Below are 130,941 nucleotides of genomic sequence, written 5' to 3' on the forward strand. Positions count from 1 at the left end.
TGCAAATTCAACGGATTCTTGAGGCCGTTTAATCAGAAAAAATTTTCGATATAATTTCTGTCACAGCATTACTTAAAAAATAAAACTTGACCATTTTGTTACTCGCACGCAAAATGAGGCAAAACATAAAAGGGTACTCGCAATTGTCAGATAAATTTCAAAAGTTTGCTCGATCCTTTTCAATTAGGAGAATCGTGCAGTTACATAATTTGATTAAAATGACAATCATAAGTGGTCGTTCTTAACATGGTGAAGAAATGCGAATGAGTGTTTTTCATGTGCGTGTATTTAATTATAAGGTTGGACGGGAAGAGGAAGGGGAAGGGGGAGGGAGGAGGAGGAGGAGGAGGAGGAAGAAGAAGAACGGCGGCACCTTCACGCAGACACGCGTATATTTCTAGCCTAACAGTTTAAAAATACTTCAAACAGCCTAAAATTGTACGCTATGATATAATTTACAGAATATTTTGTAGTTCCATGCCTCGTGCGACAATCGCTCACCACACTTTTCTACATTTACGTTAGAGCATACTAGCGTGACGGCTAGATGCACAATGAACGAAACAACACAAATAATTTAGCAATCGTTACTCTCACTCGTACTTGTATTATCTCATCTTCGATCTCTGGCTACTCGACTCCTGCTCTTTTTCGCTATCTTACACACATACATGTATACACATTTAACCATACACACACGCGCACGCACACGAGCATACTTGTCTTTTTACAATATAGCTTGTAAATTAAGCCGTGAATTCGCAGGGGATTTGCAAACGAGTGACTTTTCAATTTTACAAGGAATTTTGCTATTTCATTGAAAAATATTTCTATCCGCCTTTCGTCTCCGTAGCATTGATTAATATTTAACGTGAATCTCTCGAGTTCACCATTCTAAATAATTGTTAGAAGAAGGCTTGGCTTGTTCGTAGTTGCTGGTCCTTGAAGTGGCTTCTTTGAGACGTCACAGCGAGCATTATCTTCTCTCTTATCTTTTTCAATGAGCTTCAACAAATGAAAATAAAAATTTACAGCTTCAGTTGTTTATGATCCAGCTTTAGAACCTCTGTGCTCTTCAACTCGAGCCCTCTCTCCCTCTTTTTTCAGTTCTTTCCACCGTTTTTGTTAATACTTTTACAATTGCATCAAATAATAATCTAATCTTTCACGTTATTATGTGTTTGACAGCACAATAAAAACTGATATTTAATTTGACGATTCTCAGAGTTCATCTTCAAGTTGGCTCTGTTATATTTTCAGTGGAATTTAATATAATTAAATAGCGAATATATCTTCTGTAGAATTCTTATTACTTCTTGATTTTTCTCTGAGTAATTTATGTACAAGTGGAACAAGTCTTTTTGGTATGCGCGTGCGCGCTTCTTTACCCGTGTGTCCTCCGCGTGTTGCGCACGGTACGCGTGCCATGTATTAACAATTCTTTTTAAATGATATTTTGTATAATTTAATTTAAGCTACTTTAAGTAGACGCACTCTCAGTGATGCCTTCACCGTTTTTGAGAGGCCACAGCAGCGACCAGCGCTGCTCCACGACCACTTCCGTCCTCCGAAAGCATTAGGTCGAACTGCAATGATAAAAAACATATCCACTTTAGTTATACAATCTTACTCGAGAGGTATGTATCAGATAACAACTTTAATTTCCATTTTGTAATAATAGAAAGTTTTAGATATTAAAAATAAAAACAAATCAATACTGTTTCTTAATTCTTAGCTGACACTATGGCATCCCTACAAAACTTTAATTCGAATTTTGTCATGCTTTTCAATCTAAGAATATTATTTCTGGAGTTATATTTCTCTTTTATAAATGATATATGAACAGAATTATGCAATCAGCTGTGAAAATACAACTAAAACTTGAAAATTTACTTTTGATCAACTGTCACTAATAAAAAGTACAATTAGTAAAATCTTCAGCTAAATTTATAGTTTTTACTATGAAATATCGATGAATTTATGAATCTTTAAGCGAAAACTTTCCTTTTTTGCTTATATCAACGTTCTTCATTTTACGTTTCATACTTGAATTCTAATTTTTACTAAAAGTAGCCGTTCAATGTATTAAAACAGTATTGAAATGTGATGTAGAGAAATTTTCTTAAATTAAAATAAAAAAATGGTTTCTTCATAAGTAAGATTGTAGTAGATGAATTCTCATAAGAAAGTAGCATGCCATTTATGTTACTCTGACGTAACTTAGCAGCTAAGGATTAAACGACTAATCATATTAAGCAAGTGCTTTGAAATTTTTAATGAAAAGTGTAAATCAGAATAAGTGTTGTAGCTTTTAATTTAATTTGTTTTACCTTGTGATTTTGTAGTTCACTAATTTTCTCCGTCATAAGATCATGAAAGTGTGGATGAAATCTGTATACGGAACCGTCGATACCAACAGTCACATTGTTTTCGTTGACGCGATTTAATAACATCGCAATGCCAGCACTCGCCAAGTGAGCAGCTCGCCTCGAAACCACGGAGCAAACGTATCTAACGTTCTCGCAATCCTGATCGGTGACGTTACGGGCACCTAATTCTGCTAATACCTCCCGGCAGTTGTGATATTTTCCTTTAGGATCGCTGTAATAACAATATACAATTTTTATCCCAACCTCTAATTTACAATAAATCTACTTATGATTCTTTATAAATGTGTGCTTGGTGTAAGAAAAATCTGCTTTTTTTATCTTTTTAAAATTAAATATAAATACACGTGTATAGGAAAATCTGTCGGTTAGCTCAGTATCGATCGAAATATCCCAGTGTAGTATAGAAGCTTTATGAAACTCACGCCTCAATTTCTGACACATATTTCGTGAAAAATTTTCCACGCTTCTTAAGATCCGTTGGGCATTTTCCTCCAAATAAAAGCCCATTGTCTACAAGTTTTTCCAGGATTACCCGAGCCAGTTCACCCATGTACATGCCAGAGATCATCTTCTCGAACAGTTGTTTCTTGGGATTCAGTGAATTGTCGTCTACCACCCTGTCGAATTCGGTGAGAATGAAGTCAAGCACTCCACTCTCTCCAAATGCTCCCCATTCTGTGTTAATTAGCATATGTGGCTTGTGAGGATTATAATTCCCTGCTATGGCACACGTAGCTTTTTCAGTTTTCTCCACGTAGCAAGCATTGCTACCAGTTCCTGTAAAAATATGCAATTTGTAATTATATTTGCTTATAGTAGCTTGAAAAATTCAAAATAATGAAGGATCGATCACAGATCTACCAAGAATTCACAGTATTTCTTTTCATAACAACTACATAATATACGCGAGGTATCCAAATTAGTCGGACAAAAGTGATTTTAGAATGTGAAATACAATGAATGATTATATGAATAAAGTCCTATGTCATTTCTTCTAATCCGTGATTAAAATTTTATTAATAATGAAATACCTCCTATTTCGAAGCTTCCCATTAATCACTCAACAGTTCTAATAATGTTTGAGCAATAAGAGAATTTCACCGAATGATTCAATTCAGTGGAAAGTCTCGAATAATTGATTGTGCATTTCTTAGTGAATTTTTAATTAAGAGCTATAGACAAAATAACTCATACAGGAATACTATTTTATTTTTGGAATGATTTAACTGGACACAATGTATAATGCTCGTCCCACGGAAAAGATAGTATTCATTATTATTCAATCGAATTCGTTCAAACTTGAAATACCCACGCTGCGTTCAAAGAGGCTACAGGTAATAATTAATTAAAAGCACAAGAGGGTACTTTCTGACACGAATGAAAAAGGATTTCTTCATATATAGATTATTTATATAACATTATCAAACGTTGTTACACAATGGCCGATAGTTTATACTGTGTCGAAGAAATTTGAGTAAAAAGGAAATATGCTTGAGTGGCAATGACTAAAGGCATTATACGCACCAACGATTAATCCAATGCGACAATTTCTGTTCTTCCAAGCACACGACATCAAGGTACCCGTAGTATCGTTTAGAATGGCACAAACGTCAATTTTTATATCCTGAAATGTGATTTGATTTATGCAACCAATTGCAAATCAGTTGGAAAAGGTAAAACTTTTTCCTCTCAAGTATATATACATAACTCTTCGAGTCAGAGAAAAAGGAACTTTTTAAAAGTTATCTCTATAGAGTATTAATTAAAGAGAGCATTGTTCTCTAATAAACCTTATTCTGCAGTTTAATTCAGATTAAAATCTAAAGGAAAACAGAAATAGAAGAGCATGTGTACATGTATTTGAAAAAAGGTTTAATGCCTGGCAATAGTAAACTAAAAACAATTTCTTTTTTTTGTTTTTTTTTTAATTATTATAGGATTGTAAAATTGTTTATTAAACTTCTTATTTAGGAAAGAAAGTTTTAAGTGAATTTTAGGTCCGAGTATAAACGTTGAAATGATTGATTAAGCCGGTAAGTTTGACAACTTACATTTCTACGACTAATAGCAGCTTCCAGCAAGGCAACAACATCTTCACCAATGACGCCACTGACGTTGAAGCCCTTGGTCCACCTAACTAAGAAGCCCTTGGTCAAGCCGTGTTGCGTCAGAGGAAAACTGAAGGTGAAGCCCAACGGCAATACTTCGTCCTGAAGATTGAGGTCCTTGACGAACAGAGCCAAACACTGTGCTATGTGATCAAACAGCTGATTCCCAGTGCCTAACATCAAGATCTGGGGGATAGCATAGATTTTACTCTTCATGTCGAAATTTTGACCATCCAACGTGATCAGCAGAACACGAAAATTTGTCCCACCGAGATCCAGTGCCAGAAAATTGCCCTTTTCTGCAAATTTCACAATTTTATTATTAATTTTTTCATTCTACTAGGATTAAGACACAACTTGTACGTCATAATTTAGGAAGCCATAGAGATCGTCGTTATAAACAATGTTTGTCAATAAATATGAGGTTAAAGACGTTTTATTAATAATTAGATTATTTTAAATACTGGCCAATCAGTGGTGTACAAAATATCCTATAGTCCTCTGGTAGAAATTTTCGATCAGAAGACCATCAATGGCTCATTTTTATAATTTCACTAGGTCACAATGTGATAGAAAATTTTTACTGTTTATTACCTGTGCCATTGGGTAGATCTTGGACGTACGTTGTAAAACATTTAACGATTGAATCGTTGTGAGTTTCTTTGTTAAGGCCCCGGTTAATTTCCTCCGCCAGTCTTTCCATAACCAACTTGAGTTGGTCATTCGTGAGAAGGAGATCTTTACAGACATCTCGTATCTAGAAAAAGAGAAAAAATATTTGCTATAAATGTATAAAATAAACACGTAAACTTCTATCGTGCTTTTCTATACTCTAAGTATATTGAAATCACACCATCGTAATACTTTCAGAAACGCTCGACTTTTGTTTCTTTACATAGGTTCAAAGTTAACATGGACTATACACAAAATGTAATTGCAAGAAATAATTTTTTTTTAGACCTTGTAAAGGCTTGGAAAAAAATTGCTTTTCAATTATCACTGCAAAGTTTCACTTTTATACTATGCACATATGTATATAAATCACTCAAAAAGATAATTAGACATAATTTTTATTTGAAGCGCTTGTTAACATTTTGTTTTTGTTTTTTTTTTTTCAACTCCAAATTTTTCTTTTACGTCTGGAAATTCCTCTGAAATCGACAGTTCCCTCGTTTTTTCACATGTTTATTCATTTTAGAGTAACGGTGATGGATAGAAAACTGGTTTATGGTATTGAATGTGGCGAAGAATTTTAATTTGAAATCATGGTCTATTATTGGAGAGGTTTTTCAGCTCAAAACGATATATTCTCTTGGGAATAGATGCTGAAATAAACAAGGACTTTGGCAAGTTGATAATTGTTGGAGGATCATAAGCTTTCTTGTGAAATTTTACATTTTCGTAGTAAATTATGTAAATCGTGGCATTTTTTTTTTTCATTGACAGGAAGATCAAAGTCTGAAGAATTCGTTGACGCCACACGTTTGCTAGAGATTTATACGTCACACTACGATAACTAATGCTTCATTCACAACGGTTGCTTTTAATTTATACAGATTTTACGTCATACGCTTATCATCTTTAATACGTTCTCCGTCCTGGTAAGGTCCAAACCATCGAGGACAAAACGAGACAAAAATTTAGATCTTCAGACTGAAGTATAATTTCAGGCCAAATAAAAAATTTTACATTTTTTTTGTAGTTCCTTGTGATTATTACTCCGCGATTCTTGAATTATTAATTGATATTTCTGTTTGTTGTAAATGCATTGACTACAGCTACATATGATACAATTGTGTGAAATATTGATCAAACAAATTGAAACGTTCCGGTGTTTAAAGCCCTATCATACTATATATCAAAGAGTTTTTAGATAAGAAATGGAAGAGCACATACACTTCTTCTAGAGCAAGCAAACTTTGAAAAAGTGAATATTTGACGTAACTAATGAACTGATAATATTAAAAATTTGTCAAATTGAAGAAAATGCGAATATTAATTTCATGAATGGGGAGATATGAAAAGAAATACAGCAAAAATAGGAAATTATTTAAGATGACTTGGTGAAATATTTCAGTAATTCCTATAATAGAGAATCGACCTTGAGCATTCCAATTACTGTATGTTCCGAGTAACAGTGAAAAGCAAATTTTTTAAATTGAATTTTTCTCGCGCTAGCCAGATAAATATCGAGAATTTTTCGTTGGAGAACGCATTACGCAAGCACTTTTTCCTATTAACGTATTCTCAATGAGCATTATCAACGTGATGTAATCTTTTTTCCTCTTAATTCAGACATCATTATCGCCAATTGTCATTGATATCGTTCGTAACAAGCATTTAGCCATTACCATTTAATTTTCAGCAATTTTATTATTCACTCTCATGATTATTGCTCAACGATTCGCATAAAATTCTCACTCCCTGTGTTTAATAATTAAATACATTTCTCTTTTTCTTTATACGACACGTCATTTGATGAATGATCATTGACGAATGTACAGAGACTTGAATTAAACGTCTTTGAGAGCTTGAACTTTAATGGGAAATTTTGGAAAATCAAATAAACAAAAAGTAAAAGCTTTAGCATCGATTATTCATGGATCGTTATAGAATAGTGTTTATTTTTCACTGACCAGAAGCCATTATTCACTCGAATGACTACCACTGAACAATTCGCATAAACTTTTCACTTCCGCTATAATAATTATATTCATTTCTCTTTTCCCAACCCGATATTGAAACGTCATTTGGTGAATCATCGACAACAGTAAAGAGACTCGAATTAAATATCTTTGAAAGTTGTGACTCTGGTGAAAAACCTTTGAACATTAAATAAGCAACAAGTCAAAAAGACAGTGTTAATTATTCCTAAATTGTCACATGTGCAATATAGTATTTTTTTTTCACCTGCCAGAAGCTATTACTCACTTTAACGATTACCGTTCAGCAATTGGCTGAAACTTTTCACTTCCGCTATATTAATTATATTCATTTCTCTTTTCTAAATCCGATTCTGAAACGTCATTTGATGAATTATTGACGAGTGTAAGAAGACTCGAATTAAAGGTCTTGGAGAGTATATTCGGGTTTTAACGAGAAAAATTGTAGAATTGAATAAATAAATATAGTTGTACAGCTCCAATCATTCCTGGATTGTTCTAGTCTAGTATTTGTTTTCCAGTGGCCGTAAGCAATTAAGAGCCAATGCTTTCAATTAAATTATATTCAGACGATGTAGGAACGTCATTGTCGAAGATAGATATATAATACAAAGTATAGGTTATTAAGTGCTAGTAACAAAGTTGTCATAAGGAATAAAGTGGAAAAAATGGCAAGCAGCGCAGAGATCCTCGCACCGTTTATAGTTCGATCTGGGTCAGGTCATACAAGGTTGCTGCCGGAGTAAATCGATAATCGCACTACTTGCCAACTAAATGCTACCTACACCACTTTAACAACTCACTATAGCCATTCCACCCCCTCTTGATACTCCGTCTCATCTTTTCTACGATTAATCTACTTACGCTATTGATTCGCTCGCCTATTTCTCTCAAAATTTTACTTCTATTTCCATATAACAATCAACTTTCTCCGCAATAATTCTTTAGGATGAACGCGATGAAAATTGTGAACAATAAAGCAGTTTTATTGCTCTCCAACACCAAAATCAATAGATGGTTAGTTTAAGTTATATAGGTACGAGGTAATTTTTATTGATTATATTTAATTAACGTTGTTAACAACAAATCTTGATATTGTTGCTATAGATAAATTTAGTTTCATAATTGGACGTATTTATGCAGAAAAGAATTAAGCTATAGTAAACATTTTTGAACAATTGAGATTTTTAAAATCGATATATAAGAAAATACGCGATATTCAGTAATTTTTTTTATATTTCCTTCTAAGTGGATAATCTTTACAATTTTATTAGAGGAAAATGTGAGAATTTTTAATATATTTTTATACATCTGATGTTACTAGCTCTTTCAATAAAATTGCGACTTGGTTCTTTGTGCATAATAAGGATTACTTTATAAATGTACTATAATGGAATTATATCTTGTCTCAGGAGTTTAAGATTTAATAATCTTTTTGTCATTTCTTCGAAATGTCAATATTATTGTGAAAAGTAACGTTTTCTTCAAAAGGCTTAACATTACTCTTTTCTATTATTTTGTTACAACTCACACGTATGGTTATATCACATATCAGCATGTGTTTATTTTTAGCTTTGGCAAAACAATTAACTTGTCATTTACGTATATTTTTACTGCCTGATTTTACCACCTTTTTAACACAAAATTGTATTCCAATAATAAATTACAAGTAATTATGAACATTTTAGGAATTATACTTATAATGCGGCAGTATAAACGCAGGAAAATAGTGATTATTGATGACTGAAATTTGAATAGATTTCTGATTGACAAAGACAGATCGAGGAATGCTACGAGAGTAATTTATCGATAAGAACAATCGATCATTAATTGGAAATTCTGTTGCTGCGTTATATGCATATATTTACGCGTCAAAATGCAAACGAATCAATATTTACAAACATAATTAACTTATAGCGAGCAACTACCGGATGATAGATTTGCTTGTGTACGAAATCTTAAGACATAACAAATTTCTTCTGCGGAAAAGTCCGATAGGAAATTTTTCCAAGCTGATAGCTGTGAAATGTTTAAATAAACAATATACGTAAAAATTATATTAATCATAGTCTAGTAAGTCAGTATTATTTCAAAATTCAGCTTTATTCTTTTAACGAATCATCAAAGATAATCAAGAACAAGGAAAGGGAAATGTTAAAAATAATAAAGAGCTTCTTCAATCACAGTTATTCTATCAAAATAGACTTTCGCTTCTTCGTCGAGTTGAGGAAACGCAGTAATTCAAGTATTTATCGTTTCTACAATTTACAGTACGTATGTTGGAAAGGAAAGTATTTGAAAAAAATGAGAGAAGAGAGAAATGCGAAAGTGCAGGATACTTTGTGAGGAAAAGGGTTGCTTGTACTTGAAAAAAATTAAAGAGTGAAATGGAAGTATGAGTGTTTTGACAAAACGGAGTTGTTTTGCTGGAAGAAAATTTAAAGGAGATAGAAATGTGAGATATATATATATATACAGAAGACAGTTCTGTGTGTAGCAACGGTGCCATTATATAGACGTAACATATAGCACGTGTATGGAAAATTGAATTGTCAGTAACGAAGCTCGATGCTATTGCGTTAGAACATTCGTCATTGCCAACTGGAGAAAGATGCGGAACATTGAAAGGTCGATATAGGGGTTGGCCGACTGATTCCTTGCTTGTCGGCTCTGTCGCGCCATTCTTCTTCATTGTCCCGGAGCTCATGCACGATTGTTTTTCTACCGTAGCACGTCTCTCACATCACTCCATCCTTCTCAAACCCAATCCCATCTGATTTGTCAATCGCTACAACCTCGAACAAATCTCGAGAAAAAAGTATATAAAATTTGCATTGACAGAGTATCCAAAAGACTTTTAAAAATATTCAGAGAACTCTATTCCAATACAAATCGATAAAACTCCGTAACTGAAGTAAAAAGCAAATCCCTTTTACAATCAACATAAGAGATATTTAATTGTCTAAATTAAAAAGTAGAAAATAAAAATAATGTAGATTTTCATAACAGTTATTAAAAACACAAAGCCTTTTCGAGTAACGAACGATATGCGGATAAATTCGACAAAGCTTCGATGGCTGCAATTTTGTAAGACTAAAAAGATGAAAGAAAAAAAATGCAACATATAATATCGAAAGGGAGAGAGGAATTCGAAATTGGCGGTTGCACAGCTACCCGGTGTGTGTGTGTGTGTGCGCACGTGTATTCGCAGTGTACTTATTCGAGCGTTGCATGGCAGTGTGCGTGAGCTGGATGCGACGGGATGAGAGAATGGATCGATCGCGTGACGTCAAACCGACACACCCGACACGAGCAGCCAATGAGACGAGGCTCATGAATGAGAACTGCACTTCCTGTACAATTCTTGCTGTTTCCCTGCTATTTCTCTGCATTTCCCAGTTCCGCACGCGCCGAGGGACCACATGGCCTTGCCTTGCTACATCCCTTGGACAAACTCGAGCAATTCCACCTTTCGCATTTCCAATCAAAAAAACTACAAATATATTATACCTATATGTATATATATATGTGCTGTATGACCCTGCGATACTTTTTTTTACAACCGACCTTTAATCTTATGTAACTATATAGTATATTCCTCGCTACATCGTTCTCACTCTAGTAATTTTTATAATCTCTTATATATCAACGGTAGCGCTCATTAATATTAAAGATACATTCTTGCGTGATGTACCACTATACTGTTTTTATGCTGTTAATGATAAAAACGCAAGTGGAATACCATTCAGCGATCGTAGCCGGTGTGCTTTTCCAAGTAAGAGAGTGAGTCTTGACATCCTTTTTGAACATTGCATTATCGGCTTAATGGCCTTTGTTTATATCGTTTAGGATTCCTTTAAAGAAATGATTGTTTTCATACGCATTATTATCGAAAAATTCTGGGTGTTAGAAGCAAGCCTTTTTCGATGTTTTGCTTTTCAATTTATGAAGAAATGTTCTATTCTGTGACGACAATGTTCCAAATAAAAGTTTATTGACATCAGTTTCACAGATAGCAAGTTAAATTTTAAGGTTGCTGTTTATTTTATCTGTGTGTGTGTTTTTTTTAGTTTATTGATTCATATATACACATTTTTAACGAAAAGTGGCCTTTTTCTGGAATGTTTTGATATTAATGAAGAAAAGCATCGTCTCGTGTTCTGTTGTCTTATGGTTCATGTTGTCTACACTTTTCTCAAGAAAAGAGTATATATGTATACATTATTAACGAAAAGTGCAGGCAGCAGCAAAAACAGACCATTTCCGGTACGTGTTATATATATATATATATATTTAACGTGATATGTAATACGATGTTCTAAGAAAGAGAGTTTTGACATGATTTTAAAAAATTCAGTTTCTCTATTTTTAAATGTTATTGCCTGCATTTTTCAAGAAAGAAGTGTATGTTTTTAACAAAACGTACAGACAGTAAAAGCAAAAATGTATAAATTTTTCATGTCAAAGCACCTTTGCTCTCCTTGGTTGAAACTTTCTAGTTCTTGACCTAATTACTGTCAATAAACATAAAACCAAGTAAAATATCATTCGATGATTGACAACGACAAGATTACTATATAGTTTCCATATATAGTCAGATTTGTGATTGTTTTGGTTGTTATTTGTCGTCGGAGGATTGTTCGATCGAAAATGTCAACCGGGTGAGAGGACAGTTCTAGTATTCTCAAATCAATATAATTACAATTGTCTCCTGTTAATGATACTAAAAATACATGATAATATAAAACCTGCAAGCTATTTGATGATAGAAAAAATATAATTTTTTCACCGCAGCTTGATAATTTCTTGTCAGATTTCAAATATTATTTGCAGTCGGAGCACTACTTTTTCCCACATTAAATTTCTCTAATATATATAATATTCTCAAAAGTACCTAATGATATAATAACAGGTATTATTATTTTCTTTTAATAAAACGTGCTGAATGCAAGAAACACACTGTCCGGTAATCGCAGCAACAGACGCGCTTTATCGTTCTTAAAATCAACTATTCGCTGTGAGCTATCTTTGGTAACTTGAATCGATTTTTATTAACTAAATCGATACGAACTTACTCAACTTTAATTAAGACACAAGGTTACGCCCTCTTATCCATAAGTTTCTGAATGATTTGCTTTTATCTCTAGTGACAAGCAGTGTGCGTATGCATGCAGTATGCACCTACATCTGTCTTTATCGCAATGAGGAAAACAAATTCTAGCCAATCGACGAGCTTAGCACGCCACACGCCTTTTTCTTATCGATGAAATAATCATTTTTACTTATCATTCTCAGAGTACGGAAGAGAGAGAGAGAGAGAGAGAGAGAGAGAGAGAGAGAGAGAGAGAGAGAGAGAGAGAGAGAGAGAGAGAGAGAGTGCGTTCAAAGTTGGATGAATAACTATAGAATCTCACTTTTTTCCACCGTCAGAGAATCAAGATTTATTCAAATTCATCGCTTAAAGTTAAGTCGAATTATTAATAGGAACAACGTTTCATTGCACTTATTGAATGCATTGGAGAAATAAAATCGATGTTAGTTTTCTGTCTGCGTATATTCCGAGTTCCCATTATAGTTCAAGCCCGGTTCAAATCGATAAATCTAACACATGGACGATTAAATATGTGTAATAAAAAACTACGACTCTTATTATTAACCTCTGCTTCAGGGAAAATTTTCCAACAAAGTCGAATTCAGAGTATTATTTGATTTTTATATGTATTTATTTATTAGAAACTGTGTGTGTGTGTGTAAATACTACTTTTTATTTATTGTTAAGTATAATAATAGGACATTGTTGTTGGCGTTAATGAAATTAATTTTATAAAAGAAAATGACTGTCAAGCGATAGTGTGTTTATTGTAAAAAGCTTAAATTTTGCAATAAAAAAACTTTTATCGGATTATGAATGGGATTTCTTTATTTCTCGAGATAACCATTGATAAATAGCTGAGACGTTAAGAGAAAAATTTCATGGGAACAATAATCCGGTCCTTCTATTTTTGGCCGAAGGTTATTGCGACGATGATTACCGTTTTCTCCTCTCTCGGTCAAGATAGCATTTCTCTGTCCCATCGATCACTATTTTCTATATGTATACCGTTCACTGATTTTATTTTGCCGTTCAACAATAATGTCGTAATTCTTATTTTCCCCGCCTCTTTATTAACACTCGATCAACAACGTCACACGGTATTCGCACTATTTGCTTTACTAAACCAACGTACTGCGTACACATTAGTGAAATTTCTTTTCCCGACCCAATAATTCTTTAATATCGTCCACTTGTCCTCTTATATCAAACCCTTTTTATCATCCAAAAACATAATACAGATTGTAACATGTATTTTTTCTGCATCTAACACGTAAAGCTTCGAATATCAAGGTGGATGGAATTTTGTTGAGATAAAACTCCTAAACTTTATAGAATAAAAAGATTCCATTTATTGTTGCTCATTTCGCTTCCGCGAAATCTTATTAATTATCAGTTGCTTCGGTGCACGTAACATACGGAACACAAGAGAATGATAAATTTTAAATTATTTACAGAGAATTTAATCAGTGATTAAAGTAACAGTAATGTCGTTAGAAACATTGCTGAAATACGATAAAATTGATAGGGATTAACGCTTTAAATTTAGTTTTTCTCTCAAGTGAATAATTTAGGAATTGACGTAGTGTGATGTAAGTTTGAAAAACACACGTGCATCCGATGGCGCATGCGCGGGGTTTTGTATTGGAAAGCGAACATAAACGGAGTGTGCGTGTTGTGGAAGGGAGAGAGAGAGAGAGAGAGAGATGGGAGATGGGAGATTGGCTATTGGCAGTCTGAGAATCCTTGACAGTTTCTCACCTCCTCCTTGATCATGTCCTCGCAGCGTATAGAGGTCTTCATGCTTGATTCTTTGCTCCCTTGTGCCTTTAAGCTACACTCTTGCTATTTGCTCTCGCTTGATCTTATATACGCGCGTATCAAACGTTTTATATTTTCTACAATGTATAATCCGGCTGACCGTGACGCACGCGCACTCTTGCAAATGTACTCTCTGCCTTATACCAATGTGTTTTTGTGGTTTCTGTATTGGAAGCGATTAATTGCTGCGGCTACCGGCACTCGATGTAACAAACTTCTTTATCAAATTCACTGTCTCTCTTTTCGTTTCCTCGGCTCACCAGAGACACCACTCTCTATATTTCAATTGATCTCAGCCACACACGCTTCACAATCTGACGAATGATTTATTTACCAACAGTCGTTCGTCACCTTGGATAAATGTTCGAGGAACTATTCCTCTTTGCACCAGCTGTTTTCTTCGAATGAAATTGACGAATTTTTACAGTGTTTTTCCCGAAGATTGTCCGAGCTTTGTTTACCAATAATTGTAAAAGGTTATAGAATAACGAACGAGGGAGGGTCGAATGTGAGAAAGAAGCAAGTTTGGATTTGCTGGAAAGAAAGTGTGTGTGAGTGTCGTTGTGGTATTGTACGGGAATGTCATAAAGTTGGTAAAAGGATTCTACATTTATGTGATTAACGAGGTTCGGCGCGTCGTAGGAACGGTGAGTGACTACGGAAGGAAGACAGCTCGAGCGTTGTTTTAGAGGCATGGCGGCGCCAGTGTTGCTTCGCCCCACCAACTTTTCTCCACCTACCCTCACCCCATAGTCATATCACATCCCTCGTTACCTCCCACCACCCAATGCAGGCATCAACGAAACTAACGCTCGCGCAGGGTGAAACACACTTGGAAATTCCACTCTCTACCATACATACCCAGAAATATCAGTAAACACGAATTTTTTTATTGCATGCTTTCACTCAGCTGCACAGCTAAACCCTAAAATCAACCGTACTCCATTCTTTGCGAGTTATTTGCCACTTTGCTCTATTTGAGAACAGCTCGGATCGCCATTACAGCTCGTAAAACAAATTATACTTTGTAATATTCTCTTTCACGCTGACCTGAAAACTACATTGGTAATAATCGCTTTATGAAAATTCTTCCATGCAAAACTGCGGATTTCACTTTTAACCTAATTTATTCATACGACTGAAATCACATCGACATAATTGTATCCATCGTTAGAAATTACGATTAATCGCACTTGCCGAGTTAATATTTCAGACAAATGGTATAGCTCTCTTTTTATATATTATATATTTTTTTCAACGGCAGCTTCGGTGAAAAGATACTTATAGTATTCGTATCAGTATACCTATGATTTGCGTTTTGAGTTTCACGAAAGAAAGATTAATTGTTTCAGTCGCGTTGACAATTAAATTATTGATAAACGTGTTGTATTATAGTGATCGGAATCTTATCACAATTCTTGTGTAAAAATTTCATTGATGCATGTGTATGCTGATTTTCCGGATAAGTGAAATACGCGCAATACACAGCTTGTCAGCGGTGCTTGTCCCAGTCTCAAGGACAAAAAGGTCATGGAACGTAGTGAAACGTCAAACAACAGCAAATCGTACTGGATTGCATCATGCACAATTAACCAAGTAATAATTCCCCAACCAATGATGACAAAACTCCAAAATTTGGTCACTTCCTGTTTCCTTAATTATAAAACATGCAATTTCCTCGTAAGGCGTAAAACTCCATTTATCACATTCATACATCATTGTGATACGACAGTTAATTTAAACTGGACCACACACACACCGGATATTTGTAATCTTAGGCTAATAACTTAAGAAAAAAAAAAAAAAAAAAAAAAAAAAATACCACCGAGTCACTATTCTGGACTATACTGGATATTTGTCCTATTGGACCAATAGGACATAAAACATTAACAACAATGTGAACGCAAAAATCAATAACAATTAAATTTACTAACCTATGATTAGACATATTTTTAGTTATATATCTTGCAACTTAATACAAAATTTGTAGAAATGTCAACACAAAGTAAAGAATAACATTTTTATAGAAAATTTTAAGGTTAAGTTCAGATGCAGATTTTTATGATCGTCGAGGAGAATGAATGACGTAATTGTGTGAAAGCACATATAACGAGATAACAAAATTGAGTAAAGGAAAGGATGATGAAATTCATTCAAGTATACATATATCAGCCGTGTAAATGGGAGAGAGGTGAGAGTGGGGAGGGGGGGGGGGGGGGAAAGCGAAGAGAAGAGAGGAGGCATTATGAGTGATCTGTGTTGAGGACGCCTGATTTTTCTATATGACGCAATGCCGAAGAAAGGGCTGGATCTAAACAGGGAGAGAAAGTTGGGACGCGATTGGTCAACGGTGGAGGCTCGTGTACGGACTGTGACGTATTACGCATGTGCAAAAGCACTCGTGACGTCATGCAACAACGCCACCACCACCACATCTCTCCACAATCACAGTCTTCGTCCCTACTTCTTTCCTTCCCATCCCTTTATCGGCCAAGTTTCACCATCCACACAGGTTCAATGCTTCATCGATTACATCTCAAGCATCAATATTGCCGCTACTTTCTATAAACAATTACGTCACTGAAAATGGAACATAATGACATGCCGTATTCCTCTCTGTGCTTGCATGGACTTTGAAATATCAATATTTTCTTATCGTCCCAAATTTATGACAAGCATAATATATTGTTTCAATAAAAATAGTAGTTGCAGATTAATCGAGGGATTAATTAATCAACAAGAAGAGAGCAAAGTCCCCGATATCATTCGAGGAAGTAAGGAATGTAATATTCGGAGCTGACGACACGATTCTTCTCGGATAAACGAAAATGTTGAATAAGGTACCAATAAATACATCACGTGGGTTGTTTTAGGATTAACAATCGTAATCCTGTCCTGGTTGACTTACAATGGCAATATGGAGCGGAGATAAGAATAGCTTTAGCAAAACAAAAAATATGTGCCCATAAAAACATAAAATATGGCCGTAAAATTAAGTTCAGGCGCAACGCAATCGTCTCTCAACAACCGTAAGTCAAAAACATCATTTTTCTCTGACTTTTCGACGTTGGGTGATTTTTTCACGTTTTCTTATTATTATGAAAATAATTAACTTTTTAGCAGTATAAGGTTTTCGCCACTAGGCGCGCGCATATCTTTGCAAATGGGACAAATAAAGATTCGACGGTATTCTGAATGTGTCGCACGCAGGCATAAGATGGTGGTATTGGTTTGACCTTGAATATTTGCTTCAAGATCAAAGGGCTTCTTCAATTTTTTATAAAGAGCCTACTAAATTTAATTGAATATTCTTGTATTTTATTTCGAGAGCTTCCAAAAATACTATAATAATAAACCATCGAGGCCACACATACAGACGTAAGTGTATGTGTTGTGTTTGGTTGAAATAGCCTGCACTACACTTACGCTTGTATCTCTATGCATGCACAGTGAGTGTAGAAAGTCTTTGGCTATATTATTACTTTCAATTAAATCTGTATCTTTAAAAGAGAATCACTCGAGTCGCATGTATGTATATTGTAAAAGTTAAGGCAAATTAGAGTTGAGTAAAAATTGTAATTGTTGTGAAAGTTAATGAAAAATACCCATTTCTTCCAAATTTCAATAGCTGTAACTTGCGCAGTCTAAATCTAGCAATTGAATCATTTTTTTAAAAGATTATCGGAACCTGATCCTTTTCAAATGTACATTTTGAATGTTTATTAAAAACAAATATTTGATTTTCAAAAACCTACCATTCATTTTAGACTTTGTGTTTTTCGTATAACAATTACAATTTCCCAAAATATTGAAACACGTACAAGATAGTGAATTTAATATTTTAAAGTCACTTTTCTTAAAATCGATCTTGCGCATTATTTTTAAATGTTTATTGAAAAATGCGGGACTCGAACATCAATTTTTTCACACTCATTGAAGTACGTATCATCTTGAAATAAAAAATCCTTTAATGCTGGGTTTAAACGGTGGAAAAATATGATTACTTGTAAAGTTCTATAAAAAGTGTAAAAACTTGCAAGAAAATGTTGTGAAAAATAACATAAATATTAGTTAAAAAATTTAATTGACCTTGACATGAGTTTCAAGCAAATATTCAAGGTTGAACCAATAAAACTATCGTATGTATATATGTCTTTTCAAATTATACAACTTCCTTTAGAAAATATATATATATCCCTTTTATTTAAAATACACCTATATTCTGAAATAAACAAGTTATATATGCATTCTGAGCTATTCTACGGTATTTACTGCAGTTACAACATCGTGTAACAAATGGTACGATTAATTTTAGTGTGACAAATCTCTATATGTAAAAGCATATTATAGCATTAATGACATTGTGTCATATCTATATATATATATAAAAAAATACAGATTTTATATAAATTTGTTGATTTCTTATACTTAAGTACATATACAATTAAATTAAAGCACAATGATGATGAAGATAACAAGAGAGTGAATTTAAGCACAGGAGTACAGCTGATGCAGATCGTGATTTTACGCACGTATTCAGTCCGTTTCATCCTACAGACGCACCAATTTCAGTCAGAGCATATATTTAAACGTGTATTACCTATTGCTGCGAGCGTATTTAACCATATCTATACAATTACGTAAGCTTGTGAAAGACTTTTATTGGCCAGAACTTTCGAATGGAATTTATAAGCCTCCGTTGCTGTGTTTAGACATTCTCCATTCGATACCAATTATAACAAGTGTCCAGCCAATAAGTACTCCAATACCATTCAAACTCATTCGATTAATATTCTCACTTTAATAATTATTCTTAATTCTACATGTCACTTATCTCATACACCAATTTTAAAGAAATTATTCTAATTTAATCAGATATTCTTTTAATAATTTCAATTTTTTAATAATTCCATTAGTATCGTAATGTATACAAAATCTTGTAAAGATAAGTTGCTGTATTTTTACAAGCTAGACATAAATTATTAATTTAATTACTTAACATTTAACTATATGCGAAGTAGTGACTCTCGTCTGTTTTATTTTATATAACACATTTCATCAGATTTTTAAAGAATTTAATACTCATATTGCAATCAGACAAAATATTAGATTAAATAGAAAATCAGAAATGGGTATTTGAAGAAGACAATGTTAATAAGCACAGATAAAAAAGGTAGTTTACGTTTAAATTGTATAATAATATAATATTGATAAGAGACACGTCGTATTTAGAACATTTGTAAACACACGAATGAATTATTATGCAAACGAGTATTTGCTGTAGAAAAAATGGTGTCATAATGATTGATAAGAGCGGTGCGAATATCGAGAAACAATAAAATTAGGGATTTACCGTAATATAAAAAAGATTCTTATCGCGTTTGCGACGAGAATAAATTAAAACCACCAAATAGAGTTTTACGATTGTCGATCCAAGTGGAGAAATTTGACAGAGAATAAGTGTCAAAAATATATACTAGAGTTAATTAAAAAAAAAAAAAAGAAAAAAAATGAATAGACTAAGAAAAATATTATGAATGATGCATCGGTTTGGAAACTAACAATGTCCAATTTTATTTATGCCTTTTAAATCTTCTCCTGAGACATTCAGCATAACATATAGTAACATTTTAGTATAAGAATTAAATCCAAAACTTATTTTGTAAAAGAAATTGCATTTACATCCTGTTTTACCTGTAAAATATTAAAATTGCCTAAAAATCATATAAAAAAATGGTACACCCCATTATTTATCATTTTAGCTCTTGGTGCAATTAAGTAAATAAAAAAAAAAGTTGTAAGTATTATCGCTTTACTCTCCTTGTCTTATCATATCACCTATAATTTTTTCTCAAACTGACAAGCGACAAGAATTCAATGGGGATTCCGCGAAATATCTTCCCTCCTCCAGCATTTACTCAATAGCATGTTTACTTGCCAAACAAACAATTATATTTATCCACAGTCGCACATTTTTCGAGATAAGTTAACTCTTGTGTCAGATTCAGAGTCGTCAATTGGATTGATCATAAACTTTGTCCTCTTTTCATTCGAGTTGGAAAAATTTGAACGATTAATACTTCTTAATTTTCAGTTGGAATAAAAAGAGATAAAGAATTGTTTTGATCAAGGTTCACAATTAGATACTATACAGAAATATGACGGTTCGTTCATTGATTGGTTTATGCGTAGCGCCATTTGTTAGAGAAGGAAGAACACAGCAGGGGTAAAAAAACTCAAAGGAATGATTCTATATGCTAATTACTATTGCCCTCAAACACTATATACTTGTACAGAAATAACGTAAACTAAAACGTAGAATTCTTTTTTTTTTTTCATTCCATCACGTGAGCTCGTCGCGTGTACAATGATAAAAACTATAACTGGAATCTGTCCACGCAATTCATCTCGTGTATACTCTGTGATATATTAATATTACAACGAATAATATAAAAAATAGATTTTTTGGTCAAAAAGCTTTTCATAACTCCAATGAAATGAATCAATATTTTATATAAATTCACAATAGGCATTTTATAATAGTAGTACTGTGTAATTATTACATGCAAAAGCAAGAAATATATAAATAGGTTAAACTGCAAAGTGCAAAATTATATTTAAAAGAAGATTAAAATTTTTTAGCCACTTGTACATATATTTTTTCTATTCTGGAAAAACCGGAATAAAAACAAGAATGATTTTGTTAAAAAAGAAATAATTCTATAAAATGATACATACTATTTTCTATATAAATTACTATTGTTCTAAAGCTAGACATATATATACAATTAAAGTAAACTTAAAAAATAAATAGAAAAGCTTTTCATCTCACGTGAACTCCTTCATGCATAACGATAAAAATTAATTAGGAAATCTTCACCAAATTATTCCTAATCTGTTTCTCTCTTCATAGATAAGAAAATGTAAAATCGCGTCTATGAAAAAAGAAGACGAGAGACGATAAGATTTTTTTTTTTGCTTTATTTAGACTATTAGTACAACTAATTCCGGTCCGCTTCGGAATAGACGATTAGTTATTATATTAGAGATAAGAGGGTGTCCCCCTCAATTATCAAATATATGTTCCACTGACACATTATGCTGCTGCAGTCGATCGAACACATAACAAAAATAATAATATTAAAGGTTTAACTTGTGTCGTTTGAACATACCTTCGATTTTTCAATATTTTCATTATTAGAACGATCAACAGATTTCTTATATGCACAAGCATTAAAATTAATTGCTGACTTTTCAAATTTAGGCCCCCACTGGTCGATTAGCACTGTATGATACTGGATCCGCCCGACACCGACCAATATATTAGCTGAAAGAGTAAAGTAGATGTGTCTGCGCGCTCGTTCAACCAATCAAGTGACAGCCAGGGCCGTACCAAGCCACCCAGGCGCCGTTGGTGCGAAAAATGATGAAGATAGAAACAAGCAAAGGATTACGATATTTGACTAAAAAGTTATATTATAAAATAAACCTTAATGATTGAATCAAGTTCAGATAAATTGCGTTTAGCTTAGAATCTGAGAAAAGTGAAAGATTAGCATTTGGACTCGGAACGTTTAACTGTCAAAATGCAAAATATTTCTAGGAAACCTTTGACGTAGCTTAAGTTTCTAGTTGCATCACAACGTAAACAGTAATGTGGACTCCAATCGGACCTACTGGCAACGGAATACAGCAAAGTCCGCGAAGAAGCGATATAGGAGAGGAGAAAATATAAAATACTAAGAATGAACAGAGAGAGAGAGAGAGAGAGAGAGAGAGAGAATTCTTGTCACGTCACTACGCTATATTCTCTTTAACCAATCATAATAAATATTCGCTTATCAATCAGTTCCTCGTGGTTTCAATTTCGTTAACTAACTAACTAAGAGGATTAATTGACGTAGAATTAGCTTTTTTTTCTTACTTTTTACACTATAACATTAAAATGAATGGATCTTTCTCGAAATGAATCTCGAACCGCTAATAATCAATATTAGTTATATTCTGTGGCACATTGACTTCTATTAACGAATGTCAACCTGATTCTTTTAAAGCTTTATAAAACTGACGTCCAATCCTTAACTGGGACGATGAACTTTCCTCCGAGAGCTTTTTTTTCAGTCGAATCGATTTATCGGTAACCCTCGTAGAATTTCAACCAACACGATTAAGTTTTTAATTACGCTTAGTCGAGCTCTATTTAACAAATGTTAACCTTTTTTTTCATTTTTGAGTTTTTATAATGCCGATTCATTATTCCGCCGTTGATAAATTCGTTTTATCGGTTGGACGCATTGTAATTGGTTAGCAAAAAAATATTGTGCAACTGTCTTATGTCACGTGTCTGCATTTTCATCGCGTTTAACAATGGCATGCGCGTGACGCGCTATTGTTCCTTTCATCAGTTTACGATATTATATATTTTGAGGCATAATAAAGGATTTATAATAAATAATGAACGAATGCATTTGTTTAGAAATCTTTCTCCCAGTGAAAAATGTTTTCTAAATATTAAAATATCTCTAATGATCCTTTATTACCAATATTCAACTTTGGTTTGACGCAAGATTTTGAATAATTTTTTAAGCTGTAATCTATAGTCTGATGTATTCTATAAATTAGAGTAAAAGTAATTTATCTAATATTATTAAAAAAGCCTATATAATATTTATCAGGTGTTACGTTGTTAAAACGATAACGTTTACTTAATTGTTTACGTGTATAATTTCGTTTTTTATCGCGAACCGTACAAATTATAAAAATACTCATATTTCATTATCGCAATCTCTTTCCAGATTCTGAATGATCTTTAAATTTATCTGAGCATGAATTAATAAACCGAAATTTCATAATATTCGGAGATGTGTTTTTAAATTTGATATTTTTTTTTTTTTAGAAGTATATAACATCAATAAATTCTCTTCTGCCATATCTAAATAACTTTTAACAATAGATAGTATAATTTCATAACTTTATTAATGTTTATTTTCTAATTTAATAACCTCAATTAGTCCTTATTTATCATTTGAAGTAAACAAATAATTAAACAAATTTATTTTGAATTTAAAAGCAATCGTTTGAAATAGTCGATATTTCGCGCAAGAGTCACTTATGATGTAAAATAAAAGAGTATTTGACGTTGGACGGGGTATAGAAAAAGCAGCGCGTGTACGTGTAGTTCTGATGGAAGCTAGATAATAATCGAAGCTAAAAGGTTTGGCACGCATGCGTTGAGCTGAATGGAGCAGTAACGCACGTGGTCGCTGTGTCTCGCAAATAGCAAGCCGAGTTTTCCACGTGCCGATATCTGCTCGCCTGCCTTGTCTACTAACACTCACTCGTCATCCTTCCAAAACCGGCTTATCTCATAACCGGCCTAACCACGACAGAATGATTGTGTCAAACAGAAATCATGCGATACAATAAGAAAATATTCTTTTCACTCACACACTGTTCTGCCGTGATGAGCCTCATTTTGAAATGCACTGTGAGATCTCCTAGCTATGAGAATTCCAAATAAAATCCAAAAAGTAAAGTAAACGATTATAAAAGTTTAGAGCCACTGCACGGAAGATCCGAACCGTCTACTCTACTCAGACGACGAACAGTTACTGCAGAGCACTGGAGATTGGACCTGGAGTTCTGGAGTTACTGCTTGGCTTGAGTTGAGTTGACACCGTGCTAACTGTTGATGTAAGACGCGGGGATCGTGCGAGAAAATATCCCAAGACCCCAATTGACATACTAACGTAGCACCATGCTCCGGCACTGCTCCGACTTGACCAATCAGCATGCTACCTCAAGGACACGCTGTACGCATCAACCAACCTCCTTCAAGTGCATCAGTAGCGTATTATCAAGCGAAAGCACCCCAGTCTACTTTTTACCCCAAAATTTATCCCTGAGAGGGGGAGGGGGGTGGGGGGATTCTTGCTTTATCAGAGATCCTTATAAATAACTTTAATGCATTTTTAAGTATTTATTGATAGTTCTATTAAACAAACATCTCTATTTCGCATAAACTGGGATATTAGACATGCTTCCTGTATATGTGGGAGCAAAAATAAATAAAGAGTGAAATTGGTTTCAAGTAAAATTTGATAAGTAGTCGGTCGAAAACACGCGAATAGTAATGTAGAAAGCTCAACAGTTAAAATACCAAGGGCGAGTGCAGCACTGTAAGATTGATCGATATATTGAACAGGACAGAGTGTTATTGAAAACGGGTGATCGAGTCGTACGTCACAGGTGACTTTTGTACACGTACGTTCAACATACATAAGTTTAATATACGTAGTACGTAAAATGTTATAACAAGCGTTATATACCGAACACAGTTAGCTCGTGCAATGCAGTGACGCACTCATGCATACACACATATACATGTTTGAACGGTGCACTATATATTATATAGCGTTCATTTCGTTTAGTTGTCATGTGTTATCGTACATGTACACCGGCCTAACCTCAAATGGGGTTTAGTACGCTTTTTCACACTCGATTTTCCGCTTGATTTACTACGAATATTGAGTCGCATTTTATGCAGTTTTAATTTAATTTATTACTGCGCTGATTTATTAACAGGAGAGATCGTTATCATCGAAAATTTCCGTAATTCAGGGGTTAAGGATGTATAATAATAATATCTCGATCATAGAGTGAGCTTAACCCGCTTTAATTACAACACAGGCCATCGCGATCGGATAGAACCGGTTTTCATTTAAAAGTAAATGAGAAGATAAATAAACTTGTACTTAATTGCCTTTTGGGGGATCGCGGGGGTACACGTCACTATGGGCCTGACAGCTCTTCTGCAACACGGTCTTCGTACCAATACCGTAAGAGGCTGTAATGGTTAAATTTGAAAAGTTAATCATATGAAGCACTCTTAATTCAGTTGCTCATTTTGTTTGATTTTACATGTTCATCATCTGGTGTTTTTTTGCATTATTATTCATGAGATTATTTTTATATATGCTCTATCGTTTTTTTAAATCGTTATATATAATATTTTCTTGCAAATTTACCAGGTTCTCCCCCGGCGAGAATCCATGATCCATATGTTTCGATAACTGAGTAACGCAGGTTAATGGGTATGAGATGCAGCACTTGTAAAGCAGAAGAAACGTGACGGCTTACTTTATACAATATATCAGATTCAGCTGACTTCAAATCATATCGTGCTACCTTCAATTCAACTACACAACATAATAATTAACACGTCATATGAAGAAGCTTGTGTGACAAAATTATCATACATTTTTAATTATTGCAAATTGAAGCAGAACGAGAAAATAAAATTCTTTGATTGTGACTATATTAACCGGATATTTTTTAAATGCCATTTAATGACTGGAAGTATAAAATGATACTCGGCTTATCGATATGTGCAATGTGTACATCGCTCAGAAAACATGATTATCGCGTGACTGATGAAAAAAAAGCAAATTAAAATTCCTTACTTATTACTATTATCCTGATAAATAGAAATGTCAATATAATGACAAAAGATACTCCAATTTATCGAGCATTGAATATTAATTTGAATGGAAAATAAACGCGAGTTACGTTTTATACATCTGCGATAAAATGTAGCATATTTTCGTATCGTATTGAGCTCTTCGGATTAAATTTCTAGTCCATTAAGTGTATGGATATATAATATGCTTATATACACACACATGCACATTTTGTACGCTTCATGTATGAGGTTTCGAGTATAAAATGCCAACTAAAAAATTTTTTAATTAGAATTAATTATACAGGGTGTCCAATTTTAATTGGTACAGTAAAATATCTCTAGACCAGATAATTCTATTAAAAAAAAATATGTCAAAAAAAAAAAGATTTACGGTTTGAAGGGAGACGCAATTTGCTGTCATTGGTTTGACCTTGGGAAATTTGCTGAAGGACATATGAAGGTAACCTTAAGGTTTTTTCAATTGCACTTCTATCTTTCATTACATATCATTATGATTTATCTCAAGAGTTTTTTAAATTACTATCGAATTCATCATTTCATTCAGTCGTTGACTAGATATTTCGATTTGAATTTATAAGTATAGGTGAACGACCACGCGTGTGTAGGCGTAACGGTCACACATACTACTTCAATCAAACCCACTTCTGTATACAATTTCAAATTTAAATAACTTGTGAACGACTGAATGAAATGATAAATTCAATAGTGTTTTGGAAAGCTCTCGAGATAAGCTACGAGATGGTGCGATAATACTGGGAAAAAGGGGATTTAAAAAATTCAACATGACCTCCATATTGCCCTACAGCGCACATACACGCACACATACTTTCCAAGGTCAAACCATTGATAACAATAATGTTCCTTTCTAAGCAATAAATCTTTTTTAGATATTCGTTATAATAGGACACAATTAGTTTTAGAAATATCTGTCTAGATAAATTAAAACGATATACTCTGTATATATTTATATTAGAATATAATTTAAATAAAAAAAAGCTCTGTATGTTTTATAATTGTTTTCATATATTAATTAAAGACACACTCGAATGCCTTTAAATTCAATTTGATACAAGGAATAATCAAGGATTAATATTTTCGAGAAAAGGACTGACGCTCACTTCCGCAGTAACACAGAGTTTATGCTAGTAGCATTTACGTCGATATTTTCAAGGTTGTTTCCGCCCGAAACACCATAGCAGAAACAATTCGTGGAGGGGTTGTTACCATCCGATGTGTGATTTTCCTAAATAAATCGTTTAAACAATATCCAATAAAAACGTTTCTATTTCTTTTAGTCTCATTTTTTTTTCAACTATGTATTATTTAGCAAAATTTACAAGAAATTTTTGAATGAATAAAAACTTTCACTTTTTCCTTCTGTTCTCAACCTACGCCGGGTTTTACTGCAATGACAGCGATGTGGAATCTTTCTTCCTGTTAAAGCACTCATGTATAATGCAACATAAGAACACGTTAGTATTTTTCCATTAAAAAAATTAGCAAACAACAATAGTAATGAGCTATTTGTTTAGTAGTCTTTTTAGAGAATATACATAGTACACACATATTACTTAAATTATGCAGATTTTGTTTAGCAAGTTATACAAGTGTATGAGGTCACGAGTGCTTCCGGAAGTGCATTAAACTTTTGAAATTATAAATAATGCTTGTAAAAATGTTTCACAGTACCTCGTGATCTACGGTAGAACTCTCTTTCTTGCAATAAAACTTGCAGATTTTGCTGAATAATGACTTGCTCTTAGTCTTCATACCGCCCCTTGACCTTGCGACCTTGGAACTATCGTAAATAAATATTCCCAATTCACTGACACTTTTATAGTTCAAGCGAATTTCTTTTTTTTATTGATTTTCTGTTCACTCAATGCCAAAAACTTGTTGGATAGATTATTTTACACTTCAATGTCCAGAAATAGGAAGCGTCTAATTCAACATTTTGTGAAATACGTTCCCTCCAGAAAAACTCCCACTCTAGTCAGCACTTCGAACATGGGTCACGTGGTCCTCCCCACTGCGCTTGAGCACATTCACCCCTGTGTGTTATCAACTCGACACACGCGTTTCTTTGGCTCCAAATTACAATTCTCCAAAGTCCTTTTATTTATTAACTTTTTTTTATTACTAAAAAAGACATTATAGTTTTATGTCTCAATTTTTCACATGTAAAATAATAAAAAAAATATTTGTGTGTATATGTTTGTGTGATTGCTGCACCTGGATTCTTAAAAAGAGAATATGTTATAGTAAAGAGTGGCCAACGAAGAAATTTCCATTAAATTCATCGTCTAACTATAATCTTGATGTTGAATAATAATTTGAGATTGATAAATAATGCAAGCAAGATAAAATGGAAACTATGATTGTTATCTCTGCCGGTGTTTACTCAACTTCATAAGCAATCTTTAACACTTTAGCAATATAACAAATATTTCTCGAAGCGTTTAATGTGACAAAATTGTACGCGTTTGACTCATATATATGAGTCCTCAGGTAGAAAAAAGTAGGCTAAAACTGGAAAGATATTTTTTATTATTTAAATTTTATAAAAGTAACATTTTTGTTTAAGCTTTATATACCTTATACATTTTAAAGGTAGCAATTGTTAGTAAAATTTAACCGTAATTGCTGATTGCAAAAACTTCACATACACACACACATTACATACTTTTGTATTTTTTATACATTTTCCTGTGCTTATATATTTAATGCCTGAAAATTCCAATTTGTAGAATGACCTATTTTTGTTATCAGTGCCTCATACGTAGAATACCACCTTATTCGCCTTACCAAATTTTATTTCACGTTCATATGATAAGAACTTTTGAAATTTAAGAGGGATGGCTTAAGTATATAGGTAATAAAAGCTCGTTTATTGTTTTAAAATAAAACTAAATTAAGTTAGGTGCGAAGATATTTCAAATAAATATTGATCGAGACATATTTTCTGCCATCTTTCTGCGTTACGAGGATCATTTTTCACAAAAGGTGTGAAGAGACATTTATTGTTATTACGCAGTACAGTACGTGCCAGTGATGAAAAATATTATACTAAAGAGTAAAGGAAGGTTGGTTACATTTTTTTAGAATTATAAAATAATTATAAGTAAAGAATGACCGGTAACGTTAACGATTTAAACTGGACTGAATGTTTCACTCGTGTTCAAAAACATCAATGTACAGACAAGGGTTAACCTCCTAGAAAACTGTGAAACGTTATACTCGACAGGCAACTCGAAGATACACACCCACACAAGTGCATATATACGAAGTAGCTTAAAATATAAGCAGTAATATGCTCGTCAGACGATAATTATTTCAACACTCTGATTTATTTGTGAAAATTTGTCTCTTTTTCCTCTTAGTCTTATTGGTTTACGCTGTTCTTCCCTTGTTAAATACCTTTCAAACAGATGTCTACTTTTTGAAACATCAAAAGAGGCCTATTCAAACACCGCCCATTCTTCTATTTTTAATAGTCTCAATTTAAGCCCCTTCAATATAATGTATATACATGTATCTAATATATATCTTTTATTTTTAAATATACTTTCTCTCAAATTTTATAATTTCTTATCCACCAAACGAGACCCTTGTGATTGGTTATTTATTATTCTGAGCCAAGAATTCTCTCAACGTGCTATTTTCCTTTTTTAAAAATGCATTGCAGTTTATGCATGTGCGCACAGAAACCGCGTAGGTTCTATGTATACATATATATATATATATATATATATATATATAAGGAGCGTAAGAGACACTCTGTAGGCTTTAATGCTCCATGTGTAAATCGAATTGAATTCTTAATGTTACTGTTAATTTGTATTTAATAGAAATTGATCAATAGTATTATATTTTTACTCTACGAAGCGGACCATAGTAATGAATTTTATCATTAAAAAATATCAAGGTGCAAAATCATTTATGTTTATTTTATGTAACGATTAAGCAAAGAGTGGGGCAAAATGAAGATTGAGTTACCCATCGTGAAACCTTGATACACTTGTCATACGATATTCGTGCAATCATTAAGAATGTGCGTTCTGTCAGTTGATTGCCAACTTACTCCATATCATGACTAGCAACTGTACCCACTTGCATTTATTTTATACAAGTTTAACATAGACAATTTTTTATTTCTCCTTATTTACTAGAAAATTTCTCAATAATAAATAGATAGAAGTTATCATGTTACAGACTTCCTATATATGAATGAAATCAAAACTTTTCAATAAGTTTTCACCCCCACCCTATCACCTCGTACGTGTCCCTACCCCGATATCTTTCCCATTCATACATTTGTGTAACTTTCTATTTATAGTAATCTATAGTACATTTATAACGTAAAAATCTGCATTGGAAACACTTTATAGTTATATATGGTTATTTCACTATTCATTTATTGATTTAATTGAATGTTTCATTATAAAAAGGGTTCATTATTTTGACTTAATTAGTTTTTTTTTAATTAAACAATATGATAGAAAATAATTGCATGGTCGTCGAAAAAATTAACATGTATAACTATTTATGTGATAATACAAACGTAAAAATGATTCAGTTTTCTTTTTGATATTAATTACTTACTGTATTCCACAATGTTCCACATTGAGTTAAAAGTATCATGCAATGATATAATAATAAAATGAAAGTACTGCTATAAAAAATTAACAATATAATAAAAAAACAATTAAAATTAAATTAGTAATAAAATTAGAAATTACGTAATCCGCGAACTTGCCTGAAAAGATTGAATTTAGACAATAATAATTGTATAATTAAGGATAAACATTAAAGTTGCATAAACCTTAGATTAATTTCATATTCGTTATACTATACAGAATGTATATTTTACAAAGACTGATTTTCAATATAATTAAATAAAAATAATAGCAGCATACAGTGTCATCTTTGACATAAACACGGGCGCGTAAAATTGTTCTCTCTCAAGAGTATAAACACAAATTAAAAACTTCCGAATATTCCTCATTTGCCCTGTCAACCCTAGCAACAAATTCTTATATTAAAAACACCAACCTTCGTAGACACAATTATTAAATAAAATTAAACATTTCCAACAATTATTTATATCATTAGAACACATTAACATTAAAGATTTAAACTTAATATATTTAAAAGTTGGTCTGTGGTACAGAAAATAATGTAACAGATTTTGTAAAATCAAAAAACACTCTTGTAGTGCATATACATAACACGAGTGTTTATTTAGTTTAGGGTGGCATAAGTCGAGTTGTCATTGAGAGATTTGGCCGAGAGAAGTAAACAGTGAAGCGTTTCATAAGAGTCGATGCAACCGAACGTGAGACAGAAAAGCGTGGTAGGCTTGTAGACACACACACACACACACACACACTGTATTGAATTAATTTTTAACGAGAAATTCACTCGGAAAGCCGGGGATTTTTTCACATTCAATAAATAATATATTATAAATTTAATTCATTGGAGCTTTTCATTTACGATTTTCGAACGAACAGTGTAATTGGCAAGGTCATTTTTCGTGGCATGCAGCACAACTTATGCAACTTGACAACGTGATAAGACGTGAAAAATTCAAGGTTATAAAGTAATAAGGCCGAAGGAGGAGGAGGGGGGGGGGGGGGGACTTACCGCCTGATCAATGTGGTCCCATTTTTCAGCAAGGTAGTTCCAAGCCACTTCGGACATCCTTCCAAGAGGGATGTAAATCAATCAAAAAAGAGTGACAAACAAGGAACAGAACGACGAAAAAGTTTGAGAATGAAAAAAGAAAAAAGCTTGTTGTCACGAGAGATGTCAATGGAGTCACACGACAGAAGCAGTAATGAAAGATTGTATGATCTTCGCGGCCCTCGACAAATCACTGAAAGCTCCTCTATCGCGTACTCTTCCACTGCAAGCTTTAATATCCTAACTAACTACTACTCGGCTAGAAATACTACGATTCTTCAACGTGCGCCGAGATATTTTCGTCCACCCATTTACCAGACTTCGCGCTCTTTTTTTAAACAGCGCATCTATTTTGCCCCTCGTCTCTCCTTCTATAGCCAGGCCCTTTTCCAAGCAATCGAGCTTATGGGAATAAATTGTATACTTGCTCATTACGCTGGATCTTCCATTCCGAGGAATTATAATTAAATATTTGAGCGGAGAGCGAGTATTGTTTATTTTATATTTTGCAGAAATATTTGGAAACATTTACTTTTACGCTGGTGTAACTAATGAAATTTGATTGATGAAAAATATGATTTATTTTTAGTGAAATTGAAAAATTCCTATATATTGCATAATATTACAATAATGAAAAGAATGTTATGATAAATTATAAGAGAATAAAATGCTCTATTTCACAGGTATTGCTTATATATTTTTAACATGAAATGTGTGTGTTAGTGCGTCTCTAGCGTGTAATGGGACGGCAAAAAAGCGTACTTCTGTCGAACTTCCATTATAACCAATGACGATAATTATTCCAAAGTCAGTTTCAGTGTTTAGTTGGACTCGGAATACGACGACCCAACGACTATCACCAACCAAAGCCTATCCCGAGCCATCTACATAAACGAACATTCAAAAAGGCTGAAGATTTATCTAAACATGAATTTGTTACGAACAATTTTACGTAAAGTGAGTTTAAAAAACTTTCAAAACTTTACCTACGTTATTTTATTTTTCTCTTCTTTTCGTTTCTCGTTTCCTACTTCTGTCACACGCTTGACCTTCCATGTAGCTCTCTTTGCATATGTTGATTAAGACATGCAAATCGTGATAAGACGGATAATTTAGTGTTTTTTAAATGAAAAAAATAAGGAGACTAAAACTGGACGTATGTGCAACAATTTTTTTTATTTTAAGAATCAATGCTGACAAATTTCATACATCATATATATATATATATATAGTGTCTTACGTAGAGTCTACATCATTTTGATTTGATTTGCAGCTGCCACGAAAATTGTTATTAAGTCGAGAATTTCATATGTGCACACCCCTCAGGCATTGTTCTGGGCCTCTCACCCAATTCACAGATGATGAAATCATAATGAAAGATGCAGGTAAATGTCCGAAGAATGCTCTATTTTTTGTTTAAATGCGTGCGTTTACTTTCTATCATTGTCGAGCTTTTTGATTACAAATATACATACAACACAATTGATACAAATAATATGTGTAGTCAGTATCACATATAGTAACTGTGTACATGTTATTTTTTACCCACCCAAATACAAAATCTACTCTCAAACGGACTTATATTAGCTATTTTTTTTAGAATAACAATAATCAAATTAAAAATAAAATAAATGTTTAATATTTTTTAAGTTTAATTTTTATTTAAGTTATAAAATAGCTGCAAAAATATTACAAATGTATAATTTTTTGTTTAAACTTGTATCTATATTTCAAATGAAATACTATAGTCGAAATAATTCTGTTTGAAAAGACACTCCTCGAAATAGATTCTTGGGTGTTTATCTATATATCTCCATTTGTCTTAGAAAAGTGACATTTTAGGCAGTTAATACAAAAGATGATAAATGAATAATATTTTTCTGTCAATTGTATTGCTTGTAATTAGAAGAAAGTTTTCTAATTTCTAAAAAATAAATACTATGCTATCACAGTTGCCAAATTAGCGAAAGAAGAGATTGCTCCCATCGTGAGAAGAATGGAGAAGGAAGGAAAGTTCGACGATGGGGTAGTGCAGAAGCTTTTTGAGAATGGTGTAAGTACGAACAAATTATTCTAGCTTAATGAATAGTTTTACATAGAAAAAGGTAATATTATTCTGTTTTTTATCAACAAACATAATAATGATTCGTCTACAAGTAATTGAATAAAAAACGAGACACCTATTCTCTTACGTTAAGACAGATCGTTTTAATGTTTTGTACTTGTTAATGGAGAACAGAATAAAATTTTATTGGTGTTAATAATTACATTAATATAAGTTTAATAGTAGTAAAATAGTATTAGTAAAAAGGATAAACTACATAATACAATCATTAATTTATTTTTAGATACATATAGGAATATAAGCTAAAATTGTAATAATTACTGATTATATTAATAAAATCATTAGCATATGATAGTAGTAGTATGTATAATATACATCAAAAGTACTATATAGAAAAATGTGCGTACTATACTCATAAATCTACACAGATTAATAATTTTCTTCATTCATTCAATATTGATTTACTGATTGTACAGTTGATGGGAATTGAAATTCCACCTGAGTACGGCGGTACCGGAAGTAACTTTATGACCACGATTTTGGCAATCGAGGAAGTGGCTAAAGTAGACGCTTCGGTGGCCGTATTGGTCGACATCCACAATACTTTGATCAATTCACTTACTATGAAGGTGGGGTCAAAAGAGCAAAAAGAAAAATATCTGCCCAAATTGGCAAAGAATCTTGTAAGAATAAAACATTTTATGATATAGTATTATTTTTTATTTATATACGAATACATTCACATTTTTTTGTTCAAAATCATTAACGAAGGTGGGGAGTTTTTGCCTGACGGAGCCAAATTCCGGATCTGACGCCTTCTCTTTAAAGACGGAAGCAAAAAAAGAGGGTAATGACTATATCATCAATGGAACCAAAATGTGGATTTCGAATTCTGACATTGCCGGAGTTTTCTTGGTATTTGCCAATGCTAATCCATCGGCTGTAAGTGATATTTAGAGAGAATTAAATATATATGCTATAATTTTATTCACTCGAAACATTTATACCCAGGGATATCGTGGAATAACTGCTTTCTTCGTCGACAAGGAATCGGCAGGCTTAACGGTGGCCAAACCAGAAGATAAAATGGGTTTAAAGGCTTCTGGTACCTGCATGGTTCACTTTGACAATGTCAAGGTAAATAATTTTATAATAAAATTTACAGACTTCTTTTTTTATATAACTATATAAAAATTAATGTTTAGATATTTTTTATGTATTCAGAACAAAATTAAGTGCATTAGTTGAAAGTTTGTTCCTTTTTCAGTTCGGTACAATACAGTAGTCTCTTTATTATAATAGATTTTTTCTGTTTCACTTCACTACTGTATTAATATAATGAGTTAAAATGAGGGAGAAGCACATGGTTGTGTGTTATTTCAACTACTTAGCCCAGTTGAGTAATTTGGCGAAAAAGAACAGACCTAAAATATTAGTGATGCTTCTTTATAGGTGCCAGAAAGTAATATATTAGGCGAATATGGTCACGGTTACAAATACGCAGCGGGCCTTTTAAACGAGGGAAGAGTAGGAATTGGAGCTCAGATGATAGGGCTAGCCCAGGGCTGTTTAGATGCGACCATTCCTTATACTTTAGAACGCAAGCAGTTTGGCAAGGAGATCTTCTCCTTTCAGGTATAAATGATCAATTATAATCGCTTGGTTTTTAACAATAATTGTTAGTTTTAATTAAAATCATTAATACATTTCTTTTATTCTTCAGTCTATGCAACACCAAATTGCTCGAGTAGCGACAGAACTGGAATGTGCTAGGCTGTTGGTTTATAATGCAGCTAGATTGGTAGAGGCTAAAAAAGATTTTGTGAAGGAAGCTGCTATGGCGAAATTGGTTGCATCGGGTCTGTACAAAATTACTTACTACCTTGTATAAAATTTATATGTATATATTAAGATATTAATTGAGCCATCTACAGAAGACATAAGAGATGTTTGGCCAAACAATATTATTTTTGCCAATACTAACAAAACTGGTCATGTGAAAGATGCACGTATTAAAGAACCAATTATGACTAAATACGAATTCAGAAACATTTGACAAGTTATTCGTGTCATCTGTAAAGATGCCTTTTAGAGTCTTATTAGAGTTGCCTTATGCTTCATTTCTGTTGTTCCCTTTTATTTTAGAAACAGCTCTCAAAGTCACCGCAAAATGCATAGACTTTATGGGAGGCGTTGGCTTTACTACAGATTTTCCTCAAGAAAAGTATTTCAGAGACTGTAAAATTGGAACGATTTACGAAGGCACGAGCAATATGCAGCTCACCACAATAGCTAAGTATCTTCGTAAAGAATACTCTTAGACTGTTTTACTCGGATTTTAAACAGTTTTGTTCACACATTTTTAACTTTATTTTTATAAAATATATCAAATTTAACGAAATAAAGTATAATGAATATATATGTGATGTGTAAATAACATGGTGATTAATTACAGATTTTGTATCAGTAACTATGTAATTTGATTGTAATTTTTATAATTCAAAGGTATTACTTTTAATAAAAAACTGGAATTTGTAATTGTATTGGCTAATTTTGAAGGTTGAAGAAAAAAAACAAATTATTTTGTATTAAAAGCATTTTACATGATCATTAAAATACAGTATTAATAATACCTTAATTAATAAGCCAATGCATGAAATTCGAAAAAATTGAAGAGCAACCGATTAACTAAAATTATATTTTGGTGCTGCAAACTTACAAATAAAATTTGCATCGAACCGTCCGTAGGAAGTGTCTTCAATCTACAACACTCCACAGTCTGCACGGCAGCAGATCTGGAGACCATATTACCCATCACAGCGGAAATAGAATGAGTCGGGATTTTTACAGGCAGAGCACTAAAGTCTCGCACAGAAAATACTACTAGGATTATAGTGTTCATACTCTTTTTTTTGTTTATACATTAAGCTCGTTATTTCCATTACTCTTGTTTAGGGAAGATATAATTATATATCAATTTAATATTCACCATTTAATGCGTAATACTTTTTATGTATGTTTATATATGATATGCTATAATGGCTATAATCATGTAATCATATATGAGCATTTATAGATGAAAGAGAAAGAGGGCGAGAAAGGAGTGAGAGTCACACTGAATGAGAAAGAGAGAGGGAGGGAAAGGAAGGGAAGAAGGTGGAAGAAGACAGACAAAGACCAAAGTCCCACGTTTTTGTTTACAATTTTTAAAAATTGTTGTGTTCTCTTGTGTTTATAGAGTCAAAGTAGAGGCTAAATGTTTGTTTTACTTTTTCTAATAAAGAGAAAAAGTAGAAACGTATTTAAGCTCCTCACTGAGCTCACATATATACATATATCAACAGTAAGCTTACGGTAGTGCATGTTCACACAAGTATAACCAGAAATTTGAGAATTATTAAAAGTTAACATGGCTGACAGCGGTTTACTTGTCACTATATCAGGTGCTACTTTATCGCAATTGCTTTACGAAAATGTCCGTAGTCCAGGAGATCAGGTAAAGAATTTCTCTCCCACTTATGCGATTAACGTCTGACAGATATATTAAATGCATAGCGTCACGATTTGCAGGTTGGTTTTTCTAACCTCACATGCCTAACCTCAGCATATGTCATTCTATATAATCTATATATTAAATGTTTTCGAAATTTTTTTTAAAAATCATCGAGTTTTACAAAGATGACATGTATTGCTGAAGCCATGTATGTTGTATGGAAATAATATGTCAGACGTTTTAAGTTCACACCATTAGTATTACAGTTTAATCTTTATTTGATGTTTTATAGATGGGCTTTCTTCTAGGAGAAACATTAACATACGTTGTAAAAAAATTTACAGATTCTGATAATCAAATTGAGATTACTAAAACACATGTCAGTAAGTATTACATTTATATTAGAATTACTTCATTTTCAGAATTTAAGTTATTAGTAAATTTTATTGTTTTATTGCAGATGTTGAAACATTGCTACCATGCTATTTACCATACTTTGTAAGTCGTTACAGTACTGATATTGATAGAGATAATTTGGATAATATATTAAAAGATTATAAGAAAAAAGTTATCGGTTGGTTTAGATTTAGAAGAAATGTTCCTTTAGTACCTACATTTAAAGATAAAGTGATTCATAATGAATTCATTTCTCATTTGTGCAAAGATCAGTATTCAAAGGATAACTTTCTTATGTGTCTTTTAACCTCTACAGTATCTGAAATGAATGGTACACATAAGTATCGACATGTTTTTCTTAGACGAATAAAAAGGTATGCTTGAAAATATCATGTTTAGTTGTGTGTAATAATAACATTTTATTAATTTAGTAGTTTCGAACCTGTACCAGTAAAAATAAATAACCTAGGAAGTGATGCCACAAAGCTGGAGGGCTCAGACTATAAACTTACTCCTGCTTGTAGATCATCTGATGAACCAGATGAACTTTTACAGCTTGTACAGTCTATGAAGTAAATTTGTCAGTTTGTAATTATTTAGAATCTTACTGTGGTCATATATAATACTGAACTTTATGTTTTAGCTTGGATATTTTAAAAATGCCTGGTCTTAGTAGTATGACTATTATTCAAACACGTGTAGAATCCCACTTAAGAACTTTAGTGTCAGATGTTAGAGAATCTGATCGTAAAGTGGAATATTGGAAAAGAAAACTAAAAGAATTAGAAAATAAAATTGCTCAGAAGAAACGAGAAAAGAGTAACATTGCTAGGCATTTAAATGAAATTGATGAAGATACTGATAACGAAGAAGATAGCAAAGTCCATAATAGTAGATATATAGTTTCTTTAAGAAATCAGAATTCTAAGTAAGTCTATTTTATTAATTTTGAAAGACATTTATAAGTGCGAAATTAATATATATTAACATATTTTTTCATTAAAGCCCTTCAGCTAAAGCACAAGATTTAAGTTTTGAAGTATGGAATACTAGTGGAATTGTAGCAAAAACCTTAAGTCAAGAAAAAATACGAGCTACAGAAATTGGAAGGGGTCAAGAACATAGTTTATCCTCAGATCCTTTTGCAGATATCGTGACAGAATTAAAAGATGACATGTCAGACATAGTATCAAAGAAAAATAAACATTCTTCTAGCCCAACTTCCACTAGTATTGCTCGGATGCCAATTTGTAAGGCAGAAGATCCTAACTTTGGAGTTGGCAGGGGTAGGGAATTACCCTACAATTCTGCCAGAGGGAAGAAAGTGATAGGAAAAAGGAGCTTTGGTCCAAGAAGTAGTGTAGATAGAGCCATAGATCAAAGCAAATCAGAGCCAGAACGAGAATCGCTATCAATGGAAAGCAATACATCCAGAAATTATGAAACTAAAAGAATTAACGATACCAGTCATGCCGTTATAGACTCCACCGTGGATGATCATTAAATATTTTAACAGACTGTTTGATTTAATAAAGTGAAACAGGTTCATCTTTTTATAAAAAATATTAAACTTTTAAAGTTTCTTTAATTATTACATTATCATAGCATTTGTTTAGCAAATTTTATTGACTTTTTGATGTAAGCCCATCCGAGATGTAAATAATTCTTACGCTAAAATATAACGATTTTACATCTATGATTGCTATCTGCAAAAATAACTACCATTTATTTTCTATTGTGTATTTTCTAGTTAGATCTTCATATATGGCAGTTCGCAACTTACAGCGATATGACAATGCTTCTAAATTGATTTTGAATGAATAAAATCGTTATCTCTAAAACTAAGGGTTTTTTGAAGTCAAATAACGTTATTGACTTGACCTAGAAAAGTCAATTAAAGTGATATGATGATCATTTAGCGTTTTTGAAGTGGAGAACTATATATTTTTAATTGCACATAGACTTACAGCTAATTTCCGGAGATTTCCAAAGTATTGTATGAATATATTATTTTAGCCCAAGTGTTTACGAGATATGTAAACGTTTTGCATGTGAACATTGCAATTTTTTGTAGAGCGATCACATATAAAATTTCGAACAAGTACACGATTACGGACAAATTTAAAAGCGCTTACTATCCCGTTAACGATTGGATGAAATAGTTTATTACTGTAGTGTTTTGGAAATCTTTGTGAAATTAGGTATAAGGAAATATTTAATAACAAATACCTTAACTCGTTTATAAAACTTAAAAGTACCTTAAATGTCACTTTCGTTTGAATTTTCACGATTAAATTGTAATAGAATCATCTGATAGATTCTTAAAAGTATTATAAATAAGGACATAATGTAGTTTTCTTCAGAAAATAATTAGTTTTAGGGATATTGTGATTTTCGTCTACATTAACCGATTTTTAATTACTGTGCGACGAAGAAAAATCAATCAACTGTTTTCAATAAATTTACATCAAATTGTAATGTAATAAATTTGATCTTTTTTAGTCGTGTTTTATGTATTAATAATAATAACGCGGGCTGTTGAAAAGGATTCTATTTATTACTAACTAATAATACAACAATTTTAAGAATTTAAATTTGTAGAAGGGTAAAAATTGAATTTAGAGTCTCTTTGGTAATAAAACACTAAGAATAAGGAAACTGCTTCAAATAATTTAAAAGCAACATTTTTATGCTAATTTTAATAATTAACTTTCTGAACTAATTTATTATAAAGACATTTAATTTTTTGCTGTATAAAGAAAGCAAATAAAAAATATAAGATATGCTTATATTTTAACAAATATTACCAATATTAAAAGCTTATCATTTTCTACTTTACATTTCATGTTTTATTAAATAGTAAAATATAAAATAAATATGTGTGAACTATTCACATAATATTATACAAACACAATAATTGCGTCAATATCATACTTAAATAATTTTAAAACAACCATTATTTCTCTAAAATTGTTGCCAATAGTATTTCCAGCTACTGGTAGAACGATAATAAATAGGGAAGTACAGTTAAATTATATCTGCAGGATTACTCAATACACCTGTAACTTCCCAAATAGTAGCTGCTAATCTCCTGGAATGTTCTAATACGCAAGAAGAAGTTGCTAGCCCCAAATGAACGCAATACAATTCGTAGATTCGGGTTTTATTTAAAGAGATCTTTGGAAAACAGGTTTCTGCCATTTTTCTACAAATAGTTATATCAATTAGATTTGTAATTTAGAGATAATTATAAATTTCGTTAGATACCTGTAATAGTCGCCGCATAGTATACCAGGTACAGGAAAGTTTTTCATTGTGTGATTTAAGTACACTTTGCATTTTAAAGGTGATCTCTATAAATGAAAATATTTTAATTAAAAATGATATTTTTACTTACATTTGAAAAATGAACTTTAAATTACTTACAGAGCTATCTTCAAACCATAGAAAGTAGGCATAATTAAATGTAGTGTCTTTCCACATAACTGATAAATGTCCCTCTTGTAAGTGTTTTCTGCTTTGCGCAACCATATTCCATATCTACAAAGAAATTTAATTTATGCAATACTTTTTAAGTTTTAATATTTAAGCTTCATTAAATTCACCTTTTTCCTTGTAAGAGTGAGAGTTTCAGGGCTTGTAAAGTCTAAGGTTGGAGCAATAAGCCTGTGTGTAGTCCTATCTATGTAAATGAAGTGGACGAGACCTGGAAACTCTTCTAAATATTTGTTGATCGTTAGGGAAGTTCTCGTAGATTTTATGAAATTAAGGAGGTAATATAAAGATAATTTGGATTTGAAAAAAATTAGGACTCATTTGTGAGTATAAAAAGGATATGATCCAAGAGTGAAATTCTTTAATGCCTTCACTTTCAGAAAATCACTAAAGTCATTTAGTTTTTGCCGTACCAAGCGACTTGTAGTATTTAACACATCGATTCCTAATTTTAGGAAATTGCCGTCGAGACACGTAAGGCGAAATAGTTCCTTCATAGTATCAGTAAAACTAGATGTATTGGATTCAATCTGTAGAATGGATTCAGGATCTCTCGATTTCAACAAGTCCATGTACTTCTTTCTGATAAATTCCCACTTTACTTGGAATCTTCTTTGACACATATCTACATCATTATTAATGCTGCCTCTATTTTTTTTAATACCGTCTAAAGTCTTTTTAATGGAAATGTCAAGGTTATCAAATGCTGGTCTAAGCTCGTCGATGTCTCTTTGAAGTTGCAAGCCATTTATTATATTTGAGTAATAAAAACTATCGTACAATCCAGATGAAGTGGCAAAATTTGTTACTTCTATTATTGTAACAAGATTAATATTTTCCCATAGCTCATGGATATGCACAGCATTGGCAGTATATCCCTCATCAGAGCCTAATATGAATAACTGACTATATAAACCATTTGTATTAATTGCACAAAGACCTTCTGAAACAGAAGATTCTCTTGATCCTCCTGTAACATATTAGTATAAAAATTATATGCTTAATTTAATTTGTAGTTTAAATTACTTACTGAATAAGTTTGTGATATCCTCTGATGTAGGATTAGATAATTTTCCTCCAAAAGGAATTGCTTCATCTTCTCTGCTTAAGCTATTATCAGGTAAAACAATGTCTTCCTCTTCACTATCAGATTGTTGAATATCTAATTCCTCATGTTTTGCTTTCCCATTAACTACCCAACATAATAGCACCATCAATAAAATATCTGATGCACACAAATCATGAGCATTTTTGCTAGAATACAATGATAAAAATTTTTGACGTACTAAAATTAACACATGAACATTGTTAAAATCTGATTGTGATTTTAAACTATCAGAAGCATCACGAAGAACTTTTAACACAGATGAAGCCAAGTCTGCATTCACAGATAATTGCTCCACTGCTTCTGTAAGTATGCTTTGCTCATACTTCTGTAATTTCACCCATGCATTTATCAGAGATGACACTAGATTAACTTTTTCTCTGCTGGATTTTAACCTAAGTCAGTAAATAGAGACTGATTAATATTTAATTTAACTAAACAATGTTTTTGTTTATCACAAGTACTTACAATGCAATGTCAGGTCCACATACATGTCTTACAATAGATACACATATACCTAAAGCTCGTTTCATGTATTCAATATCTTCCATGGAAATATATATAAAAGTATACCCCATAAAGTCATCAAAAACCATATTTGTACCATCTTGACACTTCATAGATGTATAGGTATTACCAAACTGTGAAGCCATCACATATTGAGAAGTAACAATTGGTGAAAATAATTGCATTATTATGTTCGGGCTTGGTTTTATATCAATATTTTCTATGTTCTAAAACCAATCAATATAATGAGAAAACAGTATAATATTAGTTTCAATAAAAATAATTCAATGTCTTTTTATACCTTATAATCAGTAATTAAACCCTGGAGTTTTGCCAACTTTTGTATATGTTGTGCAAATGGCTTATCACATTTTGTAAATAGAACATCGTTAAGATGATCGAAAATTAAAATTCCTTTCATTTTTGTCATTTAAAAGAATTGAGGAAAGTAAAGCTTACTGTAAAACTTTCATGTTGTTAATATCAGATAAATCAGTTTTAACCTTTATTTTAAAATATTCAAAATAAACTGTCAAACTTGACATTTGCAAAACCAGTTGTCACGTAATGTATAAAATATCTTCTATTTGGTAGTTGACAATTGTCTCAAACTTTATTAGATGAGTAAAGGACCAATAACTCTAGAATTGAGTTTTAATAAGTAGCAAAGATAATTCGGATAATTCATAGGGCTGCCGGTTGACACTTGACATCTTTTGTGTTTGTAGGGGATTAGCCCGGATTAGGTTGATTTTACCATAGACGACAACGGACAACCTTTTTTTTCGCAGAAAGCGCTAACTTTGGGTCAGTTTATGGGTGCATTCTGCATTCAGCCGGCACTCAGCGGTTTCAACTGCTAAGTAAAACCTGCGTATGATTGGTTAATCAGTTAAAATTGACCAATCATAACCATATTTTACTTAGCGGCTGAGACCGCTGAGTGTCGACTAGCGGCTTGCGACCAGTGCGGCCTCCTAGGCCGGCTAAACGCCTGGTCTCACCCGTCTCACTTCTCACCTCTCATTGCCTCACAATACCCAACCTGACCTAACCTACCTTCTATTCTCCTTTACCTTGTCACAATTTGATCTTCCCTTTTCCTTTTCTTTGATTCTTCAAATAATATCATAACTAATAATAATACCCATACATGCATAATAATAATAAAATACTACTGTTAATCTGTGTTACAAATTATTGTTTAACATAAAGATAGGAAATTGCTTTGCATATTATCTTATGTACGTTTATATAAGATTATATTAATTTAATAACAAATATGGACGTAAATATGGATTCGGAGCAAGGAGAAAATAATGACAAGGAGAAAGATGAAAATGTTATCTGCTCTAATATGATTGAAGCACAAGATATGAATACTGATGAGATGGATACAATGAAAGGGGATACTGTTGGAGATACAGTTTATAGTGCCAAATGGATTATTAATACTCTGCTATCTTTATCAAAGGTAATAAATTAATAATGAGTTTTAATTTTATAATCTTAATTGTCAAATTTAATCCACCAGAAAATTAAATCTCAAATCAATATGAAATAATTTATAAGATATGGATGTACTGATAAAGCTATATGAACTATAGAATCCATTTAGGTAAACGTAACTGGCTGGTCGAACCAACTAGAAACTGATCTCTGTACTCTTTGGGACATAACTGCTGAAAAAGATATTGTGGCATTTCTCATGAATATTGACTTTATAAATATTACATCGCTTACTCTGGAAACATCAGAAGAATCAAGATTAATTGTATAAAGAAATAAAACTGAAGATAATCAACTGAATTTCAATAGTTTAAAATAACTGCAACTTTTGATGTTATAGGAGATTTTAGTGGGAATAATAGGGAACATGTGTTGTCAAGAATCAGCAATAGAAAAAATAGGCAATGAAAAAGAGCTTGTTACATTAATATTAAATCTTCTTTCTACTGATGATACAGAAATATTAATTCAAGTTCTGAGATTTCTACAAGCAGCAGTATGGGATATTCAGAAAAATTCTAAATCTGTTTGGATTGACAACTTGAAACAATGTGAAATTCTGGAACAGGTTCTTGTCTTTGTTTTAAAGAGCTCAACTAATGGTATGCAAATTTATTAAATATGTATCTTTCCTGAATTATTGCTATACACCTTAAATGTAATTTTCTTTTCAGACGATCTATTGGGTACCACAATTACATTGCTACACTCAATAACCGAAATAGAATTTACAAATAAAACTCAGTTTTTTAAAAATTTTTTTAATAAAAATGAACTAATTACAGCTCTTATAGAATCATTTTTACAGATGATACCGAAAGATGAAACTATTCATTCTGAAAAATCTTTAAAAATAATTGAAAATTGGCTTGGAATAGTATGCAATATAATGAAAATGGAAGTACTGGAATTCGATAGTAGTGAAACAGATGAGAGATTCTTAAATATAATTAATATATTACTAAATATATTATATCCATACAGACATGTAAATAATCTAATATCTATAGAAGAAAATGCAGCATTATCCATTTATAAGTGTGTTGACATGGCATTCCAATTTCAAATTAATGGTTTTACTGTTGATTGCAAACTAAACAGTACCATATTAAATATATTATATAGTTTAAAGATAGGTAATATTCAAAATTAGTTTTATGATTTAATTAACATTTCTAAAATCTTAACATGTATTTTATTTAACTTTTTTACAGCCATGAATGAAAGCACTGGTATTAATGACGAGCAGGCTGAATCAATAGAAATAATTAAAGAACTTCACAAATACTTGGAAAACTATTGTCTAAAATTACTAGATATTTGTACAGATGATGAAATTATAAAAGTTCTTAAAATAAGTAAAGAAAAAATTACAAAGTATTTTATACAATTTATAAAAATACATGAAAAAACCTCTGAAGATAATGTAAAGAAATTGAATGCAATAGAAAATGTACTCCAAAAAAACTAATACATATGCATATCCTAAGGTTTGTTCGTGTTGCTCGCACTTTTTACACTTTTGATTAAAATATATATTATATGTCACACAAACTATAAACATTTAATGAAAAATGCAGAAAATGCAAACAACACAAACAATACTGTAGTTACCGTATAATATGTCAAGCATAATAATTAAGAATTTAATCATTTAAAACAATGAGTTTATTGGTTTTATTATAAAAACTGTACTTTTTTATAATCACTTTAATTACATAAATAAAAAATATAGAACAATTCTGATTAAAATTATTTATCATTTTACTCTTAATGCATTATACACTGTATCCATTTTCATTAAGTTATATACGTTGTACATAGATATAATATTACAAATTATCAAAAAGTACGGATATTATTATTATAAATAAATAATCGTAATATAACTCACAAGTCGGATGAAGATAAAATTTCAAATGGAAATAGTTTTTAAAATAACAGTTTTCCAATTAGGAATTATAGCGCAAAACGTTGACGTGTCAAATTGGCAGCAATGTAAAAGCACCATTTGCTAGTTTAGTACAGTTTAGTAGTGTGTTGGTTGGTCCGGTAGTAAAGTAGGATAAATTCGAAATTGAGATATTCAAGTCAGCAGGAAAGATGGGTATAATACGCGCGTAAAAGTTAATCTGTTTAAAGTAGTGATGTAAGAAATAGAGTTTTGCCAATTGAATTGGATTAAAGCAGACCCCGCACAAGTTCTGCTCGCGTTTGCCAGGTAAACATAGCAAGTGACAGAAAAATCTGCAGCCGACAATACACGTTAACCTCAGTCTTCGAGTCATTGTGTTATGCTCATCTTTCTTTGATACATATAAATAAACACATAACCCACATAACCAAACACATTTCTCCCTTTTCTTTCTTCATTTCGTTTCTCCGATTTAGTCTGAAACTCAACTTGCAAACTTTTTTCCTTTTTAATTTATAGTTACTTTTAATGTGTGTCCACGCATCGTTATGATCGTTATTGCTGTATAAAATTCTTGACGAAAATTTTATGAGATATTGATTAGTATTATTGACTATCGACATAGTGTTAGTGAACTAAAGAAGAATGGAAATAACAAGTTGTAATGACGCAATAATACATGAAAACAATTTAAGGTAAGCAAAAAATGATTCACATACTTAAATTTATATTGGAAAATGTTACTTTTGGCTAAAATAAATTATCCTTTTTTGTAAAAGTTTTACATTCATCTTATGTGTGTATGTAGAAATAAATTCATATTCGCTTAGTAAATTTGCGAAGCATAAGCCAATGTAAAAGCCGCGTTTCATAGTATTTTTATGCGATGACAAGAGTAATCGATTAGCGCCGGTAAAGCGATAAGAAAACAATCCAATTCGAATATATGTTGCAGAAATGAACTTGTGCAGGATTTGCAGAATTCTATGCGAAGCTCATTGGAAAAAAGTCAAGAGGATAAAAACAATAACCTACACGAATCATATAAGTAAGTACATATATAGTGTCGACCCACACTTAAGCCCCCTAAAGTGTGCACGTAAGAAAACGTTTGTTTGTCTTTTAAAGTAACTCTATGCAGATATCAACATTTTAAAAACGGTCTTTCTAAGTGCAAGTAGTAAAAGATCTCGATTAGGCTCGATGCAATAATTTAATATCTCTCATATAATTATGCAGATACACGTAGGTCTCGTACTATTTCTCTGAGACGTTTTAAGTGGCGGAGATCATGTATATTATATCTTACATTATTTACTTTACTACACTTTGATCAATTCTCTTTAAAAAGTACCAATGGAAAGGCACTTAAGAAACCCTATCTTTCGAGGTTTCATCGACGAGTAAAAAAGTGTCGAATTCTTGAATGAAAAGAATTTACATGAATTTATATTCTTTCATTTGTATAACATTCTCTTGTGAAATTTAACTACATAATAAGTATATGTGTGAATAGCTCGGCTTGCTTCAATGCTCTTATAGTGCATTATTTAATTCAGCTGAACCGATTTTAATTACTGTAAGAATTAAGGATTCAAGAATTCGATTAATTGTTTATATCTTACATATCAGTAATTGCTTATTCAAGCTTTCGGTGGTAATAGTTTTATTCTTTTTTATATTTGAATATACAGTTTTAGACTGTTGCATATACATAAATCACCTTGAATACGAAATAATACCATTCTTACGAGGAGCAAAAGTATGCACTGCGTGTGCTCGTTCGTTTTAACACATTTCTGGCAGATATTGTGTATAAGTTCTGTAATCTTTTTAGAATGGGGAACGATCGATTTTATCAGTACAAGTTACAGGTCTTAATGACATTATTAAAAAAATGCCAATTGAGAAAGCCGGCGCAGCCAGTTGGACGTTGTTTCAATCGACCACTATAGCATTTATAACGTAGATACAATCCTGCATCCGTAACACCATACTTTTTGTATACGAATGAAGGATCGAAGATTGATTGATTGAATAAATAGCCGTACGTGTTATATTTTCTTAGAAAAATTAATCCTAAATAAAACAATGCTCTATAAACATTCTGTTGATGTGTTATGAGAACTGTTGTATTATAAGGGAATATATATATATATATATATATATATATATATACTTTCATTCTCACGTTACAATCGAGCATTTGAATGCACTCTCTTCCAGTTGAAGTCTGCATATGCTATTACGTAATTAGAGCAATCATTTTCTGTCTTTCTTTTTATGTACGCCTATATGTTTTGTCGACAGTTGTGCTAATTAAGAACAAAACGTTATCAAAAATAATTTAAACAAATGACAATGCACGAAATTACAAAAATATCCAAACATCCCTTATGTTTAAATTTTCTTGCTATTTGAGGAATGTTGCGGACCAACACATATCTGGAATTAATTAGAAATGATATAAGATAATGCTGAAAATACCATTTATAGTTAATTAAAATGTACATATATGTATACATAAAGTAACATAAATAACAATTAATTAATAAAAAAACTAAATTCAGAGTAAAGAAATTACACTTTATTGGAGATCATATAAATGAAACAAGTTGCAAGTAGATATATGGAATACGCACAAATAAACACGCGCGGGCTAATCGTGTAGCTTTTTAGCTTATAGTTAATTAGGTTTGGATAGGTGAAAGAAATTGTGTGGTAATGGCCTGGCCTGGGCTAGAAATGTGAATGATGTGAACGACAGTTGTGCGTCGACTCAAGTCCAGTCAACATATTTTTTATACAGTGAAAATGCACACACAAGACATTATCTCTTATCGCGTAAGGTCAGTAAAGACTTGCACGTGCTTTCGTGGGAATAACTCAACTTTACACCCGTCTATCATCCTTTAATTAGTCCGACCTCACAAGCAACAGCAATAAAATGCACTGGCATCTGGCAAAAAGCAAACAATGTAATCTTCATAGCTCTATACATATAGCTACTGCAATGATCATCAGTCTATAACGAAAACTTAACCTTTTCGAGTATTAAAATAATATTATCATTATGAAATTAAGTGCTATTTTTAAGTAATGTTTAACGCTTAATTATATTATTGCAACAGGCTGGCTTAAATTAGTAATTTTCAACTGGACAATAGATAATCAGTGTAAATAATTTATTTTATTGCAAGTACACGCGTGATTTCGAGAAAATAATTGAACTTTTATAGTTTTACATGAAATTATCTTCTAATTAACCTCAATTAACAACTAAGATTTACATGTTTGCTCCTCTACATCAATCACCTGGTATTCCTGATTTACTAAAGTACGTTTTAATGTTTCATGATAATTATTTCCGTTGCTTCAAGTATTTTAATATTCCAGCGACTTGTAAACAATATAAACTTGGTTTGATTTATACATGTAAAATAACGTTTGCAAAGTTTATTTAAAGATTCATATGGTTATAGCTTGCAATATTTTTTTCTCTCGAAAATTACTAAATATTTTAGTTTAATTTATTGTAGATTTTAAATATTTTTAACGCATTGTACTTAAAAATATAAAGTTACAGGAACATTATTGTTAATTAATAAAAAGAGCGATGTTTACTGTCGCAGAAGGGAAGAATGTGCTGTATCTATGTAGATAATACGAAATAAAAAAAAACGAATTTTATATTGTTATTAACATTGATTAAAATAGTAGTAACGCTGACAACTCTATTTTTAATATTTTGAATATAGACTATTAACACTAATCCTATACTAAACGAATTTTTTATACAGGTGTATGTACATTTAAAAAGGCTCACACACTCGGTCGTTCAACACGGTGGATTTAACGCTAATAAATATTGCTAATAATAATTTAAAAAGTTAATTTTCTCGACTTGGTGTTTCCTGCGGATATAGCATTTTTGCTATGTAAGAGAGTGTATGGTCGTACAAAATAATACATTTTTATGATAACAATTAACGAATTCATTCAAGGTACATTAAAATTGAAATATTGTGAGACATTTGAATTTTTGTATACGTATAATATGATCGTCTCTAATATATAATTTTAGTCAAGTACGGCCAGGTTGTTTTACTACCTTACCTTTCACAACAATAATATAATTCGTGATTACGTAAGACCCATATCTTTGCACAACGAAATTGCAAGTTATCGACAAGACAAGTTTTGCTCGTGTATTGCACGGTTGCACACAAAGTCTACGTTCGCTCTATTTATCGATAAATAACATTAGCCTTTGAATCAATTAACAATAGTTTTTGTCAATCTTTTTCTCTTCTTTTTACGCCACTTTTAATTTATAGTGTAAATTTCAAATCCCGTTTGTCACATTCTACCGGCATTAATTAGTGTCATTTAACGTGTATAATAATTTATAAACATTTTTAAAGCAGATCCGTAAAAGATTTTACATATTTCATCACGTATCATAATTAAGCGATGTTTTTTGAACGTCAAATGTAAATTGCATAGTTTTTTATTTATCTATTGTTTCATATATAACTATATACTTGTTTCAGTTGAATTATGCAAAGTAATCGAAGGCAACAGTTCTTTAGTTGATATTGTTTTTTTTTTTACAGCAATGCATTGGTCGACGGCGCATACAACGAATATTCTTTATTTCACGGTCCTCGTGAATTCGGCATTCATGAAAAAGTGGCTGACCTTGAAGATACACCGAAAAGTTCCAATTACTACGAATATTATTCAGAAAAATCTTATGATATTGACTCCAATACGTTTGTTTGTCCTAAAGAAAAGTAAGTTGCTTCTCTATTTAATAATAAATTCGACAATATAAAATTTGCAGCATAATTTTATGTACACTTTTCATAGTAATATTTCGAAACATATGTGGATTTAACTAGATTTTTCTAGAATTTTAATTATTTAATTTTGAATCACGACTCTTAAATAGGTTGGGTACGGTAATTTTAAGATTATTCAACCAGTTACTGTCATTTATTTTCAGCAAAAGGGATCAGTGCGATGGAGCATCATCGGACGTATCGGTGCACAGTGAGGCATTACGAGAACAGTTTCAATTACGGGTTAGAAAGTATAATGAAGAAAACATGGAGCTTCAGGAAAACCTTAGTCATCTTGACGAATTGAATAATGCTCTGCAGATAGAGTATAATAAGCAGAAACGTAAATTGCAAGTCTATCCCTTTTAATTTCCTTTGTGCATCCATTATACTGGTATAGCTTACCTCCAGTATTTTATTTATGAAATTGCAGAGATCAATGTAACAAATTGTTAACACAATTAAAAAATGAAAATGACGAACAGAAGGATTTACTAAAAGATGCACTAGCAATGAAACGATCATTTGCTTCGGCATGCCATAAGTCAGAAAGAGAGCGTGCGTGCTTAGAGCAGAAATTAGAAGAAGCAGAGAGCAAAGTAAGTTGGTTACACTGTGATCTTAATGATGGTTAAAGCTGAAATTCTTAAATGATTTAAGCTATGCAAAAATAATAGTAACTTTTTATTTTAAGAGGCTTTTTTGATTAATTGAAGCAAAATAATTACTGCTTCATGTTATTTTTTAAATATATTAATCAACTCTAAAATTATTTTTCTACGATTGCAAACTAACGTAAACAAATTACAATTTTGTAGATTCAGCGGTTAGAACCTATGATTAAAAAGTATAAAAAAGCTGTAGATGAAAAATTTCAGTTGAGAGAAGAGTTGAATCGAGTTTTAAAATTTGTTGAGGAAATACAAAAAGAATCCGAGGCATTACGTGCAGTAAATATTGCTCTACAGACTGAAAATCATGAAATAGAAGAAACTTATAATAACATAGTCATAGTAAGGATTATTTCATTTTTTTCGTTGTTAATTTATTTGTATTTATACTGTTTGATTATAATTTATAATTCATATTTTTGTAGGAACTAAGAAATCAAATTAAGCAATTACGAGCTAAAAATTCCGAATTATTATTAAGCTCTGATATACTCATGGTTAATAGTCTTGATAATGTAAATAATAATAACTCTTTCTCTAAACCTAATTTAACTATCTTTTAAGTAGAAATAAATACGATTCTTTATATCTATTCTAGTTGGAAAAAGTGCCAACATCACGCGACGAATCTTGTTATTTTAAATACCAAGAGTCATTGGACTATGATCCATCGCAATACTCTTTATACGACGAACTAGTATCTTCTGTAAGTGAACTAGTACTTTAGAAATGAATTTTCCAACTGATCTGATCAATTTCAGGGCTTAGCAACGGAAGGTGGCTGGATTGATCCAAGTAACTGCGAACAGAGCAATGTAAGTTGTATAAACATTTCATAAAAAGAAAAAGAAAAAAAGTTACATTAGTAAACAAAAAGTTTTTATACTCGTAATTGAATACCGATGACTTTACCGATAGCTTAATATTTCCATAACAATCGTTTGTTACTTCTTGGCTGACCTCGGGATATTTACATTTCATTTTATTCTATTGAAATTTTTCGTGGATTTTACTCTTCCCTCTCTTACTATTCCAGATTGTAGGAATGACTTCAACGCCTCTTGCAAAAGCTGCTTTCCATCATAGCAGCATGCAGGTAAAGCTTGATTCTCCTCTTGTGCCAGATGTATCAAACATTGATAATAAGGGGCATCTTCCAGAGCAACATAATTTTACGTAAGCGTGCATGAAAGATTGTTTTTAACTTACACGTAGACTTGACCTAAATCAAAACACTGCAGGCTTCTCCATGTATACATTTAAACGAAAGTTTTTTATTTAACACGAGGGAATAATTATTATCACAGTTTTATAATAGAAATTGATGAAATTTAAACAAAAATACGGGTTTAAATTAATTCATATAACCTATATATAAATGATAATATGCTTAACGTTGAAGCTACCATTCGTACATCAAATAATCCCTTTTAAATGTAAACACACGTATAAAAAATCCTCGGTACATTTAGTGTTAATCATTATTTATATAATTAAGTCATTGAAACTGCACAAAAATTGAATCTGTCCTCTATCAAATTCTGAGATTTAAAATATTTGCAGAAAAAATTTTGTTTCAGTTATGTTTTCAATATATCTTTTCGTTTTTGTATATCAATGACTGTTCTCAATGATTTAGTTCAAGGTCAGGTACAGATACCTCTCTTAAGAGTATGCCATAAAAATAGAAACTCTGTCCCATAGTTAGTACGACACGCGTTCCCCTAACGATCCCGTATGCAAAAAGAAACAAAATTACTTTTTTTAGTATGAAAACTTTGGTCCAAGAAGCCTCTTATTCAATTAAAATATTAATAATATATTGTTTCATTGGTGGCTTAATGTAAATAACATAATTAAGTATTTAGTGCAATTAAAGTACAAAGTTTAGTATAAGAGAATGTGTTAAAAATTCTATAATATTTTTAATTCGTTCATCGCTTGTTTTAATTATAACTTACGTAAAATTCGTGTAGTAAATTAATATTCATACAAAAAATAAGCAGCATTGATAGCAAGTTTGTATTAATTGTGAATTTTTAAGGGGTTTGATATTGACTGTGCTTTTATATCAATCTTAATAGAACCTTGTTCCATTTCCGAAGATACTGCATCAGAAAACTTTGTGAGCACCGTTTTACTTTAGGCACTTTCGGTGTCCCCTCCACTTTGGTTACTTTTTCTCCCCCTATTTCCTCCTATTTATTTAGTTTACTGGGAATAATTTTCTTTTTAAATATTCAAAAATTATACTTTACTTTATACGACTAAATTTATTCCAGAAATATTTGTATTACATTTGCTATATGTATAGATTTATATATAGATCGTGGATTATTCTTTGCAGTTGACCTCCTGATTTTATTTAGGCAATTTTTCATCATTCCTGTTTCTGATACTAAATGTATCTTATTTAGCTTAACATTGAGTTTAAATAATATTTGACTGTTTATTCAACAAATATAAGTCTAAATTTAATAGGATTCTATGTATATAAAAATAAAAAGGGTTTCAGGAAAGATATTCTTAACAAAATAATGCTTTATCCAAAGCAGTCGTTGTTGCAGCTTCGAACGCCTTTCCACTGTTTACGCGAAGAGGAATGTCACCTCCGATTGTCTAAATTCATCATCTTTGTGATTTGATCAAATGAAAATTTTAATCTTTTTAAAAAACAAGAATCAAAGTTTATTTCTCTACTTGCAAATACACCTAACGTTCAGGAAAGTGTAGAAGTGGTCGCTGACGAATATCTTACCGGAATATCTCCGCAGCGTTATGAAAACATTCAAGCGGCTAGCCTCGAAAACGTCTATGTATTGAAGCTGCGGACTTCTCAGTTTACTCCCGGCATTCGCGCTGTTTACCTCGACATTTTCCGCCGATCAGCCAAAATCATTATAGCACTTTAAAAAAAAAAAACCTAAATTAAACTAATTCGCAGTTTTCATGTCCATAAAATTATCAATCTCAGAGCTTTTAAATAGCTTCTGTCAACTTCTAATATCTTAATAGTATCTTAAAGTTGGGTCGATTCTTTTGTTCAAGGATCCTTAACTAATTTTATCAACTTTTTATAGATAAAGTAATTCTTAAGGTAAATAAGTACATCATTTGTTTTCTTTTTTTTGTTTAATATTTTCATTTTTTTAACACTAAAATTACCATTTGCCGGTTAAATGAACCTTTTTAAATGTAAACACGCGTGTATAAAAAATCCTTGGTACGTTTAGTGTTAAACTCCAATTATCAATTTTTATAAAATTTTATGATTTATCGTAAGTTATTTTATATTAATCGAATAAAAGCTTAATAGTAAAAAGTCTTATCTCTTTCATAAAACATTATTCAGTATATTTAAGCTTTAATTTTTTTCAATTTCGGCATCGAATTAGTTAAATTTTCATTTTTAAAGAGAAAAAAAGCTTAAATAAAAAAAAATACATTTTTATTACTTCACTGGTCTGATTTGATTTTACTAGTAGATTTTCAACTGATTAGCATTCTTTCATTAAACTTTTATTTATTTAATTCATAAACGAAAGCACTAACATAATTAAAATGATTAAAGCTGTATATTGATTTCTTAAATTTGTTTGAATTGTGAAAAGAAAAGAACTCTGAAACATAGTCATGGAAAATATTGATTCGGTCAGTAAGAGCAGTAAGAAATAATTTTTTAATGAATGCCAATTACATAGGGTTTAATTACAGAAGACTCAACCGTAATATCATATAAATGTCGTCAATTGCATCACCTTTAACCACCTTGCATATTAAGTGTGCTTATATAAATAACTTACCGCAGTTTCCTTTTCATTTGAAAAATAAACTATGAGTGAAAAATAGACGATCTGCGGAATGTATGCACTAAATTAACTGACTAAAAATCGTACAGCGCATTTTTTAGTATCTAAAAACTAAATTTCAGTGTATACCTTGTAAAAGCGTTTCAACACAAAAATCTACAAGTCTGAAATTTATCAATTTATGAAAAATGAAAAGCTGTACTTAGATTCAATCAACTGTGGTCAGTAATTCAACAATAAATATTACATTTCTTATAATACTCAATATCTGATTAGCGTAAAAATTTAATATTATTTTTTATGTGACAATAAGGCAATTTACTTACAATGAATATCCGTGTATTAAATATACTCTGATGAGACTATCATGTATGTAATATTGATTTTAAAATTACCTCTGTTGATTGTTTCACATTTTTCAATACAATCTCTTCAGCAATCGTGTCAACATTCAATTTCTTAATTTAGAAGAAATAATGAAATATTTTTGAAAATGATATGCACAGCCAAGTATCCTGCTGTAATTTTATAAAATCTCGTAATGTATTTTATGTTTCCGTAAAAATTTTTTATTCAAAAAAGTAGATCAGTATTTCCTTTAATTTATATATTTGTGCGCATTAATTCTGTCGTATAGATTAGTATATAAATTATTAAACTATAAAAAAGAATATTTTAAATAAAATACAATCAGAGGTAAACATAATTTATTTAGAATGAACTGATATTTGTTAGAATCTTACAACAAACATTGATAGTGTCTATTGTTTTTATGCTAAAAAAACTACATTTTATATACTTTAGTCTAATAGCTTTAGATTTTACCATCGAATCGTTCAGCTTTGTTTGACTTTATTTTACTGAGTCAGCCGAACCCTAAAGTGATAAATGAGAGCTAAATCCTAAAATATCCTCTAATTCTTTTATAAAAACTGAAAATCAATTAACATTACATATAAAATCAAAGACTGAAATCAAAAATATTATTATTATTTATATTAATTAGGTTTAAATTGATATTTCAATTAGTATTTTACATATAAAATAATCATACATCAACCTTTAGCTTTTTATCATAGTTTAATTATTTCATAGCTAACGTTTAAAATTAATTGTAATTTAATAAACAAATAATCCAATGTTATTGTAGTACTTTAAAAAAAGAAGCTTCACTATCGAATCTCTCGATAATTATCAATGAATGGTTGTCGATTTTGCTTTGTCCGAAGTAACTCTGAACGTTAAATTGGAACTAAGAGCTGGTAGTCGCGAGAATTCCTGTCAGTCAGAAATAATAACAAGCAAAACTTAGTCAAACAAAGCCATGAATCTGATATAGTCTGATCGTTCTAACTTGCTAGAGCTTACTTCACAGGTCATCTTGAAAAATGGATTGCATACATCAGTGGGTCTAATTATTAGACTGCAGTAATATGTGTATATACCGATTGTTTGTGATATGACGAGGCTTGCGAAGATTCTTCGCCCTAACGCATTTTCAAGCTTACTAATCTCTTTCATCTGATAAACAAAAATCGTTAGTTTCATATATATGGTGGCCACCTCAAGGCATGCAGCAGTAGATAAATAATCCTTTGTAGATTTTTTATGTTTTATCCATAATAGTTATTTTAAATATGGTAAGCAGAATACAATCGTAACGTAAATGGTAATAATTAAATTTCCGTGGCAAATATTTAGGTAGATTATTTTCAAGACCTTTCTTTTAGTAGGTCGATTTGGGTCAATCGTGACACTAGCAGACCGTTTCAGGGTTATTAAAAAGTTAACTGGCTCGAGTTACGCAAGAATCTGGTTAGCACTTTTGCCTTCATATGTGTTCTGAGAGTTATCACGGAATATTATTCTTTTTTATTTGTTTTTTTTTTTATTTTCAATCTACTTCTTGTAAACGCATCTCTGCTAGGTATCAATCTTCTGTTGGATCGAAGCATTTTATCTGGTAATTTCTGTAAATTGAAAGGTCGTTTTTTCTACAATTATCATAACTATGAATTACTGCTTCAAGTCGTCTCGTTATTAACAATGAATAGATTTCAGTAGTAATTATTTACTTACTAAGTCAAATCACTTAATTTAAATGATTCAACAATTTTCAATAAAGTCTTTCATCCAATTTTTTTTTACATTCTTGTTGATTTTAAGATTACAGCAACATCATTAATCGCCGTCTTGTTAAAATGAAAGCTGAGATATACCTTCTGAGGATAATTGTTATAGGCTGCATAAAATTTTAATAAAATTATATTCTGCTGTATTAAAATTCTGATTAACGATTAATGGTATACAGCAAGATAATTATAATATTTTGACTTTTAAAAATAATCAATTAATAAGGGTTGTAATTTTTTATAAAACAATTATATGTCGATTTTTACAAATTACTCGCGTACAGTTCTCTATAAAATTATAATATAAAATTTAAATGAAAAGTATGTATATTATTGTTAAGAAAAAATAATTTACTTATCGTATTACTACTCCTGGAAAAATATTATCAATGTATATTGTGTTGGTCGATTTCCAGTAGCAATTTGAACGACGCAAAACTAATAACGACTAGTTCATGAAAAATCTCGTTTTCAACTGCGTAGGGCTCATTGAAATTCTCCAAGTGGGTTTACGATTCCCTTCAAAAATCTTGCAAATTTTATCATAAAAATGCAGAAAACCGGTTTTCTTATTTATGCAATATTATCCAAATATTCCAGAATTATTTACGAAATACTTTTCTAAATACAGAAAGCCAGCGTTACTTTAAATTATACTATTTTCCTTTATTTTGACATATACTATTTTCAATGACTATATCAAATGTATTTATTGTTATTTATTTATGTCTAAAATTATTTAAAATTTGGCACTCATTTTTCAGAACTATTTTTACTCCTTTCTTATTAGCAATTGGATTGAAAGTTTATAAATTTCCTCATGATTATAGACTGCGATAAAGTATTGAAAGTATATAGAGGCAATATTGCGATTTCAATCTATGTGATTTAACACCTGAACTAACATTGCTGAAATGATGAAATTAAGCTTATTTATATGAATTTTTTCAACTACTTGTTAATATTATTTGAAATGAATAGAATATAAAATTTGCACCATTGCTATGATGGTAATTAATACTAGTATTTCAGGATTTACTTTTAAGTAGGGTATATGCATGTGAGATTTATTCAAACTTAATTTGACCTTAAAATGTTTTTACGTTTCTTTATTAATCTCTGTTTAAACAGAAAAGGACTCGATGCTACGTATTCGCTACCACCGCAACTTACGAAAGAAGAGGAAGCAATACAAAATGTAGTAAAATATTGTCCAGCAATTGTCGTAATAGAAAAAAGTCCGACTGAAGTTACTAAATACACAATATTTAAAGACTATCCAGCTGTAGGTGTTAAAAACGCAGAAGGCGTCATTGATTTAAATCGACAGAACTGCGATTTGATTTTAAAAGAAATTGAAGATTACTTGAAATTAGCAAAGGGTAGTAATATGCCTGTCGACAATTTAACGAAAGAAAATATGGACCAACCAGTTTCGTATACGAATCCAGATATATTGGCAACTTCAGTATTTCTTGAAGAAAATAAGCTAAAACCTTCGGATAATGAGAGCTTGTGCAAGAAACTGCATAATTTCCATTTGATACAAAAAATGGAGGGCATTGCTCCAGCTCATCCACGTAGAAAACTCTCTGTATTTCATCGGTCCTTTGATGTGAGCGCATTAGAGAGTCAAAGAGAAGAGGTGAATAATTTCGAAGTTAAACGTTCAATGAGTACTCCACCTGAGGCAGAAAAACACAAGGAAACACCCAGTATAGCGTCTAATAATAAAGCAACCGACGCTATAAATCATTCTCTGGAACAAGACGAAGGACTCAACAAATCAGGGGACAAATCAACTTTGTTGCAAGGCTTATCCGCTAATATCACCAGCAGCGACGAGGAAGGAAGCTTCAGTTTTCACGAAAACTCTATCTTTTCGTCTCACGATTCTTCAGAAGAACAAAGTTATAATTTTAGAATGGAAGACTGTAGGAAAGTTGCGGAAAATCCCACTAATACGTTGCAATATTCAGATGTAATTAAATCGGTGGATGTTTCAAACGAGCCTCTTCAAAACACAAAACAGCAAAGTGTTATGAACAATTCTTCTACTTTAAATAATAATGAAAGTGATGCTAAAGATTATGTACAGAAATTATCAAGCAACAGTGATAAATTGGTAAATAGTCATAATACGAGCGCTAAGAATGATAATGTGCATTTGAATGAAAGAAGACAAAGAGATTATCCTTATTCAGATTTAGATTTTTCGCTATTAGCCAACACAGATAATGTTATATGTGACAAAAAAGAAAAACAGCTTGTAAGTGCTACTGCCACAGTTGCAAGCGACGAAATTACACAACAAGACAAAGAAATAATTAAATTACCTTTGAACGATCTAACGACGATAAATGATGTGTCAAAAACACATGTAGCGCCACATGAAAATTTATGTGAGTATTAAAACTATCACTTGTTTATCACTGAAACACAAGCCATTTATTTAAGAGATATTTTTATTTGCGCACATTTTTCTATGCAATTTGATACACTTGTTTTAGCTTTTGAAACTATAATTTTAAACGCTTTTTTATGCTTTAAAATTTTTATAAAACGTGTATTAATTAAATTATCATATCATCCGTTTTATATTTTTTATACATTATAAATATTTTGTTCTGTTACTATCTAGAGTCATCACGTAAATTCCCTTTAATTAAATCCCAGCTAGAAATGAGTAATCGTAACAATACGTCATTTTTAATCGGACTAGTAATAAAAGATTACGTATTGCCTATTCCCTACGTCACACTTTAATGTAGTAACTCTTAAATGACACATAAATACGAAGTGCCAATTGCTTTTTTTTTTCCTAATGAATTGTTTTCCTCATTTCGTCATTCATTTGCATAAAGTGTTTTATTTAATTTGATTTTCTGCATCTTAACTTTACACTGTGTGCATTATTTTATTTAAATCACAAATACTAGAAATCAATTATGTAATGTTATTGTATCATGTACGAGATTAATTAATGCCTGCCCCAAAATCATAAGGGTAAAAGTATGCGTAAGGCTAAAATTCTTATGAAATTTCTAATTTTTATTTAAAAGATTATTAAAGATTAAAATTTTTTCTATTCAAGGCTTCCTGTTGGTTGGGTATCGGTAAATTTATCTCGTGACCTTCTTGACTAATAGTATGCCTCGAATTATTGGATTTTTGTTCTTAATAAATTTTTATACAGGCTAGACATAATAATTTTAATAATTTTCATTCTAAAAATTCTATCTACTATTTGAGAGTTGGCAAACATTAATCTTTCTCCCGACATGTCAATTATGTACACAAATAATTTTCCATTAAACAAAATATGTACAAACTCGATTTTCTTGAATTGTTTATTTTCACGTTAATATTAAGTTAATTTGTGAATGTGTGTGATAAAGATTTTTTTTTTTAATTTTCTTTTTTCTTTCTTCATGTACACACAGGTTTATCCAAGGCCGAGGATTCAAAGTCTCCCCTCTATCGAGGAGATCGGAGATCACGCAGCCCCCTCAACAGTGAGCAGCCTCGAAAACTGTTAGTAGTGTCACCGAGCTTATACCGAATGGACAGTTCGGAAAGTGAGTGCGAATCCGATGACGAGCGTTTGCTGGACCTTAATGATATCCAGCATTATAGTTTTAAAAGCAAAACAGCAGACAACGATATAAAAGTGAATGACAATCAAATCGAAGATGTTAATAAGGACAATTCTGGTGGTGCCTCTTCCATTGATTGTAGGAAAATTAATCAGCAGATACCAGCTCTGGTACCACAGTACTCTTCCCACCTACCTCCATGTCTTGAAAAACCAGCTACATTGAAAAGCAATCAACTTGATAATGTAAATAATATTACTGGTACTCAGCAACCGATAATAAAAGTAAGGCCAAAGTATTTTTTATTTTTTATTATTTCAGTGCCATTGCTGAACACTAATAAATCTAAACATGTTGTTACTCCTTTATTTAGCACATCATAAAGTTTGCTTCAGTAACACATTATCATTAACTCTCCTAATTTGGATTTGGGATCCTCTATGTATAGTTTTAATTTCAGTTATCCTTATTTTAACTGCACTGTATAATAAACATAATTCATATTTCTTACTCTTCACCATTAATTCTACATTGAAAATTTTGAACTTATACAGATAACAAAGAAAGCAGATACAAATTGAACGTCGTGTTTGCTGAAACGTTTTCATAATCACAAGAGAATATTGACAGATATCTATTTTGTAAATATTTTAGTTTTATTTCTGGTGCATAGTATGATCGTGTCAATTCTTAAAGCAAAAAAACTCAGCTTTAATTGACTACTATAAATAAAATATTACATTTACAACACTCTTTACACCAAGCAATCTATAAATTTCATATTGTTCTCGTTAGTCAATCAAGTGCTAATAATTACTCCAATACTTCTTATTTATTTCTGCAATGATTTACACTTTATAGCGTCATGGAAAGTTTCAACTACTTGAGCCTCTCGGGTTAAATGGAGTTACTTTTACATTTACACTTATACTTTTACTGCTTGTCCGTGCCTAACTTAAAATCGGAAATTTTCCAGTTCGGCTAAAATTTTACACAGTGAGACACGAATTTACATTTTCCGGTATGCATATATACTTTCTTAATTTGAATCTAAGTGGAAAGCTTCCAATGTTAAACTTCTGTCTTGATTAACATTATAAGTGTCATTAGAGAAATATCTTATTCTATTATCTTTTATTACACTCTGCATCTAAAGGATACAAACATTAGTTTTTAAAGCTATATCAAGATGTTTATCTCTATCTGAAGCATTCCAAACTCTTCAATGAATTACTAACTTTATAACTAAAAATGTATTTTTATAATATTCATATAGTTTCTCTATAATTATTTACTTGATTTGTTTCAACTTGTGTAGTAACGAAACTTTTTTCTTTTAATTAGTTAAAATTTCTTGTTTATAAAGTATAATCATCTTTTTCGTTCCTTTAAGATTGATTAATTTCACACAACTGCGTGAAAAAGGTTAAATAAAAATGGGTTATTTTGAATGAAATGAGAAGGAAATATGTTTTGAGGGATATAATGGAAAAACATATTGAGATTATATTCTTTCGTGTTTTCTTCTTAGGTTTTCCTTCACTCTTTAGCTATAAAATCTATTTTGGATTTTTTATTATGTTCTTCACCATCGCTTGTTTTTCTAACTTAATGCTCTTCCTAATAATATTCACGTAGCAGACAAATGGATATTGTTCCATTGGCCCATTTAAAAATTATCATACTATATGACCAATATTACTATATTATTATCTAATATGTAAATATAAACACATAATTAAAGGTTTTCGCCAGTTTGCATTAGTTACCAAAACAATAATATGACTTTCGTATTGAATTATAAATATAGATTATAATTATAGATTATTTTAAAATAGACTGTTACATATACACATTATTCTAATTTTGTTTCTGATTCTAGAGAAAATAAACTTATCGAATATTTTTGAATAAAGTAGCTTCAATAATCAATTATACAGCAAAAATGAATGCTTTAGGTGTATAGTAGTTAAATAACGATAAATATAATTTATTGCATACAAGTGTCAGAATATTGAATCTATATATTGACGTCAATTTCTCAATCCTTTAAAAATAAGATTAACGAAAAAAAATATATATATTTTCCATGTTGCTAAAAGGTAAAAGAGAGAGGAAAGACTTAAGAATGAGAATAAAACTAGATAGAAGAACAGGCGAAATCGTCGGGCTTCCCGGCCTTCAATTTTCATTAAGGGCAAGATCGACAACACGTCTCTTATTCCCCTGCCACCATTCACCATGGTTTACCTGTTACAGTTTAGCTCGATGCTTGCTATTTATTAGCATATTAGTCGCCTTCGAAAATTCTCTTGTTTCAAGGACTCCAACTTACCGTCACTATAAGAAATAGCCGATCATTGAATTATCTAACAAATCTCTTAAGATAAATTGTCTTTGAACAGTAATGACTTTAAATATTATTTTTGTTGTAAATTTAGACTTAACATTTTTTGTTTCTATTATTCTAGAAATCTTTGCGTGGTATTTCATAACATGATTCGAATAATCTGGTTTTACAATTTATGAAATTAGAATGTGATAGATTATTATTAGCTGTACATATGTGAAAGATTATCAATTGCCACTAAAGTAAATGATGAAATTACTATTTTAATTCTTCTATAGGTTATTAAATATTGTTAAACGGGCATTTCCGATTGAAATTAATTCTTTTTAGAAGAAGTAGTAGGGAAAGTTTTGTAAAGCTTCGTCGCTGGTTATAAATATTATATTAAAGTGTGCGGTCGAATAAAACGCCACGTGCCACGCTACATCCGGCAGATAATCCTATTCGATTCGTTGAAATAATATTTGCTAACGAAAACTCACCTCGCTATAGGCGTCATTCACGTATTAACGGAAAATCTCCGAAATTCTTAGGGATGCAAATCTATATAATTTCCGTAGCATAAAGCAATTTAAAGAAAGTGTATTTTATTTAGATCTTAACTACTCCCGAGTAAAAAAGCCTAATCATTAAGATTATTATTTTGAAAGTAGAAATTTTATTCTTTAAATTTTTTTGTATTTATTATTATTCAATTAATTTTGTACAGACGAAAAAATAGTAGCGATGGCTAAAATTTTTGTTAAGTATTTATTCATGAAAAATTCTTGAAGTAAGATACGATACTGTCTTTAATTTAATATACCACTCTCAATCTTTGGAATATCAATGAGAGAAAAATGGATAACAATATCATCCGAGTTAATTGAAGTTGATTAAATATATTGTAATCTTTTTTTTTAATAATTTGATTATAGAAAGAAATAGTTCCAAATGTACTTGCGTTGAACCTTTCAACATGGTAATTCGGAATATAATTATAGCCATTCTGTTATAATTGAATATATAGCTATAGTATCTTCTGGAATATGTTAATAATAGTGGAATTTTTTTCAGAGTACATTGAAAATCAAAAGGTGCTCGTCAGATAGTATAATTTGCGACCAGGTTGCAAGGAGAAAATTGCAAATCAGTGATAACTTAAATACAAAAACTATCTCAGTAAATAAGGAAGAGGATCGCATTGTTGCTTTTCCTAGTTTAACAGATGCGCGTCTTCGAGAATCTGGCATTGCTAATTTACCAGATTCTGTTTCTGAATATAGGTAAATTGTTGTTTACGACTAAACTGTTCGTCTATAAACCTGGGTCTTTCGTGTCCGGTCCAAAACGATCAAATAAGCAATGTCTTACATACTGCTGCTTGATGTATTTAACAAACTATAGAAATAATGTATTTTTAATCATTTTATGATTGATATAGGAATTGGAGGATTTGAAATATTGGCATGAATTTTTCAAAATATTCTGTTCATCAGCAGGGTAAAAATAGGCAAGACGTGAGAGTCCCAGGTTTGCAATCGAAAGGTTAATTTCTCTCAACTCATAAATCTAATAATGTATTTCTCTATTACAGCACCAATTTATCGGAAAGTGATCTTGAGGTAAATAAAACCGTTGAGTTGCTATTTTCAGCTTTTTAATTATGTTGCTTATTTATAATGGTTTAATCTAAATGTTGCGTCTAGTCAATTACGCAATTTAAAAATCATCATTTTTTCAGCAGCATAATCTAAATAAAATGATAAACTTTGACTTAGGCTGATTTCATACAAGTATTCATTTGAAATAAAATTTTTATTCGAGTTTTAATACGTCTAGAATTTCCAATAACAATTAGCTTCTTTGTAGAATAACTAATCACTTCGAAGCAATTTACGATTAAGTTTTAAATCGCCACTAGGAAATAATTAAAAATTGTATTTTTATAATCTAAATGATAGTGCAAAAGTGCAAGGCTATTTCTGTTTTATTTAAAAAAAAAACAGATAATTATGAATTAATAACGCTGATAACAGTTTGCGAAGCGTATCACAAGGAGGTAAAACAAGGAGATAAACATTTTTGTGTAATTATGATTTCGAAAGTAAAAGTCTATTGAAAAATTCGTATAACTTATCGTAGCAATAAATTATTCAGTCCGTGCCGTATAAGATTTATAATATCTGTTAAATTGAGGAGAAATGCAAGCCTTTACAAACAGAAAAAAGAGTATCGGTTTAAAAGGATAGTATTAATGACGTTTGAAAATAATAATATTAAAAGTATTATTTGTTTCCAGCGCAAGTACACTGCTCTGTCCACAAGCCTAAGTACTGACCGAATAACGTTAGCTCGTAGATCAATGTTATCGATTCGTCAACGAGCTCAATCGGAACAGAATTTATCCGTTGAAATGCACAGAATGCGTCATAATATACAGGCAAGTAATTAAAAGAATCGTAGGAATATTATTTTCTTTTCGTGAACAATAAATACATAAATAATTCATTTGATTTCACATGGAAAAATTTAAATCAAATCAGTAAATCAATTTTATTAAATGTTGATTGACACAAATCTACTGTCAAAAATTTCGTACCCACGTTTGAAGTTAATAGCAGTCATTTGATCACTTCACATTTAAACCTTGGAACGTGCATAAATGTCATTTTTTCAATGGTTTGTGGAGTAAACGCTCTATAAGCTGAGTAGAGTAGTCCAATATTAATATTCTTTTCTTATTTGATGTTTATGTCCTTAAACTGTTATTAATTTATGCGTCATTTGACACTCGCTGTTTCAACTAAAAAGAGAATAGCATTAGTCCGAATTGCACTCCGTATTTAGCGATAATCATATAGTTTAATGAACGTACATAGATAATTATAAGCCATGATAGGTTCGCAGAGGCTGACAAAAATCTATTGAGCGAAGTACTGGTTTGTCCGTAGGTTTTAAGAAATTAAAGAAAGTAGCATTACTCTATTCGATTTGAGCGATAATTGGTCAGCATTGTTTTAATTACTCGCTCACATCAATAGATAGTATAGGAAATCTAAACAGTTGGTTGAGGGAATTGAATTTTACGTGACGTCAGGAATTAGCGCCGCTGTGTACCGACAGGGAGTCTATAGAGAGGGTCGAGAGAGTCAAACTTCAATTAGAGATGATCGTCCAATGCGCCCACAGAGTATCTTGCACAGCGGAAACTCTAGGTGCTGTACATCAGGAACGCAGAGTTTCCAGGGCCATGCTCTTGGCGGATAAATATCTTCAATTGCTGCGATCCAGATGCGACAAATTATCTGGAGAGATATCTGAAACCAAGTGAGCTTTGGAAGAAATATTCACTTTTCTTGCCTTATTACAATAATTACTCGTCCGTGTTCATTGCAAGCCTTCGTTTGCTAATTAATCACTCTCCTGTATTAACCGCTCATTCATACATCAACCTTCTAATATTTATCATATTATAACTACTTAAACATATAATTTAAGTATTTCTACACAAGTTTTTTATTAAATGATTAATTGTTGATTGTATTGTCCACATCTTGTTGTTTAATTTTCATCCAAGTTAATATTATTTTTGTTATAACAATAAGATTTAGTTAAATTAATGAAGTATAATTATTTAACCGGCACCTTAAATTGTAAGAAAAATTAGTTCTCTCTTTTCACTTTATCATCAGTTGATACATTATTAAAATCCCGGCTGCAGCTCATTTACTCAATTAAGTTTGGATGATTGACAGCGTTAATTAAAATTTTAGGCGCATCCTGATGGAAAACAATATTGTGATCGAAGAAAATCCAGGCGAATTAGGAGATGATCTTCCTCGTGTACGATATCGGAGCGGAATGATCACCAATAACCGTACTATGGTTCGAAACTTAAATTACACAGCTTTCGCGTTTTCACCGACTCCTTCGTTACTCTACATGTTTTCTTGTATTATCAGATTATTACTTTTACTGTATACACTTTTTATATCTCATTTTATTCTCATTGTGTTTACTCACTGTTCCAATTTTAAATTTAATTATTGCATTTCGAATCTTATAAGTATGTATTGTTGTTTTGTTCTTATGGCATTTGTGTTTTTTATTCGATTCTTTGTTTCAAGTATTTTTATATTCGTGTTTATGCGACACGCTGTATTTCACGCTTTCTCACAGTTTGTCTAAAATTTCAATATATTTTTTCGTTAAACATTCCTTTAGATAGCTAGGAGAAGAGCTAGCATCGCTACAATTTCGCGACCACTTGGCAGTTCCCAGGACGTTACAAAGGCAATTGGTTTTATTTGTCATGCTTACAGCTAGCTTCTGCTGATTCTTAAATTTTTTGGTGATTTAGTGTTTTATCGTATATATACTAACCGCTTTCTATTTATATATGTGCACATCAAAAAACAAAACTGGAGCTACCGTTGATCAACTGACTTTGTGTTCAACTTCGTACGTCTGATTTTGTATCAGAAGGTTGATAAAAAATTTTGCAAAAATATTCAATATAATATTATTGCAGCGCTATTGACTTACATATAGTATAACTGCATATAATAATTATTATTCATCTTCTTAATATATATAAAAATATTTTCTTTGCTCTGTTGTTTATGATTTTAATTGCAGATTAAGATATTGCTTATCTAAAATGAAGAAATATTAAGACTCTTCATAACAATTGTTTAATTCTTTGCAATTTGTCAGTTATAAACCGTCGCTTTGTTAAGATCGGTAGTTTCACAGTGTGAATTTAATTTAAAATATTACTAAAATCTAAAGAACTCATCAAACAAATGTTTTATTGTTCTCTTTCAGCTAAACATTCCTTAAAAGCTATTTGTTCCAGCTACTACCATTAACTTCATCTAACAGAATTAATTTTTTTAAGCTCGACTTATAATTATTTTTACCTCGAGCACTTATTATAAAATCTCAAGTCATTTATTTATAAAAAGTGCAAATATCGTATATTCCAATAAAAATCACGAGCTATTTTTAAAATAACAGTAAATTTATTACCAGTGATTAACCTTGCTTCATTTATATCTTACTAATCCTTAGTGTTTATTTTTAAAATAAAGAAATTTTATGTCCCTCGTCCGGAATGGTGTCACATACGCGGTTAACTTGAGAATGTCACATACTAATATAGCTTTTGCTCATTAGTTTCTTTTACCAGGGGAGACTGGGGCTAAATCGACACTTTTTTCATTTATATAATTTTCTATAATATAATTAATAAAAAAAGTATATTTACCTGTACCCCAAGATTAATGACTGACTCAGTATGAAAACATTTAAATAATATTGTCGATAAGATCGTATTTTACTTCCAAGTGCTTATTTTGTCCTAAGACCGTCTTAGCCCTGGTCTCCCCTACTAGTATCAATTTCCTCTGTAATATAACATAAATAAAACTTTTTAATGTTGTTGTAGGACTATCCGAGGCAACGTAATTCAGTGTCTGGAAAAGTATCGTTGAGAAGACCATCCTTGAGTTCTGAAACGCTAAAACTGGAAAGTGATAAATTGGACCGAACTGGGTTGGTATAAGTCTGCTAATAACAAATCCAATTGAAATTCTTTCCAGCAGACATCATGCAAATTTGGTTGCGCTTAATCTTTTACATTAGTGTTTTTAGAGCTTAGAGTTGTTAGAATGTATTTTTCTTATTTTTAATTTACAACAATCACTAAGATAGACAAAAATTCCGCATCCTTAAAGCTTTGATTTTTGGCCGAATGTATGCACCTTATGTAGTATAAAATTCATATAAAAATCGATAAAGCTTTTTGAATTTAAAAGAAATTTATCGATCTATTTTTTATTCTAAGAACGATAAAGGGCACACAACTTAATTTAAATTATATGAATGAAACACGTAAATGGATCCCTTGAATTTATTTATGATTGAAGAATTATAAACTACGTATCATACGTGTATTATAGCTAACATCTGTATGTACAACGGTAGAAAGCTCCAAGTCGGGTCAAAATATCCTGAAAATCCATAGTTACAGACGTAACATATATTATAGGCACACCGTAAATTTCAAGTACGACCTATGACTTTGTACCGTTGTGCATATAGCCGTAAAATCTGTTTGAACCAAATTTAAATTAAGCTTATTTCAAGATAAATACTACTTTAATACGAATTAATAGTAATAGATATTGATGTAAGAAAAATTGTTCATTTTTCAGAAGTTTAAGTAGAGAGCAATTTATAGAGACGGAATCTCAGCAAAATTCTCATGAAGAAAATAATAATATATCTCGCAATCAAAAAACAAATAATTTAAGTATTGCAACCTGCAAAATAATAGGATCATCCTGCACATGTAGTTCTGAATGCAGAACCAGTTTGAAATCCCAGCACAATTCTTCAGATACGAAAACGGTGGAAGATATATACGTTGAGCCAAGAATAAGGTAAATTCATCATTAAGTATATTTACTGAACTATTACTATAACAATTGATCTTATCCCCTAAACAATATTTGTATTTTCATTTTTCTGGTTTGTTTCAGTATTACATCATACGATTCACGTCGAGTATATATTCCTTGGCGCTTTGTATTCTTTGGAATAATATTTTTCTTCCTCGGATTTTACGTGAATACAGCCATTTCAGAAGTAGGCTCGTGCCCATCGCAGAAGTGGTGGTCGATTGAAGATATCATTGGCCGCTTTCTTCATACAGAAAATAATGGTTTAAGGCCAATATAAGTCCTAGCTACTTCCCGTTAAAGTGCATTTCTATTTTATATTATATTCTATTATAATATTTATAAAACATTAATAAAATATAATAAAAAAACACATTCTCAATTATTTTATTTTTTTGTAGAATGACAACTGTTTTAGTCACCGTGTTATGATTAAAATGCCTTTAGCTTAAATAATTGATTATAACTTAAATTAATGTTAATCATTTCTAAACTATTAAAATGTAATGTGCGTGGGAAGAGTTTAAGAAAGTATCAATTTTAAGTATCGCGCTTGTCCTACGATTACCGATATCGGTATAACGCAGATTGTCGAACTTTTTAGTTACGTGCACAGCTTTACACTTAAATTTTGTTTAACAGACTGATGCTATAAATTAATTGCATTTGATTTAAAGCAGTTACGGCTATGAGAGAAAGTAATGGCTATATTGATCTTTGGCGTAAAGTGCCTCAAGGAATTAACTACAGATGTTCATGAAGCCATTATACTAGCCAAGCTTTCTGTTGTATACCAGTGTAGCACGATTGCTGAAGTATCATATTGGAAATCCTTATTGTTTATTATGCAATGTTACTGTAAAATGTGATCAGTTCGAGTGCACTTCATAACTGCAACAGACACCAAAAGTTATTGCCATTATCTTATTACTAATTACTAAAAACATCTGTAGATAGAAAGTATCGAAGACTGTTATATTTCAGCTGGAGGATTTACCTGCATTCTTGGTTTTGTCAAGGTTGCATATATTGCCATTGCTAAGATCTATATGAACACTAAACATAAAATCTTTAGGAAAACGTAGATTTATAAAAACCATCATTTCAAGAATTTACTGATTATTTTGCAAAGAATAAACTTATTGAATGTCTGCATGGACCTTATAGAAACTAATTAAATAAATCTCACTTTTATTAATTTGGTGAAAAGTCAGTAACATCTTTTACTTATTAATATCTATTCTTTAACCTAGATAAATATTTTTAAAGGCAAAAAATAATGGAAAGTATTTACAAAAAACTTTTTATTCACAACTTAATAGTCATTGTATACAAAAAATCAAGTTATGATAAGTTAAACTTAAACAGATTTTTTATGTTCTTATATATTTTATCTAAGCCTGAATGTTTATTTATAATTAGTATACCTTGATCGGTTTAACAGTCTTAATCTTTTTTGCTCCTGGCTTGCTCTTATCTTTCCATAAAAATAGGCCACCTGGCTCATCATTTTCATTGCTTCCCTTTCTGCATATCTATTCATATCAAAATATTTCCTTACGTTCCTTCCACCCCTTTTGCTTCTTCTTGTTTTCCCTAGGAATACATTTAACGTATAATACTATACCACGTTTAACTTTCAACTATATTAATCTGTAATTTTAGATTTGTATAGCTTATTCTTTTGCCCTTTTCATTAAATATATATATTTAATGAGAAGTAAGCATTTTTCACAAAAGCACAGTTACATCTCTCAGACAAACTCTCTCTCTTTTTCACTGAATTAACAAATTGAAGAAAAATCTTACTTCTTTTCTGTGGAGCTTCTTCCTTTTTCATCTCTTGCTGCTCCTGTATATGCTCATCTTTTTTGCCCTCATCTGTACACGTCAAAATATTAATCTTAAATTTTATTCATTTTTTTTAATATATCAATATTTTATTATATCGCTTTTAATGCTTTAGCTTTACCTTTATGGACCTTTTCCTCGTGATTAGGTTCCGCATGGTCAGAGCTGTTACAGGCGTTACTACTAACTTTTTCCATCTGTACATAAATAAATAAATATGCCATTAATGTTTCATGAATTTAAAATTATTCATAATTACTGTTGATGCTTACTTTTTTATCTTCCGACATGTTTTACGTTGGTTGGACGAAAAAACAATCAAGCGATAGAAACGATACAACGATCAACAGGAATGTAACGAGAGCAACGATACATTCATTTGAACTTGAAGCTTCTGAGTTCTTTTCTTTTCCTTCTATTTAGGCTAGGTTCAGCGATATATATCCAGCAACTTCTACCTTACGAATTGTGAAGCACTGTAAAGTAAATAAATTAATCAAATTCAACTAAACAATACTAATCATTGGTTCGCGAATACATTGTTAAACCAACTTCTGCCTCTCGGTGCGCACGCGCAGCAAGTGCAGCAAGCAACATCTCTCAACTTGGTATATCAACCAATCATAACTGCCAATAATAAATTAGGATGTTTAGAAACACAGAAATCTACAATGATTTCCGTCTTCTTCTTCCGCGCATATCATACATGTGTTTGCACATCCATTATGCATCTAATCCTAATTCGAAAAATTCTTTTTCGGCAGTTGTGGAGTTTTTTTCTATGCAATAAAAGGGAATTCTCTCATAAACTCTTTAAGAATTACAAGAAAATTTTCAAAACATTCAAAGTTCCAGAAGGAACTCATTTTTATTGTCACAAAAAGAACTCCAGAAAAATTCTTCGTGCTACCAGGGTACTCCATAAGTAGTAAATCTTCAATGTGTCTGTGTAATCTATCTGATCAATTGTGATAACAGGTAATATAAAGTAATTTAAAAAAACTATACACTAAAATGTTTATTAGCATATGACCTTTTATTTTATTATTAGTTTATTGTGTCAGCGTTGCTCTAACCAAAAGATAATAGCTATCCTTCAAAATTCATGCATCTTTTTTTTATCAATATTGTTAAACTTATATGTATATTTAATGATTAATTTGTATTAGCATGTCCCATTTGAAATTGAACCAGAATAATCATGTATGATGTTACCGCGGCAAGTATCTATAAGGAAATTAGTGATGGTATTTATCGACAAAGCTAGATTAAACTGAAATAATGTAAATGTCTTACCATATGCAGAAAAGAAGAGTTGAAAGGAAATAATTCGTATGCCGTAAATTCGATCTTCCAGTGTAAAAGTTGCAAAGAAAATTGTTTCAACTGTATAAAATTTAAAAAAAGCTGAGTCAATAACAGCGTTGTTTCTAATCCTATCAAATATAACATTCCGTTTAATCTATTATATTATTAATCCAATACTATAGATGGAAAAAGACGTTTCTCAAACGGGTACCAAACACACCTTTAAAATTTTATTTACGTCTTATTGAATAAAATACAACTCAAATATAAGGCTTGAAACACTGTATAGAATTAAAACGATATAATTTATAATATACAGGGTGTCCCGTTTAAAAGATAATATAGCCAAATAAGTTGTAAAAGAAATTACTTATGAATAAATTTTTTTTTTTATAATAAAAGTGAATATACTTGACTTTGAAATTTTATTCGATTGTCACTCTGAATGTCTAAAATGGAACATGGAATAAATATGTGAAAAGTACAGATAAATCGATAAAAAATTCCTATTTATGTTTCGTGACGTGTATGTACCATGAGTTGTGGGCCATCCTGTATAAATTATAAATCTAGTAAATATCAATATATAACAGAATCGTACCGCATGAAAACCAGATTGTTATTTAAATAAGTCGTAAAATTGTGGTTTTTAATTAGTAGCAAAAAAGCCAATAAGATTCGTTAATCTCCACAAAGTTTTAAAAACAAATACTACCTCTTTCTTAATGTCCTCCCCTATTGTAGAGTCTAGTAACTTATGAGTAATGGAACCTGTTTTCCTGAACTAAAAAAAATCAACATATATTTATAATTGCTTAATTATGAATATATAAAATATTATTTATTAAAAATGCAAACCTGTTTGGTAGTTTCCGTATTTTTCAGGGTAACAAGGATCAAGGGATAGAGAATACTAACTAAAACTAACCCGATATTTATAATTTCTAAGCAATCATTTTTTACGGTACCTCGTAAGAAGGGCGTAATGAAATAATAAGCGTTGTAGATTAAACTGAAGAATAGAAAGCTTGTACCAAATATAATTGGTAAAGCATAAAAATCTGAGATTTTGCTGCAAACTTCGCAAAGCATTTCATGGATATGTTTGAGCTGCTGTAAACGTTTAACTGATTTACTGCTTATAAATATACGACGTGTTTGCTGTAATGACCAAGCATCGCATTCTGTCGTCCAATTCATTCTTGACATATTTAAAAATGCACGATTCACCTGCATAAGTCTTATAAAACAATTATTTGTTAAATAAAATTAAAACCTTATCTATACAGGGTTTGCCACTTATTAAAATGTCCGAATGCAAGCACGTAAAAGATCGTTTATTTTTATTTATTGAAATAATAATTAAAAATATAAAAAAGTTTCATTATAAAATCTCTTTACCATAAATATTGTAGGAGATTTCAAATAGATCTTATGAAAAAATTTAAAGAAAGATATTCAAATTGCATCTTTGCGTTGTAAGTAGCGCACCCGGTTTTATAATAAACGGAAAAAAAATCAGCTGTAAATATTATATTTTCATTTTGCAAAATTGCAGTGCAAAAAATTTATCTTTTAGGTTTATTAAAAAACACTGATTTTTCTCCGTTACTTGATTCTTTATTCCCCATACTACTTTACCTTGTATTTAAATAGGATACAATTAAATAGTATTGTATGTAAATCCAACCAATGAGAAATCCTGGTATTAAATAAGTGAACCAAGCAACTGGATTACTGGAATACGCTGTGTAATCCGTAATACAAACAGCAAGAAAAATAATAACATTAAAGGAAACTAAAAGCAGAGTCTTGGTAAGAAACAAATGACCTTCAATTGGTAGATCAATTTTATGAAGTTGATATCTTATTTCTAAAGCTCTGTTGACAATTTTGATCCAAGAATTCTGTTCCCAGCAATAGTATAAAAAAATGACGCTCAGACATAAACAGCCTAGAATTGACTGGCCTACTCCAATGCCCATTGTTAAAGAAGACTTAAGTGCATATTGTAAATTAAGCCTGAAATTATTAAATTTATATGTTTATCTATTACGCAAATTTTGTTTGCATATTGTTCAGAAGAACTTACCATCTTTGAAGGTAGAAGGGGGAGTTTTTGGGGTATCATTGTTGACCTTGTGTCATGGAAAATATCACATATATATATATATATATATAATTATTATATTAAGGGATGTAAACCGAAGTAGCATTTTGTTAAAACTCATATACACCATGCTACTTGACCACCTTGCTGGCTTCTTTCCGGTAACAAGTAGGTATGATTTGTTGATGTATATTATTTTTATTTTTTAATATACATCTTTTCCAATGACAAACCCAAAAACCCTCCTCTCTGAGGATAGTATAAGTTTTTCTTAGCAATATGAAAATAATTAACGATTTTTTGGAAATTCTTATTCCTACGTATGGACATTAAATTTGTTGTATTCGTCTTTTTTTAGCAGTACCAGATTAGCATAATTTTCAACGAAAAACTATTGTAAGACCAAAAACTAATTTTGATTTAACACTTAAAATTTCCAAAAAAAGTTGTTTCACTTTTTGTATACTCAAGTACCTAGCTGTTATACACAAATTTAGTGTACTGATCATCAAGATAACTATAGTCAAATTATACACATTCCCCAATTTAGAGTAAACAAGCTTAAAACTGTGTTCGCTGTGAATATTATAAGTTCTTGAACTAATAGTAGGGGTAGCGAGGCCTATCACTTTAAACAAAATTATACTCATTTTAAATATCCAGAATGAGTTAGTCTTATGTTTTACTTTCGGTAAAATTTGTCTTTTGGTCATTTTAATGTATTTTGCATTCTTTCTGATTATCGATTAGATAGATGCATATTTATATATATATATATATATATATATAAATCCAGCATACACTTTAAACATTGTTATTGATAATACGTACAGTCATTCATCAAATCGATTGACCACATTTACCCTACGATAAAAATTGCATTATCAACTGGTTTCTACTTCCAAAAAATATTGATATAAAAATATACTAAAACGAAATTGTAGGTTAAAATATACATTAAGCAACAGAGCACCACTATTCGAATGAATCATTTCCATACTTTTATAATTCACTTTTCTAAACCCTTTTAAAGTCTATATGCTCATATAAATGCTTAACACGCAATTGATTAAATTATTCAGCTCCTATATACACTGACTCTTGGGAAAAATTAGTTAAATATTTTAACGTGTGACATTTTATTTATTCAACACGTGCCTTTCTGGAAAATTAATTTTCAACGTTTTAATTCTTCATAAAAAGCCCATGTCAGCAATTTAAATTAATGATAAAATAAAGTTATCTTTGTGTATGTTTATGTTATGTCCTTAATATAAATAATTATTAGTTGTGCCCTGGATAGGGTAGAGCGAGATAGTTAAGTCACGGGATCGGTCGAGCAACTCATATTCTACCACAAAAACGAAACGCATTATGATTAGAAAATTTCCAATAAATGCACGATTTGATAAATAATGCTCACCTGTACTTTGATTCCCTTTCGATGTAGTCGTAGAGATATTCGTTTAAATATTCATTAATGCGTGCACATTAAGAGATACTAATTTATTGTACGCGAGAAACGTTGCTCCAATTTTTCGATTTATTTCTGAAAATTCAGTGCACTCTTATACATTCGGTGCTACCCCTGTGAATTTTTTTTATTTTCTCTTAGCAAAAATTAAATGTTTAATTCAAAATAAAGAATGAATTAAAAAAGCAATTCCAACGGAAAACGCTTGATAGCTTCGGTAGAAGAATTTTCATTTCAAATTGACAAACTGACTGTCAAATGAAAAAAAGAGAAAATTGAAAAATTGTAATCTTCAGAAGTGAAACCACTGAGAATTTATTGTAAATCGTGTGTGTAAAATAAAACAGTTTGTCATGTACTCCACGTAAAATTAATACATTTGAATTATCTGTATAAAAAAAATTTACTATAAATTTTCAATTAATTTACTTCTATATAGTCAACGTTTAGCTCAACTTCTTTGTATATATATGTATAATAATATACCTAATATGAATAGTACCTACAATTTTTTATTTAAATTAATATTATTGCAGTTCTCTCTCTAAAAATGGGAACTTACGGCGTATGGAGCAACGCGTCTGTGACGTGTGGTGAACAGTGAGTGGAACACGGTGGAATTGTCACCGCGTCGTGTCCCTCTATCAGCTCGATACGCTCAACGACGACGCATGCTATTAGGCACATGTCACTCCACACCACACGAGACTGAAACTCGAGTGTTTTCCAACTTGTCTAAAAATCGACACAATAAGACACAAATAGTACGTCTTGTATATTTGTGTTGATTTTAACATGTTGCAAAAATGCATTTGACTACAATGTTCTCTAGATATAATATTTATTATAAGATTGAGGGTTTAATTATTATATATACGGTATAATCATTTCGATAGAGATATACACATTTTATTTTAAAGTATATAAAAAAATAAAAAAAACGCACTTATATATAATTAATAATAAAAATTATTTTTCTGATAGAGGTAATGATTTTGTATTATAATTGTCCTATCGCACGTTACTTTCACCAAACAATAATGGCAACGTCAGTTTTTACTGCAAGAGCTTATATTCAAAGAAAAAACATTATACAAGAACAATACAAGAGAAATCTTTATACAAATATAGTATGAACATATATACAAATGTATGTACAGAGAGAAGTATTAATTAAGGATTTTCACGTGTAGAGCCTAGACTTTAATAAGTGAATGCTACAATAACTGAGGCATAAGAAATTTTTCGAGTTCCATGTTGTAACAGTAATAATGAATTCTTGCTAGAACTTTAAATATACCATAGAAAATGTCTTTTAATTATTATAAAGATTTTAAGAAAGAATCCTTTTTTACTAGTATAAAATCTGCACAACAGCTGTCCTAAAATAATTTGTCGTATTAGTTGGGAATATACTCGATAATTTTAATTTTCGGTGGATTCAGACGCAGTCAGGACCGATGGGTTAACGATACCGTCAACCTTCGTATATTCCTGGGACTTTCCTGACAGAGCCAATAATTGTTCAGCAATTTCAACGGCAACACGCGCTTGGGCTTCCTCGGTGCTGGCTCCTGCAAAACAAATAATCACTCTTTTATAATTGTCATGCATTTATTAACTGTAACATATAAATATCAAATAATAATGTGTAATAATTATTAATCTACTGAATTCCACCTACCTAAATGAGGAGTATAGCGATAACCTTAGGGTGTTTAATCAACTCAATAGTCACAGAATTTTTCGGTGGCTCTTGGACGAAGACGTCCAATGCTGCTCCACCACAATGACCAATATTAATTGAATGTAAAAGAGCAGCTTCATCGACTATATCACCGCGAGCAACGTTGATGATTCTCACATCTCGCTTGCACCGAGTCAATGTTTCAGCGTTGATGAAATCTGAAAAATAACATTCTTTAGCATGACCCAACGTGTTAGCAAATTTTACATAAAAATTCTAAAAAAAGGACCAACTCTTGGTCTGTGGTATCAGAGGCGTGTGCACGGTTATATAATCCGCCACACTGGCCAAATCTCGTGTAATTCACGCTTCTCCACCTTAAGTTGGGGAGCAACTTGGTCGGACAGTAGAGGATCGAACGCTACAATTTTCATACCAAACGACTGCATTCGTGCGGCAACTTCTCGTCCGATTCTACCAAAGCCAAGAATCCCCAAAGTTTTCCCATAAAGCTCAAAGCCAGAGTACAGCTTTCGGTCCCATCTTCCCTCTTTCAAGGACTGCACAGCTTGAGCAACGTTTCTAGCCAGCGATGAGATGAGAGCGCAGGTTAACTCACACGCGCTGATGCTGTTGCCTCCAGGTGTACCGAATATACAAAATAACTTTGTTAGAAATTTCAGATTCATCGAAAATAAAATTAGACATAGCTTGATCACATATTTGCGTATTACGAGAAGGTAGTGTCTTGGGGCTTTTTTAACATTACTTGCCATGGAAACACTATCTTATTGTCTCTTAATTTCTTTTATATGATATATCATAAAAATAACTGCATACAGCTCGATCAACTTACTTCAGCACTAACATTCCTGAACGTGTGACAGCTACCAAGTCAATATTATCAATTCCAGTACCAGCACGGCCAATAACCCGTAAATTGGGTACAGCTGCTATAACATCAGCGCTCACTTTCGTTTCGGATCGAACTATTAACGCATCGTGTTTCTGAAAATGTCAGTTTTTCTTTAGTTTTATATGCACTATGTATTAATGTAACAATTAGAAAGAGTAAAAGAGAAGTTTTAGTTATTTCATTAGGTTCTTGGAAAAGTCGTTATGTATTTTTGTGATATATAGCGATTAAAATATGAAATACGACTTTTTTTACAGCCTGATGCAATAATTCTTACGTATATAATATGTATTAAACTAATAGAGTATATATATATATATATATATATATATATATATATATTGTATTAATTAACTCTAATTTTGGTACTTGATTGCATGATCAGTGAAAGGGCAAAGGTCCGTCTGGCTGGTCAAGCCGGATGCAACATGCATAGCATATATATGCGTATACATACTATATATACAAACTGAAACTAACGCGGCTTAAACTCGGATTGAAACTTGAAACAGCGATGTTGCATACATAATATATTAATAGTTGAAGATTCTCTCTTAAGTAGGATTTTGGAAAATCAAGCAAAACATTTACAGCCGTACATATATACATTATAACAGTTGAATTTATATTAATTATATATTTGTTACCTGAAGCTCCTGGATAAGTTCATCCTTGGGCAATTTGTATTTTAACGTCACTGGAATACCATGATTGGTAAGCAGCTGGACACAGGAATCATCCGCTGGATCACTTATCAGAACGCTTTCAATGTTGATAGACATATTTTCCTTCAATGACAAAAAGCGTCTATTATATAGAAAATGTTAATGTTACTTGTGTGACTAATAGATTAAGCCAATAAAACTTGTAAGTTATAATATTGTTTCCGCTAAAAAAAATTGAAAATAAATAATTTTTTCACTAAAGAATCTAATCGTGTTTTGAATACGGAACACATGCCAGGAAAAAAATACAACTAACGTATATATGAATATCATTTACAAGCAGTAAATATCACCGAATACGTGATCAGATTTTTTGCCAAGTGAAATTGAAACGTTATCAGAAAGAGAGAAAGAGAGGTGACAGTACCTTGTACAAATATCTTCTTGTTTTAGCCTTGTAATGGAGTTCTTCCAACAAAAACAAGCAATTGCAAAGTCACTGGGTAAGCTGCTATTCCATTAGTGTCCATTAGTTGCAAGGAGTCTATCTTCTTATATACTGGAATCCCCACCAGGCACCATGGAGCTGACATTGCAGTCATAAAGTCATAAATACATAAATGCTTGAAGTTGGAGGTACCGCTTTAGGTATGTACTACATACAGAGTGCACTGAGTGCAGGTAACGCAGCGATGCGTGTCCTTTCTACCTGTTTATTGCTACTTTCCTACTCTGCAGAAAATTGATTAATGTGTAATTCAGATATAGTGTAGTATATGAATTTTTATATCAAAGTACAGAGTAAAGATAACCGAACCACACAAGAATCAATTTACAACACTGTATACATATGAAGCGAAGACATATAAAATTAGCTTGACTGTAAAGCTTGAAATTCAATAGAATGTACCAAATTTGTAAGTTTCACTAAACACACAAATTGAATCATAATAGGTAGAAAAATTAGTCCTTGGATCTTAACCATAAATGTCCTGCAAATAGCAAGAGCCATGATTTATTAGATACTTTCCAGTAATTCTCAATAGGTATAATTTTCGTACCCAAATAACCGACCGACCCTTGAAAGCAGGACTTGGAAATGTTTTCACTTTTCAGCTGTTTGATTACTATGATCATTAATAGGAAATCGTATTAGTGCGACTATAGTGAATAATTGAAAAGTGAAATTATTTTCGAGCTCTGTTTTAAAGCTTAATTTTATCGAAGATCTGCGCGGTATGCAATCACAAGACTATTACAAGTAGAGTAGTATTTTTTAATTAAATTTTCGCTCTTCGCGATCAATTTCAGCGAACTCTTGCCGATTCCTCTTGTATAGCTTTTCTTACTACTGCTAGTCCCTGAAACCAAATATATATATAGTTCTTATTATTTTTAGCTATATAAATATAAATTTTTAGCAAATTAGAGAATTTATGAATTTTCTTTTCAATGTAGATTTTCAAAAGAAATACTTCATTGTTTCATTCTGGAATTATAACAAATATAAATATGTTGACAACCCTTGATTCCAAATTAATGTGTATTAATAATTAATAGCATAATAAGAAAAGTGATTTTTTTTAAACTCTCTATTTGCTATAATGTACATGTCGTACTGTTTTTTAACAGATATAATGAATAGTTTGATAAATATTCAGAGAATAAAATTTCCATTCTAATATAAAAGTGTTGAATTACTTTATCGATTTCTTCCGGAGTAGCATAGCTGTAACAGATTCTTAAATATTGACTAGGCTTATCCGGATCGACATTGAAGGCGTTACCAGGAAGTACGAATACTCCATTTTTAACACAATTCTTCATTACCATATCGTAAACACTATTAACTCCATTCACTTTAATCCAGAAGAACATGCCCCCCTGCGGTACATACCATTCGGCTAAGCCTGGAAAATAAAATATTAAATAATTTGATCAAACAATAAAAGTACGTTACATTAATATATACGTAGGCTAATATTTCAACTTGTATAAAAATGACAAAAAAATTAACCTACCAGTAAGGTGTTTTTCAATTAATTCTAGCATAACATCACGTTTTCTCCGGTAAAAAGCTTGAATGGTTCGAAAATGGTCGTTAAATTTTTCAGAAGTCCACGACTTAAAAAGTTTGTACATAAGCATCTAAAATAATTATTTGGATCAAGTGTATAAATATACATGCGCGCACATGAAGAATGAATAAAATAAAAATTTTCGTGACACGTTACAGAAATATAATATATAAAACTGAAGAGATGAGAGGGGAATACCTGTGATAAAGAAGATGTGTGTAGCAGAGTGCTTTCGACGTGAAGAGTTAATTTGGCAATAATTTCTTTATGAGCTGTGACGACGCCGAGGCGAATTCCAGCGCTCATAATTTTGCTAAAGGAATCCAGCCTTATGACACGACCATCCGTGTCTAATGAAAGGAAAGACGTTGGGTATTCGTCCATGAAGTGAAGAAAGTAATAAGCGTCATCCTCAAGTATGATGAAGTCATATTTCTGCGCCAGTTCATACACCTCTCGTCTTCTCTCTTCCGATAATACTGCACCCGTTGGATTAGCACCAGTTGGATTAACGTATAATAGCTGTTTAAGAAACATCCCCTTTAAGCAACTAAATCATTGTACCAGAAGAAACGTACTTTCGGTAAAGGTAGCTTCTTTTCTAGCCTTCTCTCGCATTCTGTCTTTATCTCTTCAGGGATCACTCCATGTGCGTCTTGTTGGATCTCTATATAATCTGGCTGCAAAGGGGCTACCTAACAAAAGCAATAAATATTTAATTTAACATAAATGTTATGTATAGTATTACATGTGAATATACATATATATAATTAATCCAACTGCTTTTTGTGCCTATTTCTATTTTAAAAATCTATCAATTACCGAACTTATGATTCCTGGATATGTTGGAGCTTGAATCATAACAGGCTGGCCTTCATCGATAAACATGTCGAAAACTTTTGATGCTCCATTTTGTGATCCTGGCGTAATTAAAACATCCCAGTCGTTCCTTTTCGGCGAATGCCAATATTTTTGAAATGTTCGGTATTGTTCAATCAGAGGCGTAAACCTGTATATTAATATTAGTAGAAAAAATATAAATATTTAAAAAATATCTTTTGAGAGATTGTTTATAAAATTAATTACCCTTGAGATGATCCATATTGCAACGCTTGGGCCAATTCTGTATTTTCAATTTTATGCTGGACGCTATCAGAATAAGTCACTGTGATTTCTTTAAAAGGAAACGTTTCGGTATTAGGCATACCACTTGCTAACGATATAGCATTGGGTGTTGCAAAAAAGATATTTGCTACAATGAAATAAGAAAAATTAGTGGATTCGCAAAGAATAATAAAGCACAGAATCACTCACATAATTTTCTAATTAAGTTCACTCTTCGTCTATTAGTTACGCTTGCAAAATACTTGGAGTAGTCCAATACTTTTTGCGACATCTTAATATAATTTACAGTTCACTAATTAGAGTAAAATATCAAAATTGGAAAAATTAAATTTTCTCTTACATGTGTTTAAGTATCTGGTAAGGAATATAAAGACAGAATGGTTCTTATAAGCTTTCTGTAGCCTCACTATCAAGGCCAAACTGGGATTAGATAAGACGACGCTGTGAGTAAAGTAAATTTTACTCGATACACAAATATCATAGTTGGTACATAACAGTGTTATGTGTGAATCTTTACAGATCTTTGCTTCATGATTAAAATTCTCTCTCTCTCTCTCTCTCTCTCTCTCTCTCTCTCTCTCTCTCTTATAATATTAGAATAATAATGATATTTGTTACAGAGCTCTTATGAAGGATTAGGAATTATAAAAAGTGGAGGCGTAATTGGAAAATAAATTAATAAATTGGAATCTGCAAATATATATTTGTAACATTTATTCCAATCCATTAACACCTTGTACGTACATGTACGTACAAATCATTGTGTGTGATAATCACATGAAGCTACATGGGTGTATTTTGTTTAATGTAATTGTGTATAATTTTGTTATGTTTTTCTACTGTAATTTTTGTTCATTGCTGAGATCGATCTTTTGTAAATTACATAACATTGCTACATATACGATGTATGCAGCAGTTGGATAGCTAATCGTATTTATTGCACGATATAACACTTCCAATAGATACCGACAGATGTTCGAAGAGAATCAAAACAAAATTAATTGTACTAATGTCAATAATAATAATTCATGAATATTTTTATATTATTTATATTTGGTTGATTCTTTGGCATAAGATAAGCTAAAACAAAGAAATAAAAAATGCAAAAATTCCATCAAGTTCGATACATTTATCTATAAAACGAAGCAATTTTACTTCCAATGAAATATATTTGTCCATTTATGACACTGTTAATTTTTTATTGTTAATACTTTTTTCGAGATTATAGAAATATTTGTTTCATTTAACGAGTAGTATTTCTAACGAGGCCATTCTTAAAAATAATTTCTCTCTCATACACTCATTTCCTTAACTAATTATTTCTTCTGTGTGCCTATACACAAACATACATTTCGGTTTAATACATGAGCTATTTTTTTTAGCGTCATTATTTACAAAAATGGAATACTTTTCGACTTACTGTTACTATTTGTAACTTCGCACCTAAATACATTTCTCTTTGTTATCTTTCATTATTAATATAGTTAACAAACTTTTATTTATTTTTACGCACATTTTAAAGACTTACAAACAATCATCATAACGTAACATATTCACTTGCCTTACAATTTTTTCAGAATTTCGTTCGCTGATTGTTTTTCAAGCTGATATTGTCCATTTTTTGCAAAAGAAAAAAAAAAATAAATAAAGAAAACAAGGAGATGTAAAATATCCTTTCCCAGTTATATCGAAATTAATCAGAATTGTAATAGGTTTGAAATGTATTATTTTAAATACAATTGAAGGATGATTTGCATAATACCTGCAGATATTGCATATTTTTTGCCACGATCTAATTGCCTATGTTAATACGTGCTGTTTAATTCCATTTGAAAGTTTTAATATTATTATATTGATAGTTCAGTTATGAATTTAACTTCTCTAAAAAAATGTCGTAAAACCTTTCATTGGAATTGGAAGAGATTGATTAAAACTGATACCAATTTGGGCATAATTAACTTAAAAAATTGTATTATTATAATAAAATGGATGATTTGGCTCGCAAAAGTCTTATTTGTATATAAGAATGTTAATATTAAAAAGTATAATGATCGACAGTAAGTAACTATTGATGAGGGATAACGGTTGAAACAGTTCGAAACACACTTGATGCGAGTTGATGTTGATATTCGGTACAACCATAAGAAAGTCTAATGATTAGAAAAATAAAATAGGAATTTTTAGTGTAATGAATTTGAAAAATATAATATGACGTTTACACTAATTTAATGTTTTACAAGATCTAAGGCATGTAAAAATTCCCTTAGGCGAATGATTCTATCTGGGAAGTTTATACACAATACATACTATAGGTATAGGATAACAATAATTGGCCATTTAAATTCTTAAAATGTCTAAATGTCGAAGAGTAGAAAAATTATAAAAGTACGAAGAGGGTTTAGAAATCTCAGTGTTAGGTTGATAAATAGAGAGGACGGGAGAAGTATGATTCAAAAAAAGAACTAGCAAGAAAAATGGTATAAATGCTTTATCATATTTTTTTATGATAACCAAGACATGCAATCAGTCTAAATTGTCAAGAATTAATATTTCAATTTTATGAAAATTTTCAGTCTTGGTATAAGCTGCTATATATAAAATAGAAATTAAATATTTTCAAGCATTTTCCAGCATTGAGTTGATAAAAATTCCAAATTTATAGAAAAGCAAGAAAAGCATGGATGAGATAAAAAGACATGGAAGCAGAAGGTGAAAGGGAAAGGAGAAATATAAACAAAGAAGGATTAAGAGATGCAAATAGCTCTAAAAATGGAATAGCTAAAAGAAAAGGCACATTTGCCTAATGGTTAGTAAAGATTTACTATAACAAGGTTGGAAAGTTTACTATTATACATTTTTCTAAAAAAATATATATATACTTTTTGTATACACACGATAAAGATTAGGTGATATAGCAATTTTGATAATAAGATAAATGTAAGAATCTGACTTTGCTATATTAATTTCTTGTAACTAGATCTTCAGGAAAATGTCAATGGTTCCTGTTATTGAAACAATAATATTGAATAAAACTTATGGATTTTAGCATCTTTAATTAGTGTAAAACTTACCGTTTATTAGCTGCTGTTTTGGGAACATACAACCGATTTCACATTACACGCCATTCAATTGGCTCTAATATGTCCATTCATTTGCATTATGTTTAGCATTAATAAACAAAATTAAAAGCTATTTCAAAATTAAAAATTTGCCTTAAAAACGCATGTATCAATAAATATTAAATTTATATAAATAATCCACTACCCATATCTTTTGTATATAGCATATGTTAATTCGAATCCTTTCTTAAAAAGCTGAAGTCTTTTCGAATGGTCCGGTGATACAAAATTTTTGCCTAAAATTATACGTACGTCACAATCTTTTTGCAATAAACAAATACAATAATTAATTTTACTTTCCTATAATATTGTTTGATGCTCAAACTTTTGAAGACTTTTCTAATCAATAACATTATGTGCTATAATCTTTACACTTACGCGCACAGGTATATTGATTTTTTTGTTAAGAAAAAAAAACCTCAAAAATAATATTTATTTTTTGTTCGATTGAAGTCGTTTAAATGTATTTCATTGTTGTACATATTTGACAATACGGTAGCCTTTGCATTTTTCGTTTTACTTTCACTTTTCTTTTAACAAAGCATTATTTTTCAACAATAATCATGTTTATTACGTCTTTTCTCTAGTGCAAAGCTTTTATGAAAACTGTTCCTCAACTGATAGTATTATAAGAATCGACAAGAGAATAGATTTCAAACAGCACAGTACATAGCAAATAAATAATTAATCAGAAAATATTAATTTCATATTAATAAGTTTTTAATTAAAATTTCACTTATGTATATGAGAAGTTTGCAATTTGTATGGTGCAACACAATTCCTTCGCTTTTTAACATCAATACTTCAAGCTTTATCTGATAATGAAGTCAATGTAAATCTTGTTTATGCAGATAATTTCAAATGTCTGCCAGCTCAATAATAAGTATACACTCGGTAACAATTTAATAAGTATATACATGTACATTTACTATTTCATATTTGCATTTAATATTATTCCATATCTGTCTCATATGTATAGTATATTTATTATAATAATTGTAGTGATGAGCAAGCCTAGTCCTTTTTTTGCTCGTTTATTAGTTTGTATCAATTAATTCTCGCGTTCGTGTCTTTGTACGAAGTCCTTGCTAGAACGCTAGCTTCTCTACAGTTAAGTTTTTGTCTCTTCATTACGTTGAGCTTGTATAAGAAAAACAAGAAACAACGGTTATCGTCTGGAGATTCATCTGACAGTGATATTAGCTCAACCTTTTCACGATTATGTACCATTATTTAAACGAAATTCTATAAATTGCACACTTTCATCAATAATTATTAATCGTCGTACTCTTACTATTTTAGAACAAGTTTTGTGTTGTAGAACTGTGTTATGATTGGATATGGTATTGTACATTTCGAACGTAATAGAATGGACTGGTGTAAACGAAAGTTAGGCAAAATGGATAAAGGGGACATATATTTGTTAATGAATGAAACACGAATGAATGAAAAATGAACGATTTTACTAGAAAAGTTAATACATTTAAAAGGTACATAATTTGTGTTGAATATTAAAATTAATTGAGAAATAACTGTTTTCTTGCAGAGATTTGCTGTTCATAGCTATTTATACAGTAGAAAATAAGGTGGACGAATATATTCTTAAGTTTAACAATAGTTAATCTTTAGTATATTCGGTAAGCACTTGAAAACTGGTTTATGTTTCCATTAAATATAATATAAACCAATCCTTTTAGGCTAACAAAGAACATTGATTTTAGTTAAGCTTCTACCCCGGATTAATTGTTTAATTCACACGAAAATTTCTAAACAATTTATTAATGCATATTTCGCACATTATCTGTTTCATAACAACTTGTTAAATTTTATTCAACAATTATTTGCTAAAGGATTAGAAAGAACGTTCTTCTCCCGATATAAAGACTTGCTCGCTCGTCGTATATCTTTGAAAATAGAAGCAGCTCAGCAACACTTGTTTGTTTCTTAATTATAAATATATTTCAAATATTTGCACTCTTCAATCCCCTCTTGCACTCTTCATTTATTGTTGACCTTTCACATCTAGTGAAATTCACTGTAGCTAATATCACTGATTATTCATTGAAAGCTCATTTAATTTTGTTATATCATACGAACTTATGAGTTTCTTCTTACGTGGTTATGACAGCGGTGTATGATGATGACTTGTGGATGCCAATACATTTGGAAAATCTAGGCTACCATTTCAAAGCCCCACCTCAAAAGACACAAAGTTGCTATTCTCCAAATATTGTTTTATACGCAAAGAATCCTTCGCGATTGCATGTGTTCTTCAACGTTTCAGTGATACTTTTTATACAAGTAATGCAACAGGAATATGAAAAACTATTAGTAAGTATATAGGATGTAACAACGAGTTTATGCAATTAGGTATATCCGTAAATACACCGAGGGTGGCACCACGGATATAGTACACAACGTAAATTATATTTATCAATTTACACAGCAATAATATCACACAAAATATAACAGCAATTACAGGAAATAAATAGAAGCCTCTGTTATTTTTTTCTCAACCGGCACAATTTCATATGAAACTATATTAGGCTTTATCAACCCTGTTTTTTGGCTCTTTTTATCCCCATTAACTCAGCAGTATGTTTTATTTTGTCTCTTTTCCATTTTGCAACACGTTGCACGTATATTTTTGTCAACCATTCCAGCAATATTATTATTTCATTTTGAAAAAGTAGCACGTTTCGTTCCAATAAATTGATTATCGTCACGCATGTAGAAAAATAAATTCCTATTTTGTTGCTGTGTTATCAGCTTTTCGGTCAAACTGGTCCTCTAGTCCGTTCTGAGCATCCCCTTCTTTTTCACTCCCGATAAATTCTTACATTTTTGGCTTGGCCAGGCAAAAATATATAGCATCGTTCCTAAAAGTACTTGAAATTCTTGGTAGTTATAGACGTGAAATTGGCAGACATAAAGATATTGTCGGAAGTGAAAATGAAACTGCGCTCTGGACTGAACTTATGTACATGTGTGAGTGAGTTAAAGACCTCATGTGTGTGTGCGATCGGTTTATCTTTCAGAAGGCTGACGCTATAGAACAAAGAGTTTCTTTTCTACTTATGCGAAGGATGAGATTGATCGATGTTAGGATTTCTGGTGGCTTGCTGGTATACGGATTCGTATGGCAACGTTGAAATTCAAGAAAAGAATGATAGGCGTTGTCACGCTTGTAGCTTGTCTGATTTATATCAGGTGTAACTACTTGGCACGAGACTGCGGAGTCCTCTGGTGGTAGCGCCGAGCGCGTCCAAGTGGCTGGAGGAGGAATTGGTTTGCGAAAGAAAGAAGGAGAGAGATAGACTCACACAGAGCTTCGCATAGTAATAAATATAAGGAAGAGAATATTAAACACGAACCAAGTATCATTGGTCGAATTTTTAGAAGGATTTATATTTAACTTGTGCATTTTTGTTTAATATTTTATTCTTCATATCTCTCTTCGTCCGAAGCCTTTTAGCGCGTCTATGGTGGGAGTGCAGGGAACAAGCTAAAATAGTGTCTCCTGGGACCATACAGGTGGCGTTGAGGGCAGCGGTGCTGCTGCTGGCACATGTTTCATCTCGATCGGCGGCGAATAGGACGAGGATTCGATGCTGCTTTGTGTGCTGCTACTTGCTCTTGGCGCTCTTGCCACCGTCATCGTTGTCGTCGTCGTCGTCGTTGATACACTCTTGCCCGTCGCAGTTGTCATCGTCGTTGTTGTGTTTGTGCGTGTTGTTTCTGTTATTGTTGTTACTGCGGTACTCGCCTTCGACCTCATCGTTGTACTTGACGCAGCTTGAGGCCTGCAATCACCATGAGATCTAACGTTAAATTTCTTATCAGCTTCTTTACATTCTTGCCTTTGTAAATTTAAAATAACGTTCGCTCTGGAGAGGAGAACCAAACACAGTGTAGAGTATGCAGGGACCGCTAGATAAAGTGCAATAGGAACAAAGGGACCAAAATCGCAATCGGGCAATCGCCTTTGTATATTGATCGATTATATATATATAGACAGGGAAATCCACAATGATTCACTGATTCTCTCAAAGCCGGTGTAACGGGCAAAACAGACAAGCCTCGTGTTAAAACATAGCGTGCAAATATTTGAAAAATTGCCAATCCAAATTTTCACTTGTACATTTTTCTTCGGTATGTTGTATATTAATTTGCCTATATTTTGTTCATTACACCGGCCTTCAACAGTCACTCCTCTTATCCCTTTCCATAAACTAAATTCATTTGAGAATTGGTAAGATCAGAGTGAGCGAGAGAAGTGGCGCACTTAATTCTCTCTCTCTCTCCCTCCCTCTCTCATTTTCACGTACTCACACATAAGTTCATTATCACCTGTGGCTACATTCCGAATTACGCACGAAGCGCCATATAACGTACAGTTTATGCCACGTTTATTATAGAATTTAAATGTTTTATGTGCGAATATGCGTAATTCAGAATTGATCCCCTGTTGACTAAACAGAGGCAGCTAATGATTGTATGTGCGTGTAGGGTCTGTAGGAGAGAGTAATATACTATTTCTCTTTGACTTTCAATTGACAATATTTTTTCGACGACAAATGAATTCAACTTTTAGGAAGGGGACAAACAGAGAGAGAGAGAGAGAGAGAGAGAGAGAGAGAGACAGCGTATCAATGTACATCTCTGTTTATTATCAGTTGATCAAATGCCGATTGCCTATAAGTATAATCTTAGGCACTTTTTGCCCTGATTCGCTTTATCTAGCGGCCCCTGTGTACATAATATAAAAGACATTAATTATATAATATATAAATAATCCATTCAATTCTTAGGTAGTAAAATGAATCATAATGTCGTCAAAATGATCTGATTTTGGTACATTGAATAATTTTAGAGATACTATAAGTAGTTAGAAATATGAAGAGGAAATTCGAAAATTGTAATAAACATCAAGAGAAAAGGTAGTTTTTCGACGACAAATACACTACGTCTTTTTGTGATAGGGCTGCTCTTCAAAAGATCATATGGGTGTAGTCTTAAGAAACTGATTAACTTTTAGTAGATGAGTATTTTATATTGAAACTGAGGTTTTATTTTGAAGAAAATCTATCCATATATATATATATATATATATATATAGTATATACTATATGCATACTATAAAGTACAGTATAACCAATTTTATGGATAGCCATCACAGTACCGAGCTCGTTACGAAAGATTAATCCAAACGAATTTTTCTTTATAATTTACGATTAAAACGATTTACACAGTTTCTTCTACCACATTTATTGAAATATAATATTTCACTGTCTGTAATAAACTTTAACAAAATTCCTTTTCCATTTCAGAAAAATTTTGTAAATGTGCAAGCCCTTTTTGAAGAGATTGACTAAAACTACCAGTGCGAGGAGAGAGAGAGAGAGAGAGAGAGAGAGAGAGAGAGGTTTGAAGAGAGTAACATAGAGTACATAAAAGAGAAGAGCAAAGGGTATTAGTCATAATAACACTCGTAACAGAATGCAGTGCTTATTTACTTTGTGCACGACGGGCAAGACGGATGAATGGGTCCAACGGATCGTCGCCTTGGCACGCAGCCGGCGCAACTATCCCACCTCGCGAGTGCGGTTCGCTTCTTCTTGGGCGGAAAGTGGAAGTAACGACGATAACTTGGGCCAGGAGCATCCGAGTCGGTCGACATACCCGATACTTCGTCCTCCGTATCGATGCACTTGTCCCATTGCTCGCTCCATCTCTCTCCCCCCGTCGTTTCCGTCTCCTCGTCCTCCTCATCCCCCTCTTCCCTCAACCCCACACTAACCAGTCTTCCCCTCGGTCCCTGCTTCGAACGATCACTTTTGCCCACCTCGGAACTCAGCTCCTCGGCCTCCCGTAATTCCTCCTCTTGTATACTATTGTCCTCGTTCCTCAGGAATACCGAGTCCGAACCGAGTGACCTTGAATCTGGCTCGGGTGGGTCGACACTGCCCATCGACGCCAACGGTGCTCGTTTTCCTGACGATCCCTGATGATGATGATGATGATGATGATGGTGATGGTGATGATGATGTAGATGATGATTATGAAGATGGCGCTGTTGCTGCTGTCGTCTAATCTGATTCTTATCCAGCGCCTCATCCTCGTATAAGCCACTCTCGCTACCGCATGGCGATAAATCCGGGGTTGGTTGGATTATCTGATTGGTAAGAGGGTTTCGCGGTAAGAATAAGCGAATGAGGGAGGATGGAATAAATGCATGGGACTTACCTGAATACCGATAGGATAATACGAATCCCATGGTTCGTTGTAGGGGGCGTATCTTGGATAGGACGAAGGAGGCGGAAGGCACGGCATGACCATGACGGAACCTCGGCGTTCCAGGTAGCTGCTCGCGGTGCTGCTACAGGTTACCGAGCTGCACCTCCTGTAATCGTTGGATCGTGGCAGCGGCAGCGCCTGAAACCTTGGCGATCTCATTGGCGCCGTTAGCAACGCATCGTAACCGCCACCGACCGAAGCAAACCGGGGTGCCTCTATTGGAGATCGTTGCTGATTCACCTAATCACAATTTTCTAATATAAATTCTGCACAGGATTTGTGTTTTATTCTTGGCAATATCAAAACGATTCATAGCGAAGAATATTTCATAGCATATAGAGAAGTTTTGATTATAAAAGGTTTACTCTTTGATTTGATAATTATTATAAAATCAGACGTGTGCCAACTGTGATTGGTGCTTTTAATTGAAAGTTAATCTATAGACAAATTTTTATATCCGCTCCTTGTTTATTGTCAACCATCAAATGATAATATCTATATCTTTTTGCTTTTAGACTTACTTCGACGCACAAAGACCTTCTAGGACCTCGAGCTGGCTTTGGCGGTAATCTAGCGATTGCTTCGAGGGCGATAGCCAATGCTCTTTCTTCAGCTTCGGCTTCTGCTACAGCTGCAGCTGCCGCTGCAGTCAGTCTTGGATCATCCAGTTGTTTGCTCGACTTACACCTGTGAAAAATCCGTTTGCTTCATCGCTTTGTCCATCCTCTTAACTCTCTTACAGTTTATGCTTCACAGCTACTTTACAGTTTCTCGTCAATTTGAATAAATGTTTATATCTATCTCAATTATAAATCGATTTGTACCTATTTTTTTAGGCAAATTTATTATATTTTGAAATCTTGAATCTGGTCAAATTGTTTTTAAAAATCTATTTTCTTAGCCATTATTTATAAATTGGTGCAATATCCTTTTACCTGCTTTTATAAACTACCAGCAAAACCATGAGACTGAAAAAGCCACCGAGAGTCGCTGCTATCCTTACTCCGGTCATGACATCATACGTCTTGTAGAAGTCGATTTTTATCTGCTCTCGATCAATCAATGTTGGCTTTGCATCTGGCAGGAGAGTCGTCGGCCCATTTGTTGCCGTTCCTGTCCTGTTGTTGCCGACACTCCCCATTCCTTTCAACGTATAAACAAAATTTATTTCAAAAAAGTAAGATTTACATAGCCTCTCATTCGACTTTTCTTCAGCTTTTCTATTCACAATTACTATAACACTACGTTATAAAATATGTATCTTTTATATACAACTTTGCACGTATAATTCAAGTTTCTTCCTTTACCTCTAATGATCATTAAAAATTGCTTTTCAAGAGTTATTACTCTTTCTTTCTTTATAAACTACTAAAAACAAGATATCACATATTATACGACTGACGAGTCAATTAACTTTTTCTTTCAGCAATACTCGACGATCCATTGCTTTTAAATATTTATTCTAATTAATTACTTATTTTTATACTTATCTTCGAATATGCACTTAGATAAAAGAGTGATATCTCTCTTTATTCATTTATTTAACCCCCTTAAAAATTGGTTAGGAAACAAAAAATATGCCCTTGTATTATAAGCTGCAGTTCTTGGGTAATACGTTCTAACGATTTTCTTCTTGTAGCAGTAGTGTGCGAGGTAAAATATTTCAAGCTGGAATATAAGAAATAGAGTTTGCATCGTGTTGCGCTTTACATCAAAGAGTGTAGAAAATTTACTGGTTTTCCTTTTAATGGTAGGTATAAGAGCAAACTGAACATCGACCTATGGAAAACCCTTTTTTGCATACAAAATAATTATTAAAATGAGTTAAACCTATTAGTGGTATAATATTATATATTTTAAGATGTAAATACTTTTTCTATAAAAGCAAAAATATAATAAACACGAAAGAAAATATATTTGAATAATTTTTGCTATAGTTTTAACGCGTGTGTAGGACAAATTATTATATATGTATTTCTTGAATAAACAACGATTTAAAATGTAACAAAATTTAAAATGTTAGTATTACGATAATTTACAACTGCATCTGGTCATTTATAGTATCTCTGACCGCGCTAATTGAATAGATTTTTTTTTGCACAAAGATTGATAATATAAAACAAGCGATTATTTATGAATAGAAAAAATTTTTATTTAAATTATTTATACAAGTTATATATACTCTATAAATATCTGCGAAAGACGGAATTCCTTCGTTCCATGGAACTTGCAATGTAAAATATTAAAATACTTGGAGTTTCTCCCATTGTTGAGCTGACTACAAAGCATTAGCAGCTTATAAGGTACTGCTGACTTAATGTAATTGAGCTCTGACTGTCTTTGAAATCAAATCTACAGTGTACCTACAACCGAAGAATTTTGATTGTATATTTTTAAGCTGATATACTTCAATAGATACAAAGACTACTTATCGAACATTCACAAAATAATATCATTGAATTAATAGAAAACTATTTAAAAAATTATTTTCTAGCATATGTATAAGCACATTTAATTCTGTTCTATAGTGCAACGACACATGAAGGTATAGTACAGTACATTAGTAGTGAACTGCAGAGCTACAAAACGAAGCGATTTTAAACGAAGAGGAACGGAATGAATTCAGAGGAGTCGAGCATCGTGAGATCCATCGAGCCAGAAATACCGCAGAGAAATTGGAGCGATAAGGAAAAGTGGGGCTGCAGCAATTGGAGGTGGAACTGACATGGAAAGGGAAGTGTAACTGGAACGACATCGAGAACTACAAGAGGGGCAATACAGAGAAAGATCCTCAATGAGAAATTTTCAAGGCAAAAGAATAGCTCGAGTAAGCATCAAGTGCTAAGAGAAAAATCGTTCATAAATAAAATGGATACACAAAAGCATGAAAATAAGCTCGAATAACGAAAGAGAAACGATAGAAAAATGAATTTTTTAGAAGAAAATCGCTATTCGAAATAAAACATGACACGTATTAGCGATTGACATAAATTGCACTAATGGAAATAAATATTAAAAGCACGAATAATAAATTTTATTGCAAAGCGTAAATTGGTAAAGAGTAGAGCAAAAAGAGACTAGTTGGAAATTTCAATGATAATACTAAGACTTACGGACATTTTAGTAAATCTATTTTTCATGTATGTATATTATAGTGTATCTTTGCAATAGCCTGAAAATTGTTAAAAAATATTACGTTTTATTGATATTTTCACACACCCACACACACAACTGTATCATGTAAATCTTGTTTTAAACTGAAACTGAGAGACTCAAAATATATAATTATAGCTTCGAAAAATGGGAAGGGTCGAGGAAATTAAAAAACAAAGTGCACTGTTATAAAGGAAAAATTTGCAAAGTAAAGAGATATAAAAGAGTTAATTAGTCTAGGTTTTAGAACGAACGTTAACGTTTTGTGGGGAGCTAACAATAAGGGACGTGCTTTTATTATATATGCCCTTTATACAAACCTCTATGTGTATGGATACAATTAGATAAGGTAACCAGCAAAGCCTAAGACGTAGAGGTACTGAAATATATATCTGGAGAGAGCATAAGGTCATACTTTTGGCGCGGGGGCCGCGGGGGGTTGTGCCAGAGGAGGGTTAGGTGATAGAGGAAGGCGCCACCACACACACATGACACGTGCTCATACATACAGCATATATATACAATAGCATTTATACATATATGTATATCTATGTGCTATATATATGAACACATGTCATGGTGGCTAGTCTTCCTTCCCCTCACCCCTCTGGCTTCAATCCTGGAAATACACGCTATCTTTAAGTACTTCGCATCTCTATATATATATATATATATATATATACTATATGGTCTACGAATTTATTAATTGGTTTTGAATTGTAATGCCTTATTTTTGCTTATCGTTAACCTATAATAAGAAATGTTATTTTACGGGATATTAGAAAAATACTGTGCTAATAGGATAAATAGAAGTATTATAACAAATTTATTCGTATTTGGTTTAGCCAATAATAAAAGAAAGAAAACTTTTAAAAGTATTGGAAAATATCGTATTAATTATGTAGAAAATACTGAAGTACTTGTATATATAAGAATTTATTTACTTTAAGATTTAATTTTGATTATTTCCAGGTTATCCAGCAATAATAAAACAATAGGGGCACAATGTGAGAATAATTGGCCACAGAAAAGGCTAAATGGAAGAAACTGTATATCTACCAATGATTACACTATAAAAGTGTAGTGCTGAGAGTTGTAAGTGAGGCAATAATTAATCTAGTCTATTTTGTTTTGGTGGAGGATTAAACACAATATGTCAATGACGGTTATTGACCGGTAGGTGCGCATTCATTTCACGATATAGGTGTATTTGAAAAAATATTGTAAAATTGATATGCTTCGAACGCATTTTATTCTAGTCATGAAAAATTTGGAATAACGAGAACCTTTGGTGAAAATTTGTATTATAGAGTGTAACTAACTTATAAATGCAGAAAGGTAAAGCAATAATAGCTTTGATGTATGATAGTGAGGGATCAGTGGCAGTAGGTCATTGACGGCTATTTGCTCTAGCTAAGCAATGTACAATTATTTTACTCTCACAAACAACTGTATTCACATCAGATTTAAATGACGGGAGTGTCTTCCGATTAAAAAAAGAATTAAATTTCGGTAACAATTTGCATTATATATAATAAATTTGTACATTTAAAAAGGTAAAACATTCATTGTTCTAATGTATTATACGTATCGTAAAGGAATAAAGATGCTAGCTGTCACTGACAGCTTTTGGCTGGCTACAGAATGTGCAATAATTTTACTTTCATAGCATGCATGATTTTTTAGTAAAGGAGTGTCTTTTGGTTAAAGAGCAAGTTAAATTTTAGTAAGAATTTGCATTATTCTACTAAGTACGTCACTCAAATCGGTCACTAAAGTGGAAATAAATTTTTGTTTATCTTTGCAAAAATAAAAAATATTAAGTTTTTTTCATATTAGCTTCTTGAAAGTATTCTTAATTTCGATCCAAATAAGTAATATGAAAAGCTTAAATTATCCCATCATAATTGCAAAAATAATCAAAATTTTCGCTCACCCTATATGGTGAATTAAGTGACACGCCCGTATAACTAACTGATATATTTAAGCAGCTATAAGACTGATGGTTATTCTGATATACTACAACGAGAGGGATTCAAACAAATAGAGACAGTACGTGAGATTGAAAATTTTTGACCAGCTCCGAAATGTACGATCAGCTTTCACAGCATACATGAGTTTGAAACAAAAAAAGTGTCTTTCGGTTAACAAAAGAGATTATATTAATATTCAACTAATTTGTTTAGTAGAGAAGTAAGAAAAATGTTTGTTCTGGAATATGGTGGTTGAGGATTAGGGGCCACAAAGGTCATTGACGGTTGTTGGCCAGCTAAGAGGTGCACATTTATTTTGCTTTCGCGTTAGCCGTGTGTTCGTACGCCCCTTGTGCTGCAACAGGCGAAGGGTGATGTGTGTATTCCAGGTGATTCCAGGGCAAGACTGCGCGAGCAGCTCGCTGCTTGCTTGGCGGGCTGGTTGGGTTGGTTTGGTACTTGGTTTGGTGTCGGTCGGCGTCACTGCCTCCAGCCAGAGTACAGTGTTTGTGTGCGTGTATGAGTGTGTTGAACTGGGTAGGGGCAACCGGCAGGTATCGATTCCCACCAACCAGCCAACCAACCCACATGGAAAGGAGAAACAGCCCCTGTGATGCTAACCACCGGCACCAGCACCAGCCAGCCAGACCATCCAGTCCATCATCCTTATACCCATTTTCCAACTCTTTCAACCTTGCGAGAACGCAATCACATACAATAATGCCCGCATCTTCTATCTCCCTTGACTAATTGCTCTACTGATTTAGTTGGACTGTTCAGTTACCCTTTTACAATCACCATTAATAAGTATAATATGTGATTTTCTTTATATTTCTCTTTCTTTTTCTTGCTCGATATTGTAATCACTTTTTTTGCACAAATATAGGAATTAAATTTTAGCATAAAACAGAAAATATATAGTGTGCATATCTATACATATCTCTCTTTCTTTTCCTCTCAGTCTCCATCAGTGCTTGCCACTGATCTATACGGAAATAGTCTATCTGTATTTTTATCTTGATTATTTTTTTCTATCATCTGCAAGACTATATATATATATATATAAATCGCGCATGTAGTCAACTAAAAGACCGACTTTTAATATAGTATAAAACTTGTCGGTTATTGTTATCTTTTCATTTCATTTATTTTTATCGAGGCAAAGCTTAGATTTCACTGCAGAGCTAATTTGGATCAAAGCTTTTTCCACAAATTTAACGTAAAAACATTAGCAAAGAAATTAGTTTCAACTATAGTTGTTAGGCTACGAATGCACCTACAGATTATATTCTGAAACACTGTAGACAAATCTATTTATAATCTTTAAAGCAGCTTAACATAGTTACTGTTCCCTATTTCTCGTTAGAGAGATTTTTATTTACTTTATTATTCTATAAGCTAAATTTATATACAATTGCTCTGGAACTATAATGTTTTATGATGATTTTTGTTTTCGACTTATTGAAATAGAAATATGATGTTAAATAAACTTTTTGTTCTTGAAATTTTTAAATATTTTCTCTAATATTTCAAATTAAGTGTACATTTTCAAAGTATGTACACCCACATAAACATTTCAATAGAAACAGCTATTTCTGTTATACATTGACTGATACAAAGAAAAAATTATTTTACATGCAATTACTATCAATGATGAAAGTAACAATGTTATTTAAGTTTCATGAGTATTTATTATAGTTCATAAAACAAAATTTTAAAGGTAAATTATTGCTAATTGTTCAACATTAAAAAACATTAAGAAGTTAATTTAAATTACCAGATAGTAATTGAAATAAATAGTCTAAATAATTTACTGAAAGAAATTGCTTTTTTTCTACGTTAGTCTTTCTATCAATTTTATTAATCGTAAATGCTTCCTCAAACCTTATGACTTTCTCAATGCAACAACAGGTTTACTACCGCATTTTCTTGAATATAGTTTTGCTGCACCATAACGATTAAACTCCATTTACTCATTACCTTTTAACACTAAACTCACCGAAAATTTTCTCTACAAAAGTGTTTAAATTTGTTAAACACCAATGCAACCAATGCAAGGACTGATTAAACGCTTAACATTTTCAAATTTTTTATAAAAAAAAACCAATAATACAGAAATTAAGAATTAAATCTTGCAATGTTGTTAATACAATCTATCATTGAGAAAATATTATTTTATAATACGTGTAAAAAGCAACGGATTGGAAAAAATCATGTAGAGAGTCAGTGACAAGAGGTGAAAACATAAAAAGTTTTAAGTCGGCAGAAGAGAAGCAGCTTGTCATCGTCAAGTTTTCTCATATTGCTCCTCCCTATAGCATTTTACTATGTCTGACATATACATAGATGTTATAAGCAAGCCTCATTCCGCAATTCGCATGCATACTCCTATCTCATTGCAGTCAGAACGCCCAGAACTACCACGAGCCATTGCCTCGTAAAGACGAAAATGGATGTTTACTCCTATAGTGTCTCTTATTTTATCAAAAGTTCGCAGCTAGTTTCTAACTTTACTATTACTTCTTTTATTCTTCAGTATTATCAGTAATATTTTTACTATTCTGAAAATTCATTAAATCATCACTTTGATCGTTGTCTTTTTTAAGTTTTGTTTTTAGAAAAATTTTAAATACTTTCTGATCCTCACAATTTTTATTTTAGTATTTTATAGTATTATTATAAATTATGCAGCGAAAGATCTGAAAAACTGACGACAACGTTGTTCTGGCCTATGACTATTTCGCTGCTTTTCAATAAAAAGTGTACATACCTTTGTTTGTTTTTCAATGGCCATACTGTAAACTTATTTTAAAAATGGTTTTGAAAGAATGATTGGTTGACTTTATGTGGTTATATTACTATTATTTTATAACCTTCCACAAATAAATTGGATAGAATTATTCGATCAAGTCCTGTTAAAAACTTAAAAAAGCTATTGGTAATTATTAGGATTAAATATTTTAAATAATTGGAACGTATGGCATTGTGTCATATTCACGCAAACACTTTGTTTTTATCTCTTACATTTATCTTTTGTTCATTCCTAATAGAATTATAGATCGTTTATTTATACACATAATGCATTATGTTTTGACTAATTTATTATCACAATTTTATACATTTAATTATTCATTAGATATTTGTTGAATCTACTCTTTTTGTTTCTATATGTGGCATGTTTCTAAGGATTACTGCTTTCGTACGTAATATTTTTGGGTAATAGATGTTTAGCTATACGTTGAGTGGGAAATCTCTATTACCGGGACTCTAATTATGAAGTACATACTGGCAGTTGGGTATTATACTAAGTGAGATCAGGTAAGTGAGACTAAACGTACTATCCCTGGAGATTTCGTTCAACTGATGTCGATGTATTCAATATTAATTTAAAGCTTTCAAACCTAGATCGGGAATTGCATTTTCACAAATAAAATATTGTTTTTTAATGGCTGAATGAGAAAGATATTGAAAGCAATCTTGCAAAATAAATATCATGCCCAATTACACAAAACGAATAACTATATATGTATATTCACATGTACATAATAAATTGATTGTTGGTCAGTTGGTTAGTGTCATCTACAAATATACCTACGTTTATTGGGACAAAAGTTTCATAAACGAAGTTTAGAATATCGAAATTTAGCAGAACTAAATAGTTCTTTAATATTAATAATGAAAATAAATGTGAATGCCTCGTATACTTTTATATTAGAAAAATATATTACAAGAAAATATATATCAATAACCTTGTACAAATTATTATTGCAAAATGCTAATTTCGTTCTGAGATTAATCTAGAACGTTTATTGATCGATGTGGTATTACATTTTTTTGATTTAGTTACATCATAAAATAAAAAACTATTGTAAGAACCAATCTTATTTTTTATTTTAATGAACAGAAAGAAGTATACCTTTTTATCGATAAAAGACTTAAACAGAAATGACGCATTATTAAAAACTGTTTGATTTAAATAATAATTATCATTACTAAATTAACATTAGGAGTATAAAATAAATGTTGTCAAACTATGCGAAATAATAAATGAAGGACTCTTTAGGTTCAACATAAATTATTTTTTTAAATATAAAATAGCCTTGGTCTTAATGAAGTAGATGGAGTTCTGATAGTTTGAAGCATAAGCAGCAGAAGCAGAAGTAGCAAAAGCAGCAAGAACACCACTGCTTTGAAAAGCACAAGGTTATGTGAGAAAAGCCGAATCAGCACTAACAGATAACGAATCTTCAGTTGGTACTTAATTAGTAAAGGACAATGAGAAGGAAAAAGCTGTTTCTACTGTGTTCAATCTCCATGTGATATGATATCCCGCTCTCTCCCTATTACTTCACCTACACTACTTTATATTCCAAACAAAACCTCAAAACCTATTACTTCAACTATTCAGCTTATAAATTTTTATAACAGCGATATTCTCATATCGTGCCCTATAATTGGGATAGCTTCGCGATTGTTATCTATTTTTATTCATTCATCATTATACATATAGATTATTTTCTGCTCTTCTCTAATATAAACGCTATATCCCCTGACCTCTTTATTTGATATTTTTTATGCACAATACATTTGTGAATTTTATAAGAAAATAGTACTTTTTAAATTATCAGAGCTTATCAAGATTGTTTGTTAATGGAAAGAATGAGAAAGAAATTTTTCTGACATTTTACGATTTAGATGGAATAAGAGTTCGTTTTAAGTAAATCGCTAATTTCTCTTTTCAATGGAAAAAATAAAGATTTATTAGTATGCATATAAATTTTATCGTGTACACGACCCCTGTATAGTCAAAGCAACACTTGGAGCTTGTACTTCTTACTTATAGTAAGTTATTCATATATTTATTTCTCTTTCTAAGAGAGAGAGAGAGAGAGAGAGAGAGAGAGAGAGCGTTGAATGTTTTCAAAAACAAATTCTGTATAACAAATTTTTTTAAAGTGGTTTCTAATACTTAAAATAGATTAGAGAGAAGAGTAAATTCTCTTTAGTTTCAAGTTTTATTTGCGATAGTTTACAAAATGCGCGCGACAACAGTTTCGGATTTACTTAAAGCCACTTACTGTCTGAGGAGCCGGGCAGATATGACTGCACAAATATTTGGTTAGTTGATTTCATGGGACACGAGGAACTAGTTCAATTATGAGAGTATACCTGACACTGTGAAAATTTGCTAGCCACAAATTCCACTGGTCTTGCAATTAACGAAATTGAAATATATCGTTGTCGACATGCTGCCACGTAAAATGAAAGAGCGTCACATACGTATAGTATTATAACTAGATGGAAACACAAAAAACCTGTTTATCTATAATTCACCAATTCGTATGAGTTTAATTACTTAGGTAATTTAGACTTTGTAAACAAATAAGCTACTTCTTTGTTTTATTTTAGAACGAAGATCGATACACTTCATTCAACGTAATTGTTATATACCATTGATATGATCAAATTAATATCAGTTTTCGCAGATATATCCAATAACTAGACGTCAGGCGATAAAGAAAATTAAATTAATTAGCTAAATAAATAGTTTATCGGTGGCGATTTAAAATAATCTGCATGAATAATAGAAAAACAAGTTACCAAATATTTATTTGATTTATGAAAAAATATATTTAGAATATTTAACAATTGAAGTTAGTCTGCAACCATATATTCTTACTTTATATTTCTGTAGAATTCCTTTCAACGAGAAAATCTTTTTGGCTAATGGTAACAGTTGGAATTGTAATAAGTTCGTGCGAATAATGAATGTTCTTGTTGAATAAGAGGAGAAATAAATTTGACTAGTCAACTTTTAAAAGAGTATCCTGCTTTTTATGGGTAATTCTCATGGACTTATCAGGTTGAAATTGTGGTCTGAAAGAGCGACCAGAGTTATGAAACAAACTGCTGTCGTTCCAGTTTCAATCCTTTGGGAGGCGAGAAGACGAGTATTCCAACACTCTGGAGGTTGGCTGTCGATGTAACCCACTGCTCTCTTTCTTCCACTATCCTCTCACCGTCGTACCATCGTCTTCTTCCTCCTTCTACCCTCAACCTCCTTCATTTCTTTTCTCACACCCCTCCCCCCTCCCTCCGTTACCATCACTATTCCATTCCTTGCCATCACCACTTTTTTGCAATCGAAAATACTAAAGAACCAGCCAATCCATAACTTTCTAAAGTCTTTTGTTAATTATTATGCCACTATTCTGCCCTTATACTTATTTAACAAGGAGCCGGGTTTTAACATTTCAGCAGATTGGCTGCCAATTGGGGAACGTTAAAAAATGTTTGTACGGAAAATCAGATTTAAAATTTGCATACACAAAACTATAAGTGAACTCACGTCAACTGCTATTTTTGAACAAGCCATCGAAGCAATAGGGTGCATCACTTAATTTTATAAGCATAGATTTGTCTCCTTTAATATTTTCTCCAAACAAACGGATACAAAATACAACTTTATTATTTAAAGAAAATTGAAGACTTTGTCCTCTTAAATTACAAAGTAAACAATGTTAAACTTAAAGATGTTTCTATAGTATTTGGTTAATTAGTTTGAAAGATTTGTATTAGAGCCTTGAAATACTAATTATCATAAATTTCAAAAGCAAAAGGAAAAATGGAGCCAATTCTATGCCAAGCAGACTTATAAATGGCCAAGATTGAATAAAATATTGTACAAGGGTTGCCGAGGATGAAATTTTCAAGTCCGAGCCGAAGCCCGTGGTCTGAGACAAATCCCTTTATGAAGAAATAGGCGACGAGAAAAGTAGGCAAATTGCCAAGGTAAAGGACACGTGGAAGAAAGCTTGACAAATAGGTTGCTGAAAAAGCCTCAGCAGAATAGCGTAAGAGAGTTAAAGCTGGCAGATATACGGCTCTCAAAGATTTCGATAAAAGCTTCGAGTTAATTTTTTACTAAAAACCATTTCTATTAATCTTATAACAATTTTACCTGGAAATATGTGCTTATAATTCGGGAATAGCTTATCATACATTAGACTGACTCTTTAGAAGATATACTATATAGAAAATAAAAAACATAAAAATATATAATTCTATACAAATTTCTAGTTAATTAAAATAATTACCATCGATTTCTACATTGGGTTACACGTAGCACTCTGATGCCAATGTAAACAATTATCATGATTTAGTTATACTATCAGTAGTGCGGGCTTGATCAATTTTTAAAATCGTCAAAGCATTTATGTAGCTTTATATTTGTTTTTTGCTTTTTCCTTAAAAGTCGATTGTACATTTAAACACAATTGAAATATTTTCCCCCTTTATAATCATTTTTACTTTTTTTTTCAAAGTTATCAGCGTGTATATATGTATAAATCTAATCTATATTTTTTTATCAATAGATATAAAGGAGTGTTTGATAAGAAATGTTTATCATTAACTTTTTATATTTTTATACAAAATCAATGAGTTTGGTACTCGAAAGAACGTAAAATACCTACAAACGTATCATATTTATTAGCAAAATAAACTGTTTTGTTTTTAGTTTAAAATGCAAGTGAAATATTATTTGAGAATTAAGTTTTTAAAAGAAATTTATTTATAACCAAGTCTGTGTGTACTTTACAATACAATAAAGAGAAATTTAAGGAGGGGCAGAGTGAGAGCAGAAACACGTAAATAATATGGCACTGCATATAAACAAATAGCGATAGTAATTTTTGGTTTGGACAAATGGGGTGATTAAGCTCAACTTTTCTTGGTGGGATTTCCCAATCCAAAAACGTTCCTTTTAACAATGCTCGTCCCCTTTAACTCTCATCCTTCCCTGTAGATAACGACATCAGCCAGCTTGAATATCCAATAACGTCTATCGATCCCAACAGCAGCCTTATAGAGATCCTGTGTCACACTCCTTTTACCTCATCCCACTCTCTACTTTGTTTTCCATGTCCGACCATTCTCCATCATCTTCTACTTTCCTTTACGAGATCCTTGAAACCCAAGAGGAAACATTTTATTCTCCCTTCGCTTCAATCTTTACTGTTCTTCATGGAATCTTCTTTTGCTATCATACATTTTTTTAAATTATTTGTACCATTTTCTTACTAACTGGTATTATGGAGAAAAATATTGAATCCACATTTGCATTACACAGAAATTAATTCTTACGTTAAATGATGTGTTTTATATTTAATTTAATTTATTACTCATTTCCACGGTTATTGCTTATATATATATATATATAAATTGTAAAAATAATATTGTTAATAAAAATAAATAACAATAACTGTTGCTTTATAACGTAATTTAAAAAAGAAATTAAAGTTAAAAATATACAAAGAAATATAGGTCTACTACTTTAATGTTGGAGTATAAGTGTAAGTAAAATTTAACCTCCCGAAAGATTAAGTTATTACTATTTACCATATATAGTATACAAAATAAAATATTTACGTTAAAAATGAATATTCTTATATGTATAGAGAGAGAGATAATCCATAATAGGCATTCGTTTGCTGCTAAGATCACGCATCGATGGAACTGCTTATATTTCCTAACTAGGAACGGAAACTTTTTTAGATACGAAGCTTTCTTTTTTATGACGGACGAGCGAAGCGAACGATAAATCGACTACCATAAATCCTGAAATTGCTGCAGCCCTGTTCGTGTGACGTAGTTATGTTTTCTATACTACAAGTAGTTTACTTTATTTACAATCGAATGATTTCACTTTGCAGTGCTTACAAATCCTTATAATATTAAATTAGAGGCGTGTTTTATTAATCATCGATAACTGTATGAATTAAAATGTATTACTTTAAATTTTTTAATTTCCCGCTGCGTAGAGACAAAACTTTGTCACGCAATAAAATATATTAATAAATAATTCCTCAGAAAATATAAGGAGCTTTAATTATTTTAGATTTCCAAGCAGTTTTTATGTAACCTCCTTATAAACTGATATTTAGTATAAAAATCTTCCAAAATGGCCGGGATTTGTATAGTTATAAAGAGAGATAGGATATTGATATTTCAGTGGGGTAAATATCAAGAAAACTTCATGGTCGTTGTAAAATACTAGGAAAAATACAATTTTCAGTAGTATAGAAAAGGCAGGTTTTGGAAGATCGCAATAAGCAAGCCGCTTTAAGTTTGGAGCTGATGTTATCAGATTAGGTTTGAATGGTTCACACATCAGAGAGGAATGTGGGTACTGGAAAATGGTTAATAAAATAGAGAAAGCAGCTTGATGAGAAATCTTGAAGATATCAGTGAGCATCATAGATATTATTGGATATAGGGGCTGATCGATTTTATTATCTATACGGATGCGGAAATGGACGTATCTTTAAAGTTTAAGGTGTCTCTAGTTTTGAAATCTGAAATATCCCTGAGTATAATAATGATATTTGCTTACTTTTTGACAAAACGCTCAATTCGTAGTAGATCGATTGCTTCTTGGTTGGCTCTTAAAGGTTTCAAGAAAATTCTTAATTCGACCCAATTCTTAAAATATGGTCACTTATAAGAATTGTCATTGTTATGTCAATCAGAGGGTGGCTAACAAAAGGTGCGTAAAAAATATATATAAAAAATTGTAGATTGTTAAATTAACGAGAAAGAAAAGAAGGTACTGCGAGTGATTGAAGACTGGTTATTTCAACTGCTAATTAGTTCATTCGTTCCGTTCTAATTGTACCTGTAGCAAAAACGTCATTTAGCTTGCTGTTGTATCGATCGCAGTCGTATGAATGTTATATCATCGGACAAATTTGCTACATATCTGTATAGTTTATTCTCACGTTAGAATTCTTCCACTTACCATCTCTTTTCCTGCACCTATAAATAGCCATATGTATGATATTTAACATTAAAGCTACTATTCAGGGGTCAAATGTCATATTTTTAATTGCTTGCAAGCCCACGATTAAAAAAAAAAAAAAAAACTCACTGGTACGTTAAGCGTTAATTTTATATTTCTCGTTGTTCAGGAGTTTACAATAATTCTGCCTTTCGATGACGCTAATAAACAAATTTTGTGTATTATGTTGAACAATAATTATTTCAGATTTAACAAAATATAAGCTATAATAGTAATAATTCTCAGTATTCTTTGCTTTAAAAGAAACATATCTCTGGATGAAACTTGATGAATAAAAATTATCCTCGTCCATTGTTCAAGCCAGTAAGAATAAAAAAACCGAATCATTAATTTGCTCCCACATAATTATCATTTGCTCGAATTAATCATTTATTGAAACGAGAATTTTAAGTCAGTAACTAGTTTTTATGTACAAGTGCAATTGGAATAATTTACGTTTTAATAAAGGTTGTCTCGAAACGAGATGGACAAACGGTTTTTAGCTTTGGGAAACGAGAGAAAAACTGTGGACAAAGGAACAGCGTTAAGGTGAGATGAAACGAAGGAGAGCCACTAGAGAGACAATGAGACCTAAATACCAGAAGCTCTCCGAGCACCAACCACGTGCAAATCTCCAGCCATTTGTCTTCTCTTCCAATCTCGATCTTTCGCTTGCCTTTCACGCTTTTGCCTAATTTAAATTAATTTTGCATCTCTCTCAAGATTTTCCGCAAGACTTTTCAATTTCATTCAATGTTACTAAACTCATAAAAATGCCACTTAATTGATTCTGTATTAACGTAATTATTACCAACGAAAAAAAAGAATTTATTTATTTAAACAAATTATGAATACGATGAATATACATATGCACCTTAAATTTATATCAAGACTTAAAAGAGGAGCCGAAACTTGAGTATCAAAATTTGAAATTGGTTTTTCTGTAGACCGATATATTAATTTACGCCACGCCAATAAAACATAATTATTTACTCGTTACTTCATTTAACTACGAGAGAGTAACAAATACTTACAATGGATATATACCCAAAACTTAACATTACTTGAATCCCTATGAGTTATAAAATAGTTTTTAATATCAAAGAAGAATTGCTCGATATAAGTTTTCTTGTAAATGGAGGAAAGGTAGGTCTAAGCAGAAGCATTATTTTTTCATTACTGCTACTCTTTAAGTTACGAGGGGGTTGGAGGGGTGAGTTTATTGCTCGCGGGTAGTCATTATTGATATTGTTCTGGATAAGGTTATAAAGCAAAGAGTGTGTAGTTGATTGGATTGGCTAGTTTTAGAATGAAATGTTGATCTTTGTGTAATAAGAGAAATAAAGAAAGAAAATAATGAAGGAGAGGTACCTCGTTGAGTGGACGTGATGGCGGTGGTCGGCATCGATCTGAGCTGTAACGATCAGTGGCAGTGATTGTAGGACGCTGGTGACAAGACCGGTTGGAAGTCCTCAATTTCAATCCTCAGCTGATTTTTCTTTTCTTCTTCCTTTTCCTCCAGCCCGTCGTCGTTTTCGTCTTCTTCTTCTTCTCCTTCTTCGTCGTCTTCTTCTCCTTCTGAGTGCACCGCTGACACGATGGTCATCTCCACCGCAACGCCGAACAATCCATCATCGTCCATCAGTCGAGTTACTTTGCACTGCACAACAAAATTTAACTCATCATTTCAGTATAGTCATATAAATTTTAAATTGTACATAGTTATGCAAAAGGAACCAATATACAACAAACATTCTGATATTATTAAACACTTTGTTAACCAGTTTCTATTAAAAAAATACAAAATTTACTAATCATTTTCTGAAACACTTTTCAGGCTGTTAAATCTTTTCCACGAAATAATAGCTGTTTGCACCTTTGTACAACTACGTACAATTATGTATACATTATTACTATCCCAATATGCTACATGGTTCTTTAAATGGGCTCCTTTTATCTGCACGCGAACATTCTTATTCATTGTACCAAAGACAAATAACCTATTATTGCCAACTTAATTTTTCTCAAGCAATTGTTAATGACCTTTCTTAGAATTGCTATTAGTAAAATGGAATTTTCTTAAATCTATAGACTATAATTATATAAAAAATTCAGAACAATGGAGCGCAGTAGTTGCTACACTTAAAATGGTCTACTGAATTGAAATCAAATTGTAGTAAGTTTTTTATTTTAAAATGTTCTAATGCTTTGCATGAGTCCTAATAGGTACAATAATTTGTATAGTAAAAATGGTACCCTGCAATTTATTTATTTCAAAAATGTAATTTTTCCAATAATTGTGCTAGCTCTTTAATTTTCTTATAAATTGAGGTTCGTGCAAAGCGTTGGAACGTATTTTAACGAAAACTAATTAAACTTTTATTTCCGTCTATTAGAACGCTTTAGGCGTTGTACTTTGTAAAACTGAAGAGTTAACTTTGATCAGTTGCTATGCCGCTATTTTGAATTTTTTTATACAGAAATATATTTTCTTACGTATTAAATACTCAAGTATATTATAAATTATGTTGATTTAACGAAATTTCTTTTTCTTCAAAAACAATGTTTGAACAATGGATCATTTGCACCGCATGGACTTTTTCCTGAAGCTTAAAGTATGCTACCATACTATAAACATTAAATTTTTTATCACGACAATTTGAGCTTAACGAAAGGCACAGTATATTTGAGTTATTTTCTCGAACACTTAACGTATATCAGCTTTTTCTACTCATCCACGTTTTATACCATAAAGTTTAGAACTGATTAAGATATAATTAACGTGAATTTTTTCATTTTCATTTGATGCTTTAAATTCAGTACAAAATTTTATTAATATAACTAATTACGTAAACATTCTAGAGTGTCTATATATATTTAATAAATGATGAAGGATGGAAATTTTGGAAAAAATGTGGGATAGAAGGTAAATTCATGAAAACTGCTTTCCATATAGCTGCATGCATGACACAATGCTAAATTTTTACACCAAAACATAAAAAAGCTTTGAGGTTTTCAAAAAACATTCAAGTGTTTATGCCGTATATTCGATTCGCAAATAAACTTGTTCTTTAATAATATTATTAGATATTTAAAACTATTTTACGAAAACAATGTGAAAAATTCTGAATTTTATTAGAGATCCGTTGGATAGTTTTTAAAACGGGACAACCTTCCGATGCAATAGATTTTATCAGTTTGGTCCTATCGGTAGTTTCAGTTGGAGCTCTCTCTCTCTCCAGTTCCACTTGTAGATCTGGAGAGATGGTAGAGAGTGGCTGAAAGAGGAAACAAGGGGTAGAGAGAGAGAGAGAGAGAGAGAGAGAGAGAAACTGGGTCATTGCTCAGAAAGACCGGATATCTAGCGAAGCCCTCTGAATCCAGCAGCAAGCTAGTGATGATAAAATTCAAAGCCTCCGACAACTATAATAAGCGAGCACGATCGATGAGTATTTTTACATTATGACGTACAAGATGAACGCAATAATTGCCTCGCCTAAGTCGTTCATTGCACGAAAAATTAGATCGTTCAGCTTTAAATAATACCCATAGCTGGCACGAAAACTGATTATATCATCCCTAATACGTTCAACACATACCTTCATTGCCTACCCTTCAAAATATCATTCACCACGTCAGTACGCCACTTTGCGGTATTTGGCTCCCACGCTCTAAAGCTTTTCGCATTTTTCGCGATAAAATTCGAACCAATCACCAATCGTCCGTCTACCTCTCTATCATCAACTACCAACATCTGTCGATACTTTTCACAGCACGACATTCAATCTCCAAACATTCATTTTTTATTTATTACATCTTTCTTATATATATTTGCACATTATTTTCTTTCACTTTATTTTATAGAAAATATCTCATAAATTGTTCGTTCTTAAGTTTTGAAGCGAGTTTCGTACCTTCAAACCAATTACTATATAGTCGTTTATTTTTTATAAACTACGAACATCTATCGATAATTTTTACAGTACAAAATTCAATCTACAAACATTCATTTTCTATCTTTCTTTTATTTTTACATTTTTCTATTTTAGCTAATTTTACAGAAAAACTCTGATAAGTTATTCTACTCACTTGTTGAGGTTTCATGCTTTAAAACCAATCAGCAATCGGTCTCGCCTATCTTTCTATCAAATACCCGTAACGCCTATCGATACTTGGTAACTTTTCATAATAAGACATTCAGCGTTCCACCGTTTTATTATATTATGCTTTTTATTATTTTATTTTCTATGTTATTTTATTTGTTCAGCATTTATTTCAAAGAATTTTATGAAGAACATACTGTTATTAAATATTCGTAACATTTTTTTAGTTTCACATACTTTGATAAAATACGATACCTTTTAATTTTCATGTGATTCTAATAATGAAAAATTTAATGGATATAAACAGATATAATTTAAATAAGAAAAAGCTTATCAAAGCATTTATGCTAAAATATAGTACCTTCTGATTGGTCGTGTTATTTAATATAAGATCTTTTCCTTTTAATTTTATACAAGTAAAATGTACTAAATAAGAATATTTATTCAAGAACAGCATTGTCAATATTATTTGATTTTATTCTTTGAAAGATTGTATTCACACTATGGAGAACTGGTTGTACAAAGTGTTAAACATCTAAACAATTTTATCATGGAAATAACACAAAATTTAGTTTAAATATTGGCCGAACGCTTATAAAAAATTCATTTATTTAAAACTTACATTCTTAATTTAATAGCAATTCTCATGATATAGATTTTTTGTTGATATCCCTAATACTCTTCTAAAAAATTTAGATTTAAACTGATTGTTGAAATATTTATACTGAATCCAATTCTATTCTGAAATATTACAGAAGGTATATGTAAAGGGGTACACTCGGGGATACATGAAATAAATCGTGTCGCTTGAAACGAAAAACCTGGTATATAAAATTCGGTCAATTTTAGGAAACCGAAAAAAATATGATATAAAAATGCATGAATATAGTATATTAAGCAAATTTATATATTGTATATTTGCATATAGAAGTGTTTAAATTTTCTAGTTTTTCTATGTTTATAAGGTTTGGCAGGTCACGCTTTCGATATATAGTCATAAATTACATCATAGATTACTCGAATAATTACAAGCTCAAAACTCTAATAAAATTGTGTAGTTTAGCCCATAACGCTGCTTATCAGCAGTGAGAGTAAAAAAGAAGACATAAGAAGGCATAAGAAAAACGATCGCTCTTGTCCCCTTTCTTGCCACGCGCGTTTTTATATAATATTTTTAATAATATGAATCCGATCAATTTGTAGAGTATACTTCAATGATTATAATGAATCCTTGTAAACAAAAATCAATCTATAAATGCAAAACTTGATAGAAATTAACTCGTTTAAAAATATTTTATTTCCTATTGTTTCTTTAAATATTTTTGGATATTTTATAATTATAATTAATCAAATATGATAAAAAATTGTTACTCTTTCAAAACTGAAGCATGTCTTACACTACTACTATATATGAATCTAGCGCAAGTACTACCTTAAAAAGTAAATATCTTCTTTACATGTAAAATGGATTTTGCTCGTGGCTGCAATCGCTTATATCCCTCATTTCTTTGTCATTTCCCTCTATATTGTAAGCAGCGTAGTTTTGTCGTTATTACCAAGCTTCCTTAAATCTTGTAAGGATAAAATAAAATACACAACTCAATCATATATTTTAAAACCTGCAATAATGTTCCAAATGATTGATAATAAATAGCACAATAATATTTATTATTAAATTATAATATTAAAAATTGTTAACTATCTAGCTTCACTTTTTTTATAAATAGTCGTATCGCAAAAACAGTCATTCTTGGATATTAGAGTAAATTATAGATGTGATTTATAATTTTCACATAATACAAAAGTCAAGCAATAAAATCAATATAGCTCAATTGTTTAAGTCTATATTTTTAATAGACATACTAGAGAATACTATGCCACCCATTTGAAATAATGTTAGTTTATAGAAGCCAGAATAAATTATTTAACAGATTACATTTTAAAAGAACTATAAATATAGCATTTTTAAGTTAGTTCTTTAATTTTCATAGGCTCTACGTGTGAATAGTACTGTAAAATTAATAATATTTGAATAATTATATAGAATTTTCCTTGAAAAATAATTTTAGAAATAGTATATTGTGTATAAATATAATAATAAAGTCTTGTAATGCGAATTATGATTCGTAGTTCTTGTGAGCAGCTTAGAATACGAGAAGCTACTGCTGCAAGCAAGACCATACGAGCCAAGGCTGTTATCGAATTAATGTTACCTTACTATACAAATTTAATTCACATGCATGTACGATATGTACATGTATTGACTGGATAATGGTATGCTAAGACCTAGAGCTATTTTGAGGAAACTGAGCTAAGTATTTCAAAACATCTTAGTATCCTATACTATTTCATGCACATATTTATATACGTATAACAATAATAGTATTTGGAATTTACAAAACGCGTGCCTAGCCTACTCATCGCTTTTATAATTAATACACATAGAAATCGATGCAATCAATTTCAAATAGGATAAGCGAAACTATTTATCATTGTACCGGTAATATATAATGGGAAATTTTTAAGTAGATACTATAATGCCACTGTCCTTTTAAACGCATTAATTTTTCTACTACATTATATATCACACAATTTCAAATATAATATACCATTATTTAAATGCATCTTATAAAAGACATAAATTACATAAATAAATTCAGGTATAGTAGGGTCGGTGGTATCATAGAATTTTAGATGGGTTCTGTAGCAAAATTTGTTAAACTTGAAGAGCACTCTGTAAAGCTTTACCACAAACATAATTTACGCTTCTCTAACGAAATTGAAATTGTAATATTCAATATTTTATATTTAATATTGTATATGGATTCTTTTTTAAATTAGGAAAGTATAATAAATAGCGATAATTATCATACATTTGACTAAATAACAAAATTTAATGAAAGGAAATGTACATAATAAAAATGATATTAATGAAACTTATCTTATAATGTATTGTGCAGAGGACGGTAATGATATAATGAGAGGTAAATTCAGCTAAGGGATAAATTGTACGAACTAGATAGAAGGTGCAGGTAAATTGCAGAAACTATTTTGTCGAACAATAAAAGCCATTTTAGCTAGGAAAAAGGCAAAAGATGGTCCGATTCACGCGTGTTTCATGGACCTACCTATACACGTAATATATTGTATACACATCTAACATATAGCTTTATACGCGGAAACGCGTTATCGGTTTGAACCGGAGCAAATATACATAGAGCAGAATAGACTGGACCCTGGACCAAACCAGTACGTAGCCTGAGGAAATAGAAAAGCTGGGCTACCAATTGATTTTCTCTTTCCCTCTCTTGACCCCCTCCCCTTAGTCTACCGTGAATCCCTACTCCGTTTATACCTTGTTCCTTTTCTCTCTTGCTTTGGTAAGAAGCTTGCAAAACCTATTTGGCCCAGAAAGAAATTTATCTCATAATCGAGATATTTAAAGAAAAACAATTTTACAATAATTAAAAACGAAAAGAAACAGACATTGATATACGTTAATTATTCAATTTTATTTCACAAAAAAGCGTTGAAAAGAATAATGGCTTTTTTTGATAATACGCGATGATTGCATATTTTTAAATAAAAATGCAGTCATGGCTTTTTTTGTTCTACTGTCAGGCAAGAGTTTTACTGTAAATATTAAGTGGCGAAATTATAAACTTTATTCTCTCCAATAATAGAGTAAAGGTTGCGTAAGAGAATGTCACATAATAATAAATGCTTTATATCGATTCATATTTTTATACTAAGAGCAAATTAAAGTTGTAGGTTTAACAAATCAAATGAGTTTTTTGAAAATTAATAATTTGAATTTAAATAAATGATAAAAACTAGAAAATTTTGTGCATGCTTGTTTATAAATCTAAGAATAAATTTACGTAAATGCCGTATAATCTTACTCAAACTGAAATGATGCTTTTTAGTTGGAATTATAATTCGCTACATAATTAACTATAGAAGTCAGTGAAACAATTTCTGGGGAACGAATAATTTCAACTTTTCAAGAAGTAAATGAAAGGAACAATTCGAACTAGATTGCTGGCTTCTTTGCCAAACTATTAAATGTTACGCAAAATGTTGAATAATATTTTTGAACGTAGAGTAATAATTTATATGTATATGTGTTAGGCTTTCTAACACATAAATAATTTGTTTTTCAACAAAATAATTATCGCGTACGTCGGATAGCTAATAAATACCTTTTTTAAAATGAATCCTTTTTGTACAGTTTCAAAATAAATGATTTAAAAGTAATTGATTTCTTTATCAGTCTGTCAAAAACTGCATTAAATACTGAATAATATTGTTAAAGGAAATTGTTACCTTACATTGGTTCTCTTTTCTACACTAAAAGCAAGCCAGATTCATAATCAACGTTTGTAATCCAGCGAAATAGCCCCTGGGAAACAAATAATTTTCATATTTCAAGAAATAAATGAAAGGAACAAATTGCACGAAATTGTTTGTAGCTTCATCAAACTACCAAATGCTATGTAAAATGGTAAGCATACATGTAAAATGAATTGAGTGAAACACGCGATTATGTTTTTTATTCTGTCTACGAAAATGAATTCGAAATTTTCTAAAGCATATGCTGCGTTTTCAGCACTCCCTTTAAGCAAGTATTCTCTACTTCTGATTTGTTCCCGAGAAGAATTCTCACGATTTATAATGAGATGAGTCTAAAACTCGAGGTTTTATGAATAAAGTAATGTTAATAAAATCAATTTGACTCTTTCTATTTTATCCTAGTATCTAAAAGCTACATAATTTAAATATTATAAAATTCATTTCAGCTTTTTAACCATTTATTCTTTAAGAATATGCATAGATTGATATTAAACTTTTATTAATTAATAAATATAAATTATCAGCAAATTTGAGATATCAGAAGCTTTGCAAAAAGGTAGTAGTGAAAAACTGAGATTTGGGATTAAACAATTTCGATAGGAACTTTTGCTAATATATATGTATATAACCTTGCATGCCACTGGAATAATTAAACAGCTGTACAACCGATATAGTCTCTATTTTCTTAAAGTAACTTGAGCTTGTCATTTTATTTTTAAAAGATCCAAAAAATAAAAGGCTGGTTAACGCGCAGATTGATATAAACTCCATATCACTCGTAGCGTGAAAAAAACATTCCTTGGACGTTCCAATCTATCAAATAGAGTCCAGAAGAACGTTCGTGACACGTGTGAAAAGAGAAACAGAGCCAATGCTAGCTCTTCGACATTCCCCATGGGAGCTTTTACAAATATCTATAGCACACTCTGTGATAAGTAATAACTCTTAGATCAGTCTCTAGTTGTCTCCAGTATCTTGGACTTGTCATTTTATTAATAAATCTTTTTACGAAGCTAAATAACACTGCTTATAACACGTGCATTGAGCGATATGAGAGAAGCTACTTACGAAAAGAAAATCGAAACCAATATTTATTATTTGATCATTTCTACAGGAGCTTTAACGAACATCCATAATTAATACTGAAATGAAAATGACTATATATATATATATATATATTACTAGTCTAAAAATCCCTGCAATATCCTAAGCTTGCTATTTAATGAATTTCTGTTTAAAATAAATCTAAAGGATGGAAGTTTGAATAAAGCGTATATAAGAAGAGAAGCAAAACTAATGCTCGGTGTTTAACATTCTCCATGGGGACTTTTGCGAATAGCCATGACACTGGAACGATTAAATGGCTATTGCGCACTAGCATCCTCCAGTGTCCTGAGCTTAAAGGAGCTTTACGAAGGCACAACTTGAACTTTACATAGAATATTCGTACCTAATTCCTCGCTACTTTTCTTCCTCAGAATCTCAAGAAGCTGCAGAGTTTACGTAATGAAATTTTTATTAAGCAACTCTCAAGTTCGTTGAGATGAAATTGTTAGGAGTCGAAGGAAAAAGTTCGATAGAAGTATTTTTCATGCTACGAGTTGAGGTATTCGTAAAAGTTGGAATAAAGTTTAAATGGCAGATTCGCGGTCGGTTGGTGGGAGATTTTTTGAGAGAGTGGCGATGCGAGAGAGCACATTGGTCGTGGCTGCTCGTATCTTTATTCGCGAAATACTCGGCTCTAACCGTTGAGTGTTCTTCTTGCCCTGAGTGTAAGGCCTTATTAACATGAGTCTAATGGCAGGAACGTGCCCGAGGTGATGTTGTGCGACGGTTTATAAGACCTAAAGATAAGAAGGAGAATGGCAGATGAGCAAAGGGTAAAGGAGTAGTAGCGCAAAATTTATATTTTTATCGGCTGCGAGATTAATTTGTATCTACGATACGAACATTAAACATATGGGATCAAAAAAGTCAAAATAAAATTAAAATGAAATATTTGGCATATGATAAATCTTTATCATTTCAACTGTTATATATGAAATTACTATATATATATATATATACAGAAATAGGTGAGAATAACTGAGATCCATATTTGTATTTTTCTCATATTTAATTCAATATTTTTCAATCGTATATTTTATTAATATGCTCTGTAACACATTATCATTTTTCAAACTATCACTGTGACATGTGGTATAGCTGGTATTGAATGTAAGTTATCGATGATATCTTGAATAAAAAAGCTTTGCTTGGCTTTCTTTGACCTGCTTGATACGATTTGAAGACAGAAATAAAGACGTGTGAGTTTTTATTACACTTCGCAGCTTCTAGCATAGTTTATAATGTTGACTATATCTATCCTCTACCTACACCGTTAAATATTTTTACTGGATAAAGGAAACTTGGTTTCGTATTCTTCTTCGAGCCTGATACGATCTGTTGAAAGAATCAATAAACGTGCATTTATTCACCAGTTTGCTACACACTTCACCTTACATCGCAGCTTATACACCATGTATTTATTTCCATTAATTTCCTTCCCCTATTAATTATTTTTGTTTCACTACTCTACTGCACTCGTGATAAATGGCACAGACATGTAATTTAATTCTATCATATACCCTCTCTCCTCTGGCTTTAGCTCAAATCATTTAAAACTTTTAATTGATAAAGCATCAATAAATTTAGTTAAGATAGACGTTCACGAGATTTTAAACATAAGCCGATGCTAGTTATGAAAGTTTTAAGTACTCGAAACTGAGCCATAGCTTATATTGCTGTTCGCCTATTAAATTTTCGACCGATAGACCTTAATGAATCATTAAATTGAATCCCTCGGCACATCAATTGTTAACATCAAGGATTACTCTAAATTAGAAAGAGAAAGGGGGTATTGAAAATTTGTTATCGAATCTCAATAGTGGAATTGTTGGGCAGAACCTTTGATAAATTATGTCAAATACATTTGTAATGTGCTGTTAGGTAAAAGGATATTAAATAATCAAGTTAACTAAATTAGTGTTGCATTCGAACGTACTACAATAGAAATTATCTATAAATTATGCATCAAATACATTATGCTAATCAGCAAAAGGCTATTATAGAACGAGGTAAATAAATTAAAGCAGCGTTTCAACGTCTTTCAATCAGACTTATTTTCTTATAATCTTTTATGTAGTCAGATAAATACTTCATTGCATTATTTCCAATACAAAATGTATATCTCCATGAGAGAGAGAGAGAGAGAGAGAGAGAGAGAGAGAGAGAGAGAGAGAGAGATAATTTAATTACAGAGCATATTGTTTTATTATTTTGCCAATAATTACATTGACACTCGAACGTACGACTTTTTTCATTTGTTAAAATAATTATTTTGGTCAAAGAAATACAATAAATTGGATTATAATGGGGAAGGATAATACTTAATAGGGAGTACCTCTCTTGACGTTTCACGAGCCGAAACTGGACTCTCTCATCCTTGCAGCTTCGGATTTACGAAGAACGAGAGCGAAAAATGAAGACGAGAAGTAGCACAAAGGGCACATAAGCACAAAAGCACATAAGCACCGAGTCCAAGGAAAAAGCAGCTGACCACTCGACTCTGTTCGACCAAGCACCAATCAAAACTTCGATTTCGATCCCGATTCCGATTGCAATTTCGCTTTCAAGTCCAATTCCGAGTTCTATCCGGTCAACAATTCCAAAGTGAAACTTTTTCCCCAACTGGGAAGGGGAAACGTAAAAAGCGGAAACGAGTCTCGGGTACGCCAGCCAGAGGAAACAATAACTCACTTCCGGTAAGCACAATCTCTTACACATCACTCGCAAGAAACTATCTTGTTTTGTAGCTACTTATCGTTCTTGCAGATGACAATAATAATTTATTTATTTCTACCGTTTTTCCAGCTTTGCCTCTCCAAACTCTATAAACTTTCGCGAGACCCTCTATAGCTCCTCCGGACTGAAATTTCTTTCTCGACGAGTATATATCCGGCGAGATGTTATAAGCTGCAGTTTTATAATCACTGCGCGAGAAGTCGCGAGAGGAATTTATCTTTTATTTTCCAGTTGCTCCATCCATTCTTTCTGACAAGGCTAATAATTTTTGTATATTTCTCTATGTGGCAATTGCAGCTTGGTTTTTTCGAAAATTCTATAAACTCTCACGAATGTTTACTTTCGACCCTCGCCAATTGGGAATGACGAGAAACCGAAGTGAAATTTCTCGCGATTTTCAAGTTGCAGCTTTGTAGCACACGAGAGGAATTCAAAGCTGCTTCTTACCAGAAATTTCATCCAGTGGAAATCTTTGCCTTGACCAGAGAGTGTCAAGTGGAATTTAAAGCCTGCCTTTGTGCGTCACTCCATTTAAGGATAATTCTCTCACGACGAGATAGAATTTCAACCGAGTCCTTTCTCCGTCGTTTCTCGTCAACGCTTGATTATTTCATGAAAATGCCACTTTTCATTATTGCACTCCTTGCAGCTTCCCAGTCCAATTTAGAAAAACTTTGTCGATGCTACTATTCAGACAGTTTGGACTTAGGGAGAGACGGGAACGAGGGATAAACTTGATGGTAACTTTAATGATCACTTTAATGGAACAATTGCTTCTTTTTCAAAACAGAGCTCTCTTCTTCGAGTTCTTTGGCGTGCTCTACGTGCCGAGGACACCAGCAGAATCATCATCCTTCGGTCTACTATCTCACGACTTGTAAACTTTTTTCTGTTAAATAAGAGAGCAACAGAACAATTCCTCAACTCGATTGGCTTAGCTGGGATCAGCTGACACCAGTCTTTATTCCCACATGTGGGTTTTCACCATTTTTACCAGCTGCTACAAAAAGGGCCGAAAAAACAACGTTCAATTACATAAAAAGAATCCCTCTTCTTTTAAAAAACAGTAATTTATTTTGTTTTTCTTTTCAAAAAACAATCAATAATGTTTGCCTTTTTGTCAATTAAATTTTTAAGGAGAAAAAATTCACGTTTCTTTCAGTTAGGGTTTTATAAGGGAAGTAAAGAAGAGGGAGAGAAGGTGAAAGAGATAGGGGGATGAGAATTATTCCAGTTCAAACTCGACTGTATTTGTTCACTTTAGAAATTCCACAGCTGGCTTTCAGTTCTCGATATAGATCACGAGGGTTCGAAGCAAGGCAAAATGGGTCAAGTATGAGTCACGAGGAACTGCAGGAACGGAAGAGAGCAAGAAGAACCATCTCTTGTTTTCAACAACTTTTCAATTTTTCACACTGCTTCGTTGCCATGCTTTTTTGAAAAATCTCAATTTACAAGTTTAATATCACACTGGTGACGAAATTAACGTTTGTTCTTCGCCAATCGAAACACATTTGTGTTGCTTAAATTCCTCTCTGAGTTTTCACCATCCACTGTAAATAAAATGCATTCCAATTTTTTGTCAAACTGATGATCTCAAATGTTCACCAACTCTTTCCAACACATGTCGATTAACGTGAAACTACTGAGTGTGCAGTTAGATTTAAAAGTAAAAAGAGTGGGGTAAGGATGAAAAATTGTTAGAATATATAATAATTAAATAATGACAATCCAAGTGTCTCCAAGTAAAATAGTACAAAGCAGAATAAATTTTATACGCTCCCTTCGAATAGGATTCGTTCTGTTTTCTCGTGGGGTGAAATTTTTTCCCCCTTTTCAGATAACAAAGAAAAGTGCATAAAGGAAAGGAGAATGGATTAAGGTATTAGCTGTGAGGATAATTTGTATCTTTTTCAAATGAACCATTTTCCTAGGATAATGTTTGCTCCGCAAAACCAAGAAATACTTGACACTTATAATTGTCAGTGAACATTATTTACCGAGTAACTCTCACTTTAACAGTAAACCTTTTTTTCTTAATTATCATTTTCTTTGTTAAAAATTGAAATTTCTAGCCATGCATTTCTAGAGAGATCTAGTACAATGCAATACAAGTAATATCTCTGAAGATAGAACAATCATTTCTTTCGTTTTATTTACTCTGCTTCTATATGATTAACTCTTCACAAATGCAACAAATATTTACAAATCTAGGAAATTCTAATCCAACTTTTTCATACCAATAAATAATCCATTTCAAAAAGTAAAAAGGAAATATTTTTTAAATAAATGTAAAATATATAATCTTTCAAGGAAAATAAGGGTTTTAATAAATTGTAAAAAAAGAGGGATAACAATTACCTAAGAAGGACGTGATTATAAAACATGGTAAGATGACAATGTGAAAGAGAGATGATTATGCTAAATAGAGCATAAATTTCCTTCTTTTCCCTTTTGCGAAGGAGAACTTATTTTTAACATAGAATAATTGGTCTTCTTTAAAAGAATCCTTTCAGTACTAAAGTATCGCTATATTCAAAAGTTTAAATGTAAAAAAATTAAGAGTCGCGCTTAATAAGTGTTTAATATTAAGAAAATAACATTTTATGATTATTGAAGTAATTAAATTTAGTTGGTAATTATTCATAGTACACTATTAATGATTATGAAGGATCCGTGTAGTTGCAATGTAGCAATATTTTAATTAATTACAATTAGTAATTGCGATCGGTTAAGCCGTTTTAACAATAACCCAAAGTACCTTTACCAAGAAACATTAGAACTATTACGTTACAGATTCCACCGTATTAGTTTAATATATTGAACAACATAATCATATTTTGTTTGAATAAAAAATATATATAATCAGCAAAAGATAGAAGAGGATTTTCGATATTATTTGTTTAATCAAGGTTCTCTAATGCTATGCCAATTATTTAAATATAAGAGAATATCGAAATAGAAAAATTGTCTTCGCAAGCAATCGTTTTGTGAAAAAAAAAAAAAAAATGGACTGAATCGCAATTTACGTTGCCATTCCGCAAGCCCGATCAGTCAATAAAACGTTTCCACATTTTAAATGGTGTGTCAAATAAAAATACCAACGTTTTATAATGAAAGCCGTAAAAAAAAGTTAATTCGTTATTATATAATAATCAATTTAATTCGCTTGTAAGAATATTGCTCTAATTGATTTAATAAGGTAACGTTATGCTTGATAAATTTTGCTTCCACTGAAACTAAGCAGAAAGATGAAAATTGAAAAATGAATTATAATGAAGTCACTTTATTTGACTAATTACATTTCAAAGCTAGCAGCTGGTAGAATAGAGAAATTCCTTGCCCGTGCCTGGCATTTTTAAACACAAAAGCTTAAGGTACAAGCAAGATTTTAAATAATATGGTTTTATAATAACCGACTCACAAATAACAAGGCCATATTTTACTATATATTAAACAAAATATTGGCTGAAGTAAAATTGAATTGGTTTACTGCCAAATAAAATGTTGGTATTGTGCTATTTCGTGAGAAGATTATTATTTTGCTCTTCTATCGTTAAGGAAAAGCTTCTTGACTTTATCATAAAATATTCCATTCTCTTGAAGCATCTTTCTTCTACGTTGAACTGTTCTTTTATTTAAAAACTTGCTTCTCTTACGACGGAGCACAGTTTTGCACATATACTTTTTGTCAAAAGAAGCTTATTTCTTATTTTATTCTATCCACTTTTATCAGCAAGGCTGGCATGACTTTTGAATTGAAATTTCCATCGTAAAATTATATTATTCGTTAAAAATTGGGCAACCATTAATTAGACGCAGTTGCGGATGACGGCTGAACAATGTTGGATCAACCGTAGAGAAATAATTTCATAAAAATTCATGCTAGAAAAATCATTAATTTCATCGAGTCGTAGCCAGATAAAAATGGTACGTGGTTGGATGTGATAAGGGAGGAAAAGTCAAATCCCGAATTGATTGAAGCTACGAGGGGTGTCGAGAATCGTGACGCTTGATGAAAATGCACACATGTACAAAAGTGAATGGTAATGCTGATATCAGCAAAATTGAGGAATATGCGGAGCAAGAAGCTAGGCACGCCAAATTTGACGGCCAAAGGGATAAACAAGCTCGAGTGCCTCGTATGCTTCTACGCCTGTTTAACCGATATAAATAGCACACACAACTCCTTTTTCAACAGCTCGGTTAAAATCATTTTCATTTTAGCTGTACGATTAAAGAATTTTTTACGCCATTCACATATATGTATTGCCATAACTCCCTTCGTACCTTCAATTTCAATCATTTTAACGCACAGCCTTTAACGGGAAGGTCTAGACGTACCGAAGCGCCGCGTAGGGCCACTCACACCACATTACGCGTGTGTGATGAGACAGTTCTTTAGGTCACTCACAGATGGCGCAGCGAATGTTTATATTCCGAGGCCCAACTAGTGACATTGCAGGAGCGGCGTTAATTAATTAAAATTACCTGTATCTCGTAAACGATAAGAGATACGCAAAAACGGTTAAAATTTTGGGGGTGTGACAATAGGGGGGTCGAACTTTCTCAGCTGAATCATATCCCATGTAGCAATTTTTTTTTAACAATTTTTTTAACAATAATTAATTAAAAATTGCATAATACGGATCATCTGTGCAAGTTCAATCCACCGGTGTTTCACTTACAAAATTTTTACCGTATTCGCGTTTGGCTCACCATTTTCAAGATATTTGCATATGGCGGGCCCGCAAAAAATGCCAAGGAGTAAATTACGCCTTGAAATATCTCGTAAACGGTAAGAGATACGCAAAAACGGTTAAAATTTTGGGGGTGTGACAATAGGGGGGTCGAACATTCTCAGCTGAATCATATCCCATGTAGCAATTTTTTTTTAACAATTTTTTTAACAATAATTAATTAAAAATTGCATAATACGGATCATCTGTGCAAGTTCAATCCACCGGTGTTTCACTTACAAAATTTTTACCGTATTCGCGTTTGGCTCACCATTTTCAAGATATTTGCATATGGCGGGCCCGCAAAAAATGCCAAGGAGTAAATTACGCCTTGAAATATCTCGTAAACGGTAAGAGATACGCAAAAACGGTTAAAATTTTGGGGGTGTGACAATAGGGGGGTCGAACATTCTCAGCTGAATCATATCCCATGTAGCAATTTTTTTTTAACAATTTTTTTAACAATAATTAATTAAAAATTGCATAATACGGATCATCTGTGCAAGTTCAATCCACCGGTGTTTCACTTACAAAATTTTTACCGTATTCGCGTTTGGCTCACCATTTTCAAGATATTTACATAGTGCGGCCCCATAATAAGATTCAGAAAATCTTATACATTTTTCGAATAATACAACAACGTGTTTCGTTCAATGTACGGCACAGACACTGTTAGTTACTCGAAAATTCTTTGATTTTTCTCGGTAATCATAAGAAAAGAGGCAAAAGTACTATTACTTTGAACTTTTTATAAGGTCAAACGTATATATATACAATTGCCTCTATAAAAAATAAGTTTAAACTCATTTTTCTTTATAAACCGCATGGTTTATAGTTTTTGTCAGTTTCTTCAACATAATGAGAAAATACAAAAACCATAAGCCATAGTCATTCTCATGACATTTTTTTTTTTTTTTTTTTTGTTATTACTATTGAGAAGGGGAAATGCTTTATGCATCTTCCAGTGGCTTGAGCCAGAGGGTATGTGGGACTACTAAACGTTTACCCACTAAAACCCCTCCTCATATGGTTTACAAATATAAACCATTAGTCGGAATCTTTGAAAATTATCAAAATTTCCAAAACTTTTTTCTATAAGCACTGTACTATAATGTACAATTGGCCATATAGAAACATATTGTTAAAAAGAAGAGCACCACCAACTTTTCCTCGTTTAAAATTAGGCATTTCAAACGAATATATGTGTATAAAAGATAGTATCCTTTATTCCTTTGGAAAAGCTAGCAATTCTTTCTTTTCAATAATTTTTATAAAATGTTTCCTCATTTCCGAAACATTTACTGAGTATTTTTGTTCACTTGGGTCTCCACCCAATGCTATAGCAGTTGCAAAAGCTGCAGCATATATACCGCAACTGAATGCATCTGGTTGAGCTTGGACCCTTGGACAGTGAATGTTACGTTCTTTTATCCAAGGGTATCTTAGAGATATGTATTGTCGTTCCTCTTTAGAAAGCTTCTTGTACGTGCAGTTTGGTATACTGTCGTACACAAAAAGCTGTTCTTCGTTGACATATACACATCTCCAATGATTTGTATGATTACCACCAATAATTGCAATGCTCTTAGGTTTTGTTGCAGATATAACCAAATTTGGATATACGTTAAACAAAACACTTTCAGTTTCGATATCCGTTTTCTCTCTTATGATACGGAGAATTCCATCGAGACTCTGATCATTGCAATAATTGTTTTCCGGTAATACATTCTCAATAATTTCTTTCAGAGTTGTGTGTGAATCATCGAAAAATTTTCGACGTTTCAAAACGGTATCCGGTGTATCACAATGCTTCGATACCTCCAGTATAACGCAATCATCATCATCATCATTCTCTGAAAGATTTATTGATTTTCTTTTTTCGCACGCAGTGCTATTTCTCTGCTTTTTCAGCTGTTTAGCACTGCGTGCCTTTTCTTGAGCATCCACAATGTATTGTGGATCGCGAATAGGCATATTGCGATTATATCGACTATCAATGATTTCCGGAAGAAGACAATGCTCATAAAATTGTGTCAACTTTACTTTCATTTCTTTATTCCAGAAATCATCGTCTTTGCTTACTCGCGTCCAAACAATACTCTTGGGTGTCCATACTGCAAAGACGCAATATTCTCGACGCGTTATATGTAATTGTCCTTGCACCTGATAATAATGAATATGATTTCTATTCATTTCATATCCATTATTATTCTTTCGAAGGACTGCACGCCACGAGGGTAACGACTCTAGAGCATCTTCCGCTGACATACTTTCTGCTGACGATGGGCATTTTATCTCAACTAGCCCATCGTCATCTATCAATCCGTCTGGTGATGCTCCCAAGTATGGATACTCGTTATCAATAAATAATCCGCAAATGCGAATACATTTATTTAATATCGTTTCCAATTGTTTCCTTGCATTAGATTCATTTTCTCGACCATAATGCAATGCCACGTTATCAATGAACGAGGGAAACAAAATCTTTTTAATTATAGTCGCACAAGACGTCGTTGGACGCCTGCGACATATTGGTCCGAAATTGGATGCCGTCAACATATTTTTTCTTAGAGACATCCATAAATCGGATTTGGCTTGATTTCTCGTTGCGATTTCAATATCACAAGAATTTACTTGATTTTCTCTTAGTTTATCAAGTAGAATCTCGCGCTTCCTATTGAAAACTGTTTCATCGAGATCAGGCCTTTGTGCGTTTAGTCCGTAAAATTTCTTATCATTTACGAACCATTTGTCACTTTTTTCTTTTCCTTCTTTTGCTTTATAAGCTCGAGTACTCGCTACTTTAGCCTGTCGCTGTTTCTCAAGCGTTAAAACAGCTGAAGGTATTGTTTTACCAGCATGTTTATGTACTTCGGAAAGTACTTGCTGGGTATTATGCTGCAATGTGGCCGCATATACTCTAGCATTATACTGGCCTCTTGCACCAAAATTTATTCTTTTGCCGGCGACTTCTTTACAAATAATTGCATTCAGTGATTCCACTTGATTATTTGTAACTCGAAGCAAAAGACTTTCCGAATGATGGCTCAGATATTCCAGAGCATCTTCGATTTTTGCATATAACCCATGCAAACGTAGCAAATGAACTTTATCGATATCGTTCATTGCTTCGCAGTCTTTTTCATAACTTCGACCCTTACAAGTTAAATGATGTCCGAAAAGGTGATTTGTTACGTTCATTATGTCCTTGTGTAACAAACCTGCCTTCTCTTCCTCAGCAATATTTCCATTGCTTCGAAATGCTACAGCTTCCTCAATCATTTTTCGAAATTTCAGAACTTTTACCTTCAAAAGTTTCCTAATTCCGAAAAATTCTTTGCTCCTAACGCCGTTTGGGTGCGGCATTATGGAAACCGCTGTCAATTTCTTGCACAGATTTCGAAACAGATGGTTGCTGCACTCAACTTTATTAACAATAACTCCATAATCCTTATATGGGTCATTATCAAGAATCGATTTATAAACATTACTATCACCATCGGCGATAAATGTTTTGTAAATCATTCCGTGCAATTCGATACTACATCGAAATCCTTCCACTATGGCGTCACTTTCCATAGCAGCGGAACTTGTGCCTCTATCAAAATTTTTAAAACAGGTATGTGGTCGTGGACTACAACCTTTTGCTTGATAGAAACTACAGAGAGCACAGAATTTATTTCGTATGCCGACAAAAAGTACTTTGCCGGTTACGTTACCAATTATAGCACCAACTCCTGATAGAGAATCATAAGTCGTGCCATAAGATCTTTTTATCCAGCTTCCGTCTACGATAACAGTGATAAACGGAATACCATTTATGACATTGCCTTTTTCAATAGCCAGTTGGCGTTCTACATCACCGGCTTTTTTCATATTATCAATGGCAGTTTCGTGAAATAGTTCCACGACACGTGCCATATACTTTATATAAGTCTGCTTTGTCATACTGGTCACGTTTATCGCTGCTAGACATTCTTGTAATTGGTAATGACCAATTCCAGAAGCAACTGATCCTAAGACAGCTGCCATATTTACATCTAAGATGTTCGTGTTTTCTATAGACTCTGACCAAACACTTTCTTCTACATGGCATTTGTTGCATTTAAAGAAAAATTGGGTCAGAAGTCCTTGCTTACGTGTTTTCACCAATTGCCAGTCTTTGAAGGCACAGTTATTTGATTTACTATGTTTTTCAAATACTTTTTGCAATTCAGAAAATACATAAACAAAATCGACTATCCGTCGATCGTTTTGAGCATTTGATATCTCTTGTATGCATTTTTGACTCTCGTTCATCAATGCTACATCTTCAATAATTGATGTAGTATTTGATAAACTTGAGTAGCCAGTACTGGAAGCGTAATTACTGCTGCTAACATTTCGGTCTGCAGCATCACTACGCTTTATAGTAACGTCACCTTTTGTAGTAACAGTATCACTTCTAGAACTTATGCTATCGCAACAAATAACGTTACAATCCATAGCAACATTATCGTTTTCTGAAATATTTTCAGATTCATCAATAACGCCATAAGTTATAGTAGCATCTGAAACTATTTCATTATTATTGATAACGTTACATATGACAGTAACATTATCCTTTCCTGAAATGACTTCATTATTATAGATAATATCACCAAAAGCGGTAACATTATCATTTCGTAAAATCATTTCATTTTTGTTGATAACGTCACATAAGACAGTAACATTATCGTCTTCTGAAACCATTGCTTCAGAATTGATAACGTCACACATCGTAATAACATTATCGCATTCTAATTCTGCAGGACAGATAATATCAGAGGTTATGCTATCATCATTTCCTGCAGAGCTACTATCAACATTGACAACGTCACAATTAAGAGTAACATTGTCCATTTTTATATTGATAGATTCACTTACTTGGAAGCCAAAAATCTGAGGCGAAGGTACCGTTCGACGTTTCCTAGCTTCCATCATGGATTTACTCCACCTCCGTCTAGATTTCCTCTGAGACGGGAACCGCTTGCCATGCTCCTTTGACTTACCCATAACTTTATAAAAAAATAACAATATTAAATAAAGAACACATTAGAAAATAGATGAAGATTAAAAAAATTAAAAACAAAAGCGCGAAATCGTACTATAGCCGAATAGTTGCTATAAAACATACATAGCTGAATATTGATGAAATCGACTGAGCATTGCGCTGCAACGCATGGATGTTCATTTCTTTCAGGGGGGGGGGGGGAACTAAACGATTATGTCATCAGATTTGTTGCACAGAGCAAATACTCGATTTTCATATATCCAGCTATGTATCACCGAATCGAGACGAGATAGACGATAGGTTCAATGGAGACTTTTGTAGATCACACCAAGCTGAATAAAAAAGTTCGTATTGACGCTATGGTTATCTCTTATGGTTTCCTTAATAAATCCATTCGAAGTTTGCTTGACAATCGTTCATGATTTTGACTCGTACAGCCTCATTTTTCATTGAAAAAATCTGAAATTAATTTAGCGTGTTCCTCATTTCACATGCTTTCAGGTAAAACTGGAAAAAAATTGCTGGGAGCAATAGTTTCGCTGTGACAAATGTCTGAAAGTCACTCAGCGTGGATTGAAAAAAGATAAACGTACTGCTTGATGCCTCCCTAGGTTTCCTCGTAAAAATCAAAGAAATATTCAAGAAAATAAACACTTTGATTAAAGTAAATGTTATTTTCTACATCTAACCATCCCAAAATCATGTATTTATTAATTTTTATAGATCAGCTGTTGTTGGAAAGAGAGTGATGCGTGCCGTTGTGCGTTTGTCCTTTTTCAATCAACACTATGCAACATTTAAACATTTTATGGCGCTGAAGATAGCAGAAAGTTTCAGCAGAAAGTTACGGACGCAAGTTGAGAACCGCTGCTCATACTTAATTTTGCCGAAAAACGAAATAATTCGAGATGGCGCAGAAGCTTAAATTAATCGAAAAATAAAATATTCATTTGATATTCATTAAAAAACTTGGTTTAGTTCACTTCTATTTACGGTCATGAAAAGATGTCATCAGCGAGTCATTCACGACTATTATCAAATAGCAGGAAATTTTTTTAATTTTTTTAACCCATAGTCTTGTAGCCTATTAAATTAAGGGTAGACCAGTATAAATTTCGTTAGGGATTGCGACCCCCTTATAAAATTTGTTAACATTGAAAGCAGAGATACAGATGAATTTTCATGTTTTTGGACTTATGGCTAAGTTTTTCAGGTAGCAGGAAATTTTTTAAATTTTTTACAACCATACTGTCTTCTAGCTTATGAAATTCTCGAGAGAATGGTGCTAGTTTCGTAAGGGATCGCGCTCTACTTATTGCCGTATTTTAACAATGAAGATAGAATTCGTGAATCACACAAACACGTTTTCGAACTGTCGGCTGAGTTTTTCAACCTGCAGGAAGTTTTTCTACATTTCAGGCTTATATCTCATTAAGTTAGAAGTAGACCAGTACAAATTTTAGTATGTATTCATACTTTTTTATTATTTTTGTATAACAGAGAAAGCTGCCGAGCCTACATTATAATTAAACCAACATTTCATCAATCCACTGTGGAAGCTATGTACACACTTGTATCTTTGCTACCTATTCTAAAGAAACAACATCAAGGATATCGCGATCCCTAATGAAATTTGGACCGGCCTCTTCAGAATTTAATAGGCTACAAGGCTGTATAGTTCTAAAAATGTTAAAAAATATCTT

General features: G+C 31.8%; 10 protein-coding genes across 24 annotated transcripts; 4 read left to right on the plus strand and 6 right to left on the minus strand.

Moving 5' to 3' along the window:
- Positions 1-270: 270 nt before the first annotated feature.
- On the minus strand, positions 271-27,374 carry Hex-A (Hexokinase A). The gene is made up of 7 exons (XM_066747248.1): positions 27,246-27,374; positions 5,093-5,255; positions 4,442-4,797; positions 3,915-4,014; positions 2,813-3,167; positions 2,331-2,601; positions 271-1,586 (listed from the first exon to the last, which is right to left on the minus strand). Exons 1-7 carry the CDS (start codon positions 27,324-27,326, stop codon positions 1,509-1,511), a joined length of 1,404 nt encoding a protein of 467 aa, XP_066603345.1. The 5' UTR covers positions 27,327-27,374; the 3' UTR covers positions 271-1,508.
- On the plus strand, positions 24,233-35,776 carry LOC136785899 (short/branched chain specific acyl-CoA dehydrogenase, mitochondrial-like). The gene is made up of 10 exons (XM_066747250.1): positions 24,233-24,337; positions 32,050-32,198; positions 32,515-32,626; positions 33,194-33,294; positions 33,783-33,989; positions 34,078-34,248; positions 34,318-34,443; positions 34,759-34,941; positions 35,030-35,165; positions 35,452-35,776. Exons 2-10 carry the CDS (start codon positions 32,169-32,171, stop codon positions 35,625-35,627), a joined length of 1,242 nt encoding a protein of 413 aa, XP_066603347.1. The 5' UTR covers positions 24,233-24,337; positions 32,050-32,168; the 3' UTR covers positions 35,628-35,776.
- Positions 35,777-36,446: 670 nt separating this feature from the next.
- Positions 36,447-38,892, plus strand: LOC136785896 (BRISC complex subunit FAM175B-like). 3 transcript variants are annotated; one of them, XM_066747245.1, is made up of 6 exons: positions 36,447-36,802; positions 37,092-37,182; positions 37,260-37,569; positions 37,627-37,767; positions 37,839-38,123; positions 38,201-38,892. In XM_066747245.1, the coding sequence occupies exons 1-6, from the start codon at positions 36,716-36,718 to the stop codon at positions 38,697-38,699; spliced, it is 1,413 nt and encodes a 470-aa protein (XP_066603342.1). In that variant the 5' UTR covers positions 36,447-36,715; the 3' UTR covers positions 38,700-38,892. The 3 variants fall into 3 exon arrangements, with proteins under 3 accessions (XP_066603342.1, XP_066603343.1, XP_066603344.1); XM_066747246.1 differs by having other exon boundaries at positions 37,630-37,767; XM_066747247.1 differs by lacking the exon at positions 36,447-36,802 and adding an exon at positions 36,882-37,007.
- Positions 38,893-39,039: 147 nt separating this feature from the next.
- Positions 39,040-43,217, minus strand: HPS1 (Hermansky-Pudlak syndrome 1 protein). Of its 2 annotated transcripts, none has more exons than XM_066747244.1 (8): positions 42,604-43,217; positions 42,264-42,529; positions 41,721-42,190; positions 41,033-41,630; positions 40,801-40,945; positions 40,622-40,735; positions 40,463-40,548; positions 39,040-40,400 (listed from the first exon to the last, which is right to left on the minus strand). In XM_066747244.1, exons 1-8 carry the CDS (start codon positions 42,730-42,732, stop codon positions 40,223-40,225), a joined length of 1,986 nt encoding a protein of 661 aa, XP_066603341.1. In that variant the 5' UTR covers positions 42,733-43,217; the 3' UTR covers positions 39,040-40,222. The 2 variants fall into 2 exon arrangements, with proteins under 2 accessions (XP_066603341.1, XP_066603340.1); XM_066747243.1 differs by having other exon boundaries at positions 41,033-41,660.
- Positions 43,218-43,362: 145 nt separating this feature from the next.
- LOC136785898 (protein SAAL1) lies at positions 43,363-45,563 on the plus strand. Its single transcript, XM_066747249.1, has 5 exons — positions 43,363-43,776; positions 43,921-44,076; positions 44,152-44,413; positions 44,486-44,947; positions 45,026-45,563. Exons 1-5 carry the CDS (start codon positions 43,585-43,587, stop codon positions 45,280-45,282), a joined length of 1,329 nt encoding a protein of 442 aa, XP_066603346.1. The 5' UTR covers positions 43,363-43,584; the 3' UTR covers positions 45,283-45,563.
- Positions 45,564-45,627: 64 nt separating this feature from the next.
- LOC136785893 (repetitive organellar protein-like) lies at positions 45,628-69,947 on the plus strand. 7 transcript variants are annotated; one of them, XM_066747232.1, is made up of 22 exons: positions 45,659-46,032; positions 46,246-46,421; positions 46,682-46,774; positions 50,343-50,522; positions 50,735-50,920; positions 51,004-51,169; positions 51,389-51,583; positions 51,667-51,756; positions 51,840-51,947; positions 52,003-52,056; positions 52,278-52,417; positions 58,314-59,584; positions 60,626-61,062; positions 64,185-64,393; positions 64,705-64,732; positions 65,410-65,550; positions 66,208-66,437; positions 66,884-66,995; positions 67,335-67,403; positions 68,560-68,666; positions 69,329-69,556; positions 69,656-69,947. In XM_066747232.1, the coding sequence occupies exons 2-22, from the start codon at positions 46,372-46,374 to the stop codon at positions 69,852-69,854; spliced, it is 4,293 nt and encodes a 1,430-aa protein (XP_066603329.1). In that variant the 5' UTR covers positions 45,659-46,032; positions 46,246-46,371; the 3' UTR covers positions 69,855-69,947. The 7 variants fall into 7 exon arrangements, 6 of the variants coding, with proteins under 6 accessions (XP_066603333.1, XP_066603334.1, XP_066603335.1 ...); XR_010824717.1 differs by lacking the exon at positions 69,656-69,947 and having other exon boundaries at positions 45,633-46,421; positions 67,339-67,403; positions 69,329-69,469; XM_066747233.1 differs by lacking the exon at positions 67,335-67,403 and having other exon boundaries at positions 45,657-46,421.
- A 1,828-nt stretch (positions 69,948-71,775) lies between these two features.
- LOC136785738 (putative gustatory receptor 28b) lies at positions 71,776-75,785 on the minus strand. Of its 2 annotated transcripts, none has more exons than XM_066746976.1 (6): positions 75,318-75,785; positions 74,375-74,755; positions 73,592-73,973; positions 73,449-73,517; positions 72,722-72,811; positions 71,776-71,901 (listed from the first exon to the last, which is right to left on the minus strand). In XM_066746976.1, the coding sequence occupies exons 1-6, from the start codon at positions 75,554-75,556 to the stop codon at positions 71,845-71,847; spliced, it is 1,218 nt and encodes a 405-aa protein (XP_066603073.1). In that variant the 5' UTR covers positions 75,557-75,785; the 3' UTR covers positions 71,776-71,844. The 2 variants fall into 2 exon arrangements, with proteins under 2 accessions (XP_066603073.1, XP_066603072.1); XM_066746975.1 differs by lacking the exon at positions 71,776-71,901 and adding an exon at positions 72,466-72,652.
- Positions 75,786-77,293: 1,508 nt separating this feature from the next.
- Positions 77,294-80,148, minus strand: LOC136785593 (D-3-phosphoglycerate dehydrogenase-like). Its single transcript, XM_066746725.1, is given in 8 exon segments — positions 77,294-77,891; positions 78,002-78,014; positions 78,017-78,222; positions 78,298-78,346; positions 78,349-78,652; positions 78,861-79,012; positions 79,568-79,708; positions 80,013-80,148. Coding segments are annotated over 7 exon segments (1,008 nt in total). The 5' UTR covers positions 79,703-79,708; positions 80,013-80,148; the 3' UTR covers positions 77,294-77,742.
- Positions 80,149-80,562: 414 nt separating this feature from the next.
- Positions 80,563-83,194, minus strand: LOC136785592 (kynurenine/alpha-aminoadipate aminotransferase, mitochondrial-like). Of its 2 annotated transcripts, XM_066746723.1 has the most exons (9): positions 83,129-83,156; positions 82,978-83,059; positions 82,750-82,915; positions 82,486-82,672; positions 82,242-82,358; positions 81,862-82,185; positions 81,607-81,733; positions 81,287-81,495; positions 80,563-80,946 (listed from the first exon to the last, which is right to left on the minus strand). In XM_066746723.1, exons 2-9 carry the CDS (start codon positions 83,057-83,059, stop codon positions 80,893-80,895), a joined length of 1,266 nt encoding a protein of 421 aa, XP_066602820.1. In that variant the 5' UTR covers positions 83,129-83,156; the 3' UTR covers positions 80,563-80,892. The 2 variants fall into 2 exon arrangements, with proteins under 2 accessions (XP_066602820.1, XP_066602819.1); XM_066746722.1 differs by having other exon boundaries at positions 82,978-83,194.
- Positions 83,195-89,294: 6,100 nt separating this feature from the next.
- On the minus strand, positions 89,295-121,597 carry LOC136785590 (uncharacterized). 4 transcript variants are annotated; one of them, XM_066746720.1, is made up of 7 exons: positions 119,067-121,597; positions 108,540-108,828; positions 93,140-93,347; positions 92,726-92,891; positions 92,154-92,444; positions 91,708-92,082; positions 89,295-89,710 (listed from the first exon to the last, which is right to left on the minus strand). In XM_066746720.1, exons 2-7 carry the CDS (start codon positions 108,571-108,573, stop codon positions 89,534-89,536), a joined length of 1,251 nt encoding a protein of 416 aa, XP_066602817.1. In that variant the 5' UTR covers positions 108,574-108,828; positions 119,067-121,597; the 3' UTR covers positions 89,295-89,533. The 4 variants fall into 4 exon arrangements, with proteins under 4 accessions (XP_066602817.1, XP_066602818.1, XP_066602816.1 ...); XM_066746721.1 differs by having other exon boundaries at positions 91,753-92,082; positions 119,067-121,596; XM_066746719.1 differs by having other exon boundaries at positions 91,424-92,082; positions 119,915-121,591.
- Between the last annotated feature and the right edge of the window lie 9,344 nt (positions 121,598-130,941).

This window comes from Prorops nasuta, unplaced genomic scaffold (genome assembly GCF_024137725.1).
Source record: "Prorops nasuta isolate Cenicafe-Biocafe unplaced genomic scaffold, Cenicafe_Pnas_1.2 PNAS00003, whole genome shotgun sequence".
In the NCBI taxonomy this organism is placed as follows: Eukaryota; Metazoa; Arthropoda; class Insecta; order Hymenoptera; family Bethylidae; genus Prorops; species Prorops nasuta.

Bases quoted from the DNA above. Each gene is read 5' to 3' on its own strand.
- Hex-A (XM_066747248.1), bottom strand. From the start codon at position 27,326: ATGAAGACTAAGAGCAAGTCATTATTCAGCAAAATCTGCAAGTTTTAT. The intron at 5,256-27,245 runs GTACTGTGAAAC...CTCTTTTTCTAG, and splicing joins GTTCTACCGTAGATCACGAG to ATACGAGATGTCTGTAAAGA. The intron at 4,798-5,092 runs GTAATAAACAGT...TGAAATTTGCAG, and splicing joins AGATCTACCCAATGGCACAG to AAAAGGGCAATTTTCTGGCA.
- LOC136785899 (XM_066747250.1), top strand. From the start codon at position 32,169: ATGAATTTGTTACGAACAATTTTACGTAAA. The intron at 34,249-34,317 runs GTAAGTGATATT...ATTTATACCCAG, and splicing joins CCAATGCTAATCCATCGGCT to GGATATCGTGGAATAACTGC. The intron at 34,942-35,029 runs GTATAAATGATC...TTTATTCTTCAG, and splicing joins AGGAGATCTTCTCCTTTCAG to TCTATGCAACACCAAATTGC.
- LOC136785896 (XM_066747245.1), top strand. From the start codon at position 36,716: ATGGCTGACAGCGGTTTACTTGTCACTATATCAGGTGCTACTTTATCG. The intron at 37,183-37,259 runs GTAAGTATTACA...GTTTTATTGCAG, and splicing joins GATTACTAAAACACATGTCA to ATGTTGAAACATTGCTACCA. The intron at 37,570-37,626 runs GTATGCTTGAAA...TTATTAATTTAG, and splicing joins TTTCTTAGACGAATAAAAAG to TAGTTTCGAACCTGTACCAG.
- HPS1 (XM_066747243.1), bottom strand. From the start codon at position 42,732: ATGACAAAAATGAAAGGAATTTTAATTTTCGATCATCTTAACGATGTT. The intron at 41,661-41,720 runs GTAAGTAATTTA...AATATGTTACAG, and splicing joins GGATATCACAAACTTATTCA to GAGGATCAAGAGAATCTTCT. The intron at 40,736-40,800 runs GTGAATTTAATG...ATTTCTTTGTAG, and splicing joins TCACTCTTACAAGGAAAAAG to ATATGGAATATGGTTGCGCA.
- LOC136785898 (XM_066747249.1), top strand. From the start codon at position 43,585: ATGGACGTAAATATGGATTCGGAGCAAGGAGAAAATAATGACAAGGAG. The intron at 44,077-44,151 runs GTATAAAGAAAT...TTGATGTTATAG, and splicing joins CAGAAGAATCAAGATTAATT to GAGATTTTAGTGGGAATAAT. The intron at 44,948-45,025 runs GTAATATTCAAA...ACTTTTTTACAG, and splicing joins ATTATATAGTTTAAAGATAG to CCATGAATGAAAGCACTGGT.
- LOC136785893 (XM_066747232.1), top strand. From the start codon at position 46,372: ATGGAAATAACAAGTTGTAATGACGCAATAATACATGAAAACAATTTA. The intron at 52,057-52,277 runs GTAAGTTGTATA...TTACTATTCCAG, and splicing joins GTAACTGCGAACAGAGCAAT to ATTGTAGGAATGACTTCAAC. The intron at 66,438-66,883 runs GTGAGCTTTGGA...TTAAAATTTTAG, and splicing joins GGAGAGATATCTGAAACCAA to GCGCATCCTGATGGAAAACA.
- LOC136785738 (XM_066746975.1), bottom strand. From the start codon at position 75,556: ATGACCAAAAGACAAATTTTACCGAAAGTAAAACATAAGACTAACTCA. The intron at 74,756-75,317 runs GTACTTGAGTAT...TAATAATTTCAG, and splicing joins AATTTGTGTATAACAGCTAG to GCTTAATTTACAATATGCAC. The intron at 72,653-72,721 runs GTAAGACATTTA...ATTTCCTTATAG, and splicing joins ACTCTTCTTTTCTGCATATG to ATACTTGCCGCGGTAACATC.
- LOC136785592 (XM_066746722.1), bottom strand. From the start codon at position 83,059: ATGTCGCAAAAAGTATTGGACTACTCCAAGTATTTTGCAAGCGTAACT. The intron at 82,916-82,977 runs GTGAGTGATTCT...ATTTCATTGTAG, and splicing joins GAACTTAATTAGAAAATTAT to CAAATATCTTTTTTGCAACA. The intron at 80,947-81,286 runs GTAATTCAACAC...ATTTGGTTTCAG, and splicing joins CTCCGGAAGAAATCGATAAA to GGACTAGCAGTAGTAAGAAA.
- LOC136785590 (XM_066746719.1), bottom strand. From the start codon at position 108,573: ATGCCGACCACCGCCATCACGTCCACTCAACGAG. The intron at 92,445-92,725 runs GTAAGTCTAAAA...AATTGTGATTAG, and splicing joins GAAGGTCTTTGTGCGTCGAA to GTGAATCAGCAACGATCTCC. The intron at 92,083-92,153 runs GTAAGTCCCATG...CTTACCAATCAG, and splicing joins ATTATCCTATCGGTATTCAG to ATAATCCAACCAACCCCGGA.